Source organism: Desmodus rotundus, chromosome 5, assembly GCF_022682495.2.
Source record: "Desmodus rotundus isolate HL8 chromosome 5, HLdesRot8A.1, whole genome shotgun sequence".
NCBI lineage: Eukaryota > Metazoa > Chordata > Mammalia > Chiroptera > Phyllostomidae > Desmodus > Desmodus rotundus.
Genome location: NC_071391.1, coordinates 35810638 through 35936607, shown reverse-complemented (window position 1 = coordinate 35936607; position 125970 = coordinate 35810638). Strand labels below are relative to the sequence as shown.

Here is a 125970-nt window from a genome sequence, read left to right as displayed (position 1 = left end):
TTCTTCCAGGCAGGTAAGAGGGGCAAAGTCACAGAGATGGGCAGGGAGGCGGTGTGGCGCAGAGAGGCGTTGTGGCACAGAGAGGCAGTGGCAGTGCTGGAACAGATAGTCCCACATTCACAAATGGTGGATAAAAATCAGGAGGGATAGATACCTTGGGAGTGAGAGATCCAAGCCCCAGGCCAGACCACACAGCCCAGTGTTCCAGCGCCAGAAACATAAATTCACATCAGTTCAGGCTGTAAAAACAGTGGGGTTTGGGGTGGCAGAAGAAAACGCTGGATTTTCAGGAGGCTCCATTTAAAGGGACTGCATGGACTTAGAACATATGCAAACCCACCCACTCTGGGATTCAGCACCAAGGGCAAAAGCTGGAAGGGCACCAATCACATATGGGAAGTGGGTGAAGTGACTGGAAATGGAGCGAGTGCCAGGCAAACCTTCAGAAGCCAAGGAACAGTATTTGTGCCCTCTCTGAGCCCTCCCCCCACACAGAGCCACAAAGCAGTGAAGTGAGTTGTCCCAACCTGGCGATTACCTAAGATTCTAACCCACACAGTCAACAGGTGCCTTTTCTACAATAGGCCATGCTACTAAGACAAGGAGTCAAAGCAGCTCTACCTAATACACAGAAATAAACACAGGAAGGCTGCCAAATTGAGGAGACAAAGAAATATGGCCCAAATGAAAGAACAGAACAAAACCCCAGAAAAAGAACTAAACCAAATGGAGGTAACCAATGTATCAGATGTGGAGTTCAAAAAAATGGTGATCAGATGTTCAAAGAGCTGAGTACAGCAACATAACAAAAAAGACCCAAGAAGAAATGAAGATTACACTAGCTGAAATAAAGAAAAATCTATGAGGAACCTACAGTGGAGGAGATGAAGCAGGGATTCAAGTCAATGATTTGGAACATAAGGAAAAAATAAGCATTTAACCAGAATAGCAAGAAGAAAAAAGAATTCAAAAAAACCAAGGATAGTCTAAGGTGCCTCTGGATCTCCAAACATGCTGACATCCAAATCATAAGGACGCCATAAGGAGAAGAGGAAGAGCAAGAAATTGAAAATTTATTTGAAAAAATAATGAAAGAAAACTTCCCTAATTTGGTGAAGGAAATAGATATACAAGTCCAGGAAGCACAGAGAGTCCCAAACAAGTTGGACCCATAGAGGACCACACCAAGTCATCATCATAATTAAAATGCTAAAGGTTAAAAATAAATAGAGAATCTTAAAAGTAGGAAGAGATAAGCAAAGAGTTACCTACAAAGGAGTATGCATAAGACTTTCAGCTGATTTTTCAAAAGAAACTTTGCAGGCAAGAAGTATTCAAAGTGATGAAAAACAAGGACTTACAACCTAGATTACTCTATCCAACAAAGCTATCATTTAGAATGGAAGGGTAGAAAAAGTGCTTCCCAGACAAGGTAAAATAAAGCTAAAGGAGTTCATCATCACCAAACCATTACATGAAATGTTAAAGGGACTTATTTAAGAAAAAGAAGATCAAAACTATGAACATTAAAATGGCAACAAATTCACAACTATCAATAACTGAATCTAAAAAAACAAACTAAGCAGCCAGAACAGGAACAGAATCATTGATATAGAGATCATTTGGCAGGTTATCAGCTGGGAAGGGGAAGGGGGAGAACGGGGGAATATGTGCAGGGATTAAGAAGCATAATTGGTAGGTTCAAAGGAGATGGGGGATGTTAAGAATAGTATAGGAAATGGAGAGGCCAAAGAACTTATATGCAGCACCCATGGACAAGAACTAAGGGGGGACTGCTGGAGGGAATGGGGGTACCAGATGGAGGGGGGCAAAGCGGAAAATTGGGGCAACTGTAATAGCATTATCAATAAAATATATTTTAAAGACAAGGGAAAAATAATTATAATAATAAATAAATAAAGTGCAACCCAAAATCTTTGTCTCTTGTCAAAAAATGTGGTAATCAGAAAAGTTTACCAAATCTCCAAAATATCCAAAAGAAAGTTATTCCCTGAATGAAAAAACAAAACTATACTAGCCACAGCTATTTAGACATAGGTCCCAAAACAACTGTAACGCATTCCTTAGTATTCTGTGGCTTGGCATCTGGCAGAGGAGCACTCAGGGGTCTGAGCCTGATGACCAGAAAAAGAAAGTGAGGAGGATAAGTGAGGAGTAATAAATACAAGCTGGTAAGCACCTATGTTGTTGACTAGCGTTTCCAGGGGAAAATCTATTTTCAGTAGAACCTATTTGCTGAGCTGCTTCTCTGCCGAGTCCTGACCGAGGAAATCAAGTGTTCATCAAGTAAAAAGCCACCTAGTTATTCTATTCCAAAATGCTTTCTTGCCCTCAGAAAATAGCCCAAAAGCCTACAGCAAAAAGATACTCCCCGCAGAAACAAGATGCTGAAGACATAGGAGAATATGGGAGAGAAAGAACTAGTTATCATTCAAGCCAATTAAAGATGAATTCTTATCTTAATCTGAAAAGTTTTGCTCTCAAGTAGAGGGATAATAGGTGAGTACATAATCTTCATGAGAAGAATAACCTAGAATCTTGGGAAGAACAATAGAGATCATCCTCTTCACCTTGACAAAAGAAATCCAGTAACTAGGGAAGGAATTTCTTTCCCGATGTTACCTAGCAAGTTGTTATTAGCAGGACACAGGTCCCCTGACACCCCTGCTCAGAGCACTTCACCTCATTCCAAGGCAGGTTTTGTCCAGAGCTTCATAGCACAGAGACAGTGAGATGCTGCCAGTCAAAAAGCCTGTTGAATGCATCAATTTTGACTTAAATTGAGCAAGTATCTGGGTAAGTAGTTGTCGAGAAATTTCAACATGCAGATTTGGGGCCAGCTTTGACCAACAATAGGTTTTGGCCTGCAAATGAATTTTTTTTAAAGTTTGAATTGGTTGCCAATATTTAAAAGTAGGATATTTTACAAACAAATCTGGATTTCTTACTCTTCCTGAAAAAAAAAAAAAAAAAAAGAAATGAAACATCTAGCAACAGCAGGGCAGCATTATCATATGACAACTGGCTAAAGGTAAGCACAGGGTGCCCCCACAAAAGGTGTGGATGCTCTTATTCTTCAGACACCAGCACTTTTATACCACACCCCACCTGTTTGGTGGTGCCTGCCTGGCCCCTGTGAGCTTTAGGAGTTCACAAATCCTGGTACTACATGCCAACGTTTTCCGCCTCGGATGTGCATCTGAAGCCCCTGTAGTGCCTGACGATGAACAACCTGGGCTCCACCTCACAATGAATAAATAAGAACCTGAGGTTACAGATCCAGAATATGAATTTGTAATTTAAATACCCCAGGCAACTCTGAGACACTTCCATAATTGAGAACTCTTGGAGAAGAGCAGACTCATTCATGTCCACTCTTTATTTCAGGACAAACAATGACCTTCTCTTCTGGAATGTTGGTTACTCATCATCTCTAAAAGTCACCATTGCTGAAATACCATCCTTGACCCATCCCAGAGAAAGGATCTGGGAGTGGAGTGGGGAGGGAGGTGCTGAAACCAAGATTCTCCTGACCTCATCTCTAGCTGAGTCAGATAGAGCCCAGGCCTGGGGGCAGAAGAGGGCTACCCCCCAAATCAGAGAGCATTTGATCCTTATCATGGTTGATGGAAAAGTACCATCCACTTATTTTCTTAATGGGCCATTGTTATTTTTTTTCTTCTTTAAATATTTTATTGTTTATGCTATCACAGTTGTCCCACCTTTCCCCCCTTCAACTCCCTCCACCCAGCCTGCCCCCCAACTCCTGGGCCACTTGTTTCTAATGGGAATGAATGGCTGGTGGAGAATGAAACAGCCCAACAGGAGCTGCATGCATCTGAGATGAGACAGACACACAAATCTATTCCTTGTTTAAAGATCACGCTGCTAAGAATAGAAACTGAAACACACACTCAAGCGTGTGCACACACACCCCTGAAGAAGGCCACAACAGGGCTGGAGAAATCCACAGCTTAGCAGAGAATCATCTGAGAATCACAGAGCAGGAAAGCCTCCCTAAGATCTTCCCCACTAAAGTGCTCATTTTACAGAGGAGGAAGCAAAGGCCTAGATGGAAAAGAGCAGCCCCAAGCATTGCCCAGAGATAGAACGCAGAAGAATGACTGGAACTCAGATTCTATCTGCCATCTAAGGCCTCAACATGGTGCACTGCCTTGGGAGCCCCAGAACCCAGAAGGCAGAGCAGTGACAAAGTCATACCGCCCTTCTCAGGCATGTCTGCCAGAAAAAATCAAGCAAGAATGTCCACTACAGCTTATTGTAAAATAATGAAAAATTTAACACTACCTAAATATTCAACAACAGGGACTTGGTTAAATAAATGATGCTACAGCCACGTTATGAAAGACTGTGTGGCCATTAAAAATAATTTTTATTTATACCAGAAAGTGAGAAAAGTGGGATACAAAACAGTATGTTTAGCATAATTCCAGTGTTATAAAATATAAATAAATATATAATAGCTACCACTTCCTGAGCATTTACCATGAGCCTGGCACTGTACTAATCACTTAAAACATTATCCAATTTAACCCACAAATCAATCATCTGAAGTGGGTTCTGTTATTATTTGTATTTTGCAAAAGCTGCAGCATAGAGACGTCATAGCTAGTAAATGGCAGAATGTATATTTGAATCCAGAAGGTCTGAGTTTTAGAGCTTTTGTACTTGACCACCATGTATACATTAAAAAAAAAATAAAAATGACTGGCAGGATATTCAGTTGTCCTAGGTAGTGAGATCACAGGTGAGTTTTATTTTCTACTTTCAGTTTTCCTGTACATATTTCTTTATCTTTCTTTTGTTTGTTTCTTTTTCTTTTTTGTAATTCTCCATTCTCTCCTATCTGCAATCCCTGATAATCTCTCATCTACTTCCTGCCCCTATGAGTTTTCTTATTCTAGACATTTCGTGTAAGTGGAATCATACAATGTTTGTCCTTTGATGTCTGGTTTATTTCACTTAGCATCATGTTTCAAGGCTCCTCCATGCTGTAGCACGTATTCATTCACGCGTCATTCCTTTTTATGCGAATAGGATACCACTGCAAGGATATACTGCAATTTATTTATCCATTCTTCTCTTGATGAACATTGGGGCTATTTCCACCTTTTGGCTATTGTGAATAGTGCTGCTATGACTATTTGTGTACAAGTACCTCTTTTCAAATCTTTTGGGTCTATGCCAAGGCGTAGGATTGCTGGGTCAAATAGTAATTCTGTTTCACTTTTTGAGGAACTACTAAACTGTTTTCCATAGCGGCTACACCATTTTACATTTCCATCAGCAATGTACAAAGGTTCTAATTTCTCCACGTCTTCATCAGCACTTGTAATTTTCCATTTTTTATTATAGCCATCCTAGGTGTGAAGTGGTATGTCATTATAGTTTTGATTTGCATTTCCCTGATGACTTATGATGTAGAGCACATTTTCGTATGCGCATTTGCAATTCGTATGTCTTCTTTGGAGAACTGTCAAGTCCTTTGCCTATTTTTTAGTTGAGTTGTCTTTTTGTGTTGAATTGTAGGAGTACTTTATATATTCTGGATATTAAGCCCTCAACAGATATATGATTTGTACTATATTCCGCCATTCTGTGGCTCTTCACTCTCTTGATAGTGTTCTTTGAGGCACAAATTTTCATTTTCATGATGTCCAATTTTTATTTAAGTCATAAAAATGTAAAATTATATCTATGAACAATTTTTTAACGATATGGACAAAGTAGAAGCCAAAGTTACACATACGTGTTCTAACCATGTAAAGCAGCTGTACAAATATGATCTATGTAAAAATACGTGGTAGTTTGATAATCTGGAAGAATTAACTATTCCAGAAAGACTGAGCAACAGGTCGCTACATAGAAACTACTTCCATTGTCCTCTACCACTGAGGTTGAACTGTAATGGCTGCTTTGTCTCTTTCTTTCCTGCAACAGCTTTTCAGAGAGAGGCTCACCTGCTGCTCTAGAGGGACTGGGCCCTGAAAATGAGCTCCTGTAGCACCCAGATCTGATTTACAGAGCTCCAAACCGGCCTATGGCTGTTTTAAAGATTTGTGAATAACAGAAAAGACCAAAAGAGTGGAAAAGAGAGCAGGGAAGCCTTTTTTTTTTTTTCTTTCAAATGATAATAAGCCTCCCAAACAGAAGGGTGCTTCAAATGTAGCCATATGGATTTATGTTAGACGGCTGGTAGAACCTGACATTAAGCCATGGCAGAGAGCTCCCAGGAAGCTTTTAGAATGCGGAAGTTTCTAGGCCCTCTTCCTGCCCCACAGAATCACAGTGATTCAGGAGAGAACTGAAAGGAAATGCCTTGTGATTGTAATCTTCCCTCCTCTGCCCCAGGGAGTAGGGGATACTTGTGTCTCCCACAGTGCAACACCAGTGGTCTGGTGAGAACAAACAAGGTTTTCTTCACAGGGCACAGGGAGCCCTGGAGGGAATGGGTGAGGCAAGGTGTCCTGCATGTTACAAGGGGGAAGGGCCTGAGAATTCTATCCCTCTCCCCAAATTAGTCAATGTTGGGGCATTAGGGGATTCAATAAATAGCCCTCTTCCTCATCCAAGTTCTGAGCCAGTTGAGAAAACAAAGGAAACCAACAGATGGAGATCAAGATGTCAGCTATACTACTGATAAGAGCTAGACTGAAGTATATGGGTTAGATATGAGGTCAAATGGCCTTGCAGAAACTGTTCCCAGAATACACTTACCACACTGAGCCACAGGCAAGGCTGGAAAAACTGCAGGAAACTGCCTCCACAAAACTGGTAGCAAGCACATAGGGGAACACAAACAACTTCCCCTGTGGGTCAGGCTGTCTCACCCCACCTCTCTCCCCCCAAAAAGGAAGGAGTTAAAAAGAAAGTTAAAGGAAGGAGCATGCCCAGATCATCCTCCCAAACTCATTAATTAGATAACTCATACCTTCTTCATAGAGAAGGATGAAAAAAGGGTGGGGAGAGAGGCTAGGAGTCTTACTCCAGTGATTTCCAAATTTTAGTGGGCGTCAGAATCACCTGGAGGGCTTATTTCAGATTTTTGCGTTCCACCCCCAGAACCCTGATTCAGTAGGTCTGGCGTAGGGTCTGATAAATTGGGCGTTTTAATAAGTTCTGTAGTGACGCTAGTGCTGCGTGTCCTGGGACCATACTCTTTGACAACCAATGGTCAAAAAGAAGCTCTTCACTGGGAAACATAAGGAGAAATAAACGTTCCCCTTGACAGTCAGGACTTGTTTGGTTGCCAGAGACAAAAACTCAACTCAAACTGAAATAAAAAGAATGTGTTGGTTCATGTAACTAAATGATACAGTTGTTGGTCTAATTTCAAGAACAACTAGACTCAGATCGTATCTTCAGGAGTCTTTCAATCTCTCTATCTCTCAGATGTGTCTGTGCTATATGACTGGTCTCACCCAGGGTTTCCCCTGGTGCTTGTTTGCAAGACAGGTCCACTTCCATTCGTTCCCCTCAGCTAGTATTTCTCAAACTTCAGCATGAATCAGAATCACCCAGAGGGCTGGTTAAAACACAGACTGCTGGGCCTCCACCCAGGAGTTTCTGATTCAGTAGGTTTAGGGTAAAACCCAAGAGTTGAGAATTCGAACAAATTCCCAGGTGATAAAATATCGATGCAATGAGAAAAATGGAGAATGGACGCTGGGGAAGCACAAACAAGAGACGTTCACTACTCTTTCTTTTATAGATCAAGAAACGGAGAGGTTGAGTGGCTGGTCTGTTTAATCCCATTTAGAAGATGAAAGTTTTTCCAAAGGGCATGTTGGCACAATAGAAAGAACAGTGATTTTGAAGAAAATCTGATGTCAAGTCCCATCCCCAGCACTGACAAACTGAGTGGTTTACAGTAGGTCACTAAACTTCTTTCCTCTATTTTGCAGTGTTTTAAAATGAGAATAACTATAACAGGTCCTCACAGGGTGGGATGAGGGTGTGATGATTTCCTGGAACATGTAAGAGACCTTTATAGTTAGAGAAGTATTAGATGGATGGGGGCTTTAAACTATTTTATTTTGTGTATATGTGTTTATTGCCATTTTAATGTTCATAATTTTGATCTTCCTTAAATAAGTCCTTTTAACATTTCATATACTAATGGTTTGGTGATGATGAACTCCTTTAGTTTTGTTCTTCTCTGAGAAGCTCTTTATTTGTCCTTTCATTCTAAATGATAGCTTTGCTGGGTAGAGCAATCTTGGCTGTAGGTCCCCACTTTTCATGACTTTGAATATTTCTTGCCAATCCCTTCTAGCCTGCAAAGTTTCTTTTGAGAAATCAGCTGACAGTCTTAGTCTTCTTAAAGAAGTTAGTTAGATAAGAAGTTAGTTACCTAACTTCTTATAACTTAGGTAACTAACTTCGGTAACTTAGTTACCTGAGGTAACTAACTTCTTTTCTCTTGCTGCTTTTAAGATTTTCTCTTTATCTTTAACCTTTGGCATTTTAATAATGATATATCTTGGAGTGGGCCTCTTTTTTTAAAAAAAATGTATTTCACTGATTATGCTATTACAGTTGTCCCATTTCCCCCCATTACTCCCCTCCGTCCTGCACACCCCCTCCCACCCACATTCCCCCACTTTAGTGCATGTCCATGAGTTGTACATATAAGTTCTTTGGCTTGTATATTTCCTAAACTATTCTTAACCTCCCCCTATTTTCTACCTACCATTTATGCTACTTATTCCCTGTATCTTTCCCCCCTTTCTCCCCCTACCATTCCCCCTGCTGATAACCCTCCATGTGATCTCCATTTCTGTGATTCTGTTCTTGTTCTAGTTGTTTGCTTAGTTTGTTTTTGTTTTTAGGTTCGGTTGTTGATAGTTATGAGTTTATTGTCATTTTACTGTTCACAGTTTTTCTTTGCATCCACCTTGTTTGGGACTCTGCGTTTCCTGGACTTGCATGTCTGTTTCCTTCACCAAATTAGGGAAGTTTTCTTTCACTGGTTTTCAGATAGATTTCCAATTTGTTGCTCTTCCTCTTCTCCTTCTGGCACCTCTATGGTGTGAATGTTGGATATCTTAAAGTTGTCCCAGAAGCTGCTTAAACTCTCATTTTTTAAAATTCTTTTTTCTTGTCGTTATTCTGATTGGTTGTTTTTTGCTTCCTTATGTTCCAAATCAGTGATCTGATTCTCAGCTTCATCTATTCTACTCTTGTTTCCCTAAAAATTGTTCTTTATTTCAATTATAGTATCCTTTTGTTTCTGACTGGATTTTTTTATGCTGTTGAGGTACTCACTAAGTTCCTCGAGCATCCTTAGAACCAGTGTTTTGAACTCTGCATCTGATAGATTGCCTATCACATTTCATTCAGCTCTTTTCCTGGAGTTTTTATTTGTTCTTTCCTTTGGACAATGTTTCTTTGTCTCCTCATTTTGGCAGCCTCCTTGTGTTTGTTTCTATGTATTAGGTAGAGCTGCTTTGACCTTGTGTCTTTACTGTGGCCTAATGTAGTAGGTGTCCTGTAGGGTCCAATGGCACAGCCTCCCCTACCTCCCAAGCTGGGTACTTGAGGTGTGCCCTTTGTGTGGGCTGAGGACACCTTCCTCTTGTAATTGAGACTTGGTTGCTGTTGGCAGATCAATGGGAGGGATTTACCTTGGTCAGTCAGCTGCAAGGACTGGCTGTGACCACTGACCACCAACTTCAAACCACTGTAGAGGATCAGCTGTGCACGGGTCCCCTACACAGAGCAGGACTTACTTCATCAGGGCTCTGGTGCCCACTGAGTCTGCCCCTTGAGTGTGCTGCTTGTGGAGGTGGCTGGGTAGCGGTGCTCCAATATGGTCTACAGCTGTCCACTGGGTACACATTCTCTGGGGGTGCCTGACTGGTACAGGCAAATGTTAGCTGCCACCTGTGCTCTGTCTAGGACCACCTGGCATAAGCTAGAAAGTGATCTGCAGATGGCTGCTACTTATGCTGGGCTTGGAGGTGCCCAAGTGTGGCCAAGGTCTGAACCAAGGCTGGCTGCTGCTAATGCCAGGCCAGGGTCCAGTTAGTGAGAGGTACAGAGCACACTGAGGCCAGATGCTGCTTGTTTGAGGGAATTTAGGAAAATCTGCAGCATCAGCCAAGGCAAGCCATTTATATGGGAAAGTCACTGGAAACAGCTTGGGTGGGCCCAAAAGTTGGGTGGAACAGAGCCTCAAGGAATCACCAGGGTGGGGCAAACATTGTGAGCTAGGTTGAGGGAATCTTAGGTATGGCACCCACCTGCCTGCTCTGTGGGGGTAGGGCTCAGAAAAAGAACAATGGCCTTGAGTACTTCTCTTAGGGAGAAAGCTGCTCCCAGCTTCCCCTACCAGCTCTCACTCTGATGACAGACAATCCAGTTCCTCCCTGTAGGCCTCTGGCATCTTTCAAGCTGCTGCCTTGGCGCTGGAGCTCAGAGGGAGTGAGTCTGAGTAAGTCCATGTGTGGGACCTTTAAGAGGAACTGCCTGGGTCTCTAGAAGTTTCTGCCTTCTACAGCCTCAGTCCCCACTGATTTTTACAGCTAGAAGTTATGGGGACTTATGTTCCTGGCACTGGAATCCTGGGCTGGGGGGCCTGGTATAGGGTAGGACCCCTCAATCCCAAGATATCCCTCCCAATTTTTATCTGCCACTCGTGGATGTGGGTCCACCCCATTCTGCAGCTATGTCCCGCCTACCAGTCTTGATGTGGTTTCTTCTTTAATCCCATAGGTGTAGGACTTCAATTCAGCTTGGTGTCTGGAGATTCTGAATAATGGTTGTTCTGCAGTTTAGTTGTAATTTTCATGTGGTTGTGAGAGGAGGCAAGAAGTATTTGCCTAAGCCACCATATTGACCCCGAAGTTCTCCAAAACTATTTGTTGGGTGAATGAATGAACCAATGATTGAGCAGTATAGTGTGACGTAATGTAGGAAGTCGAAAGGGACAAAATACAGTCCCAAGTTATACCTCAGTTGAAAAGACAAGACAAAAATACTACAATATTTAGGTAAGAGTAGAAGCCAGGTCTATAAGTAATGTCTCAGTGCTAAATGATCCTGAGCTACAAGAAAATCAGAGGTGAGCCCTGGCTGGTGTGGCTCAGTGGATCGAGTACCAGCCTGCTAACCAAAGGGTCACTGGTTCAATTCCCAGTCAGGGCACATGTCTGGGTTGCACACTTCGATGTTTCTTTTGCTCTCTTTCTCCCTCCCTTCCCCTCTAAAAATAAATAAATAAATAAATAAATAAAATAAAATACGAAAGAAGATCAGAATGAGAAACAGCCCTGTAGGCTGAAATGATGGGAAGATGACATATGGAGAAGCAGAAATAAAAGGCATTCTGGAGCACGATTTCTAAGGAAGATATGGAATAAACCCAATATCCTGATGCTCGTGGAAGAACTACAAGATTTGGAATTGGATAAAACCAGGGATTTAATCTCATATTTACCCCTTATTGATGGGCACAATTTCTTAACCCCTCTGATGAGGATAAAAATGGGGCTTCAGAGCCAGGCGGATACTTATGCACTGTACAGCCTCCACTGGTGGCCATTCTGAATGCTTGGTCTTTAGGATCTCATCCTTCCCTGAATGCTTGTCTGAAGCCAGACCAGAGAGAAAAAAGACTACGGATAGGAGAGAGGAAAGATTTTCCTCTATGCCCCTGAGATCCTCCAGACCTGGAGCCAACTGGAGGATGGGAAAATTTGTGTCAGTAAATGGAACGATCATCTCAGCGTCTGTCAGGCACTCCCACAGCCTCAGTGGTCAGCAATCCAGGCTGTAGGTCTAAGACCTTCAAAGCCCCCCTCCCCTTCTACTGGATCTTGGTTTCCCTCCCTTGGCTTCTTGATCTTTGAGACTTCTCTTTGTTTCTATTTCAGTCTCTATTTCAGCTTTTTTTTTTTTTGTCTGTTACAGTCATTCATTCTCTCTCTCCCTCCCCCCCCATTTCTCTGTCAATTATCTCATGTTCTTTTTCCATTTTACTCACATTTCTCTCGATAACAAGCCCCAACTCTCTGACAATACTCCTTGCATTACTGGAACCCAGAACAAAGAAAAACAGAAACCCAGAGGCTTGGCTTATTCACAAAAGCATATCAATCTGAAAGCCAGTGTATTCATTTAGATTCATACCTTTATACAATACTCAAAAATATAGCTCAGACACATTAAAGAGTTAAAGATCTAAAAGCCAAATCACAGAAGAACTGGCAGGAAATTGAATTGACTATCAGATCTTTGGAGGAACTGTAACTTTTAAAGCATTAACCGAAAGGAGAAATCACAAAGGAAAAGAACAGATTCTACTACATAAAAATGTGAAGCTTCTGTACAAAAAAATGTAAAAAGATGAAAGTAAAAGGGAAAACAGACAAAGAAAAACATTTGCAGAAACATTCAAAGAATGAATATCTAAATTATACGAAGTTCATATTATAAAAAGAAAAAATTAAAGCTTGAATAATCAGCCATCTTCCATAAATAGAAATATTACCATAAATCAACATAGGGAAAAGTGTTTAGTTTAATATTCTCAAGTATGTGCAAAATTGAAACACTAACAGGAAACATGTCCCTGCCATTATTCTAGCAAAAATTAAAACAGTGATAATACCCAGTGGTTGTGGTTAAGTAAATTTACACAATACTTCTGGAACGCTCTTTGGCAATAATTATCAAGAAACTTTAAACTATTTGTACCTTTGTCCCTTAATTCCATTCCAAGGGATTTGTCCTAAGGCAGCAGATTTTAAACTATGCTACTTGCAACCTTAGAAGTTCTGTAGAGTTGTCTGGGGGACTGAGGCTGTATGAGTCAGGGGTTGGGCTATATGCAAGAGAAATTAACCCTATCATAAGTAAAAAGTCAATGCACTGAAAAAAAAAAAAAAACCCTCAGAGGCTCATGGAATCCATGGTTGTTCAGCCATACAACCAGTTTCTGAAAACAGGCAGGAAACAAGAGAATTCCAGAGGGCCAAGCAGCTGGAACCACACCACAGGTCACAGAGCCAGAACAATCAGGTGCACGTGGCACTGCTGCTGAGAGGAAAATGACCTCCAGTCACCCCCACACAGTCACGTACTCATGATTCAAAAACAGGAGAGAATGCCTGATTGACTGAACCTAAATCACATGTCTCAGGTTTTGCAAGGAAGCTGAAGGTGGGGGGTGAAGAATCTGGGGTTTTGGTTTTATAATGGGAGATGAGCACTATCTCTCAAGTCTACATACATTTAGGAAGTCCTCCAAGTGGAAGCCTTGGGGGACTAATTGCAAGATAACATGGGTACTGGATAGCTAGCTGGAAAGCAGGAAATATCTTCCACTGGGTGATAGGGTGCTGACCACATAAAGCTCTAAGCTCCTATCCTCTCACCTCAACCAAAGCACTCCACTTTCATCAGCTTTTCCAAATAGGTTCCCAGGCAAGATTTGATTTGAAGGAAGGTTTCTGCAGCTCCAGCACACTGAGGAGCGTTTGTGACAGCGCCAGCGAGGCTGGTTTAACGCACATCACCAACTCTTTTCTTCTTTGCTGCCTCCAAATGAAGAGGCTGGAAGGATATTTGCTTTTGCAGCCTCCCTTACCGGCAGGGTTGACCACATAACACAGTTCTAGCCAAAGAGGCATTAAGTTTATGTCTGCTAGGGATGATTCTGGGATGATAAAAACAAAAAGGCAGACCTGACTGGCGTTATCTCTCCATCTTTTCTGCCTTGAAAGCTGATGTTGTGACTAGCGCTTTAGCAGCCATTTTGAGAACATGAACAGAAGAAAAAGGCCGAGGGAACCAAAGCCAGCAGTCATGCACTTCTGAGTGACTTGTTACACGGGAAAAATAACCCTTCCTTTTAAAGGCCACTTACAGAAGCTTTCTGTTCCTTGCAGCTAAACACATTACTAACTGATAAACCCCTAACAGGAAAATTAAAAAAGTAAAAGTATGTATTGGTATGTTGTTCATTACAGAATTTTCCAAATTGGTAAAAAATAAAAACCAAACAGATTAATTTAAATGTCCCATGATAGGCAATAAATTGCAGTCTACCCCTTGGATAAACTATTATGCCTATATTAAGCTGGGTAAGTATGAAGTCTTTATGTGCTATGACATAATTCAGACACTAGCATACATCATTTTATCAATGTTATTATTACTCTACATTAAAGCCCAGCTACCTACAATAGCCACTATCCCTTTTTTAAGGAATTGAATCACCCCAGCACCTGCTGAGCAGAGCAGCCCTAAACAACCATGTTCTGTGCCTGTAGCTCTCTGACCCTCCTCTCCACACAGTTGATTGGCTCTGCGGTGGGCCACTGATCCAGAGTGTTCAACTTGATCTTCTGAGATGCTTTGCTGGAAGACTCTGCTCAAAAAAAGTGAACCGGGCCAGTAGGTTTTTTATCCTCTGGAATCAGAATTGGGGAATACCAAGAGACTGGGAATTATAATAACCTAACATAGGCCTAATAAACACAATCATGAAAAATTCGCCCTCATATGGACAGGAACACAAGCAAATAAAAATAACTGTTTTGTCAGGGAAATTAGTTTGTGGATGACATATCTCTTCAGGAATTCATTATTATTGTTCTAATGTTGTTTTTACATTAAATGAAATTATGTTTTAAAACCACTGTAGAACTGCTGGAGGAAAGCTTTAAATGTGTGCGCACTGTTTGACTCTGTAACACTATACTTCCAAGAATTTACAATATTCTATATTAGAGATGATGCAGGAAAATGTAAGTTCTTGAAAATTCATCACAGCATTGTTGTAGTAGGAAAAAAATGCAAATTACTAAAATGCCAAACAAGAGTATTGGTTAAATAAATTATGATATATCCATAATGGAATGCTGTATAACCATTTAAAATTACATTATAGCCCTGCCGGGTAGCTTACTTGGTTACAGCACCATCCCTGTAGCCAAGGTTGCAGGTTTGATCCCTGGTCAGGGCACATACAAGAATCAACCAATGAAAGGGAACGATAAACCCTTTCTTTCTCATATCAATAAATTTAAAAAAACATTTAAAAAATCACTTTGTAGAAGAATGTTGTTAGGCACAGAAAATGTTCATGATTTACTGCTGAGAAGAAAAATAAAACCCAACCAGCCAACAAAATAGTAACTACTGGTGCCTCTTTTTGGGTAAAGAGCACAATATATGGTTTCATAGGCCAAATACACACACACACACACACACACACAGAAAAGGGCAGACACATGTTAACAATGGTGGTCCTTGGATTGGGAGGTAGTGATGACTAGAATAAATTTTTGTATTTTTCATTTATGCTATTCTTTTTTCACGTGCTTCTGTATTGGGTATATGACTTACTTATGTAATTAAGAAGGGGAGGCTTTTTTCCCCCTTACTTTTTTTTTTTCTTAAGACAAACCTGCCGACTGCCACAACTCCCAACACCTCCCACAGCCCCCGCTCTGGGGAAACCAGACTGCTGCTCCCAGAGCCAAGTGCGCAGCTTAGCAGTGAGGAGAGAAGACCAGAGCCCAGAAACAGAGGTCGGGGAGCCCTGAAGAAGCCCAGGCTGCCGTGGGGCCAGCGGCCAGCCTCCAGGTGGAGGGGCGATCGCCCCCTGCCCTGCCCACACTGGCCAGTGACTCTGGAAGGACCCTGAGCCGGGGCGTGAGCGGGGGCAGGGAGGGGTCACCCCAGTGCCGCGGACCCTGCTGACCAGGGCGCTAGCAGGCTGCGCCCACAGTGGTATGAAGATTTAAGCCGCTGGAAGCGCCCCGGCCCTCGGAGCCCGCACGCGAGCCGCGGCAGAGGCACCATCGATGACGTGAGTCACCGCAGGGCCCGGCAGCCAGCCCGCGGGCCAGAGAGAAACGTCAGGACACCGTGCTGCAAGCGCTTACCTCACCGCTTCGGCTCTCCCCTCCGTTTCCCCCCGGGGGCTGTGGGTCTTGTTTCAACAAGACAAAGAAATTACGGTGACACAGACGGAATATATTGTAGAAAGAGGAGCCAGAAGACTTAGAGTTGATGCTTAACTCCTGTGACCACCAGCAGGTCCTCTTGCTGCTCCATGCCTCAGTTTCCCCATCTGTGACATGGGGATAATTATAATATTTACCCCAATAGGTAGCTTGTACTAATGAAAACAAAAATGATATAAGAAAGGATGTGTCAAAACTGCTTTATCAGTTATGAAGGACTAAGCTAAAGTCAGTCCCTGTTCATCACAAGCCTGCTTTTTAGTTCCGTAATTTTGAATGTTATTTGTATTTAATGGTACCTCACCACTTTCCACTTCCTGCAGCTCACAGAGAAATGATAATTTAGACATAGGAAGGAAATCAGATCCAAAGCAAAGGAGGATACAGACCTGCCAATATAAAGATCAATACAATTTCCTCAGTTTCCCAACAGAAATGGAACCACGATGGAGTGTGTTGCTCTCACTATGGGAAAAGAAGATTAGTACAGAGGAGGTTAAGCAGGTTAAATGTCTTCAGGGGAAACAGAATGTTTTCTAAATCCATATCGCCCAAATATTGGTGGGCTCCCTTTCACAATTCATCCGCTGGAAGAGCTGCCTGCTTGCAGTGTGCCCTAAGCTACTTATATGTGGTAGCCGGGCCCTATGTGGGTGCCAAGGAAAGTTATATCAAGGATTGCAAGGTGATAACCTGAAACTCAGATGGCTCCCTGGGGCCACACAGGGATGCAATTTCTTCACCCAGAGCCCCCTGCCCCAGGGCTCCTGCAGAGCCATGAACAGTTCTACCTTGGACTAGTGAGGACAGCCTGCAGAATTCATTTGCAGCAAAGCTGTAACACAGATTTAAGTGGGAAGCAGGGGTGCAGAGACCCCCCAAAATCTGGTAGTCATGCTGCCAACACTTGAGGTAGAAATGGGAAATGTCTTTCCAGCTCCCCTAGCCTCTGCCAGGTGCTGCTGCTTGAGAGGCTGCAGGCTGATGAAAAAGGCCCTGGATTAAGAGCCAAACAAAGGCTATAGTTCTTGCTCTGGGTCTGTGTGATGTTAGGCAAATCACTTTGCTACTCTGGGCTTCAGTTTCTTCATCTACACAACCATTTTCCTAATTTGTGTCCTGCTGCAAGAATTGGGAAATTTAGGTTCTGTGGTCAGGCAGGCTTGGTTTCTGGTCAAGTTCTTCCCAAAGGAACTCAGAGTTCAGTGGAGGACACAGACACATGAACAAAGATGTACAGTAGACACTGGGACAAAAGCAGCGATCTTGCTTCCTGCTCAAGCCAGCACAGACAGTGAGTGGCAGAGTGAGGACTAGAATGCAGGGACTGGACTCTAACGTAGAGACACATCAAACCGATAATTATACAAATAATGCAATGGTTAATCATAAAAGTGACAGATAGTGTGAAGGAAAAGTAGAGGACGTAACGAGGACACAAAACAGATTATAACATGACATATAAGCCATGTTAAAGATTTTGAACATTCTCCAAAAAGTCACAGGAAGTCATTTAAGCAATAGTGTGATAGTACGAGTTTGCTGCAGTGAAGGCTGGATTGAAAGGGCAAAGAGCAGAGGCATGAAGATCTGTTAGGAGGCTCTTGCAGTAATAGAGACAAGACACAGCAATGGCGTGGGTCAGTGTAGTAGGGAGACAAGACTAGTGGGGGTAGAACCATCAGGACTCAATGATGGATTCGATGTGAAAGGGGGAAGGGAGAGGATGATGTTAATGATGACCTCTTTGCTACTGGAATGAGCAATAGAGTGAATGACGGTGTTATTTATTGAGATTGAGTATGGGAGGAGTAGTGTTTGGAGGAGAAGATATTTAGTTTGACTTTGGCCATTTGGGGTTTTCCAGTCGTGGAGGTGGTTGTTTTAGTTGTTTTGGTCTGGGTAGACCAAGTTTGCCTATGACTTTGAGAAAGCAGTTGGTTGGCTGTGTGAGCCTCTCAGTCAAATGGAGGAGAGGGCTTTGGAGTCAGCCAAATATGGCAACTGAAGCCACATTGGACAGGGAGAGGTAGCTTGTCTGACCCTAATGCCGAGTAGGTAGTACACTGGGCACAGGCTTTGAATGACACCTATTTGTTTCTGTTCCCTCTTTACCCCTAGCTATGTGACCTTGGGCAAATTTCTTCATTTCTCTGAGCATAAGACTCCTTATTTGTGAAGTGGAAATGATTTTAGCTACCTCACCAAATTATCATGAGAATAATGCTGTAATACTAGTTAAAGTTCAAAAGATTCTCATCTACTATCCAAGGTCTGTCCAGAAAAAGTCCAGCCATTGTTAATATAACAGAACAGTTTGCACAACATATATGTAACCTGGCAGCCAAGGACAGTGGACTGGAATGAGCATGTGTGAACAATGACGACCTCACTGTACTAGTCAGTGGGGGCCATAGACACTGTTGAGTGAGCATGTGTACTGTGTGGCCATTGCATTAGAATGACTGAGCAACTAGAGCAATGAATCTGCATCAAATTTTGCCTTAAGTCTGAACATCCCTCTGCGGAAACTATTTGGGTGATACAGAAGGCCACAGCTATGGGCAACTGGTAATCAGCAGCTTCATCAGCACAATGTACCCGCTCAGGCATCATCTCTTCTGCAGAGATTTTTGGTGAAACATCACATTACCCCGGTGACTCTACTCCCTACAGCCCAGATTTAGTGCCCTGTGACTTCTGGCTTTTCCCCAACCTAAAATCACCTTTGAAAGGGACAGGATTTCAGACCATCAATGAGATTCAGGGAAATATGATGGGGCAGCTGATGGTGATTAGGGGAACCATGTGAGGTTCCAAGGTGTCTACTTTGAAGGGAATGAGGCATCATTGTCTTATGTCCAGTGTTTCTTGTATCTTGTATCTTCTTCAGTAAATGTCTTATTTTTCATATTACATGGCTGGATACCTTCTGGACAGACCTGGTATATGAGGATATTTTTTTTTCTAAGGAGGGAATTTTTTAATTTAATTTATTGCATGACATTGGTTAATTATATATCATCTGTATATTGAATTGTGTGTTCTCTACCCCAAGTTAAATCTCCTTCCACCACCATTTATCCCCCCTTTACCCTCTTCTACCTCCCTCACTCCCTTTCCCCTCTGGTAATCACCATACTGTTGTCTCTGTCTGTGAGGGTTTTTTTCTTTGGTTTTTTTGCTTAATCTCTTTAACATTTTCACCCAGTCTCCCAACCCTCTTCCTATCTGACAGCTGTCAGTCTGTTCTCTGCATCCATTAGTCTGTTTCTATTTTGTTTGTTACTTTGTTCATTAGATTCCACATATAAGTGAAATCACATGGTACTTGTCTTTTTCTGACTGGCTTATTTCACTTAGCATAATACTCTTCAGGTCTGTCCATGCTGTTGCAAAAGGTAAGATTTCATTATTTTTTTTTTACAGTAAAGTAGTATTTCACTGTGTAAATAAATGTACCACTGCTCCTTTATCCTCTTGTGTACCGATAAGGCACTGGGGCTGCCTCCAAATCTTGGCTATCTTCAATAACACTGCAGTGAGCATAGGAGTGCATATATTCTTTTGTCTTTTTTTAATTCTTGTTTATTCTGTTACAGTTGTCCCAATTTTCCCCTCTGTCTTCCTCCATCCAGCCCACCTCCCACTCCCACAGTCCACCCCACACTGTTGTCCATGTCCATGGGTCACTATATGAGGATATTTCAGATGACCACCTTGTACTGTATCTTGTAAGCTTGGTGTGAAGCCTAAAAGCAATACAATTTATTTGAACAAAAGAACATATCCGAAACATTCGTCATAGCAGAGAGATAGTATAGAATAGGTTTATACAGATATTTTAGAGATAGGCAATTCTGGGTTCAAGCCAGGGCTTACCACTTGCTAGCTGCATGACTTCGGGCAATTATCTAGAGTTCCCTTTTCTGAAAACTTGGAAGAATAATGAAATCGTTCTCATGTGATTGTTATACAGGTTAAATGAGATAGTAATGCAAAGTAACTTGCACTTATCACATGCTCAGAAAATGCTAGTTATTGTTATTATCCATCATATTGTGTCTGGCACACAGTGTTCATTATATTTGTTTCTCTACATGCTCCTCGCCACCCCTCCACCCTCCACAGATCCATCTGCACACATTTTAGATGCTCAGGCCTCAGTCAGTGTCTGTTCACAGAGGAAGCAGAGCTCCCTAAGTTCTAATTCCTCACAGAATCCCCCAGTTCAGCCCTCTCCACAGTAATCTCTTCTCCCATTCATTCAACAAGCATGACAGATAATATAGGACATTGTCACATTGTTCTCAATTCCCAACTCCTCTCCCTCACTGAGATTGTAAGAGACAGAGGCTCTAGGCCATATGCTCACAACATCAGCTGTGTTTCCATGACTACCAGTCCAGCATAACTAGATACTTCAGCAGGGATGAGCTGTGACACTCAGCTCTCCACATGATATAGCGGACTAGCTATTATTATATTCCTTGCACTGACCTAAGGGATAAAGGAGACCAGACATGATTCTTAGGGGTGGGTAAGTTTGTGTTTGCACAAGTAAGACACTGAACTTAGGAATGCATTTAGCTATCCATTGCAACAGTAACTGCTTTGGCTGTCATAAGTTAAAAGAAATCTAAAACCAAACCAAAAATGCCACAACAGAGGAAGGTCTATTGCCGTATGGATATAATAAAAAATCTAATTTTTCCTAATAGGATCATAGAAGCCTTCATTTTAATAAATAGAGGAAGAGAATGATGAGAAGCAGAGAGACCTGCTAGCAAACTTGCAAAATTCATAGAAGAGATGATGAGATCTGAACTAAGTCAGGGATGATAGGAGTTGGGATAGGAGTCAGGGAGGTAGACAGAGGGAATTGGAGGGTTAGAATGTCAGTAGCATTAAACACAGAGATTGATTGGTTAGAATGCTACTTAGATTTCTTATTGTTGTATATGAGTAAGAGTCTTGTCATCTGAGTGGAAGAACATCACAGGAGCAAATTTGAAGGACCTGATGATTAGTTCAATTATGTAAATATTGAGTTGGGGGACCATGGTACACCCAGGGAGCAGGGCAATATAGAATAGAGGCTAGAAGCTCAGAAATAGATAGTGGCTGGTAGTCATCAGCATGGGCAAGATCAGTGAAAACCAAAGGAATGGACGAGAGTACCCACGGCAAAAAGGAAGTGAGCCAAGGAGAGAACCCTGGGTGAGGCCATGGATGTGGATTCGGTGAAAGAGATGGATTCAGAGAAACCAGAGAGGTAGAAAGAGAATCAGGGGTAGGTGGTGTCACAAAAGCCAAGGGAAGAGGATTTCAAAAGAATGTTAAGCCCTATGGAGAATCTAGGAAGATAAGGGATTGGTTTCAGCTTTTCAGCTTTAATGACTTTGAGGACAAACTCTACAAGTCTGACTGTGAAGGGGAGTAAAGGTGGAATGAGGCTTGAGCCTGGCCCCAGGCTGAAGGAAGAAGCCCAGAGCCAGGGTGATGTTATCATTAACTGTCTCTCCCAGATATAGGCCAATCTGGGAGCAAAACTCCAAAACCTAGAGTCTCTCCTCCCCCAGGGAGTCTCCAGGCATCCCTCAGCCTCTGTTGCTTTGATGACATTCCTCCATAAACTTTTATTGTTCTTGGGAGGCACAGGGGGATCAGTCAGGAACTCCACTTACTACAGGCTTCCTAGGAATTATGCAAAATACCAGCTGTCTCCCAGATCACCTTATTAGAGCCTTAGGGTAGTAATTTCACGGAAATGACTCTGAGGCAGCCTAGCAGGGAGCATTTTACACAAGGCATCTGTCTTCCTCATCTTCTCTGCCTCCTTTGGGCCAGCCCCATTGTCCCTAGGCCAAATTCTTTGGAGACTGCGCCCTCAGCCTCCTTTCTCCACTCAGACTCAAGGCAACCTTTGCCCTGGACAGCCTCTCACTGTTCATCCCTTGGTGGCTCAACCTGGCCTAGGAGCAAAGAATAGGGAATGCAGCTTGGTAAGGTTAGGGGTGTGTAACCTGAAAGAGACCCAGGAAAAGCTGTCAAGATTGTGCAGATCCCAACACAACCTGGGACATAAAAGTTGTCCCCTCACAGCCCCGATGGGATCCATAGTGAGGTTTTGGCTTCTCTAGAGAATCCACCTGCCTCACCCCAGGAGTTCACTTTCAGAAGCCATGTTACTGCTTCATTACCCTACTTCTCATGCTCATCATTGGCTAACTGGGCCAGTGGGGACATTAGGCCCAGGAGCTTTCTCCATAATATTTTTTACTGCAGAATCCCCATATTCCCACTGTATCTCATACCGAGACAGGTTGGTAAGAAGCTAGGAAATTTTTTGGCAAGTGGATTAGCGAAACTGAGACAGATAGCTGAACACAATGGTGGGGCAATTTACAGCAAGGCGCAGATGGTCACCAGGGCAAAGGAGTGCCTGGCAGGAGTAACCCCTCCTCCCCTGGCCATAACATCTAGGAGATAACATCTAGGCCTCAGTTGTGTTTCACCTCCAGGCCCAGAAAAGCAGCAAAACCAGGTGGGAAATGCTAGGACCAGCTGCAATGTCTAAAGACCCCCTGCCCTGCCACTGACCAATCAGGGGAGACCATGACCCTGAAAGGGCCCACCTGGAGAACTGATGGACATTCTACTGAAACCCTCCCCAAGACCTTCCCCAAGATTCCTACCCCAAGAAACAGATAAAAGGACCCAGCAGCATGTTCTTCCTCTGAGGAACAGCTGGTGCCAGCCATTTCCCCCCACCCCAGCTTCTTTCCCCACAGGCATGCGTCTCCTAAACTCTGGCAGCTTGTCCCAGGCTAATCCTGAGCCTGTTCCTCCCACTAAACCCCTTTTCTCTGACTTACCAGTGAGCAAAGGCAGCTCAGCCTAGGCTCTCCTGTTGCTCCTTCTATACTAAGCTCTCCTTTTTTTATTGAACCCAGATTCAATAAATGGATCCTCATAGTCACCTGGACTTGGGCTGAGAAATCTTTCCTACACAAAGTCAAGAACCCACCCACTACAGCTGGCTCTAGGCAGAGCCGCTCAGGACCAGGCCCCTTCTCTGGTAACAGTACAAAGTCGGCACTTGGTAAATATTTCTTGAATTCATTTTTTTTTTCATTCACCACATGCTGTTTGCTTTACCAGGAAGGCTCTTTCCCCACCCTCATCATTTAGCTAATGCCTGCTCATCCTTCCAAGCTTCACCCAAACATCACCAACACCATAAAGACTTCCTGGATTCTCCATCTCTGGTCTGTTCCGGGGCATGCAGAGCTTATCTCTGAGGTAGAACTTTGCACTCGGTGTTTCAAATATTTTCTTGCTTACCTGCTATGTTGGCCCCTCCTTCAATAAATAGATAGACTGATAGATAGATAGATCGATAGATATCCTAACACATTTGAGATTCATTCATGTCATAGGGTGCATCAGTACTTCATTCCTTTTTATTGCCAAATAATATACCATATTTTATGTATTCGTTCCTCAGTGATGGACATTTAGTCTGTTTCTACTTTTTGGTTTTTATAAATAATATTGCTGTAATAATTTATGTGCAAGTTTTTGAGTGGATGCACATTTTCATTAATCTTAGAATTTCTGGGTCATATGGTACCTCTATGTTTAACCTTTTGAGGAAGAGATAAACTGTTTTCTGAAGCAGCTATACCATATGACATCTCCACCAGCGGTGTATGAGGATTCTAGCTTCTCCACACCCTTGGCAGCACTTACTGTCTTTGTTATTATAGCCATCCTAGTGGGTGTGAAGTCACATCTTATTGTGGTTTTGATTTCATTTCCTAATGATCAGTGGTGTTGAGCACATTTTCATGTGCCTGTATCTTATTTGGAGAAATGTCAAGTCCTTTGCCATTATTTTAATTGGGTTATTTGTCTTTTAATTATTGAAATATAAGTGTTCTTTATACACGTATATTCTGAATACAGTTTCTTATCCAATGTCTGATTTGCAAATATTTTCTCCCATTCTGTGAGTTGTCTTTCCACTCTCTTATTAGTGCTCTTTGAGACACAGCAGTTTTACATTTTGCTGAAGTACAATTTATTTATTTATTTATTTATTTTTGGTTGCTTATGCTATTGATGTTGTACCAAGAAGGCTTTTATAACCCAAGGTCATGAATATTTATTCCTATGTTTACCCCTAAAAGTTTTATAGTTTTAGCTCTTACACTTAAGCCTATGATCCATTTGGAGTTTAAAAGGTGTAATCTTAAATTTAGTATAAATTTTAACTCCTCCCCTCCCCCACTCCAGGCCTAGGTTGGGACCTTGATCTCTTAGAGTGGAAGTAGGGGTGGGGTGAAGTCTAGCACAAAAACACCTCTCCTCCTTGCTAGGGGGAAGGCTTTTCCCTCATCCACATTGTATTTCAAAACTGAGAGCTCAATTGCTGAGACAGGCTCCACTTATTTACTCTGTCCTCAGAACGTGGAGGGACTTATTTCATTCATAAATTAGGGAATAGGCTGGATATATTTGATTCAGCGACTCCTTTTCCTCCTCTCATTTTTCTTGGGAAAGAGCTTGCCTGGAGGAACCAGGAGTTCCCCTTAGCTCCTCATTTTAAGTCTTACCTGGGCAGGACCCCGTATCTGCAGGTTGCTGGGGTCCGGTACTACCTTCATGTACAGTGAGTCTGCCTAGTGCTGAAGTTCAGTTAATTATTGGCTCTGGCTGTGAGCTATATGCCCCGACCTAGCCTTTGTCACCAAAAACACGATACTTTGGCCATCATCTACCTTATTCTTTGTGTAATTTCTTAATTTCTTTAGAATCCAGGCAGTGAAAGAGATACTCCAATTGGGGTGTCTGACACCTTTTACCCTTTTCACCTGTACCATATTGGAGTGGGCAAGAAGGAATGGGACAAGGGTCTTAATTTGACTGGCTGCGGTTATAGTCCTCCTTCTGTTGGTTGTTGCTGCTTCTCTGGCTGTCAGAGACTGGCCACTAATGACCAGTGTGAGGCAGATCAAAGGTATTTTCTCTCATGGAGAACACGTGGGAGCTCTTGGGAAGGAACTGCAGGACCATCCCCACTGCAGAGCTGTCTGACAACAGAGTCCAGGCAGGAGTCAGACTCCACATTCAAAAGTAACTGAAGAGACTCCAATGCAGGACTGTTGGCAAAGGAGTGGACAAGGTTAGGGGAACCAACCAGGACTGCTGAAGCGCCCCGGGACAGTCAGTGGAAACCTTTAGCAGTGCTGGGCTGGAAGGAGTATGCGGAAGAAATGGAAATGGTTCCCCACGGGAGAGGAGCCAGTGGAAGGCTGTGGCCATGGGAAGACGAGTGAAGCTACAATAAAACCATGGCCCAGCAGAAAGGGACTTGAGATGGTGGTTTGGAGGGTAATAAATGTCTTTCTTTCCTCCTATCCTCTGATCTCTCGCTGGTGTCTCCTATTGCCCAGACCCAGCAGGAAGCCAGAGGGCAGGGGAGCCTGGTGATGAGTTCCCTAGGAGTAAACTTCCCAGGGCACAGAGCAGGGCAGGGAAGGGTAGAGAATGGAGTTGGAGGGGCAAGTGGATAAAACCCTGCACATCTGCCCTGGTCAGGTGGCTCAATTGGTTGGAGCATCGTCCTGTGTACCAAAAGGTTGTAGGTTCAAACACCAGTCAGGGCACCTACCTAGGTTGCAGGTTTGATCCCCAGTCAGGGCGCATATGGGAGGCAACCAGTTGAAATTTCTCTCTCACATTGAGTTCCTCTATCTCTCTCTCTTTTTCCCTTCTGCTCTCTCTAAAATCAGTGAATATATCCTCAGGTGAGGATTTAAAAAACAAACCTGCACATCTGATAGAAGAGATTGGGCTCTGTCTCTGCTGTTCCGCACCCCTCAGCAACCACCATCGGGGAGACACTCAGCAGTACTGCTGCCAAAGTTGTTTACCTCTAGTAAACATTCTGATTAAGCAGCAGCTATGCTGTCCAGCTGTTAAATGTTTATTTTGAATATCAACCAAGAGCACACTTTACAGCTTGTTAATGTTGGAGTCTCCTGCCTGGCAGGTACCATACTCTTGGATAGAATAACAACTAAATAAGAAAGCTCAAACTTCCTTACTGTCCGTGATGCTCACTTGACCTTCAGGGAACTCACAAAAACCTTCAGTTCCAAGTCGTGGGCGTGCAGACTATTCCACTCCCCCACTTCCTCTCTCCGGCCTGCCGTTTCCCTCCAATTTTTTGTTCTTACCTGCTCGGTTAGACACTAGAGATAGTTCGGTAATGTACTGCCTGAGCAGAGGTCCAACCTGCCTGCGCTGCAGGCAACTCTAATTTCTACAAATGATCCCCTTGGAGTTGCCGCTCCACACCTCAGCACCAGGCTTCAGGTAGAGAAGAAAGAACCCACTCGCCATGAACAAATGCTGCAGTGTCCACAAGGCCAACTCCTGTCAGGAACCAGCCCCCGTCTTCCCTACCCTAGCTTTTAATACATTTTGGAAAGGGGGCATGGAGACGGAGAGGTGGTGGATGGTGGCAACAGGACCATTCTGCACCTGTTTGTAAGCCCAGGGGAAGACTGAGGGTAGGGAAGCCTACCCCCAAATGCAGGCTGTTCTCTTTAGAAGGTGAGGTTTTTAGGCGTTTCGTTTTTTGTTTTTGTTTTTGCAGCCATAGGCTCTGGTGTGGCTACAAGGCAAGAGAAAAAGAGCCGCCAACATCCTATTAAAAAATAATTTCTGCTCTTTGCAAAAATATTTTTAATTAATTAATTAGCTAATTTTTTAGAGGAAGGGGAAGGGGGAAAGGAAGGAGAAAGAGGGGAAATGTGAGAGAGAAACATCCATCAGCTGCCTGTGGTACACACCCTTCTCGTTAAGGACCCAACCGGGAGGGAACCCACAACCCAGGCATGTGCCCTGAGTGAGAATCAAACCAGTGACCCCTCGCTTTGGGGGACAATGCCCAACCAAATGAACCACACCAGTCAGGGTGGTAAAAATATTTTTAAATACCACAAATAGAGATGTTATACAGAAAGTACAAAGTTCTCATTGTCCCACTTCTCTGAAAAAAAAATGCAGTGTTAGCAGTTTGATACATATTCTTATAGTCTTTTTTTGTAATGAATATTAACTTTAAAAAGGAGGACCTCGTAGTGTACATACTGTTTTGAGACTTCCTTTTTTCATTCAACAGAATATCCTAAACATCTAGCAGTTCTGCCACTGTCAAAATATGAAGTTAAAAACATTGAAAGGGAGAAAACCAGAATGTAGTATTGAATTAGAAATTGAGGTACTGGTGGGAGTATGGATAGTTATTTCAACATGTGTGGATAGATGTAGAAATAAGTAAAAATGTAAATGTTCGTATGCAAACACACACACACTTCGCAACATAGCTACATACACAATGAGCATACCTGGCACTCGGTTTGGGTCCCCAAACACCATTCTCCACTGAAAGAACAGAAGGTCCTTGGAGAAATGGTTGAATCCAGAGCTCAGTCAGTGAAAGCACAAGATGAATGTGGAACAGCTCTTTGTGCCAGAAAGTAAGGAAATGTTCAAAATCAGTTGGGCTGAAAGGACACAGAAGCAAGCTTAAGGGGACCCCCACTGGCCAAATTTAGAGTAATTTGAACATCAAAAGGAATAATGATAATAATGGATTATATTGTTAATTCACTACATAAATTAGGAAACCGCGTGTGCGTACTGACATAAATAAGTGAATAAATCAAAAGCTTGAAGAACAGTATATTTCCATGGTTTCAAAACACATCTCTACAAAATACTTATTAGTTACAAATAGAGAGTTGTTGCCCAATGGATGCAGTTTCAGTTTTGCAAGACGAGAAAGTCCTAGTGATCTGTTGCACAACGGTGCACTTACAGTTAACGCTGCTCTACTGTACACTCAAAAATGGCTAAGACGGTAAAATCTTATGTTATGTGTTTTTACCACAATAAAAATAATGCTTATGTGTTACAAAAGGAAAGAGTAATTTTTCAATGGAGAAGCCTGTTAGACATCACCTTAATCAAGGGATCAAAGAGAATATCATTAGTAAAGGCACAAATTGAAACTATGGACCACCCGTAGGATGCAATGAGGAGACAACGTCGCTCCTGTGATATCCCCGCCAAGGATGCAGAACCTGAATCAATTCACAAGGAAACATAAGACAAACTTAAATTGAGGGACATTCTACAAAGTAATTTGACGGCAATCTTCAAATGTGTCAAGATCATGAATGTCAAGGAAAAGATAAAGAACTGTGTCAGATTAAAGGAAACTAAGATAAGACAAGTAAATGAAATGCAGGATTCTGAACTGGCTTAGTTTTCTGTAAGAGACCTCAATGGGATGATTGGTAAACTTGATGGGGTTTGAAGATTGGAAGGTAGTAATGCGTCAGTGTTGATTTCCTGAGTTTGATGGTTGCGTGTGGTTAAGTAGGAGTGTGTCCTTGTTTTTAGGAAATATACACTAAAGAACTCAGAGATGAATCCTCCTATCAGTGCCTTATTCGCAAATAGTTTGAGGGAATAAAAGTTGTTCCACACATATTGAAATTCGTCAGTTTCCACCCATACCTCTGTAGGTATTATACATGCAACCTTTCTGTGGATTTGAGATTTTTTTTTTTTTTATTAAATATTCTTCTAAAGGAAGAAGATAGTGGGGCAGTAAAATGCTGACTGGAATCTATCTATGGGCAGAAATTGTTGGCTAGAGAGCTCCCCTGTAGCTTTCCCATAGGCAGAGTGATGCATTTTTCACTGAAGGATCTCAACGCTTTTCAGAGCCTCCGATAACCTTCCAATTCCTGAGCTTTTCTAGGGCATCGAAGAAAAAATTGATTTGTTTTTTGTCGGCGTCCCCCTCTGCAAGTACTGTCTGCCTTAGTTTGACTGGGTGCAGGTAGTTTGTCTACGAGATGATCCCGGGAAGCCGCAATAAGGAAGTAGAGAAAAGCAAGTCAAGAGAAGACAGAAAAGCCACTCGAAGGCCGTGTTGTTGAGGCTGTGACTGTGGGCAGTGGGGGCCGAGCAGTGCACTGCACACTGCTCAGCACTGTCCGCCCGAGCGCTGGCCGCTGGAGCACTGGGCGACTCCCTCTCTGATCCCTCTTTGGTAGAGGACCGACCCCAGTAGAAAAATGTACTCTCCCCAAAACACACTTTCACTTGTACACAAGCCAAGTAGCTTTCACAATATCAGAGCAGCTCCAAGGCCGAAAGAGAAAAGATACAAGTCACGTGCTTGAGGCACAAAGCTATCACAGCAGGGGAGGCTGCTGAAATCCAAGGTGGGCTGAGGACCTGTGAGTGCGGCACCACGGGTACCTGGTGTAGCAGCTTTACCTTCCTCTACCTTCTTGTTGTTTTTTAAATTTATTTTTGATTTGCAACTTACATTCAATATTATTCCGTATTAGCTTCAGATGTACAGCAAAGTGTTTAGAAAATCATGTACTTTATGGAGTGCCCCCCACCCGCTGCGTCAAGCAGCCCCACACGTAATTATCTCCGTATTATTTCTCAAGACATTTTCCCCACCTGTTTTCCCTAGTTCAGATCGAGTCATCAAAGATGGAGTTTCTGTTTTTATTGGTCTCACTGTTTGTGAGGGCTGATGCTGCATAAAGGAGAGGAAAGACCTGATTTTGCTGATTTGTAATCAAAAGTTCACTAATTGGTGACTATAACACTTACTTATCATTTATTCAATACTTGCACTGCTGTAAGTGATCCCCGAGCACTGTCCCCAGCCCTCCTAGTTACCTCCTTTCCCAGGACTTCTGTGGCATTGCGGGTTAGTGAAGGGGATTTGCTCATCCTCACCAAACCGCAGGTTAGACTCCTTCCATCCAGGAAGGACTGTAATTCAGGCTCCACAGTTTTCACAGAAGCATGTCAGTTTGGGTCCTGTTGGCCTTATATTTAAAGCCTATGGATATGGTGATTACTGGAGGGAAAGGGCAGTGGGAGGAGGTAGAAAGGGGTATAGGAGGGATGAATGGTGATGGAAGGAGACTTGACTTAGGGTGGTGAACACACAGTACAATATACAGATGATGTATTGTAGAACTGTACACCTGAAACCTCTACAATTTCATTAACCAATGACACCCCAATAAAGCCAATAAAAGAGAAAAAATAAAGTCAATGGATACCCCTTTAATCATCAGATGGATGCCACAAGCCCTTGCCGAGAAGCAAAACTTAGAACTGAGTGCAAACTACCTTTTTACAAGAAACACAGTTGGAATTTAAAAAAAAAAAAAAAAAAAAAGCCCAGTTGAGAGAGAGACTTCTCCAGAAAGGCACTTACAAGACAAGATCAGATCTTCTCTCATGCACATTCTCCTGCTTAGCACTTTACACTCTTATGATAAAATTCTCCGTTGTGAAATCAGTTGTCTAATCTCTAGCCTCCCTCTACTGTAAGATAAGCTCTATTGGAGTTGAGATGTGTTCTCTTTTAAAACTGCTTCCTCAGCACCTTATAAATAGTTGGATTCCAATAAATGTTTGTAGAATATATTATTTCAGTTGCAAACAACTAAGGCCCCAATTGAAATTTGCTTTAATAAGAAGATAAAGGCAGGGTAGGCTCCCTGATTGACAACTCGGTGATGCCATTAACAGTCCTGCTCCTTTCCAGCTCTCTGAATGTCATCTTTGACTTCATCCTCAAACTGCAAGGTAACTGTAGCAGAGCAGAAAGAGCTCCAGGAATCACACAAAATCCAGAAGAAGAGAGACCATCTCTCTGTGGCTCACTCTTTGAAACAAAGAAACTTTTCCCAGAATCCTCCAGGAGACTTCTCAGCGCTCATTGGCTGGAATTAGGTCATATGCACATTCCTAGACTAATCATGGCCAAGGGGATAAGATTGTCTTCTAGTCAGTCAGGCCTATCCCTTGGAGCCAGGAGCAAGGTCCACTTCCCTTGATGCACATGGCCACGTGAGGGAGAAGTGGGTAGCAGAACAAAATCATGCTTTTATTAAAATGGAAGTTGGAGTGTGCACTGTGGGTTCACACTCCATGTAAGTCTCCACACAGCACACTGCAATTAGAATCTGCTAGCCTGGACCACACAACAATCTCTGTAAGAGATATCAGCTGTCTTCACTACGCTCTCCTCTGATGTAGACTCCTCCCCCAAAACATTACTCAACTCTCTTGTTAACCACCTCGACACTGAGTGATAGAATCAGCCTCAGACACAGCTTGTTTTTCCCTGGAGATTTTTGCTGCACTCTCATGGAAGACACTCTGTATTCTTGTTCACTATCCTTTATACAAGAATCTGTGACAAATTTCTCCTTGAATTGTAAGTTTGTGTCTATGGACAAATATCCTCTCACCAAACAAGGACAATTACACAATCGACGGTCTTTCTTTCGGCAGTGAAATTTAGAGCTATGTGTACTACTCAATAACCACCGTGATCTCATCCCCAGGCTCTTGGTACTATTGTTTCTCCTTTCTCTGTGTCTAAGATTGGATAGTAGTTTTTATTTCTGTATGTAATAAGTTTATTCTGGGAAAGTCTGAACCCCAGAATTTTTGAGCCCTTGAGGAAAGAGCAACTGAAAATGAACTAAGTTTGGCATATTTCCCCCTGGGTCAGCCATTGACATTCTAGACTACATATCTTAACTTGATATCTAAAGCCCACTGAGGAAATAATTGGAAATATATTCAAGTCAGATTCTTGTGGTGGTCTTTTGAGAACCATACTGCCAAAACATACCCTTTGGGCACTCAGGGGATACTTCCTGAAGGGAATAGATGTTGTCATTGTTAATCTTCCTGGCAAAAATTCAGTCATTTGGCTGGAAATATGGTCTGGGAAGCCACTTCATGAACTAGGGTAAGGGGAAAACTTCCTTCTCTTCTGGGGCCTTGGGCTAATTTGGCTTGGTCTCTGAAGTGGGGACATTCCTAGAGAATCCCTGGTGGTGATGAACCCTGACCCTGGCATAGTGAGGCCAAGCCTGGCACACAGCAGGAAAATGGACCAATAGGGGATACCCGAGGAAGGATCTGAGTTTGTGTAGTCTTAGGGAGTCATCTTTTGCTATTCTTCCCTTTCTTTATTCTGGAATCATCAGTCACTTTTCTTTACACATTATTGGCTAGTCTCTGCTGTAACACGGGAGATGGAAGGGAAGATCTTGTCTCACTCTTGGACCAAAGAAGCCAAGAGAAGAGCAGTCCCTTAGATGAAGCCCAAATAGTATTAGCAGAGGACATCTGGGCCCATGGGGAGCAGCAACCTCAGGGGCCATTGTATCAGAGGCAGCAGCGTACCTTCTTGGAGAGAAGGCCAGAGCGAAAGAACAGGAAGGATGCTTTCCCCCTTCCATCTTCCCTTCCTTTTCTTCCTTCTTCCCTTTCTTTCTCCTTCCTCTCTTCTCTTTTCCTCCTTCCCTTTCTCCTTCTCTCTTCCTCCCTTCCTCTCTTCTCTTTTCCTCCTTCCCTTTCTCCTTCTCTCTTCCTCCCTTCCTCTCTTCTCTTTTCCTCCTTCCCTTTCTCCTTCTCTCTTCCTCCCTTCCTCTTCTCTCCCTTTCTTTTTTTTTTTTAAATAGGCAATATAGTCACATGGTCCTAAATCAAACGTATACAAAATATATGCTCTAGACATCCAGTCAACCAATCCCCTCCCCACCCTTGTTACTAGTTACTTTTTAACTCTTCCAGGGATATCCTATGAATACAAAAGCAAATATAAATATGTATAATACAATATGTATTATACAATATGTATGTAATACAATATGTATGCTCCCTTCTACTCTCTTAGTCACAAGGCTTCACTAAGGATACTCTTCTTACGACTCTGCACCTATTTTATTCATTTAACAATATACCTTGGAGATCCTTACATAGCAATACAAAAAGAGCTTCCTTGCCTAAAAAAAAAAAATAGCTAGATGGTATTCCACTGTATGGGAACATGTTTTATTTAATTTTTTTCTTTCACCAACAGTGCATATTTCATTTCCCATGTGAGTAAATGTATCTACGAAAGAAAGTCTTAGAAATGGACTTGTTGGATCAAAGGGTATGAATATTTATAATTTTGAAGTATATTGCCAGATTGAGGAGGGACCTATTCTTGAACACAGTGGAACACCCTGAAAAATTCTCAGAAATAACTGGGAGAATCCATAAAGAAAATGTTTTTCTGGTAACTTATTGCTGGGACTCAGTGGCTTGAGCCTATAATTTGGGTTAAGATTATATCACCTGAGTAATGGTTATCTATCATTATAAGACCCCCTCGTGACAGAGACTGCCAGATACCCACCCAAATCCATTATCTAATTCTTTGTAGTAATACAGGGTAATCTAAGCAATTGCTACCCATTTTCTGGTTAGTCTGAAGCTTAGTGAAGCCTTGTGACTAAGTAATCACCAATGGAGTATGAGTGGAAGTGAAGGGAGTAACTTCACCTCATTTGTTTAAAAAAGAAATCACTTGCTCTGGATTCTACTCTGTCCCCTTCTCACAAACTAAAACATGTATGGGTCACATGTGACCCATCTTTGACCATGCAGATGCAGATAATGGCTTTAAGAATGGCAGAATAATAAGATGGAAAAAAATTGGGACACATGACTGTGGGGATAAGTAGGGTCCAGTCACCCTGACTTGTTTACTTTGGGGTTCTTTTGTGAGAGAAAAATAAACTTCTATTTTCTTTAAGCCATTGTATTTTGGGCCCTTTTGTTATAGCAACTTAGCCTTTTTCCTAATATCCATCCAATATTTTTGTGGAATAGGCTCTTGGAGTATTACCCTCAATGTCTAAGCCAAATGATTTATTTACATATATATATTCTGCATATTTACGCAAGGATTTAAGAGAGCTAAGCAAGGGCCTGCCACAGAGTAGGCAATCCCTCCTTCCTTTCATAGTATTTACTGAGCATATGCTAATCAATAGGCACATTGCTAAGTTCTAGGGATCCATTAGTGAGCAAAACAGGTACTGTCCCTGACTTCATAGGCCTTCCAATACGGTGGATCAAGCAGACATTATTCAAACTGTCACATAAATAAATATATAGTTAGAAAAGTAGAATATGAGAAAAAGTCGTGTTAGATGAGATTGGAGGTAGGCAGTGGCCGAGCTTACAAAGCCGTATAGCTGCAGATAAAGCCAATCTTCTAGTCAGTTTGATTTGTTCCTCCCATCCCCACCCCCTTTCATTTGTTTAACAAATATCTACCAATCACTTAATTAGCTGAGAGGAATGAGGGAACCTTTCTGGTTTAGGAAGACAAAGTGCTTGGACCTTAGGAAGAACTTAGGCATCAATGCACATATTCCTTGGAAAGGAGAAATTCTCCAACTAAGACTGGGTACTTAGCTGAAGTTAGCATAACGTCCAGGAAGGCGGGAGTTTCTCCTGATTGAAGGTGTTCAAGCAGAAGCAGGATCAATGCCTGGTTCTAGAGAAACTAGAATCAGAATTCAGGGAAACAAGTTTTGCTACCTTGATACCAAACAATTCACTCAAGGTCACAAAAGGGGGACAGAGCCGGGACAGAGAATGGCAGTGTCACACAGTTGATTCTGAACTGGCTGTTCTCGAGTGAGGAGGGAACCGCTGCCACGTGCTCCACCCTGGTCCCTTAATGGGTGCAGACTTCACCTTCCCTCCGGCAAGCTGTGTTTAAAACGGAACTTCCCAGGGCCTGCCCAGGCCTGTTAGCCCTTCCCCCTGCCTCCAGGGAGTGCTGACTCAGCCTCATCTCCCCTCAAAGATCTCCAGGTGAGTGGAGAAGGATGCTGGATTTTCCATCAATGTTACCACCCAGGGAAGAGCAAGATGATGGAGGAGAAAGATGGATGAGAAGTCTGGCCAGAGCGCAGTCATGTTGACACATCTCCTCCCCTCAGTCTCCTACTCTGTCGGAAAGGAGCCTTTCTGCTCTAATACATTCTAGTGGGGATTGTCAATGTGTGGTTCCCAGTTAAGTAAGCAGCATCAGCATCACCTGCAAACTTGATAGAAATGCAAATTTTCAGGATCTACCCCAGACCCACTGAATCAGAAACTCTGGAGTGGGCCCCAGCGATTTGCAAACCATTGCTGTGCAGCATGGTCTTTATGGTGCCCCGTGCCTCCGGAGCTTACACGGTGGCCCTGGTGTGATGGGGTGGGAGGCTGCTGCTTCAGACTGTGCAAGATGTGCTTTGCACAATGCCAGGGAGTGCCTTTCACACTGTAGACATCGTAGGTTTGTAGGCTACTAAGACAAGTTTCTGGAAGACAGGGGTAAAATGTCTCTTGGAAAGGGACACTGTTTTTTATCCTTACCCAAGGACATTTTTTTTTCTTTGCTTTTAGAGAGAGAGGAAGGGAAAGAAAGAGAGAGAGAGAGAGAGAGAGAGAGAGAGAGAGAGAGGAAGCATTGATTGGTTGCCTTCCATACACACGGGGACTGAAGATTGGCACTTGGACCAAAGGTCAGCACCCAGACCCGGGATTGTACACATCTGAATGGAGGGTTGCACAGGGCCCACCCCGGACCAGGAATTGAACCTGCAACATAGGAATGTGCCTGGACTGGGAATCAAATCCAAAACCTTTCCTTTACAGGCGGCACTCCAACCAACTGAGCCACACTGGCCCGGGCAGAGGGTCACGTTTTTCTAATTGGAATGGAGGTGAAACTGGCAGGGGGGGGAGTTTGGGATTGGAAGCTGGAGCCGGCTGAGTTTAGCTGTAAGACTTCCCCACTCCCCAACTTGCTGGGCGTGAACCATTGCCACTGCTTTAACTATTTCAAAGCCTAAAGAAGAGATTCCAGTAGAAACTTCCTCCTCTCACCGCTCTCCTCCAGACAGCATTTGTTTCGGGTCCAGTGTTTCAAAACCAGAAACACATTTCTTGAGAGACTTCCTCATGGAGTCTCTTCACTTTACAGGTGAGGAAACTGAGGCCCAGAGACTTTAAGCAACTTCCTTAAGGACACCTAGAGTTGGTGGCTCCACCAGGATTAAATGAGGTCTCTGTTTAGAGTTACAGCTCTATTATAATCTGCATTCAGTGGGGCCCAAGCCCCAGTTCTGAACATGTTTTTTCTTTCAATTCCATGCCCTACACTGACCTCCAACACACACACACACACACACACACACACACACACACACACACACCGGCTCCTACTGTTCCACTATCTTCCTCTCTGAACCGGAGAAGAGGAAAGGATGTGAAACTCAGTCTTACGTAAAGCCCATGGGACTCGGGTCAACTTTGAGGATGGCCCTGGGCAGTAAAGCGTGTTCCTCTTGAATTGGGACTAAAACTGCCAGGTAAAGGGAAGTGTCTGCTGGCTAATTTTAGGCATTCAGAGCAGCTGGGGAAGGCGTGATGGGAAGAAAACATTTCCAGGCCTCCTACCCTGTGCCCCCAGATATGGGCAAGTGAAGCCCTCTCTGTCCGCCCAGGAGATTCCCAGGGGCTGTGCAGCCACCGCCTACTGCCATCCTCACTAAATTTGTGAGGCAGCGGATTTAATCCCTTAACTCAGCTTGAGGCAGAGGTGGCCCAGCTTCTGAGTCAGAGCCAATGCTGTTAAGGGTGAGATTGCAAATATACCCCCTCAGGCTCTGAGCACATCATCCCTGAATTACTAAAGCCCAGAGCAGAAAATCAGAACTTCTCTAGCAGCCTCTTAAGCAGGCTTCCTCCCCAGGGACAGCAGTGTTTCTCTGTATCTCCGAGACCCACTTGTGGGAAGGATTGTCCTTCCCTCTCTTGCTGAAGCAATTCTAAATTGGGGAAGGGATAGGGGAATTCTGAGTTGGGGAAAGGAGAGAGAGGGATAGATTTGCCCCAACCGAGCAATCATTTGGGAACTCCTGGCTACAAAGAGAGTCAATTTGTGTCACAGACCCAGCTCTCCAGGGGCGAAAGCCCCATGAAAGAGTCACAGTGTCACAGCTTTGGGCACCAGCTAGTGCAAACATTACAGGACAGTGCTCACTGTGCCAATTAACTCAACTTTATATCCACATTCTCTCCACTCATTGTCCCTGCTGCCAAGGAGGGCCCTGTTCTTATCACGTGACTCCACCTCCCCTTGGCTACAGCTGACGGCAGGTGGAAGTAGAAAGCTGAAGCCAAGTGTAACAAACTCACAGCCTGGTCAATGACCTCCAATGTGGAATGACGCAGAAAGAGGAACTAAAATAACTATTTTCTTATTTGAGAATTTAAACAGAGGAGCACAGAGAGAGGAGGCATTTAGCAGCAGGGGCAGACATTGAAGGGTTACGATTTGCAGAGAACCAGGAGCAACCATAATGAGCAGACAAAAGCTGTGAGGACACAGAAATCACGAGGAATCAGAAACTAGGAGTGGAGATAGTATTGAGGACATAGAGCTGCCCTCACTGGTGTGGCTCAGTTGGTTGAGCATTGTTCCACAAAGTGAAAGACCACTGGTTCGATTCCCAGTCAGGGCACATGCCTGGGTTGCAGGCCATGTCCCCAGTTGGCGACATGTGGGCAGCAACTGATTGATGTTTCTCTCTCACATAGATGTTTCTCTCCCTCTGTTTGTCCCTCCCTTTCCCTCTCTCTAAAATAAATAAATAAAATGATTGGAAAAAAAGAAAGAAAATGGAGCAGCCATATAGATATGCAGAATAAGAGTCACAATAATAGACCAGTACAGGAAAGGTCCATGGAAACCCTGTTGTTAAGGTCCCTTGAGCTTCTTCTTCTTCTTTTTTATTTTTAAGGTTTTATTTATTTATTTCTAGAGAGAGGGGAAGGGAGGGAGAGAGAGAGAGAAACATTGGTCAGTTGCCTCTCATATGCCCCTAGCTGGGGACCTGACCAGGCATGTGCCCTGACTGGGAAGGGAGGGAGAAAGAGAGAGAGAGATACATCTGTGTGAGAGAGAAACATCAGTCAGTTTCCTCTCACATGCCCGCAACCCAGGCATGTGCCCTGACTGGGAATCGAACCAACGACCTTTCAGTTTGCACACTGGCACTCAGTCCACTGAACCACACCTGCCAGAGGCCCTTGAGCTTCTTTAGACATAGAGCAACCTTATGGCCCAGCCACACTACCATACGGGTTTTCTCATCAGAGTCAATGACAAGTTTATCTCTTTTTTCATCCTTCTCTCCCTCTTTCTCTCTCTCTCTCTCTCTCTCTCTCTCTCTCACACACACACACACACACACACACACACACACACATATTTCTTGAGGTAAATTGAATGATTATTTGTTCCCGACAACCAAAAGAACCAAGCACAGCCTAATGTCAGATTTTTAATAAGTATAATGATTCAATAGTACAAATAACAATGCTGAAAGAGCAAGATAAAAATCTCCCACTATGCTTTCCCATTTAATAAAGTTACTATTGATAATAGTAGTAGCTTTCAAGTATTAGATACATACTTCTCTTCATCCTTGTATACATTTGTACCCAACTGAAATTATGGTGAACATATATTTTGATTTTGGCTTTTATTGGCTTACTGGGACTTTAAGAGGTATTCAGGAGATGCATGAGGAAGAAATGAGGATTCAGGGAAGACCCTGAATCAATGTATAAAACTATGGGGTTGAACACAGTGGCCACCAGCCACGTGTGGCTGTTTACATTTAAAATAATTAAAATTAAATATGGTAAAATGTAATTTTCTCAGTTACTGGCCACATCTTAAGTGTTCAATAACCACATGGGGTCAGAGGCTACCCTATTGGCCAGCACAGAGATGGAGTATTTCCCTCACAGCAGAAAGTTCGATTAGGCATTGGTGGGAGACGGGCTCCTTCTACCACAGGGGTAGGCAAGCTTTTCCTGTAAAGGATCAGAGCGTAACTATTTTAGACTTTGAACCCATGAAAGCAGGTACAGACAATACACAAACAGGTGACCATAGCTGCATTCCAATAAAACTTCACTCACAAAGAAAAGGCAGTAGGCCCCATTTGGCCCGCCAGCCACCTGTTGTACCCTTGCTTTATTGCATCACCTTATTTGTTTCCTTCACAGCACTAAGCATTTTGTGATAATTTACTTCTTTTATTTTCTTATTGTCTCTCTCCCCACATTAGACTGTAAGTGCCAAGATGGCCGAGATGATGTCTATCTTGCTCTCTGCAGCAAATCCAACGCTGACAGCTTGTACTTCATTAGTATTTATTGACTGAATGAGTAATGGTGTTGACACTTGACTAGGGAATACAAGAGAAGGAACACTTTTTTAGGGAAGATAATGAGTTCCCTTAGGGACATGCTAGTTGTATTATAATTTATTATTTTTATGACTGTCTCTGGAGTCTCTTTCACCTTTAGCCTTATTTAAGCCTCATTAGTCTGGAAGGCAGTGTTGTTTTTCAGGAGCCAGCCAGAGTTGCTGCTTTTTGGACCTGCTCCCTGCGAGGCTGTAATTGGAGGCCCAGCCATTGAAGAGATTCCCTAGGACATCAGCGCTGAGCCAAAGAAGCGGGAGGAAGACTTGGGCGGAGCCTGGCCAGGCTGTTTGTTTGTCTGTGCTGGCTCTGAGAGCTTAGATTCCTTTCCCATTCTGTTTGAGCTGAGCAAGTCTCTGACCTAAGGAGTTACTAAAGGCAGAATTTCCCAAATTTCAGTCATTCGTGTAATCCCTTCACAGTTTTTACTGCATTTCCATTCCACCTAGAAATACGTTTACTTTATACTTCCAACTCTGCGAAGTCTTTAAAATGTTTACATCAGACTGGATCACTCTTTGCTCAAAACATTCCCCTGGCTTTCCATCTCCAAGTTCAGTCCACAGTTCTTATCACGGCCTACAAGACCCATATAATCTGGCCCCTGGATAATTCTCTGACCTCACTTCTGCCACTAAGGTCGCCTGCTCCTGCCACACTGACCCCTCGTATTCCTCCAGCATTCCAAGCCAGCTGCTGTCCCAGAACCTTGGCTCAACCTGCCCGGAATGCTTCAGTTCTCAGACGCATACCTCAGAAAGGTCACCTTACATAAAACAGCAGCTCTTTTTGCTCTTCCAAATACATTTTAGAATCAGATAGAAAAATTTCACTGACACACACACGCACATACAGAGTCAATATATTGATTGGGATTGCATACATTTCTAGAACAATTTGGGAGAACTGACACCTTTATAATACTGAGTTTTCTTCTTCTCTATGCTATGTCTCATAATTTGTTCAAGTTTTATGTTTTTCATTAAAGTTTTACAATTTTCTTGGTAAATAGCAAGCACACACCTTTTGTTAGATTTGCTTCTAGAGGAATAAAATTGAGCTGCTTTTATAAAGGATATGTTTTTAAAAAAATTACATGACATTAGAAAAATGTTTTGTGTTTTTTTAAAGATTTTATTTATTTATTTTTAGAGAGAGGGGAAGGGAGGGAGAAAGAGGGGGAGTGTGGTTGCCTCTAGCACACCCCCTACTGGGGACATGGCCTGCAACCTAGGCATGTGCCCTGACTGGGAATTGAAACAGCGATGCTTTGGTTCACAGGCCTGTGCTCAATCCACTGATTGCTGGTATATCTTTATATTATCTGCTGTATCAGTTATGACCACATTTTTATTTCTTTTTAAAAAATATTTTATTTATTTATTTTAAGAGGGGAAGGGAGGGAGAGAAACATCAATGTGTGGTTGCCTCTTGTGCAGCCCCTAGCAGAGACCTGGCCCACAACCCAGGCATGTGCCTGACTGGGAACTGAACCGGCAACCCTTTGATTTGCAGGCCAGAACTCAACCACTGAGCCATACCAGCCAGAGCCCCATTTTTATTTCTAACATTGTTTATTTGTGCCTTCTCTCTTTTTTTCTGATGAGTCTTACTGGTATTAGAGAGATACTCAAGACCTACTAGCATATACTGGTGACATTTTTGATGTAATCAAAGGTATTGAAAAGGGATGGAAAGAGGAATAATTAAATAGTATTTATTGCTGGTGTTTATGTACAAACCTTCAATCATTTTGTGTCCCACCAGTGCTATACGGTTTACACACTGGGGAACATTGATTTATTAAATGTCACAACCGTAATGAAACACCTTTTGAGTTAATCAGTTGCTTTGGCTCACCTCTGGGCCTGTCTTTAGCTCAGGAGGTGATAGAAGGATGTTGAGCCAGAAGAAAGGGTGTGGAGGGTGCCCCCAGAGAAGTGGGGAATCCCAGAGTCTAGATAATCTGAGGGCCCTCTCTCCCCAACCCATCCTGTTGCCCATACTGCTTCTATGAGTATCTCCTCGGTGCACGCAGAAATACTCCCCAGGGTAGGGTTTGGGGGTGGAGGGAGCAGTTGGTGAGGGCCTCCCTGACTTTCCCCACCCAGGCTGTGGATGTTAAGCAGGAAATGGGGGCTTTTTAAAACTGTCAAGATTTCCTGGAAGCCTGTGAGAGCTGTGGCCATCTGGCCTTCTACAGCTCACTTTCTGGTGGTGTTTGGGACCTGAAGCAAGGAGCCCTCTCTGGGGACATAAGCCTATTAGTTGTAAGTTCTGAGGGTCTGAGGGTGTTCGCGTTGGACCAGAGAAGGAGACTTTCAGACCTGGCTCTTCTAGACTCTACTGGTGTTCACCACAACCCCATGTCCCCTGTCCCCAGGGCAGTGCTTGTCAAATAAAACTATGTCTTCTGGGAAATATGATCGTTCTGAAGGTTCCTTCTCTGAGAAACCCTTGAACTGAGGAAGACAGGAAGCCACAGGCTCCTGGGTGGGCAGAGCCTACCTGGGTTACCCACCCCCTACCTCAGAGGGCAATGCAGCTGTTCTGAGTCATCAAAGAAGCCTAGCAAATAACAACTTTTCACATGTTAGCATCATCAAAGCAGTAGGTTAGAGCAAGGTTAGGGCTGGCGTGAGGGCACTGAACAAAACACAGGTTTGGGGGGCTCCAAAGCCCAGGTTCCAGTTCTGGCTTCTGCACCTTTTGACGGTTCTTAGATGACCTCTGTCAGCTGTGAAAACCAAATAACATGATGGTGTAATGTGTGATCCATATTTGAAAAAATTTTGTATAGATGAATATAATATAAAATAGCTTGTGTTTGTACATTCTGCATTAATTATGGTACTGCTAGCTGCTGCAACAAATAAGACCCCAAATGTATAAGGACACAAACATAATAGCAGCTCATTCTCACTCACATAAATTCAAGGTTGTTTGGCAAGTGGCCCTTTTCCCGTCAGTGATTCAAAGACCCAGGGTCCTTTTATCTTGTGGTTCCGCCATCCCCCAGGGCTTTAGCAGGTAGAAGGAGAACAAGGGTGTGGAAGAGTCACACTCACTTCCTGAAAGCTTTGGCCCAGAAATGATACCATGTCTTCCAGCTCACATTCCAATGGCAACAACTGTATACACGGCCACACCTGGATGCAAGGGTGGCTAGAAAATATGATTTATTCACAGGTAGCTGCTTCTGGCAACAACTTGTACCATAGAGAAGGAAGTGAAATTCTGGTGGACATGCCATGCATGCAAAAAAAAAAAAAAAAGTCTGGAGAATGCACACCAAACTATTAACAGTTGTTACCTCTGGGGAGTAAGACTAGAGATGATAGAGAGACTTCCACTTTTATTTTAAACAAGTAATATTTTATGAGCACATATTAATTTTATAACTAAGAGAAGAACAATGAGCATGGTTCATTGTAAATCTCTGGGCAAATATGGGTTGTTTGTTGTTCTTTTTGTCTTGTTATTTTGTATAGTCCTAGAGTCAGAAAACATTATCCAAGAGAAGAATGTCCTATTACACGTCCCTCATTAGAGGCAGGCAGGTTTTAGGGTGAGGGTGGTGTGGGGAAAACCAGAGATTTTTTTTCTTAAAATTATAAACAATATTTATACCAGCCCTGGCCAGGTAGTACAGTTGGTTGGAGCATTGTCCCATATACCAAAAGGTTGTGGGTTGGAGCTCCAGTGGGGTACATACGGGAGGCAACTGAACGATGTTTCTCACATTGATGTTTCTATCTCTTTCTGTCTCTGTCGCTGTCTCTCTCTCTCCTTTCTTCTCTCTCTAAAAAAATCAATGAACATATCCTAGGGTGAGAATTAAAAAGCCCTGGCTGGTGTGGCTCACCAGCCTGCAAACCAAAAGGTTGCTAGTTTGATCCCCAGTCAGGGCACATGCCTGGATTGCAGGCTAGGACCCCAGTTGGGGGCGTGCAAGAGGCAACTAATTGTTGTTTCTCTCACACATCAATGCTTCTCTCCCTCTCTCTAAAATAAATAAAATTTTTAAAAACAAAGGTAATAAATAAAAAATACATATTTATACCAAACAAGACCTCAAAGGGGATACAAATTTAGGAAACTGGAATGGTAGCCTAAGAAGCACTAACCAGGAAATATTCCATATGCATTTCTTAAACACGTGCACAAGAACATAAATGCAGTTCTAAAAAAAAAAAAAAAAAGGAGAGAGATGCCATGTCTTAAATCTTTGCAAGAAGGAAGGGCTACTCTGGTTTTCTAACTTTTTTGAACACAAGATATTCAATATTTTTTTATGTAGAGAATAAAAGGTAATCATTAGCATAAAAAGGGAGAAGAAAAAGATTTATAATCAGTACTATGTAGAAAGAAAGCAAAATCACCAAGACCAGTCAGTCTACTACACAGATGGGTTTAGAGAGATAGGGAGACACCTATGGGGGAAGTAAATGGAGAGAGAGAGAGAGAAGGGAGAGAAGAAAAGAAGGATCTGTGAAAGCTGTGACCGTTCCCAGGCCCCATTACAGGTGAAGATGAAAGGCATCTGGCTCTGGCCAGAATCATTTATTCATTTAACAAATTGTTACTGTGTGCTGACTATGGGCTAGGACCCTTCCAGGTGCTAGAAATACAGCATTGATCAAACCAAAACCTCTACTCTCGTGGAATTTGTTTTCTAGAGGAAGGACACAATAAACAAATAAAGCCCAAAGTATATGACATACTAGGTAATGATAAATGCTTTAGATAAAATTTTTTTTTTGAATCTTTATTGGCGCTTTATTCAGATGCTGGCAATCTGAAAAGACAGCAAGTTATGTACTCCATCTTAACATCTCATCTCAAGTCAACCTTTTTATAAGAAGAAAAGTGTAAGTAAGGGTTTTAGAAAAAGGTTAATCAGATAAGAGTTATTCCAGCAGCAACTTCCCTTAGTATTTCTTTATTAATGATCAACAATTCTTTATCTGTGTCACAGATCTTCCCTCCCTTGAACACAGTGGCTCAGATACCGTCTTCATCACTTGCAAACACCCTGTGGCACAAAGGTTGAATTGCTTGTCAACCTCCTGGAGTCACGTAGGTCATGTATTCCAGCTCTTAAAACAATAGCTTTCCTCCTGCATTAATCATTTAAGCTTATCAACTATAACTAAAGCTAAAATCTTTAACTCTTGAGTTCCCCTATCATTTTTACATATTGTTTAGATAAAATTAATGCAGGGTGAGGGATATAGGAAGTGTAGAGGAGGAGTGGAGGAGAGAGGCGTGTGTGTGTGTGTGTGTGTGTGTGTGTGTGTGTGTGTGATTTTATGTAGCTGGTCTCATGGTCAAAGGAAGACCTCACTCACTGGTAAGGAGCCATTTGAGCCAAGGTCTGAAAAGACCCATGTGAACTATCATGCCAAGAATGAAACAGTAAGTATAGCAGAGAATGCTGTTGGTTGTCTGGCCAATATCCAGATATTCATCCCTCCTCTCTTGCCAAGATGTAGCCAGGTGACCAGGAGAAAGCTAGACTCCCTCTCCAACTCTGGGGTAGATCCCGATTAGTCTAAGCCAATCTTGACAACCCAGCCTCACTTAGAGTGACTGGTTCAGGGCGCCAGGCTTAAGTTAACTGACACAGGAATCCCCCTGGTCACTGTATTGGTTCAGGGGCAGGCCCTCAACCTGAGCTGGCCTTACTAGATTGAAAGAAGGGATCTATATTTCTGTTTGAGGGGGGAGGTTTTTTTTCTGTCTTTTGATGGATGTGAACAAGGAAGCATGTTGTCACAGTTGCTCAGGACATGGTGACACGGCCATCCTTAGACAATGAGCCTGTAGACAAAGCCAATACAAAGAAGAGGACAGAGCTAGATGAACTGCAGAGAAATAAAGTCAAAGCCCCAATTATTCCATGCCTAGAGCCCACTCTACTCCAAGACTCCCCATTATACAAGCTGAAGAATATCCTTACTGTTTATGCCAGTTTGAGTTTGATTCTCTGTTCCTTCGTTCTTAAAGCTTCTTAACAATGACAATGAAAATACCAGCAGCTAACCATTCTTGAGCATTACCTTGTGCCAGGTCCACTCCTTAAATCTGTAATTTCCTTTAAGGTTCTCAACCATCTTATAAAACAATAAAATTGTCGTCCCTATTTGTAAGATGGAAGTGACTTTGCCCAAGGTGATGTGGGTAGTGAATGGCAGACTCAAACTCTGTCGAGCTCGGGGTCTGTGCTCTGAAACACTGCGATGGTTCTAACAAGATGTGGGGCAGAGAAACAGAAAGGAAAGAGTATGTGAGGAAGCCAAAGGAAGGGGAGATGTTGATACTCTTATACATTTTATAATTGTATATAATCTTGTGATCTCTGCCTGGAATATCCTAAACCCAGAACACCTTCTCCCCACTCCCACTTCTCTGCCTAAGAACTTCTATTTGTTCTTTAAGACCTTGACTCAGATGTCACCTCCATGGACTCTCAGTATACTGAGAAGCAGTTTTCCTCTTTCCTCACCTCCACTTCTCCCTCCCCCTCCAGGTCTCCACCCCCCAGGCCCACAAATGCCAAGCTCACAAGTCATCTGTTTTGCCAAAATTCTGTTCCGATTTGATAAACTCTGGCCGGGCCAGCTCACTCAGCATGATTCAGCCGGGGAGAGAATAGAGAAGCTGCATGCTCGGAATGCCGACTGTCTGAGCTCAGGCAGGATGGGCGGCGCAGGAACCTCAGCCTGACAGATGGCTCCACTCGGCTGTCTTTCCCGGCCCGATGCCAGGGGCAGCGCTCGCAATCTGCAGGAGGGAGGGCTGGAGCCAGGTCATGTGATTCTCACATGCATGGCCGCGTGTGAGTGAGTGGTTACATAGGGCACACTCATGGGAGAGGCTGTGTGTGAACCAGACTGCACACTTGTATGTGGATGGTTTGTGTGCACATGTTTATCTGTGTGCGTGCAGGTGGGTATGTATGGGCATGTCTGGCTGTGTGCTCGTGTGTTTGTGTGCACACAGAGGTGTGTGTTTGAATTTCAAGTTTGCATTCATCCTGGTATGTGTGCTCAAGAGCACAAAAGGGAAAGAGAGAGAGGGAGACAGAGAGGGAGAGGGAGAGAGTGAGGAGGGTCCTAGGCTTTGGAATTCAGCCTTTTGAATGTCCCCACCTATGGTGGAGAGCTGCCACTCACCCCTCCCTCCAGCTCCCTCCTTATCACAGGTCTGAGGGACATGAGCTACAGCAGAAAGTCACCCCATTCGCAGGTGAAGTTTAGGCTCTCACCAAGCTTCAGGTTTCTAAAATTAACATCCTTGCTACAGTTTCTCTCAGGTGGAGATGCTTACTTAACCTTTTGTGAATCCAGGCCCCTCCCCTCTGAAAATCTGATGACTGGAACGGGATCTTGTTTCCAGGAAAATACCCTTAAAAAATACAATTTTACATATATTACACAGAGCTCAGTTGCCCTCCAAAGTTTATAGGGACCTCAGTTAGGAAACTAAGTATTATACAAACACTTGTTAAGCACTCATTGAACACTTATTGAGTGTTATACTGAGCCCTTGTTAAATAACTACATAGAGGAATAAGATGACCACTGTTTTCAAAGGGTACACAGTCTAGTAGGAGAAAGAGATGTAAATGCATAGCCACAGGCCACTGCCACAAGTGCAATAATGGTAGAATGAAGAAACGGCCAGGGCATAAAAGGAATGCACTTCTTGAGAAGTTCCAGGAAAAGATTTGCTGAAGAATAAACATTTCAGCTATATCTTGAAATATGAGAAGACACTGGCGAAAAAGAGAAGATGGGGGAGGACTTTCCAGGCAGAATGAAGAGCATGTAAAAGGCAAATGGGATGATGCATTTGGAAATAGTATATCTGGGATTATCAGGAGGCAAGGCTGAAAGGGAGTCTGGAGGCAGGCTGTGCAGAGCCTTGAGCATATGAAGCTAAAGGTTTAGATTTTATCCTGTGTGAAGGGAACCCTGGGAGCTCTTTAATCAAGAGAGTGGCATGTTCTAACTGGTGTTTTGTAAAGACCACAGGATATCCAGCACTCATCCAGAGACCAGATAAGAGACTGTTGCAGTAGTTCAGGTGGGCTATAATGAAGGTGTGAACAACAGGATGTGGGAAAACCAGGGCACAGGTTTGAAGAAGAAAGATATTTAGGAGACAAACTAGTCAAGAATTGTGTGCTTCCATTAAATGTATGTGGTTAAGAAGGAGAAAGAAGGACCAGTTGACCATGGCTTCCCTGCTTCTAGCTTTGGAAGACAGGTGGCTGTTAAGGCCATTCACTGGGAAGGAACCAACATGCAAAGTAGATTGTTAAGGAAGATTATGAGTTCCATTTGGGACAAATTTTGAGACATCCAACAAGAGATATATATTCGGATATTAGCTCTATATAGGTCTGAAGTACTGGGAGAGGGATTCTAAAATATAAATTTGTGAGTCATAAGCAGGTGAATAATAACTGAAGTCACGGATAACAGATAAAATCACCCAGGGAGAATGTAGATATTGAGTGAGAAAAGAAGCAAGAAAGAAGTCAATATTTAAGGGTACATGGATGAAGAGAAATTTGTGGAGGAAGAGAAATTTTTGAAGGAAACTGTGAGGGAGGATTCTTAGAGTTTGGAAGGGTTGAAATAAAATCAAGTGAGAGGGATTTCCTGGAAGCTAACCGTGAACAAAATTTTTAAAGCGAGGAAGTGGTCATTAGTGTCAAAGCCTAGAAAAAAATCTTGTAAGGGGAAGAGTGATATAAAAACCACTCAAAATCAAAAGATAGAAAGAAGACTGGAAAGTTATATGAAATACACAAAATCCTGACCAATAATTACTACAGGGCAATTATGGGAGATTTTAACATTCTTTTTTACAATTGTCATCTAAATATTCCAAGACTAATCCAGTGTTGGAGGAATCATGCTACCTGATATCAAACTATTACTACAAGGCCATAGTAATTAAAACAGCATCTAATTGGCATAAAAACATTTATAGATCAGTGGAACAGAATAGAGTCCAGAAATAAACCCATGACTTTATGGTCAATTAATATTTGACAAAGTGGCAAGAACATACAATGGGGTAAAAATAGTCCATTCAGTGAATGGTATTGGGAAAATTGGACAGACATACCTGCAAAAAAATGAAATTAGATCACCTTATTTTATCATAAACAAGAACAAACTCAAAATGGATTAAAGACTTAAATGTTAGACTTGAAATCATAAAAATCCTAGAAGAAAACATAGGTAGTAAAATCTTGGACATTTCTCATAGCAATATTTTTTTTCTGCTATGTTGCCTTGGGCAAGGGAAATAAAAGAAAACAAACAATGGGACTACATCAAACTAAGAAGTTTTTGCACAGCAAAGGAAACCATCAACAAATGAAATGACAACCCACTGAATGGGAGAACATATTCATAAATGATAAACCTCATAAGGGATTAATACCCAAAATTTATAAAGAACTTATAAAACTCAACACCAAAAAACAAATCCAATTAAAACATGGGCAATGGACCTGACTAGGCTCTTCTCCAAAGAAGACATACAGATGGCCAATAGATTTATGAAAAGATGTTCAGTGTTACTAATCATCAGAGAAATGCAAATTAAAACCACAGAGAGAGGCTTCCGGTCAAGATGGTGACGTAGGCAGTCATGGCTCACCTCTTTGCATAGCCACATCAAAATTACAACTAAAATATAGAACAGCCATCACTCAGAAATGTCAGAAATAAAGTTGAATGCAAGTCTGACAACTTCGAGATTGAAGAAACTACATCCATTTAGACTGGTAGGAGGGGTGTGGACAAGGAATGGGCTGGCCCCACACCCACATGGATAAAAATTTGGGAAGGATATCTCAGGAACTAGGAGTCCCAGACCCACACCAGGCCCCCCAGCCCAGGGTTCCAGTGCCAGGAAGATAAGTCCCCACAACTTCTGGCTGTGAAAACCAGGGGGGATTGAGTGAGAGGAAGAAAGTGCTGGAGCCCTAAGCAGTTTCTCTTGGGGAGCACACACACGGACTCACCTATTCAGACTTGCTCCCTGTGAGCTCCAGCACCAGGGTGGCAGCTTGAAGGGCACCAGTGGTATACAGGGAGAGACTGATGTGTCTGGCATTGGGGTGAGCAGAGGCCATTGTCCCATTGCTGAGCCCTCCCCGACACAGAGCCAGTAGGCTGGTGCCATACCTGAGACTCTGTCGCCTGGCTAACACTGACCCACCTTGGAGATCCACAGAAGCCCTACCCCATCCAACCTACAGGCCAACCCAAGCTGCTTTTCCATGAAAATGGCTCATCTTGGTTCCTAAATCCTATCAAACAAGCAACAGCTGGCTTCAGTGAGCCCTAGCAGCAGCGAAATTAGGTTCACAACTTGGTTTCACCTGTGAATCTTCAAGCCCAGCACAAGTAGCAGCCCTCTCAGATTGCTTTACAGCTCAGGCAGGGTGACCTGGGGTAAAACACAGGTGGAGGCTGAACTTGGTCTGCACCACCCGGGAAACCCCAGGGCCAACGTACCCAGTGGACAGCTACAGACCACATCTGAGCATCACCACCCTGCCCCTGCACAGCTCATCCTCCATGGAGGGCGGAGGTTGGTGGTCAGTGTTTACAGCCAGTCCTTGCAGATGACTGGCTTGGGTAAATCCCTCTCATTGATCTGCCAACAGCAACCAAGTCTCAACTACAAGAGGAAGGTGTCCTCAGCCCACACAAAGGGCACACCTCAAGTACCCAGCTTGGGTGATAGGGGAGGCTGTGCCACTGGACCCTACAGGACACCTACTACATTAGGCCACACTAACAAGACATGGAGTCAAAGCAGCTCTACCTAATACATAGAAACAAACACAAGAAGGCTGCCAAAATGAGGAGACAAGATGCATGGCCCAAATGAAAGAACAGATCAAAACTCCAGAAAAAGAGCTAAACGAAAGGGAGATAAGCAATCTGTCAGATGCAGATTTCAAAACACTGTATATACAGTGCTTTTGATGTTCAAGGAACTTAGTGAGCACCTCAGCAGCATAACAAAGACCCAGCCCAAAACCAAGGGTACAATAACTGAAATAAAGAACAATTTTTAGGGAAACGAGCAGAATAGATGAAGCTGAGAATCAAATCAATGATTTGGAACACAAGGAAGCAAAAAACAACCATGCAGAACAAGAAGAAAAAAGAATCCCCCCTCAAAATTAGGACTTTGTAAACAGTTTAAGAAGTCCAATATTTGCCTCATAGGGATGCCGGAAGAAGAGAAAGAGCAACAAATTGGAAATCTATCTGAAAAAACAGTGAAAGAAAACTTCCCTAATTTGGTGAAGGAAACAGACAAGCAAGTCCAGAAAGCACAGAGAGTCCCGATTATGATGGATGCAAAGAGGCCCACTCGAAGACATCATTATTAAAAGGCCACAGTTAAAGATAAACAGAGACTCTTTTTTTTTTTTTTTCCTAAACAGAGACTCTTAAAAGCAAGAGAAAAGAAGTTAGTTACCAGAAGATTGCAAGATGGGAGGGGTCAGGGGGAATAGGTGAAGAGGTGAGGGGATTAAGAAGTACAAACAGAAAAAAATAAAAGAAGTACAAACAGGTAGGTACAGAATACCATGGGATGTAAAATACAGTATAGGAAATGGAGTAGCCAAAGAACTCATATGCATGACCCCTAGAAATGAACTATGGTGGGGGGATTGCCTGAGGGAGTAGGGGATGCTGGGTGGAGGGGGGCAAAGGGGAAAAACTCAGGATAACTGTAATAGCATAATAAAAAATATATAGTTTTTAAAAAAGATTTTGTTTATTTTTTAGAGAAGGGAAGGGAGGGAGAAAAAGGGAGAGAAACATCAATGTGTGGTTGTCTCTTGCATGCTCCCTAACTGGGGGCCTGGCCAGCAACCCAGGCATGTGCCCTGACTGGGAATCAAACCAGCAACCCTTTGATTTGCAGGCTGGTGCTCAATCCACTGAGCCACACCAGCCAGGGCTAATAAAATACAATTAAAACAAAAACACAACGAGATATCACCTCACAGCTGTCAGAATGGCTATTATCAATAAAACACTAAACAAGTGTTGGCAAGGATGTGGAGAAAATAGAACTCTTTTGCACTGTTGGTGGTAATGCAGATTGGTGTAGCCACTGTGGAAAGCAGTATGGAGTTATCTCATAAAATTAAAAATGGTCCTGGCCAGTGTGGCTTAGTTGGTTGGAGTATCACCTGTAATCAAAAGGTTGCAGGTTTGATTTCTGCTCAGGGCACATACGTAGGTTGCAGATTCGATTCCCAGTGCAGGTGCAAACAATCTGGACAGACGTGTAAGGGAAGCAACCAATAAATGCTTCTGTCTCGCATCAATATTTCTCTCCCTCTCTCTCTAAAATAGCAATGAAAAGATGTTTTCAGGTGAGGATAAAAAAAAAATTTAGCTCTTGCTGGTGTCGCTCAATGGATTGAGGGCCAGCCTGTGAACCAAAGGGTCACCGTTTCAATTCCCATGGTGCCCATGCCTGGGTTGCAGGCCAGGTCCCCAGTAGGGGGTGTGTGAGAGGCAACCACACAATGATGTTTCTCTCCCTCTCTTTCTCCCTCCCTTCCCCTCTCTCTAGAGATAGATAAATAAAATCTTAAAAAAAAATTAATGCAACTGCATTATGACCCAGTGATTCCACTTCTGGGAATATACTTGAAGAAACCTGAAATACTAATTCAAAAGAATATCTGCACCCCTGTGCTCATTGCAACAATAGCCAAGATTTGGAAGCAGCTCAAGTGTCCATCAATGGAAGAGTGGATAAAAACGCTGTGGTATCTTTACACAGTGGAATACTACTTGGCTGTAAAGGAGAAGGAAATTGTAACCTTTGCAACAGTATGGATGGACCTGGAGAGCATTATGCTAAATGAAATAGGCCAGTTAGAGAAAGACAAATACCATATGTGGAATCTAATGAATAAAATAAACTAACAAACAAATTGAAAGAGATTCATAGATAGAGAAGAGACTGACAACTGTTAGAGGGGAAGGGGATTGTGGGGCTGGGTGAAAAATGTTAAGGGATTAAGAAAAAATAAAAAACTTAAAACAAAAAACTCATAGACACATACAACAGTATAGTGAAAACTCGTAGGCACAGACAACAGTATCAGAAAGAAAAGGGGTAGGGGAGGTAAAGAGGGTAAAGGGGAGATAACTGGTGATGGAAGGAGACTTGACCTGGGGTGGTTAACACACAATACAATATACAAATGATGTATTGTAGAACTGTGCACCTGAAACCTGTATAATTTTATTAACCAGTGTCACCCCAATAAATTCAATAAAAATTAAGTTAAATTTAAAAACACTCTAAGGTACATCATAATGAAATTATTTAAAGTAAAGTAGTAATTAAATGACTAGAGTAAAAGTAGATTTATACCTGTACACAGAGGTATAAAGACAAAGGCAGCAGACTCTTACATGAAATTATGCAGTCCAGGGGACAGCATCCCAACATTTTTAATGTACTGAAAGGAAAAAAAACTGTCGACCTAGAATTCCATGTCTAGCAAAAAGATCTTTCAGAAATAAAGGAAATCAAAACTTACTATGAAGCCCAATTATCAAGAGAGTATAGTACTGGCACAAAGATACACATTTAGATCAATGAAACCAAATTAATAGTCCAAAAATAAAACTTTACATTTATGGTCATTTGATTTTGACAAAGGAGCAAGAACAATTGAGTGGGGCAAAGGATAGTCTTTTCAGCAAATGGTGTTTTGATGATTGAATATCCACATACAAAAAAAACACCTCAAACCCTTACCTTACACCATACACAAAATTAACTTAAATGGATTGTAGACCTAGATGTAAGAGCTAGTGTTGTAAGATTTCTAAAAGACAATATAGGAGGGCATCTTCATGGCCTTGGGACAGAAAATGAGTTTTTAGACAAGGAACAAAAAGCATAAGCCATAAAGAAAAGAATCAATAAGTTGGACTTCAAAAAAAATCTTTGTGTTTCAAAGACACCATTAGAAAATGAAAAGACAAGGCATCAGTTGGCATAAAATATTAGCAAAGCACATGTCTGATAGAAGACTTGAATCTAGAATAAATAAAGAACTTTTACAATTCAGTAACAAAAGAAAAGTAACCCAGTTCATAAATGGCAAAAATAAGATAAACAAATGGGGGATTAAGAGATACAAACTTTCAGTTATATATAAAACATATAGGTCACAGGGATATAATGTGCAGCATAGAAAATATAATCAATAATATTGTAACAACTTTGGTGACAGATAATTACTAGATTTATTGTGATGATTATTTTGTAAGGTATATAAATATTAAATCATTATGTTGTACACCTAAAACTAACAACATTGTATGTCAACTACACTTCAGTAAGAAGAAAATATGAGATGCTCCTGTGTCCTCACTAGAGGGGCGTGATAAGAAAGATGTACAATACCAGCGTTGGCGAGCATGTGCGGAAGTTGGAGCCCTCATGTACTACTGGTAACAGTGTAAAATGGTACAACCACTTCAGAGAGCAGTTTGTCCACTTCATAAACAGTTATCATGCATTTCCATTTCTATGAACCTATCCAAAATAAATGAAAACATATGTCCATACAAAAACATGTATGAAAATGTTCATAGCAGTATTATTCATCATAGTACAAAATGGAAACAATCTAACTGTTCATCAATTGGTGAAAGATAAAGAAAATGTGGTATATCCACATTTTGTCTTAGCCAAGAGGCTGAGAAGCGATTATCTGGTACAATCCTTCCATTAATGGAACATTGTTCATTATCTAAAAGGAATGAACTACTGTTACATGCTACGACATGGAGGAAATTGAAAAACTAAGCGAATGAAGCTTGAAGCAAAAACTACATGTATGATTCCACTTATATGAAATAGCTAGAAAAAGCAAATTTAAAGAGATTAAGTGGTTGCCTAGGTCTGGGGTGGGAGTGGAGATTAACTATTGAACAGGCATCAGGGAACTTTTGGAAGAGATGATAATGCTCTAAAACTGGATTATGGTGATAGATGTACAAGTTTATTAATTTACCAAGTCATTCAATTTATACATTTCCAAAGAGTGAGTTTTCTTTAAAAGAAAACAACAACAACAACAAAATAAAGGCCCTTACATATTAAAAAAAAAAAGCTGAAAAAAGTCATCAGCAAACCACCCCTGGAAGAAAGGTTAAAGGAAGTGCTTCAGGCAAAAGGTGAATCATACCAAATGAAAATCTGGATCTACACAAGAGAATAAGAGCGTTAGAAATACAAATCTGTGACAGTATTATACATTGCTGTGTAACAAATTGCTCCAATCTTACTGGCTTAAAACAGCAAACGTTTATTATCTCACAGTTTCTATGGGTCAGTCTTGGGAGAAAATTCTCATTGCACATCTGTACACCTTGTATCAACTTTGTTCTAGACACAGAATGTTTTTAAGCAAAGAATGTCTTTTTGAGGATGCTTTATAGCCAAGAGCCTTGGAAGACAGAAAACGTGTGTTTCTCCACGGCAGAGGGCAGATTTCTACCCTGATCCATCTAATAAAGATAACGTCTTTGGGGCGAAGGTTGGGTAGGTTTGCTTGCAGCTTCCAGCTTTGAACTATAGACTACTGATATCAAAGCCAAGTTCAGGGTGTTTTCTGTTCCAAGGTCCATCCGAGCACAAACTTAATTACTTACAGCTATGATATTATGTTCCAGGCAACATCAGTCCCAGGAGTGGGGGGGGGGTGTGGGGTAAAAAGATGGAAACAACTATTTAGTATGAATGAGGTAAAGGTTGGAAGAGAGAACTTCAAAATAGAGAGAGAGACTGTGCAGCACGCTGCCCATGGTCTGGTAGAGGCTTTTTGGTGTTCAAGACGATGGCTACAATGGCTAGGTTGGCTGAGGGAACCGCAGCTTCCTCCCCTTTGGAGATGGCTTGCAGATAGGAGTTTGCCAATAACTGAGATGAGCTCTTGATCGAGAAGAGAAACCACAGAGCCTTTGCCCGACTCCTATTCAAACAAAACCCCCACACAGGGCTTGAGACTGGAGGTGGTGAGAACTGGAGATGGTCCCAACAGCTGGGAGATGAAATTCCCAAAGGCAGGAAACGGGACAGCACATTGGCTTATTTTTTATTATAATTATAAAAGTAATGCACACTTATTGTAAAAACTTGGAATAGTACAGAGAATGTAGAGGGGTAAATAAAGACCCTCTCCCTGCCCATCCCACACCTCAGAGACACGAAAGGTAAAGCGATAATTTCCCGCCCTGCCTCTCCCCTCCCCATTCCCCTAAGTCTCTTCTCCAGAGGGAACCGACTTCATTGCTTTTATGGCATTTGTATATCCCTGTTTTCCTAAAAAGTATGTTCTTATTGCTACGTTTGATTAATCCATTTTAGACATACTATACTGACAGATTAGGATTTCTTTTTGCAGATTAGGATTTAGTTCTGTCGCACCCCCGCCCCCTTCCGTTCCTTCTCCCCAGCTTCCTGATAGAATTACAGTACAATTTTGGGCTAAATCAGCAGCCAGTGTTTACATTATGATCCCTGTGTGAATATTATTTACAAGTGACCATCGAAGCATACCAAAATTCTATTTTTTTCAATTTTTGCTTTTCCTTAAGTTCACGATTGCCTTGGTTTTTCATTTACTTAATATTCTTTGCAATAATTACCCATAAATAACTCTTCTAACACCTTTCACTCATTTTTCACTATACTGTTTCTTGTGACCAATGGCATCAGGTCATCTGTCAGGTCCGATTTTTCTCTTGAACACACACGTCCTGGAGAACTTCATTTTCCTGTTGGAACTGTTTGCGTTCTAGCCCTCCTGCTCAGCTGTCTCCTGGGACTTCCCTTCCCTGTTATCCTGAGCAATTTTTTTTTTTTTTTTGCCTTGCCCTGAATTGGAGTCCTTGTTGACTAAAATTTGTATCTTCCTCCTTCTTGGGTTACCCCCTTATTGGAGAGATCACATGTACCTGTGGCTTCATCCGTTTTAGCCTGGTGATAGCCGTAACAGAAATCTTTTGAACCACCTTACTCTTATCAGGATTGGTTGCCCTTTACACCTGGATCAAAGCTGTGGTCCTAGATTTATCTTTACTGCCACCTTTCAGGTGCTCTTCATCTCTTTCCTTGTTGGAACTTCTGTTTTTTGGTTTAGTCCTTTATTTTGGTGAGAAAGAGTGCATTTCAGACACGGCATGTCTATAACATTTCTTTATTCCGTCCTAAAGATGGACGTTTAGGTCATTTCCAAAATTTTACTATTATAAGCAATCCCTACACAAGCTTCTTTGCACAAATGTCTAAATTATTTGAAAGGAGAAAGCAAAACTGAAGCATGTGACAGATATAGCAGATACAGGAAACAGCGTGATGAAGGTCAAAGAGGAGGAGGAGCTCATCAAGCCCCTATTGGGTGAAGGGTAAGCTGTGTAAAGGGGACTAGAAGCTAAAGCTGGAAAAACAGGTTGTGGCTAAATCACTGAGTGTCTCAAATGTCAGTTCAATGAACTCAGGTTTGGAAAGCCATAGAAGTTTTAAATGGGAGTTTGACTTGATAAAAGGCACTCGATGACACTTCAATAGAAGGAGAAAAAAGTTCCACTTACCTCCATAACCTGTGTTCTAGAGAAGTAGGAGGAAAACCAAGAGTTGCTAGTGTCATAGCAGCCAGAGGAGAAGCTTCAAGAAGAGAGTAGCCAGCTATGTCACGTGATACAGAGAAACCAAATTAGAGGATTTAAGCAATAGGAGAATTGTGGTGGCATTTACCTGTGTGAACTGTCAATGGAGAGGAGTCTGAGGGCTAAAAACTACGTCAGAAATACTGTAATTCTGTTTCAAAAAGTGCACGGGAGGTGAGGAAGTAGATAGAGTAAATGTATTAGTTAGACTAGGCTATGCTGTAGTAACAAACCACCCCCAAATTTCAGTGACTTACAGCAAAAATTTGCTTCTTACACTCTGTGTGGTAGAGGGACTGCTCGACACAGTCACTTAGGAGCCCAGAGAGATGCAGACTCCATCATCTTGAAGTTGGAACTTCTAGGAGACAAAACCTCCACAATTGCCTCAGCAATTGAAGAGCTCACTGGAAGGTCACATGGCAGCTATTCTATTCTTTAGTCCAAAGTGAGACACTACTTACCTAGGCCTGCCTAACTTCAAAGGAGCTGGGAGACGTGGGGAGTGCACCACCATCCCCAACATAGGGAGAAGAGACTTGACAAAGTTTGTTATAAAGGAAAGGAGAGAGATAAGGTGGTATCTAGGGTGACAGGAGGTTAGTGGGTTTTGATTTTTGTTTTTCTAATTGGAAGAGAATGGAGTTTGCGTCCAGGACAGGGGGTGGACAAGCAATGGAGTATGGTATTGGTCCTGGAGAAGGTGGAGGGGAAATGATGGGCTTCAGAAAGGAGACCTGACCCTCTTTCTCTGAAGTTGGCAGGAAGGAAGTGAAGGACATGCAGTTAGCTAAACCTGTGGGTGTAGAAGCAGGAAATTGAGGAAGTTCACACCTGATATCTTCAGTTTCCTAAGAAGTAGGAAGCAAATCAATCGCCAAAAATTGGTGGTAGTGGTGCTGGTGGTACTGGGAGGAATGAAAGATAGGTTATGGGTCTTTTGGAGTTTGGAGAAGTTTCTCAAATCTGTCTCCACTAAGCCTCCAGTTGTTGAGTGGGCAAGTACAACATCTTTCTATCTGGTTTACTTACCTTCATTTAATCCTTTCAACATCCTACAAATGGGTTGACCTCTTCTAAAAGACAAAGCAGATCAGACAATGTCATTCTCTGCACAAAGACCTAGTGGTTCAAAGTCCTTACTGTGACCCAGAGATCTGGCTCACAGACTTCAACTTCGCCTTCAGAGCCCTCCACACACTCTCACAAGGACCCTTTCACTTCCTCCCTCCTCCTGTCTCAGGGCCTTCGCAGACACTCTTCCCTCCACAAAGAAAGCCCTTCCATTCCACTTCTATTATACTTGCACTTAGTTTGTCTGAACCCTTCCTTTAGGCCAGAAATTAAATGCTACTTTCTCAGGCTGGCCTTTCCTGACCCTGAGACTAGGGTAGGCTGTCCTGTGGTATACTTTTATAATACTGGAAGTTTTTTCCTTTGTAGCACTCTTCATGACTGTGATGATAGGTTTATATAGAGTGGACGAGGGCTCTCTTCTCTGCTAGGCCATTTTTTGGTGAAGGCAGGCACTGTGTCTCTGGTCTGGCTTTGCTTACTGTCTACTGTTTTCTGTTTAACATGTAGCAGCTTGCCTGGCATGTAACAGACGATAAGTAAATGTTTGCTAGATGAATGCATGGACTACTCAGTTTTGTTAGTTAAATTAATTCATACCTATTGTGAAGAGATGACCAAGGTTGTTGTAGGGCCAGTCTGTGTGGTTGTGCTCAGGGGCCCGAGCTTAGGAGTGAAAAAGGCAGATGGTTGGACTGATACAGAGTTTCGACTTTTCAGAATGGGTGTGGCAGAAAGAGGATAGCGCTGTTTTTCATGCTGTACTACAAGGTCAAGGCAGAACAGGGAAGGAAGCAAAATATTAAAGGGAGTAATAGACCTGAGAGAAAACAGTGAGGCCAAAGGCCAGGATAACAAGGAGAAGATATGGTAGGAGTGAAGGGTTAGGAAGCTAGGAGATGACAGGCAGAGAGATTCAATACACCAGAACTTAAGATCTCAAAAGTGGAGTGCCAGGTCTTGAGGAGGTCCAGGGTACAGCCGTGGCTGTGAGGTGGTGGTTGTTGTTGCCAACACCGAGGAACAAAGGGGCTAGGATGTTAAATGGCTTCACTCTATGAAGGCATTCCTGGGGGATAGCAGGACTTGCAGTGGAGAAGACTTGAGGGACTAAGGTGGTCAGAAGACAACCACTGCGAAGAAAACACAGAAGATGGAGTGAGCCCCACAGACAGCCCCGCCGCCCCATCATGCCTCCCATTCCAGGGCAGTCGTTCAGGAGTCATGGTCTCAGGACACAGGGTCTGATCAGCTGAGCCAGATGGCATAAGCCTCAAAGGAGAAGTAAATTTTGCAAGTAATAGAAGTGTAGTGATCGGTTAATGTCAGTGGGGAATGTTGAGACTGCCCATGGAAGCCCCAGTGGAATGTGTGAGAATAGGCAGCTTCTAATCAGGAGACTGGAAGAGAATATAAGATGTGGCCTCAAGAGAGAACCAAGTTTCCATTAAGCAGGCGGTGAAGACAGTAATCTGCCATGAGCATAAAGTTTATAGAAGTTTTTGTGTTTGCTTATGTTACAGTGGATCGAATGGTGTTCCAGCAGTAAAAGCAACAACATGTAGTAGAGAGAGGACAGGCTCTGGATCAGAAGTTAGAGTTGCATTTCAGGCTCCATCACTTACTTGCTGAGCAACCGTTGCCAATTCGTTCACCTCTTTGAGCTCAGAATATGAGCGTGCCAGATATGAGGCATCCTGCTTCAGTTTCTGCCTCCGAGCATCCTCCCAATTGTCTGGTGATGCCTGCTATTGGCTGACCGTCCTTTATGTGGGAACCAATGAGAGGTCAGGGGGTCAACTTGTGAGCAGCTCTCCCAGGAACCAGCAGGGCTTTAAAGGAATCATGACTCGTCCTACCCCCACGACTGTGCCACACTTAAATGAGGTTGCTGGAGAATTCCCCACCCCACCCCCTCTCCCCTCATCATTTCCTTCAGTAACCTTGAGGAAAAACCAGATTATTTCCACCTCCCTTTTTCTTCATTCCCCTAGGTTCCCAAACTCTGATGGTTCTCTTCTCACTTTTTCAAAGAGTGCAAGGACCCACCTCATCCCTGGACACTTGGTCATCCAGGACCGGGCCCTATTTTACTTAATAGCCAATAATAATGATAACTATGGTTTGTCTATTTTATAGATAAAGAAACTGAAAGAGGTGAGGGGCTCTGGGTGTGGACGCCATCTTGGAGGGGCACCAAAAATTGAGACTGAACCGTAGCCTATGGCAAGAAAATAATGACAGCCAAACTTCGGATGTGTAGCCTACAAGTGCCTGGTCCTAATAGCAGTCTGGTTTCTGCACCACTATAAGCATTCTTGGTGGGAGTGGACATCCAGATGCCTCTCTCCCACTACCATTACCTGAAGGGCTACAGAGTTCTCACCTGGGCAGTATGAAGGAAATAGCAGTTCTTCTGCTACTGTGACTAGCACCGTGCCCAGCCTACAGTACACGCTTAGCAAACGGCATTCGCTTCACCATCGTCTGTCACTTACTATCTGTGTGATGTCAGGCAACTTAACATTCTTTGCCTCGGAAATAATGTGTGCAAAATTGTCAATGTTCTTAACATCTATTAACTACTGTGATTATCATAATTATTATTTTATTAGTCTTTGAAACAGTGAATGGGTTGAAACAATTGTGATATATCATCAGCATGACAAGTTGTTTAAAATAATGTAGAGTCAGGCATTGATTTGTGGATGCAGAAGTTTATGTCATTGAATAAAGTCACACTACTATAGATTAAAATATGTATGTAAATGAATACTTGTCTGAAATGATGTATCACAAAAAGATAACCAATATTTATCTCTGGGTGGTGAGGTTGTGAATAACTTTTTAATTTGATTTTTGCCTTTCTTCATTTTTAATCTTCATGAGCAGACAGTACTTTAGTAATTAATTTTTAAGTTAAAAAGGCCATTATGTAGTAGAAAATCAAGCACTCTCAGTTGAACTCGGTAAGGGGTAAATTCAAGGGGGAGGGCAAGACAGTCCGGTTGGTTGCCTGTGAGAGAGAGAGAGTGAGAATGTTAGTCACCGCATACTTCTGGTTTACAGGAGGGTTCTTGGCAGTGGCTAAATTCAGACCCAAGCCTCCAGGGACGCTGAAGGCCAGAGCCCAGAGAATAACTTTTGTCTGTCCCCTGCCTATCTCTTCACTGCATCTTCTACCACTGTCACAAAGGTGGGAGAGAGAGAGAGAGAAAGAAAATCCCAGCCACTCTGTTCTTCAAATATGCCAAACTCATTTCACCTCAGAACATGGTTACTGCCTTACTTCCCTGAGAACCCTTTCTAAGTTACCCGCCATCCACTAGCCACTATAAATATCCCATTAGCCTGTTTATTTCCTTGATAGCACTCACTCATTTTGAAAGTATCTTATTTGATTGTTGTCACAAAAATGTAAGCTCTGTCTTGTGTGCCATATATGTGCTGTGACAAGAGTAGGGCTTATACAAAGGAGGAGCTCCAAACAAAACAAAACAAAACAAAACACCAGTCCCTGATTTAATGCAAAGTCAGAACTCACTATCGGTGGAAATGTTAAGCAGGGAAACAGACAGAAACCAAGTTGTGCTGCTGGGACCCGGAAGTGTAGAGGGTCAGCAAGTGGAATTCAGTTCACCTTTTGGTTAGATTCAGTCAGGAATATAAGGAAAGAAATAATATTTGAAGTACTTTTTCTCCTCTGCAAAGAGGAGTTAACACACACACACACACACACACACGCACAAATGTGATGACATTTCCAGAGGAGTATGACACAGTCTGCATGTATGAGTTTATTGGAAATCTGGGTTAAATGAGTAACTTCCTGAATTATGTGAAAAGTGATGAGGTCTGTGGCACTCCGGAAAAACTTGACACAAACCGTGCACTAGAGCAATTCCATGGAATGATACTCGATAGTATAAAAGGTCACTTAGTTTAGAAGATTTTGGCTTGAAGTTATGACAGCTGAACATTTCAGATACACATCAAAATTCCCGGTAGGTAGCTCTTAACTCTGTTTTTCTGGGGCACAAGGAAGCAGATAACTCAAGTTTTATGTCAAACCTGTGAACAAGTTTAAAAAAAAGGGTGGGGGGAGTAAGGAACAGTTAAAACTAACTTTTATTCAACACCTTTTACAGGCCACATGCGAGCGAGGCATGCATTTTCTCATTTAATAGCCCTGTAAGACAGGCATTATTTCCATCTTCCAGATGAAAATAGTAAGGCCGAAACAGATTGACTTAATGAAGATCACAGTTCATATTACAGAGGAAAAGTTGATTCCAGGTTTATCTGACTTCAAAACCAGTAGACTTTCTACCACACTTGCTTTCCCAGCATTCCTGGAAATCCCCTTGATGAAATGTATTGCTCATCTTTTTTTTTTTTTTTTTTAAAAAAAGCAATGATATGGCTGTAAAGGAGGCAGGAAGTAACAGGAAAAACTAACTCACAAACTATGAGGTTGAATCACCTGACATTACTTTTTTTTTTTTTTTTTAGCCTTAAAAGAGATAATTCGTATTGTTCAACCTCGTATTTGTTCTGTGGATGAAGATCACTATGACAACATATTAATAGCTACTCTACTGCCCGTTTGTACACATCTTTACAGATTATGTTTTATTGCCATTTCAGTAACCCCTGAAGACAGGAAGGGGTAGGATAATTGTTCATACTCTGCAGGAAGAAAAGCAGATTTGGTTGCCCTACCTGCTTATCACAGAATCATTGCCCTTACAGAAACCTGTAACTTACTTTATTTTATTTTTAGACAGATGGGAAAGGAGTGAGAAAGAGAGGGAGAGAAACATCAATGTGTGGTTGCCTCTCCTGCACCCCCCCAGGCATGTGCCCTGACTGGGAATTGAACCTGTGACCCCTTGGCTTGCAGCGCGGCACTCAATCCACTGAGCCACACCAGCCAGGGCAAAACCTGTAACTGTAAGGCTTCTCCCTGTCCTCTACTCCCTGCTTCCACCACGTCCCACTCACATAATGTTGTCAAAACAGTCTTGAATTTGACTTTTACAACAGGCTCCTAACTGGTCTTCCACAGCCCCAATCTACTCTCTGAACCAGCCAGCGATTTTTCTAAATGCCAATCTCATCGTTTCACTTACCTGCTTTAAAATCCTTAGTAGTTCTTCATTCGCACAAGACAAAGTTCAAATGCCCCAGCCTGACCCTTGTCTACCATCTCCAGTCTCACCATCTGCCATCGCCCCCCAATACATCCTACCTGTACGTTGACTGGAACACATTCTCTTGTGCCACGCACATGTGACTTTACCCGAATTGTTCTGTGTAGTTGCAATGACTTTCCCTGACATTCAGCAGGCAAATTTATGCTTCTCAAGGCTTAGTTCAAATGTCACCCTTTTGTGAACCACGCTTGACCTTCTTCGACAGTCACCAGTTTTTTGTTCTCTCACAGCAGCTAGTACATTTTTCTCTATTAGGTGTTTACATGTCCTTAAAATACTCACCAAACTGTATTTTATCCTTAGAAACTTCAGAACACAACACAGAACTAGACATAGAACAGGTATTATCAGTTACAGGCCAAGGGTCCTAGAAAGTTCCCATCTTGTGCCTTAGGTTAGGGAATAAGGGAAAAGTCTTCATTACATGTTGAGTGCTAAAAACCAGGGCAGACTCTCCAAGGGCTTTTTCAGAAGTCATTATATTGAAGGCATAAGCCAAGGATTACCTGAACTTATATTTACACTGTTATTACCAAGGGTTATTTTCATTAAAGTAGTGCCTATGTGATCTGTACAAATTACGTAAGAATACTTGGATTTTATATTTTGCACAGGCACCTAAGTCCAGTGGTGGAGCACTAGAAATCAAGTTGTCCTTTGCAGCCACCATAGTAGTAACACACGTAACTCCACTTGATGAACAAGGAACAGTTTACTCCCAGAAAATACATGTATGCAACATAAAACAACTAGGAGCACACATGGCCACAAAGACAAGCTCTTCAACCAGGAATATTCACTCCTGACTAAAAATTCCCATCATGCTTCCTTACAGCTGCTTACATTTGGTAGATATTAATGTGTCAAAAACATTTACAGAGAAGAAACATACAACTGACAAAATTCTATCTACCAAATTTCCTTGGATTTGGGAAAAAGGCCACCATTATTTGATTTTAACTGCGGGAACACATTAGTCCAGTTTGTGGAATCCCACTGTACTAGCAGGTAGTTTGCAAACCACACTCTTAATAGTCATTTCTTTACTCACAGCATGAGTGACAGTCATACCTTTACTCAAAGCACAGGGTTGTTTAAAAAAAAAAAGTGTGACCTGAAACAACTTCATAGAAAGAGAAAATTTTGATTATGATTCATTCAATTCACTTTTTAACGTTGTTGGGCTTTAAGAAATGGTTTGGTAGCTTAGTAGAGTTCTGTTATTTCCTCAGACAGACGCCTTGAGCCCGGTAGGCGCTGCCCCGCTGCCCTGGCTGGGCTCCTGTGCAGTGAGACCCGGTCCCTACCCTGTTATAAGAGAAGGCAGTACTTAGAGGAGGATGACAACCAGCTCTCTGGGTGGACCCAGGAGAAGCTGAAGTTTCAACCACTCAGAAGCCCGAGATCAATTATCACAAATGTAAAAATCACTAGAGCTGGATTCAGGGACTCTGCCAATGAAATATCTTAGCCACGCCCAGTGACCTCAGGAGGTAGACAGGATTTATTTTCAAGATGTTCTAGTGATAAAACTAGTAAATTTTGATTTTTTTAATCACTTGGAGAGTCAGGCAATATATCTATAACATATCCTGATTCATCTTAATGTAAGAGATATTCTTACAAAGTGATGTTTTCCCCCTAACATTATTTCACTGGCACACGTTCAGTGTAATTTAATCCACACTGTTATCTTTATAGCTACATGTTTGATTCGTCTGGTCACTCAGTAAGTATTTACTGAGCATCTATTATTTACTGAGTTGTCTGATACACACCGTATATACTTACCATTTGGGTCAATACTCATTTTGGGGTGCCACCATCATTTTCAATTTTCCTTATTAAAAATATTATTAAAATCTTTGAGCCCCAGCTGGTGTAGCTCAGTGGGTGGAGCACAGGCCTGTGAACCAAAGGGTCACCGGTTTCATTCCCATTCAGGGCACATGCCTGGGTTGCAGGCCAGGTCCCCAGTAGGGGGCGTGTGACAGGCAACCACACATTGATGTTTCTCTCCCTCTCTTTCTCCCTCCCTTCCCCACTCTCTAAAAATAAATAAATAAAATCTTTGGAAAAAAAACCTTTGGACTTTTTTCTTTAGGAGTTAACAAAAAAAAGATTAGAAAAATACTGTGGAAGAAAATGAAACGATGTCTGATGAGAACTAGGGGGTGAAGGTAGAGTTAAGGGTGACTGCTGGGTTTCTAGCATAAGTGACCAGAGAACACAGCAGAACAAGTTTGAGGGGCAAGATAAGTTCTGTTTCATGTTGATTTTCAGGTATTTGTGGGTAGTATCTAGGTGGAGATATTCCAGTTGATTATAAAGTTTGTTGAAGAAGTTGCTGTAAAAACACAAGGCTTTTTGTTTCTTTAGCACCAATTTCTTAAGCAGTCAGTTAACTGAATTATTTCATTTTGCAGATAAAGAGATAGGCCCAGAGAGACACACCTATTTTCAGAAAGCTACGTAGAGAACTGAAATTAGATTTAGGAAGACTCATTCAGGGCTATTTTAGCCCACCCTACTGCATTTCATTTTTGTATCTTGTTGGTTTCACAGTTGTTCAAAATACATAGTTATCTCAGAACCCAACACCCAGAGAACCCCGCATAAAAGGCGTAATTCCCATTTGCATTCTTTTGTTCCTGCCCGACTTCTCAAAGAGATCCCGCCAGGCTAGAGAAAATTTTTAAAAAGTGGTCTGATTACTAGAAGTGACTTTGGATCAGAGTGAGCAACTCTAAATATCACATTGTTATTATAACCTAGCTGCATTTATTTCTGTGCTCAATTGTTAAAGAATGTTACTTGGTTGTCATTCTGAAAGGAAACCAAACCAGTGTGTTCATCACAGGCCATTTATCACATGAGATAAATGGGTTGTGACAGTTACATGTAGCTGTGGAACAATAGTTGATAAACAGAAGTGTCAACAGCCACTTAAAATATTGACATGATAAATACTGTTACAAGGTTGAGGGCCAATGATACCTCAAATAAAGAATTCTAGAGAAATGAAGTTTCTTTTAAGTTACTGGTTTTAAAAACTAAAACAAAGCACTCAAGTACAGCATAAAATTAGGACCTAAATTCTGAGGCAGGGATCAGGATAGTGAGGTGAACAGGTTTGTTTTCTCTGCAGTGTAAGAAAAAAAGGTGAATTGGAGAAGAAATGGAATGAAATTTACTATGTACCAAATAGTCATAATAAATACACTATACCATTTTATTCCTCACATCAGCTTTATGAAGCAAACATTATAAGCACCTTACAAATGTGGAAACGGAGGCACAAAGGGATTAGGCAGTGGTGGCAATGTGTGACTAGTTGCAAGGGCTTTAATGTCAGGCATACCGGCTTTATATCTGGGTTCAACTTTCACTATTAAGCCTTAATTAATAGTAACATCCTCTGTGTATGTCACTTACACACTGTATATACTTAATACTATTTGCTTATCAATATTCATTTTGAGGTGTAATCATCATCAGCAAGTGACATTAATATCTGCCTCATAGTCATCAGGAGGATTATACATGACATAGAAATAGCACTCAGTGTTATGCATTCAATAAATAAGCTACTTACCATTGTCTAAGACCACACAGCAAGGACTCCACACATTTTTTGATTCTAAACAAACATCTGCACTACACCTAGTTAACTCTTTAGGCTCCTGACATCCGGGGGGAAAGAGTAGAGCGCAAGGAGGGGGACAAATAACACTGATGATATATATGCTAAGAGTCTGGGAGAGGGAAGTGGGTAGGGAGCTGATCTATCTGACTCTACTTTGAGGACAGCATTCAGAACTGTTAGGACAAAAGAAAAACTATAATTAATTATTACTTTTTAAAAGATTTTATTTGTTTATTTTTAGAGAGAGGGGAAGGGAGGGAGGAGGGTGAGAAACATCAAGGTGTGGTTGCCTCTTGTGCGCCCCCTACTGGGGACCTGGCCTGCAAATCCAGGCATGTGCCCTGACTGGAAATCAAACCACCCTTTGGTTCACAGGCTGGCACTCAATCCACTGAGCCATACCAGCCAGGGTTAATTCATTTTTTTCAAAACAATAATTTTAAACTGAATCTTGATTTAAGGGTAAGGTTTAGCTAAGAACATTTACCAGTGTGACCAGTAAAACTACTTACTTTACCCAATACATAGCACAGATATTTCACATCTGACATTGTGTTTCTAAAAGTATTTTGATTCTTTCGCCTTTTCAGAAATCCTGAAATGAGTTCTTTTGTCTCCTATAATATTTATAAATCACAAAGAAAAGTTTCTTATAGCTATCAAAATATTACTGAAAACAACTTGAAACTCCAATCACTTCTAATCTCAAAATAAAAGTAACTGCACAGAACCCCCTCTAGTGTTAAGACAGCAAAATATAAGGGCCATTTAATTCTCCTAAGATTAACAGATACATTCACTCAATTATTTACCTATTATGTCCTCACTTGGTGTCAGATACTATGTTTCTTACTAGACATTATGGTCCTAATTATACAGTATATTCTTCTTTTAAAAATGTTTTTAAATTTAATTTTATATATTTTTTAATCTTCACCCAAGGACATGCTTATTGATTTTAGAGAGAGAGGGAGAGAGAAAGAGGAGAGAAATATCAATGTGAAACAGAAACATCAATTGGTTCCTTCTCTCCCATGCCCTGACTGAGAACCACGCCCATGACCTAGGCATGTGCCCTGACTGGGAATCGAACCCATGACTTTTGGGTTTGTGGGAAAATGCCCAACCAACTGAGCCACACCAGCCAGGCCACTATCATCCACTGTGAGCAGCCTCAACCTTTAAATGTATATTATATCCTAATTAAGAGAGCACAGTGTAAACAGCTTCTCTAAACTGCTAGAATTGGATAGTACTGCTATCCAATTCAGTTTACATTAACTGCACAAAGCTAATAAAATGCTAAGGAAGTAAACAGCTTAATGTATAATAGATATGTGACAACCATGTTACGTCTTTTTGTTTTCCTTATTTAAGGATTTAAGAAAATGGCAATGTGAGCCAATTTGATCCCAAACAAAAATGACCTGAATATGTTAGGCCATTTTCTCATCGTTATCAACATAAACATACATACTCTAGGACATACAGTGGCATAATTTCTTGAGATCTTAAAGGCAATACTGACGGATTGTGAGTACAAAACCAAAATATTTAACACGATAAGTCAGTTTTCCTGTCCTACATATTGTGAATAGGTGTTCTATGAAAAAAGAATTCCCTGGTCAAATAAGATTAAGATCTGATGGGTTAAACCAAACTAATCTGCTTTCTTTACTAAAGTACTCTTGGAATTTTTTTAAAAAGATTTTATTTATTTATTTTTAGAGAGATGGGGAGGGAGGGAGAAAGAGAGGGAGAGATATATCAATGTGTGATTGGTTGCCTCTCGCATGCCCCCTACTGGGGACCTGGCCCCCAACCCAGGCATGTGCCCTGACTGGGAACCAAACTGAGGAGCCTTCAGTGTGCAGGCCAGCACTCAATCCACTGAGCCACACCAGCCAGGGTTACTCTCGGAATTTTTAGTATGCTAATGTGCATGATGAATCCCCAGTACAGAACAGTATAAAGTTTTTCCCAAACTTACTTGACTTGGAAATACTTTTTCTCTCAGAAAACCTAATGACATCAAGAAATCTAACATTCAGCCCTGGCTGGTGAGGCTCAGTGGATTGAGTACCGGCCTGCAAACCAAAGGGTGGCTGGTTTGATTCCTAGTCAGGGCACATGCCTGGGTTGCAGGCCAGGTCCCCAGTAAGGGGTGCTCCAGAGGCAACCACACACTGATGTTTCTTTCCTTCTCTTTCTCCTCCCTTCCCTTCTCTAAAAATGAAATAAATAAAATAATAAATTTTTTTTAAAAGACAAAAAATATATAATTTCTATGGAGCATACTTTGGGAAATGATCTAATCCAAAAAAAGTTGCATCAGTTACTCTGCTTCCATCGCAAATCTCCAGACTTTGACTCAATGCATCAACCCAACACCCAACACTCTCTTCCTACATCCCTAGTGTCTTTCATTGGGCAGCCACCGACTCTTTGAGATTTCAATGCTCTGGAATCTCAAGTGCCTGGTAATCCTCTGGTTCTTTTCGATTAAATAAGCAATTGGCTTCAAATTTTATGATATCATACAAGGTATCAATTTCCTTGACAATCCAAACAAATCATTCCAGTCTCACTCAAGTGCTGAAATAGGAGATGCTGCTTCTACTCTTTCACAGACCTTATCTATGGACTCATCCTGAATGTAGCCTGAAGCCTAAGTGGAAGACCCCCAGCTAAGAGATCAGACTACCTCAATCATTCCCCAAGGAAGGTAAGGGCCAAAAGGACAGCACAAGCAGCCTCTAGGGAATTCGGCTGGGGTGGTGGGGTAGGGGGAAGCATTTGTTATCATATTGGGAGGTGATGGTGCCCAGCTTGGTGTAAAGTGAAGAAAAAAGGGAGGAGTAAAGCATGGAGGCAACATGGAAACAGAATAGCTTTTTCAGCCCTCTGGAGTTGAATTCTCCCAGTGCAGCTTCAGTAACTGGCAGGAACCAATTTAATTCCTAACAAATATAAAGGAACACACAGAGCTAAATGTGAATGAATAAAATCTATTTTGGGTTATCTCTTTTTCATAACTATTCAGGATAATTAGAATAGTATGTTTATTTCAGTCAGGGTTCATAATACTACTCTTCTAAACTGAAGCTGGGTGTGTTTTTCTCAAGTTATTTGATACTTTTTCCTTGACCTAATTCCAGAGAAAAGTCCTTTAGAATATAATGAGGCATTTTTAGAAATAGTGATGTCGGACTATTAAGTAAAACTCAATCAAGTAAATCAAGACCTGTCTCATTTCACATCAGTGGGTTTATAAATTCTCTTAGTAAAGTTCATATATACACAACTCAAAGTAATTTAAATTTGTAATAGAAATCTATAATGCAAATAAAAGGAATCCACTGCTACATAACTAAAATTGTGTAATTATACATTTATTTATAAAATAACAAAAGCTATAGGAATAGATCTGTTTATTGTACTGTGAAAATGGTCTTGGTACATGTGAGAAACATCATATACTTTGAAGACACCATTCAGAACTGTTAAGACAAAAGACAAACTATAATTTTAAACTCAATCTTGATTTAAGGGAAAGGCTATAAATTATTGGCTGCGATGCATTCAGCATGAACTCAGTTATAACATAAAGCATGAATGAGTACAAAAGATGCCGGAGTCCAATAAGCCCATACCTAAGTTTTAGCTGTAAAGCTGCAAAGACTTTTTGTTTACTCTTATATACTGGTTTTCTTCTGAGACAAGTTGATTTTATCTCCAAGACTTAAGGCCATGCCCTGTAAACAAGAATGAAAATGTTTATAATTATTGACACTGCGTAAAACCAATAGGTTATCTTAATCAAGCCCCCATTCAATAATACGACCTTTGACAATGACACCAAGGATGTACAAATCAGACTCACCAAAACCACATTTACTTGGTTGTTAAGCACTTCCAGTGCTAGATTTACAAACAGCCCCTAGATTTGTAGTTTAGATTTCAAAAAAAAAAACTCTAAAGAAACCATTTCACAAATACCCCATGGGAATCGATCTGGTTTTAAGCAAATGTCCAAAATGAAAGGCCCAAAAGGTGAGTCATTTTAATAAATCTGAAGTTGTATTTCTATTGAGAGAATACATTATATATATATATATATATATATATATATATATATATATATATATGCACCTACTACCACAAAACACTAGTAGGACAGAAAATATTACATGTAGAAATAAGAAAGACTTCAATTCTTTCTCCTTTTGTTCAATTCAGGGATGATCTCAATAAAAGCAACTGTTACCTGACTCTTCGCACGAATTCTGATGTGGCCAGTAACAGGGGCCTCTGGTCCCTGTTGAATAGGCTTCTCAATGCTGACGTTTGCAAGTGCATCTTCTCCAAATATGGACCGAGCATAGAGGTTGGCTGCCATAAAGCCACAGTAACCAGAAAGTGCCTGGAAGAAATTTGTGATAAATTCAATACTTTACTATTACTAAAGAACTTACATGTAAGCAAGACTAAAGAACACAAATTATCACTAAAATAGTAGTTATCATATGGTAGTGATTACGTGACTATAAATTTATCTAAACTCATGGAACTACACATGTAAACAGTATGGATTTTACCATGTCTATATAAACCTGAATGTAAAGAAATAACACTTATCCCAACTTGTATTTATACGTTCTCTGTTTACTTATAGTTGTTTGACTGCCTCCCACATCGGACTTAAGATCCATGAAGAAGAGATTTATTTAAATTTTGCGCATTACTGTGTGTCCAACAGCTCACAGAGTACTGCTGGACTCACTTATCTGGCAGCAGACATTCTTTTACTGATAAAATTAATATTGTAACATTTAGCAGATATTCCTTAGAGCCTCAGCTTCATTTTTTCTTTCTAGTCTTTTTTTTCATACATACACAAACATAGCAGATAAGCAAAGTATATCAACAATTTTCTACATAAACAGATATATTCTGTCCCGCAAGCAGAGCCAACAGAAGACATCATGAATATTTTCTAACTGAGCATCAGAAATTATTTTGGAGCCTTTAGCTGAAAGGGAGAAGATTGAAAAGAGAAACTAATTTGACTATTCAATTGGGCCACTGCACTAGGAACAAGCAGACTGATACAGTGCAGAGGACAGAGGGAAACAGATTCATACATGCTATGGGACAACTTCTTTTAGCTAGTCCAGAAAGATGCTGCTTTTCTCATGCCGGATAACAGCAAAAGTACACTAGAGGACATACAAGAAAGCCTGGAATCTACCATACTACTCTCTCTTGGACTTCAGAAGGTCTCAGTCAAATCTTACCTTCTCTGGAGTGAGGCATTTCATATTGGTTGACTTTAATATGTGTTGTAAATAGTCATTTAAATCAATTATATTTGTGTTAACCGTCACCTGTAAAAACACAGAAAAAAGTCAAGAAGATCATAATTTCTCTTTAAAAAAATTTTCAGTATCAAACAATTTTACTAAAAGCAATACAAGTACATAAAGACACATAAAATCATATTATGCTGTTTTCTTTTTTCTTCACCTATGAAGACTATAACTCTTACAATGAGAAAGTTGTGAATTTCTTATGTTGGGATTGAGAAACAATCACTCATATGTCATGTGAGACCATTCTTCCAAGTATATAGTGGGGAAGGATAGACAACAAAAAAAATAAATGACATCTACAAAATCCAACAAACTGTAGGATGGTATCAGAACTTTCAGATATAGGTAACTTGGAAGAAAACCAGCACAGTACTGCATCTAAAATATTTCTAATAAAAATCAAGGCTCAAAGTTGTGCAGCAAGCCACGGACTTTGCAAAGCCTCTTTTGGACACCAGATTCAATGATAATGTATTATTCACACATACAAGAAATGGAATATTGTCTATACTGTCAATCAATCAATCACTCAGATTAATCATACTCTCACAAATTTACGACAGCAACTTACCAAACTTGTATGACTTTCAACTAAGGCTAATTTGCAAGAACAGATACTGAAAGACTGCTTTTCACATCTGACATTTTTTAATGGGATTAATTTTCTAGGAGAATCCCTCGACACTAGCTAAAAAGAAACACAAATAAGGAGTTCGAGCAAATCTCCCAGGACTAACTTTGTTTTCCCATTCAAATTCGGCCCACATCTGACGGAATTCAGCATCTGTGCAACTTGCAGGCTGGATATAGTCCATGATGTCAATGTGAATATCACTAAGGACCACACAATTTCTGTCACTTGCTGCTCCAGAGACATCGTAAACTGCAATATACACACAAAAAACAATTCTCAATCACCAGAGGCAAATCTTACTTTTAAAAAGTTTTAACATTCCCAAGTAACAATTACGGTATTAAATATTTATATAATGCTCACTGCACAAGCACTGCTGTATTCTAAATGCTTCACAAACAGTACTTGTTTAATATTCACGTCAACCCTGCGTTATAGTATTACTACCTTCCAACTTACAGGTGAAGAAGCAAGAACAAAGAGAAGTTAATTAAGTTGCTCAAGGTCACAGAACTAAAAAGTGGTAGGAGCCAGCATTCAAACTCAATTGCTGTATGTAAGGCACACCAGGAGAATACACAAATAGTAGTGTCCCCATAGCAGGTGCTTGACTAATTAAAAAAAAAATCTTTATTCTGAGCCATAGTACTTAATGATACAAGATTGTATGCTTCTATGACTATCTCTTCCATTGTACAAAGTCATAATCTCATTGGAGCCTTCCTTTCCTCCTTCTAGCCTCATCTCTTGACATTCCCCCACCCTACTTTCAGAGAAAACTGAGGTTACCAAGAGTATGTTCCTTTAATTTTCAGCCCCACTTCTAAAAATAAATGTATCTTTCTCTGAATCCACTCTCACCCTCGTGCCTTTTATATCAGAGAAGTGCTGCCCATTCTCTTCAAGGTTAATATTTCCTGCCATCTGTGACCCCTGCTTTGGTTCAACAACCATTACCTCTTTTACTCCGTCTACCTTCGTATTGTCTGCTGACTTTCTTCCCTTATAATCATCCTATGAACATACTCAAGACTCTGTCATCCTAAAAAAATAAATCCCTCTCATCCTTGATTTCTCTTCTAATACCCTCTCTCACTCATATCAAAACCAAGGTCCTATACTCAGAATAGTCTATATTCACTATCTTTATAGCAAATAGGTGGAGGAATAGTCTTTATTCCTCCACCTCCTATTTAGTCTTTAATTTATCACCATTGCCCAAGACATGGACAAGAAGAATTTTAATATCATTAATCACAAAACCCAAAGGATCCTCTCTTTTAGATTTCATGCTATTTGATCTTTTATCAGTGCAGGCATTTCTTGAAAATTTTTCCTTACTTCTCTTCCCACACCTCAGGTTCCTTTGTAGGCTTCTCCTCCTCTGACCAGGCTATTACTATTGCTATTCTCTTGGATTTGGTTTTCAAATCTCTTCTCTTTTCAATTTTAAGCCCCCTTGGTTATTTCTTCTACTTGTATGGCTTTTAAACAAATATTTACCTCTGGTTCAAGTTCTAGACTTATATCAAAATTGCCCTGGAATATCTTCAGATACTTTATTACTCAACCTGCTCAAGATTTAACTTTCTCTTTCTCTCAAATTTGTTCTTCTCTTCTCTATATTCCTTGTTTTAGTGGAATGACATAAACATAAACCCAATTAAGAAATTAGAGTATAAGTTATCCCTGAGCCTTTTGGTGGTCTTCCTTTATTTGTGTCTCCTCCCTTCCTTTCAGTTGTATCTTTGAAAATTGCCTCTTGGGTTTTTTAAGTAGAATGTTACCCTCCATTGGTACAAAAGTCTCTTTGAAACCTCAAATAAAAAAGAAATCTGAGGGTCACTCTAGCCACTTCCTATTCAATCAGTAACCATGTCCTAGGCATTCTATCTCCTTAATATCTATTATACTTAGCCCTTCTCTCCATCCCAACCACTACTGAGGTGGCTCAAGCTCTCTGTCATGTCTCACCTGTGCTCCAGCAATAGTCTACTAGTTAATCATTCTGCCTCTTCCAATCAGTCTTCTATAGTGCTGTCACAGAAACACTTAATCATGTAACTCACTAATTCCTTATTCGTGAGGCCATAATCATGTAATGCCGTAATTCCTTAATGGCTCTCCATTTATATGCAGGATAAAGTACAAAATCCTTAGCATGACAAGTAAAATATAGCTCCCACCAACTTTCTTAAACTCATTTTTTTACCAGCACCCTCTGGCCCATGTAAACTCCAGGTATAAACATGCCTTTGTTGCAGCTGAATCCCTGCCCATCTGTAGAACACTTACTGATCTTTTGAAACCCTACTTGAGAATTAGCTTTTCCACGAAGACTATCCTGACCTTCCCCCTCCACCACCCCCATGTTCAGAGAACTGAGCTAACGCTTCCTAGATTCCCACAGGCTTCTTCACTAAGTTACCATTATGAATTGCACGTGTCTATTTTACATATCTGTTTCCTTTACTCGACTATAAGCTGAGGTCAGAGATCGTTTGTTTCTCATCACGATAGACCCCACCCTACTACAGAAATTGCTAAAAAGTAAAAATAAAAACGAAAAAGTTTATTGACTGAATGCCTCTGTAGAAGCTAGTCCTTTGGTGACTTGACAACAGATGCCTATGCAAGGTTTAGACTGACTTCAAATGTTTTCCTCTGATAACATGCCACTGACCTTTACAAAGCCTTCCATACTGTTAGCATTTTCTCCCATGGCCCCGGAGCACATAGTACATAGACTAGCCCCCATCACACTGCACTGTAATTATGTATTTATTTATCTCCTCCTCCTGCTCGACAGTTTCTTGAGGACAGTGACTCTATCTGGCTTATTTCTGTATATCCAAAATAGAGTGCAGTGCTTGGCACCTCGGCAGGTGCTGCATAAATGAGCGCATGAATAGACTCAGGTTCTGTCCTCAAGAAATGTCACACAGTGACTCATTACAAAACTTCTTTAATAGAAGTATTCAAACACCACATGTTGTAAAATAATGCCTTACCTATGTTACCAAATATTATTCCATTTTCTGTTGATGCTACTTTGACATTAGCTTTAATGTTTGCAAAATCATGAGGAGCAAGAGTCAAAGGAGATGGCTTTTCCACAAGTTTCAGATCCCCTGAAAAAAATTTAGACATAGTTACAAAGACATATACATAAGCCTCTCAAGTTGTAAAACTTAAAATATATGCAGCTTAATAGTTTCTAGCAAAGTAAGAAACAAGAAAGGGTTGTGATTCAAATATTATGAGGACAAAATAAAGAAATCATTTAATACATTATTCATATCAATGTGCACACTTTCTTTTAGAAGGTAATAGCCTTTTCATAATAATTCTACATTTAATTCACGTGTGTGTGCGCATGAGTGTATGAGGGTCTTTGGGCATACCATTTTACTTCAATGAATGATTACAAACTTCTCAAAAAGCTTATGTCATAAACTATACACTCCATTACAAAGAAAGATAAAACAACAAAATGCAAATTCTTAGAAACATAGTTCTTTATATAGACATCAAGCTATGCTGAGGGCAGAAGTAAATTTTCTCTTGATAGCTTCAAGAGTTACTCTTATTAACTCTTTAATCCATTTGGAATTTACCACGGGCACCGCACTGTTTCCGTACACAATTTGTATTTCCCAACTTCAAAGCCAGATGTAGAAGTGTAGAAAGTCTGATTCATGTGTTTTTAGTAAGAAAAATAAAAGACATTTCACATTGCTAAATATTAAGGATATATTGCTCTGGCCACATGTAGTATATATTGGTTACAGACTCAGAAAATACTTAGCTCTGTACTAAGGAAATTAAAAATTTAACTAAGTGAGCTACTTGGTAAATCTGTAACTTAAACAGCTCTTATTTCTATTTGGTAACATTTATACTTGTGATCAAGCTCAGTGAATAAACCTATTTAGATGTACTAAAGCATAAGCATAAGAAAGTACCACAAAGGCTTTGAAAACTGGAGTTGAAAAAGACGAAGTAGTAAATATAACACTAAGCCTTGACTAAAATGTCACAAAGGGCTCAAGAGAATTCTTATTCTAAAATGTGTACGCATTCCTTAATAATCTGTCACAAAGATTTACTACAAATATCCTTCCTTTATGGTAAATCTCCTCACCTAGAGTAGCTAACTCTAACGTGCAGTTCTGTAAAGTGTCACTGGTTTGGTTCACAACAAGCACATCCAGAACGATATCATACTGGTTGACATGGACATAAGCTTCTGCATATACAGGATCTGAGAAACCTGTCAACTGGGTGACCTGTCAAACAAAAATAAAGAGATAATCAAATGACTGAGACAACTTAGCCAAACGTATTCTAGTCAAATGATTAAGTCTGTTAGGTAATTAATAGGTGTGCTTAGATTAGACAGGCCATTTTAAAACAGGTATAATAAAATTGTTTTGTAATGCAGCCACAGTAAATCAAAACAGAGGCATTAGAAATAACAAGTCCTAGAGTTTATATCTCAGTAGTAGAAAGACATTAAATATGCCCAGCAAATACATTAAACAGACATACAACTTAGGAAATAGATGTAGCTACATTTCAGTTAAATCCCTCAGCATCTAAACTCACTAGAAGTCCTCCAAAACTCAAGAACCCAACAAAATTCAGGTCATGTGGCAGTCCCTGCTACCCAAGTTCAAGAATGAAATAAATAGATTACATAACAAGAAATGCTTATAATTCCATGAAGATAATTTTTTAAATGTTTCTCCCTAAATTTTTAAAAAACATCTGAAACATAGTAGTTTTAGGACACCATATTGTCACCAAAAACACAGACCACAAATGAAATAATAGATAAATTGAACTACATCAAAATTAAAATTTTTATGCATCAAAGGGCACTATTAACAGAGTGAAAAGAAACTCACAGAATGGGGAAAAAATATATGCAAATCATATATCTGATGAGGGACTTGCATCCAGAATATATATAAAAAACTACTATAACTAAACACAAAAATAAATAAGCAACCAGATTTAAAAAGTGAGCTGAAAGCTTGGATAGACATTTCTCCAAAGAAGATATACAAATAGCCAGTGAGCACATGGAAAAATGCCAATCTCACTTATCATTAGAGAAACGAAAATCAAAACCACAATTAGATACCAATTCATACTCATCACTAGGATGGCTACTATTTAAAAAAAAAAAAAAGGAAAAGTGTTAGCAAGGATATGGAGAACTCTTGTGTACTGGGAGTTAGAATGTAAAATAGCTGCTATGTAAAACAATACGGTGGTTCCTCAGAAAATTAAAGCGGAATTACTATATAATCCAGCAATTCCACTTCTGGTTATAACCCAAAAGAAATGAAAGCAGAGCCTTAAACAGGTATTTGTAAATTCATGTCCATAGCAGCATTATTCAAAATAGCCAAAAGGTGAAAGCAACCCAAGTGTTCATTAACACATGAATGGATAAACAATATGTAGTATATATTCACAATGAAATATTATTAAGCCTTAAAAAAACATTCTGACACATGCTACAGCATGGATAAATCTTGAAGATATCAAGTTAAGTGAAATAAGCCAGTCATAAAAGGATAAATATTATGTGATTCCACTAATGTAAGGTACCTGGAGCAGTCAAATTCATAGGTAGAAAGGAAAATGGTGGTTGCTAGGGACTGAGAAGAGAGAGGGAATGGGGAGTTATTATTTAATGAGTATGGAGTTTCAGTTTTGCAAAATGAAAAAAGTTCTGGGGATGGATGCACAATAATATGAATATGTTTTTTTTTAATTCCTCACTAGAGGACATGCTTATTGATTTTTAGGGAGAGGGAAAGGAAAGGAGAGAGAAAGAGAAACATCGATGCAAGAGAGAGGTATTGACCAGTGCCCCTTGCATGTACCTCGAACAGGGACCAAACTTGCAACCAAGGTACGTGCCCTGACCAGGAATCAAACCTGCGACCTTTCAGTTTACAGGACGATGCCCAACCAACTGAACCACACTGGCCAGGGTGATATGAATGTACTTAATGCCACTGAAGTATACACTTAAAAATAGTTAAGAGGGTAAATTTGATGTTACCTAAATTTTACACAATTTTTTAAAATAAAACTTTTTAAATCTTTAACTCAAACATTGACATCAACTCCCAATTGTAAAGGAGGTAAAGTGTTCTAGTAGTTCCAGTTCTGCAACTAACCTTATCTTGGACAACAAAATTAATTTGAGACTGTTTACTCATCTAACAGATAAGGTATTAAACTAGATCAATGATTTGTAAATTTATATAGTTTGAGTGTATGATTTTCCAAATAGAATCCTATATGGAACTCAATATACTAAGAATATAAAAGCAGAATTGACCTATTTAAAGCAGCAAGACATAGGAAAAGCTGAGGACGAGGTGTCAGGGAGGAGTCCAGAATCGTGGCCTCTAAAAGCTTTAGTTAACCTCTAAGGATCCCCCAGCACTGTGTATAACACTATGATTTCAACAAGTTATAAAATCATGCACTATCATGATAGTGCTTCTGAGTTTCAATTGTGTTTAAAAACCTATCAATCACAGTGACTTGACAAAAACTGATGCTGTATAACTTTTCTTTTAAAAAAGGAGACCAGCAACTTCCTGATTACTACTTTCTTAATAGCCAATTTAAATAACTTACCAGTGTGTTTGACATTTTGTTACCTTGTTAAGTTTAGATGCTAGGGGATCTGCTGCCTCTTTCCTCTGTGTGTTACCCATCGCTGCCAGTAAACTCAGCTGAAACTGATCTTCCTTGCAGTTCATTTCATTCTTAGCAGTTAGTTGCATGAAGGAAATGGGGTCATCAGGCTGTACTGTCACATTCCTCTTTTCAGATTCTTTCTGTGTTGAGAAAACACACACATCTCTGTTTAATATGGAAAGAAAAATAGCTTTTTGTAAGCCTTAAATAGGGACAGCCTTCACATATGAGGACTGAATTATTTTTTTTAAAGCCACAAGGCACTTTTATGGCTTTATGATATATACCTTACCTTTTGGGATAATTTTTCTTCTTCAAGTTTAGCAGATAACATGTGTGAAAGGGACTGTCTGCATTCCTTATTGAAAATGTCATTCATTAAAGGTGAACATTCAGACAAGACCTTGAGGCACAGGGAAATTCTATCTACATCATCATCCGTAATTGGCTTCTTAGGAAGAGAGGATTTTCCCAAATGAAGGATAGTGGCCATGAGCAACATAGCCTCAGCAACAAAAGACTAGAAAAGAAGAGATATGGGTTACTTATTGTCATGATTCTGCAACTGCAATAATGTCACTTTATTATAACTCACAACCCAAGAAATAAAACTAATTTTCACATCACTTGAGTAAGATGTCAAATCTTTTAGATTTTCTTTTTTGCATCCTACTTCTTCCTTTCTGTGCTAGCTGCCATCCTCTAAAATATCCATTAAGCTTCAAATAAAAGAAAGCAATGGCTTTTTAACTGTCTTACATTACTCTAACCCCTCCGCACACCAATGCTATCTTTTTAAAATTTCAACTACAGAAAAGTCAAAAGAATGATACATTTCACAAAGTTATCATTTTTTTACGTATTTTACTTTTAGACATGTACACTTATTTTTTTAGGTAAACATATGAAAGTAAGATTCTTCACGTCCTAAGTACTTCAGCATACATCTCTTAAGAATCAGAACAGCTGCTCTGGCCAGTGTGACTCAGTTGGCTGGAGCAGCGTCCCATAAACCAAAAGGTCACGGGTCCGATTCCCAGTCCGGGCACATACCTAGGTTGCAGATTTGGTCCCCAATTGGGGCACATGCGAGGCAACCAATCAATGTTTCTCTCTCACATAGATGTTTCTCTCCCTCTCTCTAAATTCAACAAGCATGTCCTTGGGTGAGGATAAAAAAAAATCGGAACAACTTCCTATATAACTACAATATCATTGTCTCACGTGAGAAATGTAACAATCCCAAAATTTATTCACTGTACATTCTAAATCTAAATAAATCTTCCTAATTCTCACAAAATGTTTTCATAAATCCAGGATCAGCTTCACGTATTTTATATGACTGTTACTTTCCTTAGCTCCTTTTAATCCAGACCAGTCCCCTGGACTTTGCATTGTTTTCCCTCATAGGGACTTTTTAAAGGAGCCCGGGCTAGTTGCTTGATAGACTGCCCCCAACTTCTGGTTAGATACCAGTGAGATGATGACTTGTATCTCTTTAGTATCACATCAGGAGGCATATAATATTAGGTTGTCCCATTACCGGTGAACAAAAAAGGTACATATATATAAGAAGATAATTAACTAATGCGTAAATAATTGCAATGCATCATAGGATTGATATGACATGCAGAAATAAAATACAGAACAACAGCACAAAGGATGGTGGTAGGGGTTGGGGAGAATGGAAGTACATTATTTTAAATGAGCATATAGTCAGAATGGTCAGAAGCTATGATGAAGGTTATGAACTGTAGAAATGGAAATATTTTAGGAGACATTTCTGGAATAAAATAGGTGATGACTGACTGGATGAAGATGCTGGAGAGCTTATCTTTACTGAGCCTTGACTAATCCTAGCAAACAGAAATGCCTTCATAAACCCTTGTATCTCTTCCACTGGACTAATCATAAGGTATTATTGTAGTACTTTGTCAATTTTACACTAACATAGTACTGTGTCCATTTCCCCCATTAAACCATAAGCTCTTTCACGACAGGAACTTTAGCATTCACTTCTGGGTCCCTCACAGTGCAATGCACACAGCAGACACTCAATGCTCACTTGTTGGGTAAATGTACAATAGACTCACATTTTGCTTTTTCTTCTCCTGAACCAAAGCTACGTAGCGCAAGGCAATCTTGGTCAGAGTTGTGGCAAGGGAGGCAGCGACAAAGAAGTCTCCATCCAGAAGGAATCCTCTCAGGGGAGGTCTACATAGCAATCATGGAAGATAAAACCCACCAACTTCTTAAGCAACACACAGCTTCTACATAAATGATTCAAATAAGGCGACTTAACACTCTCACTGCCACCCTTCAGTGAGGAGGATCTAAACTAGCTCCCTCTTTAGCTCTCAGAATGACAAAGGAAAAATAAAATAATACATGGATATAAAACCTACTTTCAAATGATACAAGAAACAAGTAAATACAAAGAAAAAGTGGTGAAGGGTGTATGTACTGAAGCCAATGATCCCAGCTTATCTACAGTATTTACTTATTGTGTGCCTTTGGGTTAAGTTATAAACTTCAAGCCTCAAATTCCTCTTCTATAAAATAGGACAATAATATACTCAATCGCAATGGGTCGCTGTGAAAATTATATGAGGCAAACTACAAGCACAATGCCCAGCATGCAATAAGCAATCATTAAAATTTTAGGCATTATTTTCACATTCTTCACTTTAAAATTGGAGAATAAAATGAGGAAATCATCAAAATTTTATTCCATCAGTTAAAAGTGGAAAATCTTCCAAAATGTTTCTTAAAAGGCAACAAAACTCCAATACCATCAGTTACTTCAGCCTAGCATTTTCTGTATGAGTAAAATGATTCTAGCTTAAACAGAAACTGGTTATTTCAATAAAAACACTTATAAGTAGCAGAGGATTAAAACCATCAACATAATTCCTGAGAGAAAGAACTTAAATATCCTTCTCCTTTCAAGTATCTTAAATGGCAATGATTGCCATTTTGGTCATAAAAGCAAGTAAGAGAAAAGAAATCACTTGACTGCTTTATTCGTAAGAGCAATGAAGGAAGGATAGCTGGCTGGGCACATGTGCTACAAATTACCTTTCTTCCTCCTTCTTGGTGGGCCTAGAACTGCTAAGGGCACTCTGAGTTGCATAGGTGCCCATCTCGGTTACCAATTTCTGAGCTGGCCCCACAGGTATTTCTTCTTCAGGTTTCAATTCACCAGCTTCTTTCTTTATTTCTGACTCTACAATAGGGATCTACAAATCAATTGGAAACATCAATTTAGTAATAATATCTATGGCAAGCAAAATCATACTTAAAGATTTTATTTACTTACTTTTAGAGAGAGGGGGAGAGAGGACGAGAGAGAAGGAGAGACACATTGATCGGTTGCCCCTTGCACGACTTCAACCAGGGACCCGGCTCGCGACCCAGGCATGGGCCCTGACCAGGAATCGAACTGGCGACCTTTTGTTCTGCAGGATGATGCCCAACCCACTGAGCCACATCATTCAGGGTGCAAAATCATATTTAAATATTCAATAATTTCTACAGAAAGAGCACTTTCCCAATGGGATTTTGGGAACTGGGAACTGCCATGTTTTTTTCCTTCCCATGATAATAGGAAAGAAAAAGTGAGAAGAACAGGGGCTTTGGTATTATATGCCAGTTACTTGTAATACAGTTTTGCACAAATTAATTAAACTACTTTGAGCCTTAGGTTTTTTTTTTCCCCCTAAGATTTTATTTATTTATTTTTAGGAGGAGGAGAAGGGAAGAAGAAAGAGAGGGAGAGGGAGAGAAACATTGATTGGTTGCCTATCATATGTGCCTGACCAGGGCCTGAGCCTGCAACCCAGGCACATGCCCTGACTGGAAGGAATCAAACCAGCGACCTTTGACTTTGTGGGATGATGCCCAAGCAACTTGATCCACACTGGTCAGGGTGAGCCTTAGTTTCTTACTCTGTTAAACGCAAATCTTAATTCTTTCCACACGAGTTACTTAGTGAGAAAATGCTTTTAGGACAATGACTAAGACAAAATGGATACTCTTATTCTTCTTCTCCATCCTTTTCTGAACCAAAAGAACCCTCATCCTTCTAAAAGGAAATAAATCTGACTTAATTGTACAAAATAACTTCACCAACCACCCTTTAAAAAAAAAGGCTACTATGCATGTATTCCTCAATACCAGTCTACTATCTAATTTAAGAGCTCTGTGAGTCTTCAATCATCATTTACCAATTCCTTTATTTTATAAATAAAAAATATGTCCAGCCCTGGCTGGTGTGGTTCAGCGGATTGAGTGCCGGCCTGCAAACTGAAAGGTCACTAGTTTGATTCCCAGTCGGGGTACATGCCTGGATTGCAGGCCGGGTCCCCAGTTGGGGACCTGTGAGAAGCAATCAGTCAATGTTTCTCTCTCTTTCTCCCTCCCTTCCCCTCTCTCTAAAAATAAATAAAGATAAAATCTTAAAAAAAAAAATGTCCAGGCAGGTTAAGGAATTATATCCATGGTCCCAGAGCTAATTATTGGCAGAAGCAAGACTGGAACCCAGGTTTCCCCAAAATGATGTTCTTTCTATTCCCCCATATGGTTGATAAGGAAATAATACTGCCAGTTTTAGTACATAAATACTGTAAAGTCAGCCTTGTTCTTACAATATTTGCATTCTTCTTTCAGAACACATAGGTTAAAGAAGAGTTTTACAAGTGTTTTTTCTTTTTTAAAACACAGAACATTCTGTTCAAATAAAATCTTTCCCAGAAGGGTAAATAATACAGGGAAGGGGAATCCCCTCCCAAATTTCCCACAGCTGTTAGGTTTAGTTATCTGGGTAACTAAAATACATTTTTCAGTGTTCTTTAGCCCAGATGAAAACATGAAAGCGAAAAGTGAATCAACATGTAGAAGTCAGATGTAAAAAAAGAAAAAAAAAAGGCAAATGTACTAAAGTAAAAATCACCATCTAAAGTAGCAGTTACACTCTGGCTGGTGTGGCTCAGTGGATTGAGCTCCGGACTGAGAACCAAAGGGTCGCTGGTTTAATTCCCAGTCTAGGGTATATACCTGGGTTGCGGGCCAGTAAGGGGCGTGAGAGAAGCAACCACACACTGATGTTTCTCTCCCTCTCCTCCCTCCCTTCCCCTCTCCAAAAGTAAACAAAACCTTAAGAAAAAAATAATAAAGTAGCAGTTACAATGAAAGTAAAAACATACCTCCCCCAGGGACCTTCGGACCTCAGTCATCACACTCTGGATGTCTTCCTTGGTACTACAGTATTCTCCCAGAATCCACAATGCTCCTCGGTAAATCCTAAACAAAGAATACAAGTTCTGAAACACTGACTTGTCAACAAATCTGGAAGCCATTTTTCTTTGCGAATTTAAGCTCAAGCAAGAAAATAAGATTCTGCAGTTCTAAGGGATTCTGAATGACATTTTAAGAAATATAACAAAAGTTTAATTCTCCCAGAAATCACAAGCATTAAAAGGAAAATAAGTGCTCTCATCCATCACTATTAGGGACATTTAAAAACTGGTAATCCCAGTAGTAAAAATAAAATGCCAAAATGTTTCCTACAGAGGTGTTATCCTCCTTCTAGGACAGAGTTAAGATAAAAGTTTATCTTATCACAACTATAAAAAATTTATTATTTAAATGTAAAAAGTACTTTTTACTTGTAGTCACTGAAAAGACCAGGCAAGATGCTGACCGGAACAATAAGGAGTGCAAAAGGATCAGTAACAACAACAACAAAAGTAAAGAAAGCAACAGTTTTCTAGTTAAAAATGTTAAACAAAGCCATCTTTTTCCTAAGATTTTCATTAAAAGTTACTTTTTAAAAAATCCTAGAAACTAAAGCTCTAACAGATCATGCACAGGTGCCAAAACAAAAGCTTTGATACTTTTTTTCTCACAAAGGAGCCAAATCTTTCTCACTTCCATAAATGTCAATACATTTCAATCAGAAAAACAACTTTGTAATAGTCCTTTATTTTCTACCTAGGTGGATGTAACGCAAGTCTACTACAGTCTATCCATCAGATGTTTAAAGGAAACAAAATTTGAATGCAAAAGTCCTTTCTCCTTAGTAAAGACTACCTGAAGGGAAAAACGTAATGTCACATTCAGGGTGCTTTTGCAATCCTTCACTTCATTTTTTTATTAAAAAAAAAATGTTTTTATATAACGTTTATATATAATGTTTGTTTTTATATTGAGGGTGGGGGGAAGGGAGAGGGAGAAACATCAATGTGAAAAAAACATCAATCAGTTGCCTCCTGTACGTGGCCCAATTGGGAACCAAACCCACAACCTTGGTATGCGCCACAGGAATCAAACAGGCGACCTTTTAGTCTATGGGATGAAATGCCAACCAACTGAGACACACCACTGGGCAAAATCCTTCATTTAATAAATGATAAAGGGGCATGTAAATAATAATGGTTACCAAAAAAAATACGTTCTTAGTCACTTTATGAGTTACATTGCTTTAGAGAAAATCAGGACAGAAAAATCGAGCTAAATCACCATAACCGTAAAAAAAAATTTTCCAACAGGTTATGGATCAGCCATGGGTGGGTGTATGGTAATGTTTATTGTCATTCTTATTTTGTCTTGATTGTCTGAAGTCATTGTTCTTCTCTTATATTTTACATCACCTGACCCTTTAAAGACAGATGCTGACAAAGTGCTTATGTGACTTTACATTTAAACAGATTCTAAACCTACTTGACAGATTTAATAGCATGAAAGACTTCAAGCATCTTCTCAACAATAAGCATTCTCAGGTTATCAAAGCGCTGAATGGCTTCACGAACGAACTCCAAGACATCAGCAGCTGCTGCTTCATTACTGTCGCTGAGAAATTCCATTAACTAAAAGAAAAAAAAAGGAAAGAGGATAACAATTTAAACTTAAGGTTTAATAACCTTATGCAATTTTTAGTAAGGTTAAAGAAAATTAAACAAATTTACAAAGTATGTAATTAATAATTTTCAAATGTGTAACAAAATGTTAAGTTGAGAAATAAGCACAATTAAATTAAAACAAGTCACAATGGCTTTTCTATTTCATGTGCAGCAAAGTTTATTACAAAACTCACCATACAACAAAAGCTAGGAATTCACCACTCAAAATAAATTAATTAGATCATCCTAAAAGTAAAACCATTTTAGCCTTGACTAATATGGCTCAGTTGGCTGAGCGATGACCCAAAAAACCAAAGGTCACTGGTTTAATTCCAACTGAAGGCACGTGCCTGGGTTGCAGCTTCAGTCTCTGGTTGAGGCACATGTGAGAGGCAACCAATTGATGTTTCTCTCTCACATCGATGTTTGTCTCCCTGTTCCTCCCCCTCCCTTCCCCTCTCTCTAAAAATAAATACATGAATCTTTATAAAAAAGTAAAATCATTTTAGAAAAAAATCCAGAGCTCAATGGCAGAATTTCAAATTACGATACATACCTCTTTTATCTCACAGTGACAGAAAACAAGATACTCTAGGCATGTGAATTTTTCCTGTAATTGAACCCTTCAACCTTACAAGGTAAAACTATTTGAAAGAATTACTTATTTGCCCTAATGACTTATATATATATATGGTCCAGCACAAATAATGCCCCTTTCTTATTACAAAATCTTTTATTACAAAATCATAAGCATATAATTCAGTAACATAGCAGTATGACACTCAAGAACACCATATGACACTTTAGGTGATATGTTCGAATTAAAACTATAAATTATTACACCCATATTATTATCCTAACAACCACACTCAAGCAGGTCTTACTTCTGCTGGACTCTGTATATATAAAAACAGAAATATTTAGGTCTGTCCAGAAAAAGTCCAGTCATTGTTAATATAACAAGCATGGTTTGTGCCACATCGATGTAACCTGGCAGCCAAGGAGAGTGGACTGGAATGGACATGTGCAAACAATGACAACTTCACTGTACTAGTGAGTGGAGGTGGTAGATGCCATTGAGTGAGCATGTGTACTGTGTGGCCATTGCATTCAAAATGACTGAGCGAGTAGAGCGAAGAATCTGCATCAAATTTTGCATTAAGCTTGAACATTCCTCCATGGAATCTATCCGGATGATTCAGAGGGCCACAGCAATGGGCAACTGGTGATTGGCAGCTTCATCACAACAATGTACCCACTCATGCATCACCTCACATTTTGTGCAGTTTTTTTGTGAAACATCAAATCACCCAGGTGACTCAGAGCCCCCTGTAGACCAGATTTGATACCCTGTGACTTCTGGCTTTTCCCAAAACTAAAATCACCTTTGACAAGGAGAATTCAGACCATCAACGAGATTCAGGAAAATACAACAGGGCAGCTGATGGCGAATGGGAGAAGTGTGTGAGGCCCCAAGGCGCCTACTTTGAAGGGAACTAAGGTGCCATTGTCCTATTGTATAATGTTTCTTCTATCTTCTTCAATAAATGTCTCTATTTTTCATATTACACGGCTGGGTACTTTCTGGACAGACTTTATGTACATACAGACACACACACACAACAATTTTACTTTATAACTGCAGCAAACATTAATTATAATAATATGGGGAGATATTTTTGTCACTGTGTTATTTTATTTTTTTGATGAAGGGGTAAGAGAAAGAAGTCAAAGTCCTTATTCCTTTGAGTTTATGACTGATCATAAAGATCCCTTCTGACCATGAGATTTAATAACTCCAGACCGTTGAGATTTTCAGCATTTAACCACTGAATAACCAGAATTTTTAAAATTCTTTTTGAGAATTTCAAAAGTAAGGCAATCAGAATTACATACCACAGGAATAACATTCGCAGCCATGTCTGGAAATCGGACAGAACAGGAATGCAGTGTTCGCACCAGGAGTTGTCTGTATTTGTCAGTATCTTCGTGCTCAGACACATTATTTGTTTTAATCACTTCCTTCTTCAGGACAATAACCAGCTATAGAACAAAGTAAAAGTAAGTGAGAATTACAACACATTTGTCCTGATGGCTTACAAGCTGCTGCCAGAGGTGTTTTTACCTCTTCCACGTTCCTAGAAGAGACAAGATCCAGTGCTAACTGCAGAGTTTTCTTGCGTACTTCTAAGTCTGGTGTGCTTAAAACTCTTAGGATGTCCATAACCAGATCCTGAAAAAGAACAAAAAACTCAGAATTTACACCAGTATATCTGGTCACAAGAAGAAAATCTTAACTCAAGAATGAAGGGTTCTGTTCATAATCACCTTAATTCTCTGACCAATATAAACTCATTAGTGGTGGAAGAAACAGATATTTTTGGTCTCCCAATGTAACGCAGTATGAAGTATACAGTGTTACAAGAAGATGCGTCCAAACTGAGAATGTTTACTCTGACTCTATGAAGTTTCAGATCAAACTTATAGTTTGTAGGAAATACACAGAAGCCTAATGGAACAAGCTAAATGACACCACCAGAAAGTAACCAGACACACCCACAGAGGAACATCTGAAAGGACAGTTGGTCTGGTCTCTTCAACAAGTCAGTGTCATGAAAAAAAAAGAAAAAGAAACTGCTCAAATAAGAGACTTAAGGGACACATCAACCAGTTATGATGCATGGCCATAAACTGGACAAAACAAAAAGGGCATTGTGGGAAACATCTGGGGAAATATGAGTTTGGAGCTGGAATTAGATAATATTAAGAAATTACTACCAATTTTGTTAGGTGTGAGGTTATTTTGGCTTTGCAGGAAAATGTAATATTTTAAGGATGGATACTTCAAAAACTTATGGCAGATGAAGTTTTTAAAATATAACAAAACTAATTTACAAATGATTTTACTTTAAAACTTTGTATGTTTTAAAATTTTCATTGATAAGCCCTGACTGGTGTGGCTCAGTTGGTTAAGCTTTTCCTACAAAACAAAAAGTCACTGGTTCGATTGCCAGTCAGGGCACAGGCCTGGATCGTGGCCTGGTTCCCAGCTGGGACGCATGTGAGAGGCAACTATCGATGTTGCTCTCACACATCGATGTTTCTCTTCGTCTTTTTCTCCCTCCCTCCCCCTTTCTCTAAAAATAACTAAAATAAAATCTTTAAAAGAAGATTCACTGATAAGAAAGGTCTAAAAAGTCTAGGAATAAACCCCTGTATCGCCTTCACTTACATTCACCAGTTGTTAATAGTTTGCCACAAATGCTTTATCATACTCTCCCTGCTCCTAAACATTTCAGTGTACACCTCCCAAGAATAAGGATAATTTCTTATATAACTACAATTATCAATTCAGAGGCGTTATCGTTGATATTAATACTGTTAACTAATATACAGTCTATATTCACATTTCTCCAATTTAGCAGTCCTGGGTCTTTATTTTTATAATGATCACTATTCTCACAGATTAAATAGGTATGCTGATAATTTTCTAGAATCTAATCACCTTTTATTCTCAATCAGTTGGTACAATTATTTCCAGGAAATGCAAATTACGTTCAAATCAAAAAAATGTATCTCTGTTGCTAATAATACCAAGTGCAGTGCAATAGAAAAGATAAAAGATAACATATGAATTAATGTTAGAAATATTTCTTATGCCAAAGACAATACCCCAAAAAGAAATGGTGATTCAAGAGTTATACCTTAGTGAGCAAAATTTAAACTGCCCAGTCTCATTTAAGCTAACAAAGATGGCAAAGCTTGGGAATTTATCTCAATATGTAGAAGATTTTATGTAGGACTTCTATTTCAAACATTTACCTGTAGTACTCGTTCATGAGCAGGATGCTCTTTTAATTCTACCAATCGATCCAGAACTATGAGCTTTACATTGTTATCGCTCTCCTTAATAATTAAATCAATGTAACATTGAGCAGCAGCCTATGTGGAAAAAAACAAAAACAAAACAAATATACATTTACAAACATATTCATCTATCTTTAACATAGGTGAAAATAATAAGAAACCCAAGACAAAATATATTTACTACTCCTCCACTAAAAGTTTATGCATTTTTTTCAGACCATGTCCTCTATTCCCTAAATTCTAACAAATCTCATTATTTTTCAGGTTTACAAAATATTAGAAGCATCAGATATTAGAAGGATGATAAGGGACTGCTACAGGCAGAATATTAACAACAAAAATTAAGGATCGATATTAAGGAACAAGGCAGAAAAAGCAGATAAGCAATTCCAAAAAAGTATAGCTACTGAGCATCTTTTACTTTAGATGCAAAGTCTAACACCCTCATTACTGTCCATAAAAATCAAAAATATTAAGAATACCCTGAGTTGCTGGGCTGATGTAGCTCAGTGGATTGAGCGTGGGCCTGTGAACCTAAGGGTCACCAGTTTGATTCCAAGTCAGGACACATGCCTGGGTTGTGGGCCGGGTCCCCAGTAGGGGGTGAGCGTGAGGCAACCACACACTGATTCCCTCTTTCTCCTTCCCTTCCCGTTTCTCTAAAAATAAATAAATAAAATCTTCTAAAAAAAAAAGAATACCCTGAGTTATTAAAAGCAGAGAACAAAGGAGCAAACCTGAAAGAACTCCCAGTGAGTTGGAACAATATGATCAACAAAATTAATGACAATAATAATGGATTATAATCCATAGAATAAAATATCCTTACTGATACAAAGAAAGAAGGAAGATGAAGAAGGGACAGCTCTTCCTGAAAGAAGAACTACAGTTACTAAATGTAGAATGAGAAAATAGAAAATCACCATTAAAATACCACAGTAATAACTGCTGTAGAAAAGAACCCTGATGGATGCTAAAGTAGTTGGTACAAAGTGAGAACAGAATATCTGCACAGTTTCAAAGTGTCTTCTCATGATACTACTGATTACAAAGGAAAAATCCTAATTCAACAGTGGAGAAATCTGGCAGACACCACCTTAACCGATTGATCAAGGTTAACATCCCCAGTAGTAAGATGTATCAACTTCATGTACTCCTTTATGATACACTGAGAAGGGAGCATCACTTCTGTGGTATTCTTCCCCTCAAATGTAGAGACTTACGTAGTTATGAGAAAACATCAGACAAATACAAATTGAGAGACATTTTACAAAGTGACTCTTCTAAAGTGTCAAGATCATGAAAAACAGGAGAGGCTGAGGAACTATCACCAATTGGAGCTCCCCCATGACAACTTAAGTGTCATGTGGGAACCTGGACTGGATCCTAGGAAAGAGAAAGGGCATTAGTGGGGAAACTGGTGAAATTCTAATGCAGTCTATCGTTTAGTTAACAATACTGGTCCAGTTGCAATTTCTTGGTTTTGACAGTTACATTATAGGAAGCTGGATGAAGGGTAATGGGAATATTGTCTTATTTTTGCAACTCCTCTGTGAGTTTAAAATTATTTCAACATCGAAAGTTTTTTAAAAAATTTAAAGTACTGGTATGTATAGCAGTAAATTCTCCTATTTATATAATCTAGCTTTCTAGAATAATTCCTTCTCTGAATATAGTAGGGGTTCCTCCTATAGTCTTGATATAATAAACTAAAGAAGAGAAAGATAATATTCCAGTATAGAAAATACTGGAAATTTTTTTAGGATCCATCATTTAAAATCTAGAATTCATTCTCCCAGAATTAGTTTTTAATGTAAAATGGGGAGAGATCTTAAAATATCAGAGTCATTCTCCTGAAACTAGAAATATTGGTATTATCCATCTCTCTTTCTCTCCACATGTGTATGTATGAAAGCAGGAAGGAAGAAGGAAAGCCAGACTATATAAGGAATCAAATAAGTTCATGAAATTTGTAGCTGTCACCTCCCCACCACGTAATGCCGTGTAACCACATAGTAAACTGCAATGTCAATAAATCATAAGTGATGAGACTCAGCATTTATCATCTAACTGGCGCCAAAAGAAATAAGCGGTACCTTGATTGCAGTGGGTGCACTAGAGAGTGTCACTAAAGTTCCCGCGGCTTCATATTTTACAGCAGGGCTAGACGACTGCAGTAAGTTATAGATGCAGCGAATAAAGCGAGCCCTTTCGGATGGATTAGCATGACAGACCTGGAGGAGAAAACATTTAGGTTTCAACTTACTTCATGGACACTTGATTTCAAATAAATTTTTAAAAATAGGTGTCAGTTTATGGAATGCTACTTTTCTTGGCTTGAAAGCTAAGAATAGTTTTATAAGGACTTCTGAAGATGCCAACCAACCCAGGATGAGACACTGTGACACAACATTGGTCATTTCAGAAAGAAATAGGTTTTACCTCGAATAATTGTTGCGGCTACTCATTAATTTATTCATTCAATAATAATTTATAATTTCACTCTTGCACAAGAGGTTTTCAGATGACTTACAATAAAAGATGCACACTATACCCAAGTGAAATAGAAAATGTAAAGTACAAAAGCAAGGACAATACATTAATCAAATACACTACTATGGGTACTGTGACAGGATATTACATTTGGGCTTAAATTTTTATTCTGGATGTCACATCAAAAAAGGAAATATGATATATAAATCTCAAAAGCTGATAAAAGGAAAATACCAGTTCTTAAATAAAGATAACCTCTTTTTAAATTACTACTCATATTCTACGATCATAGTCAATATTAGGGAGAAAACTAAAACATTCTATCCTGCTCTAAATGCACCCTGATGCCTTTATCTGTTAAGAAAATATCCCTTATTTTTTCTCTTTTGAATTTTAGTATTTATGTTAGATTTTCCTAAAATGTATCCAGTAAAATCTTTATTACTTGGGTATGACTCGAAAACTATTCCCTCTTACTATAACCTGGCTCCTACTGGACAAAATTAGTCAATGGATAAGCAGAGAACCCCTATTTCTGAGAACCTCAGAGGCATCCTTAAGCCATACATATGAATTAAAAGGAATTATCTATTACACTTTTGGTTTCATCTCAAATGCCAATTTCACATGACCAGTACCCTGTGTTGGGGCCCCTGTGCTGCAGGTGCAAAGATGGCTACAGTTGTTAGCAGTATCTGCTGAGTATTTGTCATCCATGTCATCCTATTTAATAAAGTCATTCCAAATATTTCATTAGCCTCCAATGGTATTAACAGCAAAACTGGGTGTTAATGTGTGCAATCAATTCTTTCAAAAAATATATTAAATTAAAATATTGCCAATAAAGCACTTCAATTTAAAACCAAATCTCTTATCTAGTTTCAGACTTTCTGTTAGTCAGTGGCCTACAATGTCATATTAACAAGTTTAAAGTTTCTTTTCTCTTTTGCAAATGGGGAACATAAAAAGTACTTATGTTTTTGCTTGTTTTTAGATTTCTGAAGTAGTTTGGTATGTACTCAAGAAAAGATCTTGAGTTTTATTCCAAAGCCTATTTCATAATTTATTCAGTGCCCGAGCAACAAACAATAATTTCTTTGCAGCTGCGTTAGGTCAAGCCATGAGTTTTTACAGAATTCTTTACAGAGGTTTAGAGAGAATGGAAGCAAGTACTTAGAAAATACAATAAACGAAAGGAAAAAGAAATAAAGAATTTAATAGGGTATGCTATAACATATTTCCACTATTAAAACATATTATCCTAGCAATTAAGCAGCTTCCCAGAAAGACTATTTAACCTTATCTTAAACTGTTCAAGTTTATTTTCCCCATCATAGATTGGTCTTACCTTATAAATTAGCTCAACAATAACCAATTGAAGAATGTCTCCAAATGTCTGAACTTGATCAATACAAGTACTTAGGTAATCCAAAGCTCGATCCTAAAAAAATAAAAATATATTTATCAAACTCCACCTCATTCAATAAAAGCACTTAATGCAACTCAAGAAAAAAACATACACAATTCAATAGAAAACAAATGAGGAAATTAAGGCAAAGAAAATTAACTGATAAAAAAAATGAAGGCTAACACATAAATATAAGCCAAAGTCAAATATATGTTCTAAAAATAGGTCACAAATATGGTGTCTGAATTTTCTAGCAGCTAAACCAAGGAGAAAAATACTGTGTTCACAGCATTTATACAATCAAAACAAACCAGCTGCTTAAGAGTATGGGTCTTCCTATTTCGGAGACTGAGAAGAAAAATCTCAGATCCTCATACACTGAACACTGTGATAAAGAGAACTATGACGTCAACCTCTCTAGAGTAAAAGTACCAACAAATTTTTATCACCTATTTCTGATTATGTCCCTTTGTGTAGGTAACTCCCAAAACACCAATCACTAAAACCAACTCTATAAGAGGACAGGACATTGTGACCTAAATAACTAGCTTTCTTATAATCTTGTTTATGAAGATAAAGCGGCAGCATCCAGATTTCAAAGGAATGAATAGACTCTGTATTTTTTAATCTTCATCCATATTATTTCCCACATTTTGATAAATACTGCATAGCAAAAATTCCTAGATTAGGTGCCACCAAGGTATGCAAAGTCACTGCTAATGACCAGCAGACCTGGATGTAGAGTTGATATCCACTTAAGAAATTTGAAGAGCCTAGTAAGAACACACACCTACATTGAAGGCCACCCTCTTCCACCACCTGGACATGGTTCAGGTGGTCCTTATGAAAAGCTACTCTTTTTCTCTATTAAGCCATTTTAGATCTATACCAAGAGAAGGAAAAACAGGCCTCAAAGCCCCAAAGTAGAAGGCCACAGAATATGGGCGTAATCTCAATCTGGAAAACCTGTAAAGTGGTTGTTATTAAATGCCTCACCAATGTTTACTTTGATATGCCAGAGAAGGGTTAAGAAAAATTTTATACAAATTAAGTTAAAAAATCCAAAAAAATTCTAAATATACAAATCACACACTATTAAAAAAATTACTGACTGAAAACTTGATTAAGTCTATGTAATACTTTCAATTATGATTTAAATACAGTCATAAAAGTAGTTTTTTAAAAAGTACTTCACCTGATCTGCATGAATTAGCATCATAAATGCATTCCTTTTGCAACTTGCATCCTTCTCATTCACCAGAAAATCATGTATCAGTTCAGGGGCATCAGGTATAAGATGTTCAAAATTTCTTGAAATAAAACCAATAACATCCATGTTTAATAAAAACCTACTTTGTTATTTTATTTCAGTAACTCTCTGAATACTACGAAAATTAATCTTTATCAAACTTTGTAACAGTATCAACTGCTTTGCTTTTTAAAATTTTAAATCTATTAGAAAATTGTGTGTAGGAATCACAAGCTTACATCTTCCCCTATGAAGTTACCAAATTATACTTTTCTAGGTCCACACAGAAAGAGCTAATTTATTCAACATGATATCTATCACCTATCTCAAATAATTCTTTCATTTACTTTAGGAATATAATATCATTGCTCATAATGACATCCTCAAGGTACTAAAAGATCCTTCTTTAAAAATCACTAGAGCCCTAGCAGAGTAGTCCAGTTGGTTAGAGGATCCTCCCCGCGAGCCAAGGTTGTGGGTTCAACCCCAGGTCAGGGCACATACAAGAATCAACCAATGGAAGAATAAGTGGAATAAATCGATGTTTCTCTCTCTCTCTCAAATAAATTTTTTTAAAAATCATTCCTTGAATTTTACTAGTTATATACTGTATTATTTACTTACTGACTTCTTATTTTGGAAATTTTTATGTGTTTCTAATAGAATAATGAAAAGCTTCTTATTAAAAACCATTACTTCAAGATTTATTAATTCACAGCCATTTTTTTTGTCTCACCAATATCCCCTTCCCATTTCCTCTCCTTCCATATTATTCTGAAACAAATCTCAAACCATTTACCACTTCTTTTGTAAATATATCAGCATGTTCTCTAAAATTAATAATTCTTTCTTTTAAAAACTAATCATAACACCCTTATCATACCTTAAAAATTTAACAATTCTTTAATATCATCACATAAACTGCCTTAATGGCATAATTTTTGTGCATGTACTGTAGCTTAAATACTGAAATTTGTGTAGTCTGTATGGTAGCTTTCAAGCAACTCTACATTGTCAATGACAATGCCACTTTCCCTACCAGGTAACAAAATCTAATAGAACAGTAAGAGAACTGTGAAATTATATAACAATCAACTATTAAAGTACAAAGATGTTTATAAAAATTACATCCTACTTGTAAGTGGGTTGACGCCAGTGATTGTAAAACTCAAACATTCTAACTTCATCTAACTGGTTCTTTGAGTTGTTTTTAAAGTCCAAAATCTTCAGCTTTCTAAGAACAGGAATTAGTTGAGAACTACAACCTTTCTATTAAAAAGTTCCCTCCTTAAGGCCTCTAAGGATAAAAAGATCCACATTCTACAAAAAGAGAATTCTAAAACAGTCAAAACTCAAAACCTTAAAGCCTGTAGGGGCTAAGTAAGTTAGTAAATTCACTAATTGGGCTGGAGTAATACAACTGAGAGTGGCGGCACCGTCATAAACTGGGAAGTGTACAACCTGTCTAAAGGGGCTGCTGTCACTGAATTCCAGCAGATTGTTGTTATGTAGAAACTAGGACCCAGTGTTGACTTTCCACGATGACAACAAAATGATAATAAGGAAAAAGTCTCATTCAGGCCAAACAAAACACATCTGCAAGCTACCTGCCATGTGTAAGGAACCACTCTGGAACCTGTAATCTAAAAGACTAAATAAACAGTCCTTGCAGAACTAGGCCAAAGGAGTATCGTCATTTACCTATATATAGTGTAGATGGCCAAAACAGCATTTCTTCTAACGTAGCTGTGACGATGCTCCAAACAAGCACGGATAGCTGGCATTAAAGGTTCTAGCAATTCTGCTTCTTTCAATTTGCAGAGAAAACGAAGAGTAGATCCTCGAATAAATTCATTAGGATGCTGAAGATCCTGATAGAAAAATTTAAATAGGAAATGTTGAGTTCTAATATTTTACAAAAAAAATTAATGCAAAATTTTCTAGTGAAAAAATCAGAAAGTACCGTAGGTTTAATGAGAAAGACCTAGATTATCAGATAATTTACATCAGATTCCTGTTGATTAAAGCAGTTTTTTAGTTTTCACATCATTGTCTTTCACATCATATTCTGTGTCATTACTTTTTATTAATAACACATAAAAATGCATGGAAAATGTCTGAAAAAAGTAACAATGAAACTTTTTACAATAACAACTTACAACTTCAGTTCCAAATACCTACACGTAAGACAAAGCCCCTTCCACCAACTTTTCATTTATCTAAAATCGAAGCAATATTCATAGATAATTTGTTTTAGCTTACCTTTCTATATGCATCACACACAAGGATCATTTCATGTAAAAGTCTCCCATCTGGCGTGGTTTTAGGAACAATTTCCCAAAACACCAGAAGTAATTTTTTGATGGTGTGATCCTGAAGAGGTAGCACAAAACGAATGATGGTCATCAGAAGTCCAGGAAGCTTTTCGCCATTCAGAATCATAATGATGACTTTCTTCAAAGCTTCAGTCTTTGACTTCACATCTCCTTTCTCTGATTTAGAAAATTTTTAAATAAAACATAATTATTTCAAAAGAAAATTTCTCAGATAATTTTAAAAGCAATTAACAAAATAAAACATTTCCTCACTTTATCAGCAGCAGTGGTAATAAAGGCACTAACCCAAATGATATATATGGGTTCCCAACCTTGTCATGCCACAAACAAGCTATGTGACTTTACATGAGTGAGTTATCTGTGAACCTCATGATTCTTTACATATAATTATGAAGGCACTGGTTTAGATCTCTGGTCCCCAACCAATGGAATTAATGCAGAGACCATAAATGTATAGGTCTACTAAATAATATAAGCCTCAAACAAGCATGCAGCTATTTTTTAAAATGTAAATAGATGCTATTAAGTGCTTCTGAATTCAAAGTAGCTTTTAGTTCGTATGTATTGTGTTTTCTCAACTGAAGTTATAACCATTATTGGGAGGTGGGGGATCAGTGACACGTTTTCAACGTTAGGATGATCCTCAAACTCAAAAAGATTGGGAACCAAAGACTAGATTAATTCCAAGATCCTATCATATTCCTACAAGCTATAAAATCAGAATTTAGAATCTTTAGAATTTAAAATACAGGCTTTAGAATCTTTCTTAAGAAACTACCTAAAAAATCAGAAAAACAAAATGTACTAGATTAGTGGCCACTGTTTATAATTAAGAGTAACACATTTAAGATATTAGTTTACTGTTAACTTAGCCTAAAAAAAAATGCACTATTAAGTATTTTATGCAAAACAATCTGTAACTTCACATCGTTATCACTGACTACTAAAGAACTTGTGGTACATCTTTTGGACCCAAAATTCAAAGGCAGAAATATAAGAGACAAATACAGTGTTACTACAATTGTTCTGGTCATAAAAATAAACAAGTACTTAGAACAAGGGACGAAGAGGGATGACAAAAGTGTTTAATAATACTGGAGTTATCATAAGGAAAAAATAGAACTGAAACAAATTTCTAATACTTAGGGGAGAGTCAAGTGACTATTAAATAGAATTCTTTGCTGTTGCCAAAGAGACAGAGACTGTGAATGATCAGTTGGTAGAGTTATAGGAAGGATTTAAGCTTCAGAAGAATTGTACTAGGTAAATCAAAAGTTCCTACCTTCAGGCATTTGAACCAAAAACACAGTAAGGATTACTGTCATATTTATCTCATAAGGGTCAGTATTTTTGTTTAAAACTGATTAACTTCTCATGCATTTCTCCCTGCTTCAGAGTATTACATCTCCTGCCATATAAGAATAAAAATTGGTGTGCATCGTATCAAATCAAGAAATGAATTGAAAAGATGGAGTATCAATCTGAGCAAACTTTCACTTTTAAAGTCTGTGAGGATAACAAAACAAAGCATCAGGAGAGATGGCAGGAGCTGATAGTTATAACCAAGAAAATAAGACAGACTAGGCAAAGTTCTAAGTGGCTAAAGTTGTATTCCCTGAGCAGATAAGGTTTTCCTCTCTTTGTCTCAAAGCTTCCTTTCCAAGTTTTTTTTTTCCCTAATTTGTTTGATGCTGTAAAGGACAGAGGCAAAACGGCATAAAATTCTATCACTATTATGCTGATGGCTTCTTCTGTTCCAGTTTTTATCTATTTTTCACAAATTAGCAAATCTGAAAGTTTAGCAGGATAAAACACCACTTGTAACTAAAGGTTAAGTTTTAAAAGTTTAATAGCAAAGTTGTAAAAAACTACACCATTTTTATTTGAAGCCTCCCCAACACCTACTTCTATTTATTCCAACAATTGAAATTGAAGTTGGGAATGCTTTTATCAACATCTTCAAAATTTTCAAAACTCTGTTCCTTTCTGAACATTACCAAAAAATATGGAAAATTTACCAGAACATACTAAGTACTTCATACTCCAGGGAATGTACAGTCATCAGAGCACATATCCAGTGATTAAAGGTAAAGAAAAGTACAGTAAAGCGACTCAGTATTTCACCAAACAAAAAAGTATTCGTTACTCATACTGGAAACTATTTCTAAACTTTTTCTCAATCTCAACTCTTTTGAGATAAAGTCAAAAGTATATATGAAGTTTTAGAACACTCATTTAGTTACTGGTCAGGGGAGGGTAGTCCAGGCAGCTGCATTACGAAAGGGTGTTGTTTACAATTAAGGACAGATTTTGTTCTTTACCTTTCTGGCTATAACCTTAAGTATTTTGGGAGTAAAGTTTATTCGTTATTTTGCATCTTATTCTGCTATATAAATGCGAATATACATATATTCATAATATATATGGCTTTTGTATATAAATAAGGGTATCAGTTTAAATGCCATAAAACAAGATTTTTTTTCGTTCTTAAGAGGAGGGAATACTAAGTAAAATATTGTCTCCTTTCAAACCGTGACTATCTTCTAAAAGATACTTTCAAGATCAGAAGCATAATTTTCATTCTACTCTATTTAAACAGTAGTTATCAGTTTAAGGTAAACTTATTTTTAGTAGTTCAATTAAACAAGAATCATTATTTTGGAATGTGCATTACTTGAGAAATTTTTTTGACAGAATTGCAAAAAGGAGATACAGTGTATACTTTTAAAATTCAGAAACATATTTGTTTCTGCTTTGTACAAATGCTTTAAAAATGAAAAGCTTAAACCGTTCTAGAAAATACATGTGTATTCCAGCATTGATTCATTTGTTCAATAGGTGGTGAACCCAAAGAACAAAGTTCTTTTGGTTTCACAAGCTAAGTAATAGGACGTTAAATGCACAAAGGAACTAAGACATTCAAATGCACATTCTCTCAGCTTGTTACCTACAGAGAATTATCAGCTATATTTAAGTATAATATATTAAACTAGAGAAGCCATTATGCTATTTTTAAGAATACCTAACAAATAATTATTATATGATTTATTATAACTATTATATTTCTTCAGCTGTAGTAAGCTGAACTGAGATGTTTTATTTCAAAAAACCAATACTGAAAGTCTACAGGTAACAAGTTTTCATTTTTAATAAGACAAAAGGTCTACTGAAGAGATCCTAGGAAAGATTTAGACAAAAATTAAGCATGTCTAATTATAAAGGAACTTGAAATGCAAGTGAGCTTTTTTTTTTTCATATCACTGTCAAAACATTATCAAAGTTTACCTAGATCATTTTTTAGGCTAATTTCGGATGGTGGTTCTGAATCCATTGGCACGTTAATTAACGTGTAGCACACGTTCTCAGCAGCTGTCATGGTTTTTGGTGATAATCAACCCTTGATACAAGATTTAAGGATGATAAATGCCAGAAAATCTAGAAAAATAAATACAAGGATATCATTATAAGTAAACACCTCTCAAAAAAGAAAAAAACAGAACAACCATAACCACCGTGATCTCTACTGTCTAAAGTTCATTCAGTTTGGCTTATGAGTTTTGAAGCATTAGAAGGGTTGGGTCAATCTATATTGTGTCCCATAAAAATAGAGTAATATTTAAAAAAAAAAAAAAGCACTTGTCAGTTTCGACCTAAGGTATATTATTTTCCACTTCAACCCCCCGCCCGGAATTTAGAATGCTGTACTAAAGTTAAGGCCCAGCATAGAGTGACAGTCCCCGGGCCCCGCCCCACTACATTATAGAAATGATTTAACATAGTATACAATCTGAACTGCTCGAGTGACGAGACCCTGTGCACCATTACTCTGCTAAAGCCTTTTAAGTATTTTAACGCGTTTAATAGTGGCACCCGTTTCTGCGTACGTGGATGCCTCTATCCGTGCGCTGCACCCCCACGCCCCTTCCCTGTCCCTTTCTTGATGCAAAGTAACTCCCAGACTGGAATGGCAAACCTGGGGGGCCTAGGAAGAAGACCCCTGGCCACTACGCAGCCCGGGACCGGGTGTCCCGCCCAAAGCTTCCCAACCCCTCGCCCCACTTCTCCAGGCCTGGACGCAAGCGGCCTAGTCCCTCCCCTGCCGTATCTTCCCGCTACAGAGCCAGCTCCTCTGACTCTGCCCAACCCTCCATGCCTCTGGAATTGGGGGCTCGTGGCCCGCTACCTGGCTTCCACGGGCAGCAGCTGGGGCAACCGCTGGACCGTCTACTCTCGCTCCAACCCCCAGCAAAAGCTGTGGCTCCGCAAGTCCTTGGCTGACGTGGAAGGGGGCGGGGAGATGACCGATGCTACAGCCACCTAGGTCCTACGGAAACGCAGAGAGGACATGCCTTCTCCGTCATGCGGCTGCGCGCTGCCAGCTGGTCTAAGTTTCTCCGCTCTCTACCGCGCTTGGTTTAGGCCGCCGAAAGGACTGGAAACTATTTATTGTTTTGCCTGCACGCCTGAATTAAGCGCTGTGGTCATTTAAATGCTATTTAGCAATAGTCTCTTATTCCAGGAATTAAAATAGCCAAGGGGTGGAAGTTTGGAGAGAGGGGACACACATTTTACAGGGTTCTGTGGTCCAGTGGAAAATAGCACATGATTGGCAGCCGGAAGCCCTTTTCTAGTTCATCCACTAATAAACCGGGAAAGTAACTAATACTCTTTGGGTAAGTAACTTAAGTTCTAATGAAGGACACTCGATTATATGAAGATCCATTGCGTTCTTAACGTCTGCAGTAATCTGAATCGCTCTGCCTCTGCAGTTAGGCTGGAGTTACTTGACATTAAAGTCTCACTTGTGATTTTTTTTTTGTAACTTTCCCTTTCATAATCCTTTATGAACACCAAATAAATTATGAATTTGTCATGCATAAAGGGAGGTTGACAGTCACTGTTTTAAAGGATTTTACCTATCTCCAAAGACCCAATTGTTAGAGTACCATCAGCCATAGTACCTTCAATTTTACCCATTTGAGGTTCGGTATCCCTGCTCCCCGCCCCCCCCCATTATTGTTTTAAAAATTGAGGTCTTTGGCGGGGGGGGGGAATGGAGACAACTGTAACTGAACAATTAAAATATTTTAAAAATAAAAATTGAAGACTTAAGCAAAATATTATGAATACAAAGAGGTCTGACAGAACCTACCCTTATTACAGGTTAACCTTGGATATGGAGATAGAACACAAATAGTGCCTCACGTATCTAGAATACAGCTGTTTTGAGATTTCCTCTCTTTGGAACAATCAAGCAAAAAGTCCATGTGTTTATAGCACATTCTGAGTGCTCCTCAAATCCTGTGCATTCATTTTAAACTGTTTGAGATAATTGCAGTGACATACAGAAATCTCATAGACTCTTTAGTTTCTTCCAATTAGCACCTTGTATAACAGTAAATTACCAAATCCAGGAAATGGACAGGGATACATACATTCACTCACATTTCATCAGTTTTAAGTGCACTCATTTGTGTATTTAGGTACCATGTTTAGATTCATGTGATGACCACATCAAGGTACAATTCCACTTCAGGGATCATTCCTATTCTTTTATAGTCATGGCCACATCCCTCGATAACCCCTGGCAACTACTAACCTGTTCTCCATTCTATAACTGTCATTTCAAGGATGTAATATAAATGAATGACAATGTAAGCTTTTGAGATTGGTTCCCCCCCCCCCCCCAGCCTAATTCCTTGAGGTCAATCCAAGATGTGTGTACAACAGGATGTTCCATTTCTGTGTATTCATTTCTAACATGGAATTTTTACAAATGCAGTTATCTGGCTTCCAAGCTCACCTATCAGGAAATGACAATCTGTTGGCATGAAATGAAGCCCCCCCCCCCAAATAAAAACTAGACAGCATTAAGAAAGCTTATCAGTTTAGGGCCACCATGGAAGGTATAAGACTAACCATACCCACTTCAGTTGCCCTGGAGGCTCCACTGTATTACAAAGTAAAATTTGAGGCTTACCATGACCAAGGTATTAAGTAAACTATTAAATATGAAAAAAGGCAAAAATGGTTCTATAAAACCTCATTTAAGGTATGCACTTAAAATTTTCATAGGCAGCATAAACACAGAACTTGTTGAGCAGATTATCAGAACCTTATATACTCTACTTCTTCCTGCCTTGCTATAAACGTGCACTTTTGTTTGGGGACTTATTTTTACTTTAACATGTGATTACATCATTTTTAATGCTAACTTATACATTATTTGAGAGCAAGGACCTTGTCGTATACTAAGAATCATAAAAATTTACGTGTCTGGGAAATCAAGGCCTAGAAAAAAAGGGACTTAATCCAAATCGCAAAACTGACACTGAAAAAGCTGGGACTAGCAGCTCAATCCTGTCACCTACTTTACTGCCTCTTATTTTTAACCATACCAGTTCTTCAAAGATGCACATATAGACAATAAATTCCCGGTGATTTGGATATTATCTTTATATCAGAGTGACAGTTTCTATGAAAAGACATTAGGAATTTTGTTTACAATTAACACAGACTAAATGGAATAACCGAGTATAACTAGACAAAACATGAAAGAAAAGGCATCACAATGAACTCTGTTCACTGGGAATGAAACTTACTGGTGTGAGGAAAATTTTAATTTCTGAAGTCAGCATGTAAGACTAAAATCACATGTTGAAAAAAATTTCTAAAATTGCCCCCAAAGTACAATACAGATCAGTTTTCTTTTTTTTTCCCAACTGAGTGCCAGCCAAGTAATTGGTTTACATGTAGGAACAGTGTACAAAAATGATGTACACAATCTTTAAACACGACCACTTCACAAAGACGAAGGCTCATGCCAGGAAAGGCGCAGGGGAAAAGACCTGCCCAAGGACAGAGCAGTTTATGAAATTTCCCACTTGTGCTCCTTCACCAGATTGCACACCCATTGGTCTGCAGGCAAGTGGGAGGACTCCCTCTCACCCAGTCAGTGCTGGTGCAAGTCACCTGTGCTTGTGCAAGTCTATTGTTGGTTAAGTGGCCACATGGTACAATACTTGTGGCCTCATCCCAAGCTCCAATGGCAGACTCTTGAGGTTTCTCCAGAGTGGAGATGGGCATCTCATACGTTCCTGTATTGAGTCAGAGGACTTTCAACAAGGTTGCCAGAGCTTCTGTTAGCCACTCTCCCCTCAAGAAGTCACAGAGAGGTGTAAACCAATTAACACTTAATTTTTGGCAACCTGGAAAAAAGTTTAAACTAACATTTTGTGAATCTTGGGGTATACAAGGTATTTCTACACAAATCCTCCAATTTAACCTTCACAATATTTCCTTAAAATAGGGCTAAGAAACTTGCCCAAAGCAAACAGCAGCTAATTAGTATAATTAGTTTTAAAATCCAATTTCCCTATCTCTAAGGAAGGGGTGTCAAACTCATTTTCACCAGGAGCCACATCAAGCCTTGTGGTTGTCTTCAAAGGGCCAAATGTAATTTCGACTCCTTAACAGTTAAGGAGTAGTTACATTTATACAGTCCTAAAATTATTTCTGCCCTTTGAAGGCAACCTCAATGTTGATGTGGCCCCTGATGAAAATGGGTTTGACACCCCTGCTCTAATGGAACTGCTCCACTACAGAAAGATATGAATCTTAAAAAATAACTCCTCTCGGTTTCTTAGTAGCAAAATTTTGGGTTAGTTTTGATTTTGAAATCAGATTTCTTCTAATTTCCCTTTCATGGTCTAAGATAATAATTGTTTTGCAGTATCTTGGTCCACAGCTCATAGGAATAATGGAAGGCAGCCTAAAGATTATGCCAGAGCGTGGATGGGCAGGATAAGTGGAAATGATGGTTTTGGATTAAAATTTCCCGTTATTTTTGCAGAAGTTCCCTACACTGAGACCAAAGTATTCTGAAGCAAATCTCCATGAATTCTCACGCATTGAGAAATTGGTATAAGGCCTGAACAATAAGAGGTATTATTTTTCCCCACCACTAAAAATATGGCAATTTATCTGACAAACAGAGCAAGTGACCAGTTGTAATCTCAGACTACTATTTATGTAGTTGAAGCTACTTAAAAATAAATAAAAACTCAATACACCAGCAGATGAAACAATTTTATTTCACAGTTGTCTTTAAAACCACAAAGACACTATGTTTTTCATATAAAAACATTAGTACAGATAACTATACTTTCTAGAAAATGATTATATAGACCCTCTCAAAGAAAAATGCATCCCGTTATGTGGTTTCGGTGAAGTTGCTTGGGAAAAACTCACAGCTGGACTGATTCCTAAAACATACCATTCTACCACTGCATCTTTTGGTTCAAAGTATAGAGTATTGTCATCAGGTCATGTTCCTGCATTCTTACACATTGGATAATACACATATAGACCGAAGGATTATCACTTAATGCTCCATTGGTTCATCAGCCTTTTCTGCAGGTTCATCAGCTGGCTGAGCAGGCTTAAAAGAGAAAGAAAAAAGAAAATGTGCAATATTACATTATAAAGAAATCTATGAGAAAAAGGGGTTACGTATATTTTAAAGACTCAATTTTAGGTATCCTGTTAAAATTTCTAAACAAAGGGTTTTAAAGAAATAAATATAATTTTACAGTTCTCAAAATCTAAGCGCCATTAAACAATTCTAGCATTTTATCATACTCTGTCTTGCTCAATTAAAGGCCTTCTTTTCATTACCACTACTAGCAATCACATTTCAGATACCCTTTTCCATTCGCACTAACACACACAGCAAAAATATGATCAAACAAACTAGCTGCATGGCACTCTAGTCAAAAGTGCCACTTCTCAACAGTGCTGGTTCTTACCAACAGCAGTTTAATGCAAATCTTGCTTCTCCAAATACCAACAATATCCTTTCAAATTGTAAAGAAATTCATGCTGTAGAAGAAATTTCTGTAGAGGACACTTTATTTTCAATCACACAGCTATCAAATAAGCATCTATAAGTAGCAAATATGTACTGCAAAAATGCAATTTAAAGCCCAATATGTAACCTGAGATTCACCAACACTTCTTGATCCTTTCTCGATGTTTGTGAAGAGCCAACTTAGTTTCCAAAGCTGGTCCCCAGGGAATTTTCTCTCAGTCCCACTATTGGCTGGCCCTAGACTTGCTTTAGCCAATAAGATGTGCCAAAGTGACGCTGTGCTAGTAGTCCTGGGCCTTAGCCTTAAGAGTACCTGGCAGCTTTCACTTCTGAGTTTTTGAACTCTTACAGCTCTGAGCCCAGCTAGAGAGATCCTTGTGAGAGAGGAACCCGGAGACTACATAGACAGAGGCCCAGCCATCCTAGCAGAGGTCCCAGTCTTCTACTTGTCCCTGTAAGATGTCTAGAAAGTGTGGTAAAGATGATATATAAGTTTACAGTTGTGAGTATGCAAAACAAGCTTATTCCTGTATTATTTATTGCATTATTTATTTGTATCACCAACTGTAAACCTACTTTGCCAACCCCTGTATATGACCAATCAATCCTTTTTGTGTTTACGGAGATCACCGCCCCTTCAGTATTTCACTTTACTCTGCATAGTTTTCCTACTGATATTTGAATTATAAGCTTATCTCAATAACTAAAGACAAAATGGTAGATTTACAAAGTTGTGGTAGGAATGGCAGTTTACTATAGAAAAGCCTCTTGTGTTATGATTAGTTATATACCTGTGCCTTTCTCTGTGGCCTTTCTTCAAGACCTTCCAGGAATGGAGACACATCATCATCATCATAAATAGTAAACTCCAAGTCTTTACCAACAATTCCAATGGAAACATTCTGAGGATGGGAAAAAGGTAAAAATAAAAAAAATCAAGAGAATTTAGGTTGAAAAATGCTTATGATAAAATGTTGGGGGGAAAATGAATAAAAATTTACATAGCACTCAAATAAGACTTAACTAGTAAGCCCCTATAATATGCAGATTTAAACACTCACTTTTGATAATCATAAGTAACCCCCAAGTTGTATGTCATCTAGAAAATTTGCAAATTGGCTCATAATGGGAATATGCTGCATACAAGTGTAAAGGGTGAAACCACTTACTAGAAGTGAGCCTAACTCCTAAGAAATAATCAAATTTGTTTCTTGTGTAAGTTAAGACATGATGTTTCTTACCAAACAAAGAAATTAAGTTTCAGGTTCTAAAGAGCTGAATTTGGTGGGGGCTTGCTAACCAGTGCAAAATAGCCCCTGTAAAATTAAAATTTTAGTGAAAATTTTAGGCGTAAGGATATATAGGCCATTTTGTTTTCTTTTTAAATTTTATTTATTGACTTTGGAGAGAGAGAAGAAGGGAGAGAAACACTGCTTTGTTATTCTACCCATTTATGCAATCATCATCATGTTTCTTGTATGTGCCCTGACCACAGATTGAACTCCCAACCTCGGCGTATTGGGACAATGCTCTAACCAACTGAGCTAGCTGGCCAGGGTTAGGCCATTTTCTATGATTCAGTAAAAATATGAAATTAGGAAGCCAGATACCTGAGCAAACTATTCCGAACTGAAAATGTCAGTAGGCAAATGCATATCCAACTTTTATTTTTTTAAAGATTTTATTTATTTTTAGAGAGGGGGAAGGGTGAGAGAAAGAGAGGGAGATAAACATCATTGTGTGGTTGTGTCTTGCACACCCCCTACTGGGGAGCTGGCCAGCAACCCAAGTATGTGTCCTGACTGGGAACTGAACGGGCAACCCTTTGGTTCACAGCCCGGCACTCAATCCACTGAGCCACACTAGCCAGGGCTATATCCAAGTATTAAAAGATATTCATCTTGGAGTGATGGCATTATAGGTATTTTAAACAATTTTTTAACATTTAATGTACTTTTCTAATTTTTCAAAAATATTTTGATAACAGGAAAATTTCTTTAGAAAAGATTATGCAGACTATGAAGTCTTCATATACATATTAAATAGTAAGTATTCAACCACTGTAACAAAATGGATTTATAATATGCTGATTGGTCATGAACCTCGGGGAGGCCCTTAGCAGTTCTTGCACTGTACTATAGAGGTCCCTAGATTATTCAATATCCTACTCTCTTGGACAACTCTACTATTCCCTATTCTCCTTAGAGCTGGAAACCTTGCTATTTCACTGAGAAAATAAAAGCAAATTAAGAAGAGAACATTCACAAGCTCCCACAGTACCCACTCTTTCCTGTATCTGTGTCCCTACATTCTCTCCCTTCCTGTTACTATGGCCTACCTTTCCACCTGTGTACTGTTGAAGGAAGTTGGTCCAGCAGTTTTTCTCATATTTTTTCCTACATATATTTTCCTTTATACTGGATTATTTTCATCCAACAGACTGCTGCATACTTCTCATCTTAAAGAACCAAAATAACAAACCCCTTTTTACTTTTCCAATCACCACCCATAATTTCTCTGGACCCACAACAGAAAATATCCTTCAAAGACCTGTTCACCAATTCCTCTTCTGATTCCATTCCAATTAGGCTTTTGCCTCAACACTCCATTAAGGTTGTTACCTAAGTCCCCAGTGACATCCTTGCCAATCTAATGGTCAATTTTCAATCCACACCTTCCTTGATCTATTAGCAATTTTTCATTTCCTCCTCCTTGAAATAGTTTCTTCATTTATTTTTAAGGATGCCTCATTTTCCAAGTTTTCCTCATACCTCCCTGGCCATCTTCCTCAGTTCTTTTAGCTAATACCTACTCACTTCCCAATCTCTATAAAGGTTAGAGTGCCCTTGGCTCAGTTTTCAAACCTTCTGTCTAACTATTCAATTCTTTTAGCTATCTCATCCAATCCAGTCTCTAAAAGCTATTTCTATATAAAGACTCCAAAATTTGTAACTCTAGACTAGACCACTCTCTACCAAAGTCCATGGGGTGCTCATCTGATAACTGTGTACTTTGTATCACCAAATGGACAAACAAGCATTTCAAATTTCAAATCAAATTAACTGCCTGATTTTCTCCCACAACCTCTATCCCAAAACCAATCCCTCCCACTGTCATATTCAACTCAGTAAATCACAAATGTCTTTCTTTTACCAGGCCAAAAACCTTGAAGGCACTCCCCGCACACCTCTACAACCAAATTGTTAGCAAACTTCTCTGGTGCTTCTTTCTTTTTTTTTTTTTAAGGTTTTTTTTTGTTTTTTTTTTTAGCAGGGAGGAGAAGGGAGGGAAAGAGAGAGGGAAACATCTTTCATTTGCCTCTGGCATGGGCCCCAATAGGGGACCAAACCTGCAACCCAGGCATGTGCCCTGAGTGGGAATCGAACCAGCAACCTTTCAGTTTACAGAACATCTGAGTCACACCAGCCAGGGTATCTTCAGCTCTAATTTCAAAACATACCCAAAATCAAACCCCTTTTCATCATCTCCAACTCTATGACTTGGCTGTAATGCATCACAATTTCTCACCTGAATTATTTTAATAGTCTTAAAACTATGTCCACCCATATGCCCACTATAATCTGTTCTCAAAATGGCAACCAGGTGACTCTTTTAAAACCTAAGTCAGTCCCAGCTGGTGTGGCTCAATGGATTGAGTGCCAGCCTGCGAACCAAAGGGTCACTGGTTCGATTCCCAGTCAGGGCAAATACCTGGCTTGTGGGCCAGGTCCCCAACTGGGGCATGTAAAAGGCAACCACACATTGATGTTTATCTCCCTCTCTTTCTCCCTCCCTTTCCCTCTCTCTATAAATAAATAAATAAATAAATAAAATCTTCAAAAAAAAAAAAAAAAAAAAAAACCCTAAGTCAAATCGGTTTTCCTCTGCTCAAACTCTAACAGCTCACTCAGAGTAAAATCCAAAGTACCTACAATGGTTTATAGGACATACACAATATGGCCTCCATTACTTCTCTAGCTTCCTTTTCTTCTTGATGACTGACTCCAACACTACTAGCCTCCTTGTCTCGAACACTAGAAACATTTTGGACCCAAGGCTCTTACACTTGTATTCCCTGAAATAAGCTTGTTCTAGACATCTGCATGGCTCACTCACTCATCTCCTTTAGATCTTTTCCTCAAATTCCACATTCTGGGTGTGGCCATCCTTGACCTCTATTTTAAATTATACCCACCATACTGCCTTCCTACACCCAACTGGTCACTCTTTCTCCTCCTAACTTGTTTTATTGTTTCTATAGCATTTATCACCTCCTAGTATACTATGTAATTTACTTACAGGTATATCATCTGTCTCCCCCCACTTAGATATATGTACCATAACGACCAAGATGTTTACTGTGTTTACTATATTGTTAATGCTTAGTGCCTGCATGTGGGAGGTGCTTAAAACATACACGTATTTGTAAATTGAATTAAAAATATGAAGACACTCTTATCTGCTGAAGAAGTAAAGAACATTTTATCTACTGGTTTTATACCAACCCCCCCCCCCCCCCGCCTGCAAAAAGTTCAAAAAATAATTTCAAAAGCAGATCACTTAGTGAATAGCTTAAAGAGAAAGAATGAGCCAAAGCAATGATCTCCCAAATTACAAAACTATTAGTATATACTCCTCTATTTCTTACATTTACACAATAAATGATTAAACTGTAATGTTAATGTCTACAATTGGAAAACAAGGTATTTACCGATATTTACCTTTGTAGTTAGGTCCTGTTCTGCAGGAAGTGTCTCTCTTAAAGCACGCAGACCATGCTTAACCAATTCATTCAAATTGCCTATATAATATATTCACAATTATTTGTTAATTCCATTTTCATGCTAGGCTTCTTTTATTTGTTGGGTCTATACACTGAAATCATTGCTTTAGTCACATACTAAATATATCACAATAAAAACAGTCAAAAGGTGAATGTTTAGCCCTATAATCTTCTAGTAATAACATTGCTGAGTATTGTTTTATTTAATAAGAGCACACAAGGCTTTTGTTACTAAATTTGACTTTTCCTTATGGTAAGTTAAATCAAAATCCTGATTCACAAATGATAAAGCTCAAAGTTTTGTAGAGTATATTCTGTGAAAAGCTAGATACTGTCTTTGCTCTTTATGAAAGGAATCTCCAATTCTTTCCATGTGGACAATATTATCCTGATACCAAAACTAGACAGAGATATTACAAGAAAATAAAAAACCATAGATCGATTTGACTTATAGACACACACAAAAACCTCAACAAAATACCAGCAAACTGAATCCCAGGACCGCAAGATGGTTTAACATTCTGACTGGTGTGACTCAGTGGGTTAGGCATCGTCCTGCAAACCGAAAGGTTGCTGGTTTGATTCCTGGTCAAAGCACATGCCTGGGTTGTGGGCTAGGTCCCTGGCTGGGGGTATGAGAGAGGCAACTGATCAATGTTTTTTTCTCCTTCTTTCTCCCTCATTTCCCCTCTCTCTAAAAATAAGTAAATAGAATCTTAAAAACAAAACAAAACAAAACACCCCAAAGTCAATGAATGCAATATACCACAACAGAATGAAAGGGGGGAAAATACCCCACAAGATCACCTCAGTGATTTAAAAAGCATGTGTTAAAATGTAAGACCCTTGCATAAGCAAAGCACTTGAAAATCTGCCGTATCATCGCATCTTAAATCTTTTTCTTTTCTCTCCCACAACTACACTGACTTTTTACTTGTTTATGGACTACTAAATGCAGAAATGTCTGTGTGGCTAAAAGTTAAGAAAAGAATCATAGAAAACTAAAAGTTGTAAATAGACCATAAATTGGTAGCTAGTACAGTGTTTCTTAATTCTGTCTTGGTACTCTTCAGACCAACTGACAAGAGTCTTCACGGTTAGGAACACATATTTATATTTGAAAAAGTCCTACTGATGAATGAAACTACTGTGATAGTTAGAAAGTTAGAAAGGGTAAAAGTTAGCATGTGTAAAAGAAATAAACACTTTATGGGCTTATTTTCTTTTTTGAGAGGGAGAGAAAAGGAGATAAGGGTGGGGTGGGGGTGAGAAAGGGTAGGTAAGGGAGAGAGAGACATCAATTTGTTGTTCTACGTATTTATGCATCCATCGATTCTTGTATGTGCCCTGATCGAGGATCAAACCCCACTACCTTGGCATATTGGGACGATGCTCTAACCAACTGAGCTACCTGGCCAGGGCCTTCACGGTCTTAATTTTTTAAAAAGCTCTTTCTACAAGACTGGTAGTTTTCCTCATTTAGGATGCCGTACTAATTCATTATATAAAGATTGGAAAAGGCCAAAAAAAAAAAATCACTTACACTCCATAAATTCAGACATATGTCTTTCCAAGTAAGTACGAGCTGATTGAGAACGGGCTCCAATGGACATTGCTCTGCAGTCAAAATAGTTAGCAGATGGACAGGTTTGGAAAATATGAGGACCCATATCCTGTAAATATGAAAAAAGTACACACAATTCTTGATTTTGGTTAAACTAAAAATTAGAAAATTTCTAGTCAATTTTAAAAAATCATTAAAATATAAAAATAGTCTATGAACTTACATCATAACCAGCAATAAGCAGCCCAACACCATATGGTCTTCTGCCATATCTTTGCGTTGGTATCTGGGTCTCTTAAACTAGTTAAAGAGCCTGTTCTAACAAGGAATAAAGTACTATGTTTATTTTCAAATTAAATATTACTAACAAAGAGCTTTGATTTCTTAATTGCTGCGTAATCTCCCATAGGAAGAAGACAATAAAACACAGCAATTTTTCTTTGGTACAGTGTTAAGAAATGTTCAACTATCCACCAAACCCAAGAATTAGTCCAAACAAAATGTTTTCCTGCCATGAAGAGAACCTCATTTGTTTTGGATGTGAGCAGCCAAGGATTTTTTAGGACATCTAGAACCACCAATAAAATCTTTAAATTTCCTCTAAAAGTGATGCTTGGTTAGTTTTCCTGAAAATTGAACTTTTCTATGTCTGCCAAATATCAATGGTTTATAAGGGCTGATGAAAGAGCAAACAAATTCCTTATTTTAGAACCCATTCTTCCATGGTAAAAGTTCCCATTAAGTCTCCTAAATTTTAAACAATCTGCTCTTGAAAAGTAAACTTTTTCTGTAATCTTACCAATGCATATATTATCATATTCCTAATAACTAACATAAGGAGTATCAAAATCCTTTAAAGTTCATTTCCAAAACTGTAACATAAAAAGGATACTGCTTCCAATTAGAGCTACAAGACGAGACACAGGAAGAGGTCTGTCAAATACAAATCTGGAATCCAAACACTCCTGGCGCATAAAATTACTAAAAAAGAAACAAGAAAAATTAGTAATTTTTAATCACAGAGCTATTCAAATCTGAATAAAGTAGTTTGATTTTTCTGCTTTCTTCCAAACATTTACACGGATTACATTCGGGAACCAGAAAGACATGGAAGGATGCGTTTTTGTAACAAACTCTAAGGTGGAGGTTACACGAGATTAAAAAAAAAAACACCCTAACACATAAATTAAAAAAACCTTTGTCTCAGAGCATTTATAGAATTGAGAGAAAGCTGAGCAAGAAAAAAGGAGTATTCTTTCTTTCTTTATCCTTCCAACTATGAACAAGACTGCCTTAAATTCTAGGTCTTGGACCAGCAAAAAGTGTAATTACTTATTTTTTTTCTTGGAAGCTGACTAAAATTTCCTCAAAAGAGCAATTTCAGGAAATAGAATCCATACTAGGACATTGTTACATGTTCTTGCCAATGCTACTTCTCTCCATAAGCAGAATTCTAGTGGAAATGCTGGATTCTGGACTGTCAAACCTGAAAAGACTCAAGCAAGTCTGACATTTGGGGAAAATGAAATCCATGCCTCTTAAAGCCAAGAGCATAAATAACAGATACCCGTCCTTCTTTCTGCATTGGTTTGTCCAATTTATTTGTACGTCACATCTAATGATTGAATGCTGACTGTAGGAACCAAGCTGTTCAGCACTGTTAAGTACACTTCCCAAGGCTGTCTAAACGGCATTGCCCCAACATTGCAGGTACTAATCACATGTGACTACCAAGCACTTAAAAAGTGGCTAGTCTAAATTGAGATGTATCATAAGTTCAAAATACACAAGAAATTTCAAAGACTTAGTATAAAAAACAGTGTAAAAACAACTCAATAGTTTTTATATTCATTACACGTGGACATGACAGTATTTTTGACAGGCTAGATTAAATAAAAGGTTTGACAATGCAATATATTGTACATTTTCAAGAGCTAACAGAAACCAATAATGCTGTCACTATACAGCTTGACCTAAGAGAGCAGGAGCTTAAACATTAGCATTATTATTTTCCCTTAGTGGTTATACTCTTTCTTCCCCAAATAAGTCACACTGACACACATTAGTTTTGGCCTATTACCTCCCATATCCCAATACACACGCTCACTTATTACCTGAAGGCACTGCTAAATGGTCTACATGTTAGACTATTTAACAATAACCTTGAAAAAGATACTAAAAAAATTGAGAGGTTAAATAACTAGCCAATCTCAGATACTAAGTGGTAAAGGTGGGAAGTAAACTCAATCTGTGTTTTTTCAAAGCCCCAGCTCTTCATTTACACAATGTCTCTCAACTCGAAATAATCTTGATCTCCTCTGGGTGCTCACAGAAATCTATTACTCTCCACTTTCTACCTTGTTTTATAGACATCCTACTAGATTTCCAGTTCCTATAAGGCAAGAGCTATGTCTGATTTACCTGCAGTACCCGGAATTAAGCTTTGCAAAAAATAAATGCCTGATAAATTCTGGTGTATTAAAGAAAGCAAGGATAGTTCAGCTGTTTCTTAGAAACCAGAAAAAAGTTGTCAAGCTCTTCTTAGATATAACATCATCTCAAACAATATACACTGAGTTAACAAGTATCACATTATTCAGTGATTTCTCCAAAGTGTTAATATGCTTAATTCTATTTGTTACTATTACAGGGATCAAGAAACGGAATACTTAGTAATTGAGCCCAAATCCACTAAGGTATTCACAATCTTATAAACACTCTCGAAGAGAACTTCCTAACATATCTCACCTAAATCTTTTCTAGAAATTAAATCAATATAAGTCAAAAGGGATGTTCCTTTTGTTTTCTATGATCATAACTCACCATAACAGTCTAGCATCAGCAGTAAGTCCCGCAATTGAGATACCAATATGGTTGTCAACGTGGAGAATTTTTTTCTGATGAGCTGCGAGCTCTGACTGTGCTCTCTAAATACAGACATTATAAAAGATAAAAAACAAAGTTTGCAATTTTATTATCTATACAGTGACACTTATGTTTGATAGTTTTGTTTTCTAAAGGAGGAAGATAGACTTAAATTGCTTTACTTACCTTCAGTGCAACCAACACTGCATGGGTTTTTGATTTTAGACCAACTGTGGCCGAACCTTGTTTGACAGCTTCCATTGCATACTCAATTTGATGAATCCGGCCCTGAAGGAAAAAAAAAATCTTAAAAGAGTCATACAAGACCCTTTTATAAATTTAAAATTAAGAGTTCCAAAATCTCAGATGAGTACAGTTAAATCTCAAATGATGTTTTTTAAACCAGGAAATTTAATGATAAATTTAGGTTCCAGGAATGTCTAAAATGATTCTATTCCATTTTCTCCCAGCCTACAATCTCATGATGTTCTAAACATACAGTAGCCACCAAAATCCACTTCACAGAAATAGTATAAAACATTTTACCTGAGGACTCCAAACAGTGACATCATTGTCATACTGGTTTCGAAACTGAAGTAAAAGAAGAAAGGCCTATTAATATAAAAACATCACAAATCCCAACTCTTAACTAACTCTACCATTAAAAAAAAAGTTTTCTGATGTTTCCATTTAACATTAACACAATACTATTAATACGACCTCACTGTAAGATTACTACTGCATGTATTCAGCGGCAAGCCAATTCTACACATACCATGAGCTAGTGGGGGAGGAGGAATCAGATCCAGATGGGACCGAACGTCCAGTCCTACCAACACCCATAGCACTCCTTTTGGGTTCAGCCAATTACTTAAGTTCCTGTGTCAACTTTCTTTCCTATCTTTGCTTATGTTCTTCCCTTATACCAGACCCTAATATCGTCAAAAGCATTTCTTTTTTAAAAACTAGCTCAAATGTCTATCTGAGATTTCTCCTGGTTTTTTTTTCTTCCATACTTCTCTCAATACATACTCTCACCAGTTCTTTACCTACATGTCCCTTACTTCCTTATATTGTGCTTAGGGACATGTCTGATTTATCTTTGAACCCTCACTATACTTGAAATAGTGCCTTTTAAGTACAGGCAATCATACTGAATGAATAAAAAAAGTCCTCAGTAAGTCAGAAGTGGACTCAAACAGCTACAGCGACAGAACCATTACTGCTTTAATGGCGGCATTTAAACAGGTCTACCAGAACAGTACTTGGGAAAATAGTCAAGGGGGTGAGAAGGTGGAGTACCGGAAGCCCTGAGATCTATGTTGTAATCCTGATAACATCATTTTTCTCAGCCTTGGTTTACCCATCTGTAAAACTAGGTGACTGGAAAAAGTGACTGAAGAGGGCCTTTTCTGATAGAGTTCTAGAGGAGAGAAAAATTAGATAGACCCAGCGGGTAAATGCACGCGGTACAGGAACCCAAACCCTGGGGTCAAGTTCGCACTGGCAGTACAGGGAGGCCTCCACGTCAACTCCCTATTATCTCTTCTCACGCCCCTGACGTAGAGCACGAGGGGCCCATTCAGTACTGCTTAGAATCTACTACACTGAAGGAACTTGAGGGGCGAGTCACGGAGACTCGGCTAAGTCACGGAGAAGGTAGTGTCTGAGGCCCAGCAGAAAGTGAAACAAACCCAGGAGAAAGGCCGCACTTGACTCCCGACCGCCCCTCTCCCCGGCAGGCCGGAGATGCTGAATCACTGCCCGAACCCTCCTGACTGCTATGGTTTCCACGCCCCGTGGCCCCCGACCGCTCTAAGAATGGCAGGAGAAGCGGCTCGCCATCGTCCAGTTAGCGGACCTCTGTCCCGTCCCAGCCTAGGCTTGGAATCCAACGCACCATGGTTCCGACGCAGACCTGGCAGTAACCTCCTGCAAAGCGGCAGATCAAGCAGCGAAGCCGAAACTACCGCTCGGCGATCTACAGGGAAGTCTACGGGATTTTGACGGCAGAGGCGCAGGGCAGAGCAGTCTATTCCAGAGATATCGATGGGCTTCCAACGCTTCCCCGCCCACAGAGCTCGCCGAGGCTCAAAAGTGGGCGGGGCCTCGGGAGAAAGTGGAACTGAGATTGGCGGGAAACCCTGGCCAGAAATGCCCGTGGCCGCAAAAAGCTGCCTGGCAGTCACTACCAAGTTAACGATGCTTAGATCCTCGCGATTTACCTGTGAGTTGCAGATACTCTCCAGTTTCTCACTGGCCCTGCCGGATGCACCTGAAATCGCTCCAGTGGACAGCTTCTTCTCGGGGTGATCGAATATGCAGCCAAACCTCTCATAAAGCATCCACAGAAATTTGGTGCTGGTGTTGTGTGACTCTGAGAAGAACAAGACTACCACAAGAAAGGCCACAAAATAACAGTCCGTTTTCTGTGTGTCAGCCATACTCTTACTCGAGTATGTTGTGTACACGCTTTTCTTTACATTTTGGAATCCAGAAGGAGAACTCACCTGTCAAGGCTCTGTTGTCATTGATCACTCTTCATCATTATCATTAGTTTCCTCCCACCAGACATTGAACTCTTTGAGGGCACTGATGTCTTCTGTGCCCTCAAAACCAAGCATGGTGCCTGGAAATAGATTAGGCCACTGAGGAAAAATATGGACATTTTTTTCCCAAAATACACATTCTCTCTTCGCATCTATTAGTAAGTCCCCAGATAAAACAGTTTAGGACAGCTCTGCAAACAGCTGCCAAACTAACATCTACCGACTGCCAACGATGGCTTTCTTTATAGCGAAGAAAGGATGAATGTCTAGACTCAGGTAAGAATTGAAAGGGTCCTTAAGGATTTGAGATTTGCAGATAAAGTAACAGACTCATATCACTTAAGTGATTTACTCAAATTCAGAACAATTTAGTATTGTCCTTTCACTTACACACTTTGGACATTTTCTATGTTAAATATTTCCTAGGCTCCCTAGTATTCCACCTTATAAACATATATTTTATTTATCCAAGTCCCTATTGTTTAATATTTAGGTACCCCCTTCTCCCAAGCAACTCATTTATGAGCTGTTCGATATATTTTGTCGTGTACATTTGTGTTCCTTTCTTTAGAATAAATTAATAAAAATAGTTCTGGCTGGTGAGGCTCAGTGGATTGAGCACCCGCCTGTGAACCCAAGCAAGGGTGGCTGTTTCCATTTCCAGTCAGGGCACATGCCTGGATTGTGGGCCAGGTCCCCATTAGGGGGCGCCGGAGAGGCAACCACACATTGATGTTTCCCACTCTTCCTCCCTACCTTCCTCTCTCTAAAAATAAATAAAACATTTAAAAAAGGTTAAAAGAAAAAAAAACAAAGTGCTTTAGAACCCTCTCTTTCTCTTTCCCTCCTCCTCTCTAAAAATACATAAATAAAATCTTTTTAAAAATTCATAAAAGTAGAATTGAAAGATCAAATGAAATGGATATTTCTAAGGCTTTTGATAAGAAGTGCTAGGTTGCCCTCCAGAAATGTTTACCTGTTTATACTCTGAACAGCAGTATATGAGTGCCCTCCTCCTGAAATTCAACAATACTAGTTGTCATTTTTAAAAATCACTGTGAACTTAGTGAATTAAATTTATAGATTTAAATGAACAGATTGTTCTCTTTTGTTTCTTTAGCACCTAGCACAATGCCTAGCACATACTTAGTGCTTAATAAACATTATTGAATGAATACTACACTTAAAAAGTTATGGCCATCTTTTCATATCCATAAGTAATGATCTATATGGTTTTCAGCAGTTTCATAGTATTTCATTATGTGGAAATACAATAATTTTCTTAATTATGGGTGGCAATCAGATTATTTCCAAGTCTCTGTATTACAAAAATACTATAATGAATATTCTTGTCGATATATTGCATAGTACCAAAGACTGATGTCCAAAAGTGTGTGTTTCCAGTATTCTTCTAGTAGAAATCTTTAAATTTAGAAATATTTATAGTGAAATTGTAGAATTGCTTGTACTTTGATTTCACCATGCTGGATAGTCTTGTTATCCATAGGCATCTACTTCACCCTTTATGGATTACAGCGGCAAGTCTCCTTCCTCTCTGGCTTCTGGTTGAACTCTGCTGACGTAGGGTTCTAGCAGGAGATCGAGGGCAATAGGAGACAGAGTACTTATTACTCTTTCTCCCTCCATGTTGGTGCCGGTTTGGCAATGGTACTGCATTATCTCTTGCTGTTTCCCTGCCCACATTCTGATGATACTCCCTTCGGTTACCCTTTTGAGTATGCCATCTGTTTCTTGCTGGTACCCTGACTGATACAGTAATATTTTAAATTTTACAGGGTGCAGGAGATATACACTACTTATTTTTAATGTGAGAGAAACCTGTTATCTTTTCTTGAGGCTTAGTGTATATTATACTCCTAGAAACAATATCAGTAGGTCTAAAACAGCTGGAAAGTAGAACCTAAGATTATGATGTAAGCCCTTCCCTGTTTTCTACCTGCTCAGATATACAAGTAAAAGGAAAAAAAGAGTCAGTTTACAGTTGGTTTTATAACTTTTACAATTATAAAAAGAATACACATTTATTTAAATTTTTTCAAGTGCACAGTATGAAGAATAATCCCCTGTCATCCACTACATAGAGACAATCATAGTTAAAATTTTTAGTGATTTTTCCCCTACAACAATATCTCTCTAAAGAATCGAGAGAAATTATCCTGAGAATATTTTTCCAATATTTATAATATGTAATACACTGTGTGTGCATTGCATAATATGCATGAGACTCTTATTCCATAGAAAGAAATACTGCATTTCTTTTGATCAATTTGAATCTAACACCTGCCATGCTGATGGAAATTCAATCTTGGTTATTATTGAGAATTTCCTCTCCATCTACAGTTGTACAAAGTTTCTAGGGCAGTAATTATTGTGGAAATACCTGGAATAACCTCAAATTTGGTTGTCTCTACACATTGATTTACTGCTAAATTTCCTCTTGCCATCTTCAGGTCTGATGACTCCAATATTCCTTTACCATACTTGGAACTCAAGAATCGGGAATCAAGTGAGTGAATCTTGCAGGCCCTACACCCAGGAGCAGCCTTCCTCTTTGAGGTTGTGCCACCATCCTCGGCTCTGTCACAGAGCAAGACAGGAGTCTCAGCTGTTCACTCAACCAACAGGCTACAGACTTCCAAATCTTGCGGGATCTCTCTTGTACCTCACCCTCACAGGCTTCCTTTCTTTTTTCCCCCTTCTCATTTCAAAGGACAGGCAGAGCTTATGTTGTTTCTAAGAGGATTTTGATTTTCGCCTTATAAAAATATGAGGCCTGGATATCTGCTTGAATAGGGGCAAGGGGCAGGGTTTAGGTAAACACATAGAATTAATATTGCAACAAACTAAACTGTCACAAAGATTTGTGTCAACTTATATATGCTTATTTTTAACTTGCTTTTTAATTTAAACATTATACCACAAACATTGCTTCATGTCGCATGCTTTTAAATGTCGGCCTAACAGTAAGCTATTGTTATCACATGAGTGTACCATCATTTACTTCACTAACATTTGATAGCCTTTAGATGGCTCACTCTAAAGTAGCCTTGTCTGTATCCACGCCCACCTTATTGTTATTTTTTACTAGATATTGAAAAGCTAATGTTCTCTAATGGTAATAGATAAAGCTTGCAATAGAGCAGATTGGAATTAATAGACATAATTTGGAAGAATAACAATTTAGAGTCGTATCTAAACTGTGTAACATAATTTTCTCCCTCAGTATGTATAACCAAAAGAGAGGCCTGTACAAAAGCTGTTGGCATACTTAAGTTGTTTAGAAATATTTTTCTAGAAATTAAGCAATTATTACAGAATGTCATCTAGATAGTTGAGTAACAGTGAATATTACATGTCCATGGGAAAATTTTACCTTGGCTCTTACTAGAATTTGTTTATTTTTATTTAGTTTTTAACCACCCACCCTGTCCCCCTCCCTGCCCAAATCCAGCCCTGGCTGGGTAGCTCAGATGGTTAGAGTGTTGTTCCAATGTGCAAAGGTGCAGGTTTGATATCTGGTCAGGACACATACAAGAATGAACCAATGAATGTGTAAATAAGTGGAACGACAAATTGATGTTTCTTTCTCAATCTTAAATCAATCAATTAAAAAAAATTTTTTTTAATCCAGAAGTAACTAACAATAGTCTTTAAATTACAGAAGCAATGCTGCTTTTCTGGCCTATTCTTTCTACAAAATTCCCTTGTTGATCAACTTTGCAACTACTGCATAAGAATCAGGGTGTACCCTAGGCCAACTCATGCTTCAAAGAGTGGAAGCCATTAAAACCCCAGGAGACCAAATATCTCCTCTGTTGGTCCATAGTAGAGCTTTCATATAAGAGCCACTTTGAAGGGTCCGACCAACCATGTTCAACTCAGAGCCACTAGTATATGCATAGAAGGGAATCATGAAGAGGATAGGCTTTGGAGACAGATAAATCTCATTGATTTAACAATATTTATTAATCACTTTACTATATGCCAAGCATTATTACTAAATCCTGAGAATACCTCAGATAACAAAACAGGTAAAAATTCCCAAAGAAGATTATTATGGGATGAAATCAGAGAGGAAATGGGGTGGGGGTTGCAGATGATATAGGGCCTTTAGGCCACTAGGAGGACTTTGAGTGAGATAGAAAGCCACTAGAGGGTTTTTAAAAGAGAAATGTCATGACTGATATTTTTAAATGATTATTTTGACCCTTGTGTTGAGAACAGACTGTTTGGAGCTGGGCATGGTAACAAGATCAAGGCAATTATATAGTAATCCAAGTGAGAGATGGCAGTAGCTTAGACCAGATTTGTAATGGTGAAAGGGAAGGACGTAGGTGGATTCTGGATATATTTTGAAGGCAGAGCCAACAGTACCTTGCTAATGTGGCATGTAGGAGAAAGAGGTTTCAAAATGACTAATGTTTTAGGTCTGAGCAAGCAGAAGAATGGAGTTACAGTGAACTGTGACAAAGAAGAGATAAGAGCAGATTTGGGGGGAAAGATAAATACAGTTTTGTATATTTCATGTTTGGGATGTCTATTACACATCCTGATGGAGATATGGAATAGTTGGTTGGCGTATGATTTGGAATTCAGTGGAGAGTTTCACTGGAGACCCAAAATTGAAGGTCATCATTGTAAAGAAGTTATTTAGAGCTACAGGCCTAGAGTGGGAGTAGATAGAAAAGAGTTCCAAGAATTGACCGCTGAGGACTTCAATGTTAAGACAACTGGCTTTGTATTTAAGCTTAGTTACTTAGGAGCTTCGAGACCTTTGTTGACTGATGTCACCTCTCTGAACCTTTGTTTTGTTGTTGCTTAAATCTATAAAGTAGAGAAGATATTGGCTAGTATCTTTTATGATTATTGCAATGACTAAGTGAATTTCTCATTTAAAGTGCTTAGCACATTGGCTGGCACATGGTAAATACTCAATATTTATTAGCTATTTTTATTATTATTATTGCTACTACTACTACTATTATTATTATTTTAAAACCAGTATTTGTCTTGCAAAATGTTGCTCGCTGCCTTAGTAATAATATACTCATATAATTAATACAGTAACGATACCTATTATTATTTAACTAGATAAAAAGTGGCAAACTAGAAGTATACAGTGAGCCCACCCCTCTGGCCATTCAGTATCTTAAGTTACACTTTCAGCCTAGAACCTCCTTTTTCAACTTGTTAACTTTTGAAGTCTAAATATTTAATTGCTTTAATCTCTAGAAAATTTTAATTTTTATTTAGCTGCCAAGATCTATGAAACACAATAATAGAGACCTATTTTTCTTTAAAGAGTTGGCATTCAGCATGGCTGACTGTCAACAAAAATAAAAACATGGTTGGTGAAGTTAGAAATAAAGGTACTCTTCTTTAACATATTTGAGTAATCAATTGGTCTGGAAATTATTTCATTTTTTATAAAAAGATGTCTTCTGATTTTCAAAATAAACAACATTTTTTTGTCCTAGCAAAATAAAATGTTCAGTCTCATTTTTATAGAAATCCACCTTGAGATTATTTGGGCAACTGCTTTCTGTGTTAAAAACAGGCATCTTTTCCTTTCCTAAGCCAAAACCAGCATTTTTTTAGTGTCAAAGTGGCTTCAGAATTTCTTTTCCTTTGGCTTATTGCTGAGGTGGCAAGGGTAACAACCATAGAGAAACAAAAGAACAGACATTTTAGGATGGAAAGAGACTCTTATAAATAAGCCAAAAGTTTTATTTGTTGTATTTTTTTTCTTTTCTCATTACAAGAGAGAAAAACCTCAATTCCTAGTTTACCATTAGGCTAATAATTCTTTAGATATTGGTCATAATAAAAGTAATGTGACCTTTAAAACCAATATTTTCTAGAATTGAAGTAAAGTTAAGCACGCAATTCCCTTGTCTGCTGCTAGGTGGCAATTAATGACTTGGAGAGAAAAAAATAAATCCACTCCCCACCCCTCACCCCAGCCCCATCTTCCCCACCCAGAAAGATACGTGCATTTTCTCTTCCTTAAGGTAAGAATTCTCTTAAGGATAATATTCACTTTCCTACTTTGTTTTGCCCGAGTGAATTTACATTCACCTTTTCCTTTAATTGTTAAGAATAACACATACAAATCTAACACAGGCTGCTATAGCTAGAGAAGAATAGATCATATCTTTTAAAGAGGGTGGTTTCCAGAGTGTATGTTCATGAGTGATATAGAGTAGGAAGTTGCTATAATTTCCCTGTTGGTGTTTTTTTCAATTTTAGTGAAGAAAAATTTCCTGTGAAAAGAATTACAACTGGCCCACTTAAACATTATGCCAAATGTAATATAATTAAATGTAAAACAAAAATGAAGAAAGTACTTTTAAGGACGTAAAAGCAATTCAATTTCAATGTGGTGAAATACCTCTTTCAAATAAACTATAGGAAAAACAATTCTTCACAAGAGTCACAAAGTGGCACAATATAAAGAACAATTTTTTTTTCAGATGTCATATCCAGATATATCTATTCCTGGCAAAATTATTTAAATACTACACATAGTTTCTTTTGTGTTTATAAGTCTAGTGAAAGTGGTCTATATACTTATAAAACATGCGCTGAATTATGTACATTGGTTTTTGTGACTTTCTTTACCAAAAGAATATATGTAATGAGTATTTGTTTCATGTAAAGTTGGAAATATCAGAATCCCTGTTCAAAGAAGACTCTCAGTTTGGGTCTTAAACCAAAAAGACTCTCCCCAGGCTGAACTTAATGAAGCCTAACACCAAAAAGAAAAGCTGTTTCTGGCATTCTAGGCCTTCCCTGCATCCAGATGGCTGGTCTGTAGCCCAGCCAGAACCAAACCCTTCCTGCTGCCTTTCAAGCTGGCCTTGGATGACAGCCCCGCGCTACACCAGCTTCCATACCCCCTTAACTCTTCAGCGTCCAAGATTTTTAAGAAGACATGGGACTTGAAGTGTGAATTTGGTTGAAAGGGTAAATCAAGTTTTAAGCTTCAAGTGTAGTTTATAAAATATTTATCCACCTCACCTCTCCACTCCCCTCCCATAGGCTTCCTCCCAAAGTAGCTCAGTCAGCCAATTGGCGTCAGAGGAGCACCGTTTGGAAGGGAGCGTGTGTGGGCAGCTTGCAGGTGAGGACAGGGCTGCCAAGGCAGAGCATGCGGTTTGTCCTGTGCCTACACCCAATACCTGACTTGTGCCTTTCCAGAGCATTTGTATACACACAGCAGAACTGCTGTTTAGGGTGTGGGTAATTTCAAAAAGTATTTTTTAAAATAACGCATTGACAAGATTTAGGTTCAGCAAAAGAGAACGTATATGGGAGATACAAAATGACCATGCACGGAATTAAGCAA

At 39.6% G+C, this 125970-nt stretch overlaps 2 protein-coding genes across 3 annotated transcripts; both read right to left on the bottom strand.

Moving 5' to 3' along the window:
* Positions 1–60820: 60820 nt before the first annotated feature.
* COPB1 (COPI coat complex subunit beta 1) lies at positions 60821–102262 on the bottom strand. Of its 2 annotated transcripts, XM_024558775.4 has the most exons (23): positions 102155–102262; positions 101257–101406; positions 97898–98127; positions 97337–97506; positions 95582–95696; positions 94327–94419; positions 92582–92719; positions 90441–90560; positions 88744–88851; positions 88515–88661; positions 86440–86585; positions 84924–85020; positions 82798–82958; positions 81813–81933; positions 80012–80239; positions 79680–79859; positions 77132–77276; positions 75999–76118; positions 73091–73236; positions 72279–72368; positions 71249–71404; positions 70635–70736; positions 60821–61135 (listed from the first exon to the last, which is right to left on the bottom strand). In XM_024558775.4, the coding sequence occupies exons 2-22, from the start codon at positions 101345–101347 to the stop codon at positions 70677–70679; spliced, it is 2862 nt and encodes a 953-aa protein (XP_024414543.1). In that variant the 5' UTR covers positions 101348–101406; positions 102155–102262; the 3' UTR covers positions 60821–61135; positions 70635–70676. The 2 variants fall into 2 exon arrangements, with proteins under 2 accessions (XP_024414543.1, XP_024414542.1); XM_024558774.4 differs by lacking the exon at positions 60821–61135 and having other exon boundaries at positions 70348–70736.
* A 3779-nt stretch (positions 102263–106041) lies between these two features.
* On the bottom strand, positions 106042–118090 carry PSMA1 (proteasome 20S subunit alpha 1). The gene is made up of 10 exons (XM_024559022.4): positions 117953–118090; positions 116599–116643; positions 116239–116340; positions 116011–116114; positions 114080–114168; positions 113411–113481; positions 113167–113296; positions 111562–111641; positions 107632–107742; positions 106042–106411 (listed from the first exon to the last, which is right to left on the bottom strand). Exons 1-10 carry the CDS (start codon positions 117953–117955, stop codon positions 106355–106357), a joined length of 792 nt encoding a protein of 263 aa, XP_024414790.2. The 5' UTR covers positions 117956–118090; the 3' UTR covers positions 106042–106354.
* Positions 118091–125970: the final 7880 nt, after the last annotated feature.

What these genes read in the sequence shown, in the direction of transcription:
- PSMA1 (XM_024559022.4), bottom strand. An exon ending in GCTGATGCTAGACTGTTATG is followed by an intron (nt 114,169 to 116,010) that starts GTGAGTTATGAT and finishes TTTCTTTTTTAG; the next exon opens with TAATTTTATGCGCCAGGAGT. An exon ending in GGCCACAGAGAAAGGCACAG is followed by an intron (nt 106,412 to 107,631) that starts GTATATAACTAA and finishes TTCTCTTTTAAG; the next exon opens with CCTGCTCAGCCAGCTGATGA.
- COPB1 (XM_024558775.4), bottom strand. Translation starts at nt 101,347, where the DNA reads ATGACAGCTGCTGAGAACGTGTGCTACACGTTAATTAACGTGCCAATG. An exon ending in TTGTTGAGCTAATTTATAAG is followed by an intron (nt 92,720 to 94,326) that starts GTAAGACCAATC and finishes TTTCTCCTCCAG; the next exon opens with GTCTGTCATGCTAATCCATC. An exon ending in GTTAGAGTTAGCTACTCTAG is followed by an intron (nt 76,119 to 77,131) that starts GTGAGGAGATTT and finishes AATTTTTTTCAG; the next exon opens with GGGATCTGAAACTTGTGGAA.